The sequence below is a fragment of the Carettochelys insculpta genome, chromosome 3 (assembly GCF_033958435.1).
Source record: "Carettochelys insculpta isolate YL-2023 chromosome 3, ASM3395843v1, whole genome shotgun sequence".
Lineage (NCBI taxonomy): Eukaryota > Metazoa > Chordata > Testudines > Carettochelyidae > Carettochelys > Carettochelys insculpta.
Genome location: NC_134139.1, coordinates 8,688,627 through 8,829,966, shown reverse-complemented (window position 1 = coordinate 8,829,966; position 141,340 = coordinate 8,688,627). Strand labels below are relative to the sequence as shown.

The 141,340-nt window shown below is 45.2% G+C and overlaps 1 protein-coding gene across 3 annotated transcripts; it reads left to right on the top strand.

Annotated features, from left to right (window-relative positions):
* The first annotated feature begins 24,419 nt into the window (after positions 1-24,419).
* On the top strand, positions 24,420-115,857 carry GPCPD1 (glycerophosphocholine phosphodiesterase 1). 3 transcript variants are annotated; one of them, XM_074989327.1, is made up of 21 exons: positions 24,450-24,531; positions 25,053-25,173; positions 28,150-28,232; positions 41,785-41,890; positions 43,911-43,995; positions 55,081-55,156; positions 57,123-57,164; positions 64,462-64,585; positions 66,234-66,477; positions 71,298-71,460; positions 74,929-75,061; positions 75,535-75,589; positions 83,798-83,890; positions 98,956-99,033; positions 101,296-101,332; positions 102,015-102,076; positions 103,801-103,866; positions 104,362-104,498; positions 105,770-105,905; positions 106,291-106,451; positions 115,059-115,857. In XM_074989327.1, the coding sequence occupies exons 3-21, from the start codon at positions 28,184-28,186 to the stop codon at positions 115,249-115,251; spliced, it is 2,040 nt and encodes a 679-aa protein (XP_074845428.1). In that variant the 5' UTR covers positions 24,450-24,531; positions 25,053-25,173; positions 28,150-28,183; the 3' UTR covers positions 115,252-115,857. The 3 variants fall into 3 exon arrangements, with proteins under 3 accessions (XP_074845427.1, XP_074845428.1, XP_074845429.1); XM_074989326.1 differs by lacking the exon at positions 25,053-25,173 and having other exon boundaries at positions 24,420-24,531; XM_074989328.1 differs by lacking the exon at positions 25,053-25,173 and having other exon boundaries at positions 24,525-24,542.
* The last annotated feature ends 25,483 nt before the right edge of the window (positions 115,858-141,340 follow it).

The following is a 141,340-nucleotide window of genomic DNA, read 5'->3' as shown; positions in this document are numbered from 1 at the left end:
ATTGGATGAGGTGGCGAAGGGCCAGATTCCCTGCCAACACAACTTCAACAGATGTCCAGTCAATTCTCGCCATCTCTGATGGATCAGAGGTATCATTGGTACTTTTAGTCTGACTATTAACTTGCTGAAATTTAAAAAAAAAATCCTATTTCTTGGATAGAGCCAAGAGGGAACCAGATCTGTTTGAATCACAATTCTGTATTAGAGAGTGGAGGAAAGCAATGTAATGTTCATCTCTTTGTGTCTGGCCACACTGAGAGTCACTCAATAAATCAGCAATAGTCATAGATTTGTTCCAGAGCTCTCTAACCATTCCAGGAGCGTGTAATATTGAGCATTCCAGCTCTGTGCTTGCAGAACAAAGGAAATGCTTTTTGCCCCACCTGTGTGGAGACGAGGCTTATTTTTGGTGCTCTGATTAGCTGACTTTCCCCAAGAGGCAGGGGACTAGGGAAGGTTGTTCATAAGAGGAGACTAAGGGGGCTGTGATAGAGGTCTATAAAATCAGGACTGGGGTGAAAAAAGTGAATAAGGAAAAGTTATTTATTTGTTCCCATAACATAAGAGCTCGCGGTCACCAAATTAAATTAATGGGCAGCAAGTTTAAAACTAGCAAAAGGAAGATTTTCTTCATGCAGCTCACAGCAGGCCTGTGGAACTGCTGGCCAGAGGAAGTTATGAAGACCAGGACTTTAACAGGGTTCAGAAAAGAACTAGATAAATTCATGAAGTTTAGTAACAGAGAGGTCGCCGTGTTAGTCTGTACTGCAACAAAACAAAGCAGCAGAAATGCAGCACTTTAGAGACTAACAAAATGGTTTTTTCGGTGATGAGCTTTCATGGGACAGACCCACTTCATCAGATCTGAAGACGTGGGCCTGTCCCACGAAAGCTCATCACCGAATAAATCATTTTGTTAGTCTTTAGAGTGTTACATTAGTTGGAACAAATTCTGGACACCTTGTATGAAGCAAGCGGAAGGGTTTATTACACACAGTGCTGGTGGAGTACCACTTCACCCGTCAGGACTCAGCGAAGCATTGCCAGACAATAGATTACAATTGACTATATAGATTAGTGATGGGTGCGGGGAAACTACGACATGGGTGTCACCCACCCCTGGATAGGTTCTAGCAGCAAGATGAAATGAACACAGTATCTTTCCACTCATGCTAGCTGGGTTTCTACATTATAGGCCTACTCCAGACTTTAAGTATCGAAGAGGGGGTCTTTAGCACAAACCATGGCCTGCCTGAGGAATTTTCACCCTACACATTTCTGCTGCTTTGTTTTCATGGAGTTTAGGTCTGTCAATGGTGATTAGACAGGAAGGATAGGAATGGTGTCCCTCGCCTCTGTCTGTCAGAGGCTGGAAATGGATGACAGGGAAGGGATTACACTGATGATTACCTGTTCTGTCTGCTCCCTCTGAGACATCTGGCATTGCCCTCTGTCGGGAGACAGGACACTGGGCTAGATGGACCTTTGGTCTGACCCAGTGTGGCCATTCTTATGTTTTTCAGACCATGATTTTTTTTTTTTCATAAATACAACCTGAATCCCTCTTCTGTGCGGGGAAATCATAGTGTTGGCAGGTGAGAGTAGGGTAAGGCCTCTGATGTGAGACATGGGTGAGGCCTCTTTAAGGACTTATCTAGGAAGTGATAACTGCTACTTTCTAAGGAGTTTAGCACGTCATATATGTTGAAGTGACTCTGCATTACACGGCCTTGTCAGGGCAGTAAAGGCACATCACTGGCAGTAGTACGGTCCTGCTGGTGGTTGCAGCATTATCAGGGGATCCCTCTGGCTGCACAGCACCACTGCTGTGAACAGGGCTCCGTGGGAAAGACAGTTCATCCCCAGGTTATATCGTCTTTCCTGGGGATTCTCCTGGAGAAAGATGTGCTTTGCTCCATCTCACAGCCCACAGGCCTGCCCGCTCATCACTGCTGCACTGCTGGAAGCTGCTCAGATGTCTGGAACGTTAGAAGGTGCCTTGGGGAGTATGGGTTAGAGGGCGGAGCAAAGGTGCAAGGCAAAGGCAATTTCTCAGACAGCTCTGAAAGTTACTACATGCACCATTGCTATATACATGGGGCAAACGGACGTTCGACTGGCTGCTGAGTCACTAGTGGCAAATTGGCCAGGGCTGATTTTGCAGGGAATCCCAAAGAAGTGGAGATAAAATCATCTACCCAAAGTATATTTTGCATGTACACGTGTCATAGAAAATCTGTTTCAGGAATATTCCAAGTAGCGTTTAAATACATACAGGGATTAATTTTCATAGAACTGTAGGACTTGAGAGGTCATCTAGTCTGGTCCCCTGAACTCCTGACAGGACCAAACACCATCTTCTAGACCATCTCTGGCAGGAGGTTGTCTAATTTGCTCTTAAATATCTCCAATTATGCAGATTCCACAACCTCTCTGGGCATTTTATTCCAGTGTTTGACCACCCTGACAGTTAGGACATTTTTCGTAGTGTCCAACCTAAACTTTTCTTGTTGCAATTTAAGCCCATTGTTTCTGGTCCTATCCTCTGAGGTGAAGGAGAAGATTTTTTCTCCCTCCTCCTTATGACAACCTTTCAGATACTTGAAAAGAGTTATCATGGCCCCTCTCAGTCTTCTCTTTTCCAGACTAAGCAAACCCAATTATTTGAATTTTCTCTCACAGATCATATTTTCTAGACCTTTAATCACTGCTGTTGCTCTTCTGTGGACCTTCTCCAATTTGTCCACATCTTTCCTGAAATGTGGGGCCCAGAACTGGACATCACTCCAGCTGAGGCATAAACAGCTCGGAGCAGAATGGAGGAATTCCCTCTCATGTCTTGCTTACAATGCTGCTGTTAAATCATCTGAGAATGCGGTTCACTTTTTTTTTGTAATAGTGTTATAGCTTGTAATCCACTATGACTCCAGCCCCATTTCTGTAGGCAGTTTCCAGGCAGTCATTTTGTACGTGTGCAACTGATTGCTCCTTCCTAAATAGACTACTGTACACCCAGGTGCCTCCTTGAAGATATTGAGTAGAACCAAACCCAGAATTCATCCCTCCAAGATGCCACTCGTTTTGCCATTCCAGCATGAAACATCATTGATTCCTCAGCAGTATTGTGACTTAGATTCGCAGCCAGTCTATGACAGAAAATGGCAACCAGTTGTTCCCTAATCATAAAGATATACTGTACTGTAATGACCCAAATCCTGATGTACCCGTTCATATTTAGAAAGCCTAAAGTTTGAATAAAACCAGAACAAAGGACTCATGACCCGACCCACGTATAAATAAAATAAATCTGAAAACGTAAAGGCAATGAGCATACAGGTGTGATCTCAGTGTAAAAGGGCAAGTCAGTATTATCATACTGACTCTGCAACACCTGTGGGCTTCCCTCAGAGCACAAAATATTGCGAGCCCGCAGCACTAAATAGCTGAACAATAGGTTGGTTTCAAGTAATGCATGCACAAAGGTTTATGCGTGTGCTTGATTTAAGCTCACAGGTACGCCCATCCAACATTGAGGCCTAACCACACCACTCTGACAGTGTTTTGCAGCTTTAAGGAGAGTGCAATATGTACAATTTGTGCACTTCGAGGCCCTTTACATCGCCTGAGCACGCAGGATAAAGCCTAATGTGATTCATCATAAAGTTAAAGTTAAGCACATGCATAAATCTTTTTGCAGGATTTGGGTCTGATGGGCGGGTCTTTTCCTTAAACTCAGCTCTAATCTGCTATTCTTGTCACGTTTGAAGAAAGGGTTTTTTAAATTCACCTTTGAAATGGCTTCAACTTCCTTTCTTCTTTTCAGTATTTGTTCCTTTCAGCTGGGTGGCTGCTAATTTAAGTACAGCCGGTCACATGGAAGGTCTTTGCACTCAGGGCTATCCTCATTATATTACAGATGGTACTGATGGATCTATAATTGGCTGATGTTAGCATTCCCCTGTCTCACAGCATTTTTAAGGTAGGACAGAGCTTTAATTAACATTTGTATGAATTTTTCCTGTTATATCCTGTATCCTGTTGGTTATATAATTGAAATAGCTGCTAAGACAGCTGGTGAACATTGTGGCACTATTAGACTGTTTCTTCACAGTGAAGAACTGCTACCAGTTATCTGGGTTAGTGTGAATCGGTCAAGCAGGTTGCTGCTTCTCAATTTTCACCTGAGCCTCGTGACTTGATTGAAACCTTTGTACTCCGGGTGGAGCATAGGTCATCTACAAGTCTCCTACACCTCACTTTGTCTTGGGACAAAACTTCTAGCTGACCCCAGGTGTGCCCCAGTTGTTGTCCTTCTATCTCAGGAGATCTTCTCCATGTTGTGTGAGGTCTTCCTCTCTTACATTTTCCTTGCAGGTTCCATTTGAGAACTTGATGCACGTTGCCTTCAAGGAGACATGTGGGAACTCATTAACCTTCATCCCTGAGGTTCCTCCTGAGAAACAGGTTGCCTAAACAGGGTGCAAAAAATTCAAGAGTGGAAATTGATCACTCCATGTTCCTCACTACATAGCCTCTGGAATTCACCCCTTTGACAATCACCTTGTAGTTCTCCCTATCTGCTTTCTGATGAAGTGGGCAGATTTTGCCAGCTAAGCTCTTGCAGTGCATCTCAAGGATGGCACCATGGGTACCGGGTCAACCCACAGGGTTCAGGATAGGGGCTTAGCTCAAAGCTGAGAAGGTAGTAGGCGTCCTACTTGAACCATATTGGTTTATTATCCAGTATACTCATCAAGCTCAGAGAGGAAAACTTCTTTCTGAGACCAGTGAAATGAGCATTTACTGTCTGATATGACATACAACACACTGCCTCTGGGAATAGTCACTTACTGCCTCTGCCCCTTGTGTAGTGGCTTATGCCTCTGTAAAGTATGAAGAAAAATACTACCCTTCCAAGTTGCTTATGACATTCGACCATACTGAAGTCAGTGGCAAAGCATTACTCTTTTTGTTTGTCTCTTGCATACGATATGGCCATAGGAGACTGAGGCTGATATTCTTAGCCAGGGGAACAGAGTTTAGATCTTCTCTGGTAAATACAAAGTAAATGTAAGCGTTACAGTGTTTTTCCACATTCACTGTGCCCTGTCTGTTTTGACAGGTCCCACCTTGAACTTCACTGAAGTGTGACTGACAGTCCCCATTCCTTTCTTAAGGTCAGCAAACTGGACTGTCACAGGCCACCATGTGATTTGTGAAGTTATCAACTAACATATCTAACCCCCAGAGACTGTTTACCATGTGGTTTTTTCTGAGCGTTTCTAGGAGACAGTGCTTCTCAAAATCACCAGTCAGGACCGTCAAGTCAAGGTATAGAAATAGCTTTTTATTATAAGAAATTGTACAATGAGTTGCCAGCAATATTCTAAGCCAATGAGTAGCTGCGTCACCCCTACCCACTGACTTGGGGTGCTCTTTAAGCTGTCTTGTTTCTGTAGCCTCCAGCCAGGACAGCTTACAGCCTCCAGCATGCAAGTCACCTCCAACTATGTCTGTGCATCTGCTGCAGCTAGTCAGCTACAGATTGGCTTTTCCAAGCTGTGGTTATACTGCAGAGTGAACCTAGTGCCCACAGTCTGAGATTTCCTTCCACAAATAGAGGTTGTCGACTGCCCTGTCCTCTCCTGGACAATGCAAGGGATGTGTAAAGTCTGTTATTTCTTTAATGGAAAACTATGCATACAACCTACCACCCGAGTGGAGTGTCAAACACTTCAATTTAAACATACTGGATCAAATAAAACCGGTTAATAAACCACCAAGAGAGGTATTAAGTGAGGAGTCATAAGAATAAAAAATAGTTGAGTTTGTGTTTTAATTTTATTTTCTTAACACATTCTATCAGATTCAAGCAAAGTTTCTCACCACATGCTCTCAGCAGTCTGAGTGACCACACCCTGTTGGTCAGGACCCTTTCTCCCAGAATTCAGCAAATGCTTCCTTTGTGGCTTCATGTGCTCTGAATACAATAAACAGGGAGAGAGATGGGTAACCTGGGTGTTTGTTCCTCTTTAGATAGTTTCAATCCCTGCCTTGAAAAAAAATTCCAGCTGGGTACCAGGAGACAAAAAGCCAAGAGGGAAGGATGTTCCCAGCTGCTTTTCTTCTCAGATGAGGTTGATCTTCCTTTGTTTCCCTTCCTACTAGATGACTCTGTTTACCTCTAAAATGCAAATCAAGCAGAGCACACATTCCTTTGTGACAGACCTGTCATCTGTCTACCTCAGTTTGGAACCTATGTTGTTGACACCATACACTGGACGCATAATGTCCCATACAAGTTTGCCACACGCAGTTTACCAGAACAATAATGGCCAACCAATTATGAGTTTTCAAGAGATACCTCACAGAGCATAATCGATGTGAAGATTATTATAATAGCATGTAGGGCGTGGACACAGGTTCATTTGTCACAAAGGGAAATGTAGAGTCTGAGGCTGAGTTTCCAGAACTGCCTCAAGGGTTTTAGACAGAGTGTCCAAATCTCTAAATCTCAAGATTGAAAATCTCAGTCCAAAGATTTAAAAACAAACAAACATAAACATTACATTTTTGATTTTAACAAAACCATACATAGTGACAAGTATCAGAGAGGGAGCCATGTTAGTCTGTATCTGCAAAAACAACTTGAAGTCCTGTGGCATCTTAGAGACTAACAGATATTTTGGATCATAAGCTTTCATGGGCAAAGACCCGCTTTGTCAGATGCATCTAATGAAGTGGATCTTTGCCCCTGAAAGCTTATGCTCCACAATATCTGTTAGTCTGTAAGGTGCCACAGGATTTCTAGTTGTTTCAACAATACCATAGTAAGCCTTAAAATATGCACTCAGGCAACAAAGCTACCAAGTATTCTTGTTGAGTCAGGTAACTCATCTTTCTTCTTTTCCTTTCCCCCTTCTCTTACTTGAACATTCACAGATATGTCTGATGTTTAGGCCTTTAAACAATTAATAGCTGTGTCTACACGTGCATGCTACTTCGAAGTAGCGGCACTAACTTCGAAATAGCGCCCGTCACGGCTACACGCGCCGGGCGCTATTTCGAAGTTAACTTCGACGTTAGGCGGCGAGACGTCGAAGTCGCTAACCCCATGAGGGGATAGGAATAGCGCCCTACTTCGACGTTCAACGTCGAAGTAGGGACCGTGTAGTCGTTGCGCGTCCCGCAACTTCGAAATAGCGGGGTCCGCCATGGCGACCATCAGCTGAGGGGTTGAGAGACGCTCTCTCTCCAGCCCCTGCGGGGCTCTATGGTCACCGTGGGCAGCAGCCCTTAGCCCAGGGCTTCTGGCTGCTGCTGCGGCAGCTGGGGATCCATGCTGCAGGCACAGGGTCTGCAACCAGTTGTCAGCTCTGTGTATCTTGTGTTGTTTAGTGCAACTGTGTCTGGGAGGGGCCCTTTAAGGGAGCGGCTTGCTGTTGAGTTCGCCCTGTGACTCTGTCTGCAGCTGTGCCTGGCACCCTTATTTCGATGTGTGCTACTTTGGCATGTAGACGTTCCCTCGCAGCGCCTATTTCGATGTGGTGCCGCGCAACGTCGAAGTTGAACATCGACGTTGCCAGCCCTGGAGGATGTGTAGACGTTACTCATTGAAATAGCCTATTTTGATGTTGCTACATCGAAATAAGCTATTTCGATGTAGGCTTCACGTGTAGACGTAGCCAATTAGTGATACTACTCATGTGTAAAGTAAGGCATGCTTGTTTTTTTCAATGTTTTTTTTTTCTCTTTAAAGTGGCCATAACACTTCGGACACTACGTCAAGAAGTTAGTAAGCAAAGCAGCACAAATGTGTGGACAGATTTGACTGCGTAGCAGGAATTCAGAGGCTCTCTTGTTTCTGTTGACGTCAATGGGCATTTGATGAAAGACAGACACAGCCCTTTAATTCACAGTCCCTTTCATTCCCAGAAAGCCTGATTCTGGCTTCCAAAATGTGGTCTCTTTTCCAAGCCCAGGATTTTTACCCACTAGCTGCAGATGGGTGAATGAGGTGACATGCTACCAGTAGCTTTGGGCTGAGGTTAGGGTTTCCAAACCTGAGAGAGGTTAGGCTCTAAATCAGCGGTTCCCAACCTTTTCGAGACAGGGACCCATTTTGACAATTCAGCAAGTCTTGTGAGCCCAGACAATTCAAAACGGGGGTCGGGGGAGGTTCTCGCCTGTGAAAAATGCATGCTCCGCCCCCCCGCTCAAACCCCTCTCAGCCCCAAACCAACCCCCGACCTACCTCACGCAAGTACCGCACACGGCTGCTGCTGCTCCTTCGGCAGGCCGCTGCCACCTCCTCTGCGCGGCTCCCCTTCTTACCCACTTTCCCCACCTGCAGTGTGGGCAGTTCCCTGCCCTTATGCACTGAAATGGGACTCAATTTAATTGGTTTAACAATGGAATCCCTCCTGCCGGCCCTTAAACCCATTAAATTGAGTTCCCTTTCAGCACAGCAGGGCAGGGACTGGGAACTTGACAAGTGAGCAGTGGCGGGAGCCACAAATGGTTCCTTAAAGAGCCACCTGTGGCTTGGAGCTGCCCAGCTGGCAATCCTTAGAAAATCTAATGGCAACCTATGTTTGGGTCCTGACCCATAGGTTGGGAATCCCTGTTCTAGATTCTGTGTTATCCAAATTGTTGACGATCTAGCAGAACTGGATGATGTTTCCAAGCCCTGGACTGCAGTGCTACTTATGTCAGTATAAATTACCAGGATGTGAAAAAAACTACACCCCTCCCCCCATACGCGACATAGCTTAGATCAACTTACAGCAGCATCTGCCTCACACTATGTCAGGGTGAGAAGCTCTACCCCCAGCTTACTGTCCGTCTGTTGGGGAGGTAGAATACTGAAGTGGATGGGAGAGTGCTCCCGCCATCGAATTCTCGTGTCTTCACCAGACCTGCTAAACTGACACAGCAGAGCTGATCTAGCATGCCAGTGGAGGCCATACTTTAGTTTAAGCCCATCTCTTCTAAGGGCATTAGAGCCTTCCCAAAAGTAGGGGGTGGGGTCCCCTTCCTGAGGACTTGCTTTATGAGGCCCTGCTCTTCCCCTCTCCCTCAAAGCTTCACCCACACCAAGCTGGAAGCCAGAGCAGGGCCAGGGAGCCCATCCTCCCTGCTCAGAGTGGGGTGAGCTGAAAGCAGCTCCTTGCCCTTGTCCCCACACCCCAGACCTCCTTGCCAGGGCAGGTGGAAAGACCCAGGCTCACCACAGCTGCCTGTGTCTCTCCCTGACACAGCTCCAGCTGCAGCCCGAACATAGCAAGAGCCATATGCACAGCTGTGGAGATCCATGGACCCTCCACATGCCCTCTTGGTGGTGGGCATAAGGACCAGGGCTGCTTTCCATGGGCCCCACACACTGTGGGAGGGGGAGGCTCCACCAGGGCTCCCCACAGCTGCCCGTGCAACTCTTACTATAAATGGGCCGCAGCTCCGAGGGCTCCCCCAACCCTCCTCGCTCAGACCTGGGTTGGGAAGGGCTGTATGGGCAGCTGTGGTGAGCCAGTGTGGAGTTATGGAGCCTCCCACGCCTCCTGCACTGGGTGGGTCAGGGAGCCCTGGGGGTAGGGACACAAGCAGGGTGCAGGATCTGTGTGGCACCCGCAATTGCCTGGGCTCCCCAGTCAGTTTATACACTGGCCTGGCCTTAGGGAAGAGGGCCAGATATACCCCAGTGAAAAGTGGGGGCAGCCCTGGGTCCAGCACCACTGCTCTCTATTACGACCAACTCTTCTTCGCCATGCAGCTAGGAATACCTCTGATTTCCTGTGACCAGCTGTTTCAACACCTTTTTGATGAGTTTGAGGACATTCATGAAGGGATGTTCCATCCTGACAATTTCTTCCTCATGTCCGCTCACCCTACCTGCTTTGTTAATAGCCAAGATCCTCCTCCTGGATTGGATCAGTTCGGTGCCACTCTGCTGCTGTCTCCCACAAGTGCATCTAAATAATTGGCTTAGCTCTAAATGACAAATGGCAAAGTATGTGAGTCATTTATTTCCTCACCACTGAAACAAGGATGTGACTGCAAGTGTCATGTTTGGGGTGTTTGAGAAACAGCCAATTAAAATAATCACTCCAGCCAAGTGCAGGTAGCTTAGAGGCATTTTGAAAGCCAAGACACTGAAATGCTTTCATGAGATCAAGTCCACCTGTCTCCTTAGATGAAGGATGCCAGGATGTTTCTTTACAACCCTCAGTATATTAGGCCAGTCCTCTGTAAAGAGGGTACCCCTGTGATGGGGTTCTGGGGTCCCCCAAGCTCTGCACCCCGTCCGCAGGCAGGAGAGTCTCTCACTTAGCAGGAAAACAGCAGGTTTATTAGCCGACAGGACACAGCATTGTACAGAGGAGTTAGTACAGCCGGCAGAGACAGCCAGTCCCATCCATGTTGGGGAGAGGAGGCCCCGAGGGGCCCCCAGAGCTGGGGCCTTGCCCCCTCCTTTGTCTCTCTCTCCCTCAGCCCAGACTAACTGCTTCCAACTCCCAGTTCCAATTCAAACCCCTCAGGCTCCACCTCCTCCTTTGTCTGCAGCCCAGAGGTGTCACCTGGTTGTCAGGGTTACCCTCAGTAGGATCCCCACACCCTCTGTGAGCCACACACACACACACACAGGTATCCCCCACTTCATCACATCTTTCCCCCCTTCCAGACCGAACTGAGCAGGGTCACTCAGCCAGTGACCTGGGGAAGTTTGGGGCCCTCCCCTTGTGATTGGGCATCGGCTGCACCCTTAGTGCTCCCCTTGATGTGCACCACCTCCATGTCATAATCCTGCTGGGGGAGGCTCCAGCTCAGGAGCTTGGTATTGGCCCTTTTCATGTGATGCAGCCGGGCAAGTCCCTTTAGTTCCCTCAGGTTGGTCGGTCTTCCTGCTTTTGTCTCTGGTCCATCAGCCACGTTCTCAAGTCGGGCAGGCAGAGCCCATACAGATGCTGCAGCACCAACAGATTAAATAGTTCTTTTCTGGTCTGGGCCCTGCCCTGTCTGCCCACCAGTCCATACAGCTGCTCCAGCCAATGTTTGGAATTCAGTTACAGTCCAGTAAAGGAAGGTACAAATGCTTCCACCCTTGGCATTTAGCCAGACCACCCAAATGGTTGTGTGCCTCAGTTTCCCCTTCCATGCCACACAATAGGTTTGGAATGTTTCTCCTTATGTGAGAGGTTGCAAGACTAGTTATAGAGAACAATGGTGACATTTTAGAGTTACAGACTCCTTTAACATACAATTCATGCTTCTACATCAATGTCATTATGTTACATGGCTCTTTTTAAACATTTAGTGCATGGTACAATTTTACAGCTTTTGGTAGCAGCACCCCTTGGTTACAGCAGTCAGTGTGAGTAACAGAACAAACCCATTGCAACTGTACATTTACGTTGCTCTTTGGTAGACCACAACCTTTGTGCAACATCCTTGAGAATCCGGTATTTTGGGGATAAATGGCTGAGGCCTTTCTTAGCACCATTAAGTTTTAATCTTCTGTCTTGCCCCCTGGGGTGGAAATTTGATTTCTTTGGCTGTGCCCTCCCTTCTAACAAGAGCTGGGCCATTGATGATCTCAGGGAGATGGCCCCCTCCCTACCAGTCTGGAAATTTGCAAACCAAACTGCTTTCTGAGAGTTGTTTTGTGAGTCCCAGACGCAGAATTCACATGAAGGAATCCCTGCTTATCCCTTACTGGCCCACCAGGCCCAAAGCTCCTTTGTCCTTCCACCTCCAACTACTGCCTCCCCATGGAATCAGAAGTGGAGTCCAGTATAAGAATATAAGTGTTTCCACCATCTGGAGATGGGGAATTGCTGGCGCTCTCCTGCATCCTACAGAGACTGACTGTGCAGCTGTTTTATTTGGTTCTCACAGGGCTGCTCACATTCCCTGATAGTTTTTACTTTACTTGCACCAACTTCCAATTCCTGAGAAACTTTTACACTGCCTGCTTTGGACCCTTCCAGAGCACAGCCAGTGGTTTCATACTCAGGCAGGTCCTGGGCATCAGGAGCTGAAACAAACTTCTCCCCAGGCAAAGGGCTGCTCTGGCTCTTACAGACAAGCACCTTTCCTGTTCACTTTCCTTCACCTTACTCCCATTTTCTGCAGTCCCCACAGATGGGTCAGGAAAAGTTTCAGGGAAATTTTTTTCCTTAAGAGCTTCCCCAAACAATAACTTACCCCTGTCTGCCTCCACGGGGGCACTGCTCCCTTGAGCCACAACCAGCTCCTGGGTTTTACCTACACCCAGGATCACTTCTGGCCCATTAAGCAGATTCCCACGTAATCCCCCTCCAGGCAGACAGCCAGTACCACCGGACAGAAGGTTAGGGTCCCTTTCCTCCCTTCTGCTACCAGCTCCTTTATCTTCATCAGTCAGCGTAACTCCATTGCCTGTCTGTTCTTGTGTCCTGGCGAGAGGATGACTCTGGTAGGACAGAGTCCTCTCACCCCCTCCCAATAACACCTCAGCATCAGGCAAAGAACAAGTACCAGAATTGTCTGGTCTCTGGGATTCCCTGATGATACTAACTGGATTAGACCAAGTTAAAGCATCATCCCCCCTGAGAGACACAGAGGTAGGCCCACTTCCCATCTGGGCTTCAGCTGCCCTCAGATCCAGCTCTGGGATCTTGGCTCCATCTCGAGCCCCCACAGGCTCAGGCAAAGGATTCACTTCCCCAGAAGCAGAAGCACTTTTCTTGCACCAAGGACCAGTGTCCTTAGCAGGGATACCACTGCCCATCCCAGAGCCATTCCCTCTGCTCCAGCCCCCATGGCTGGATTCAGAGACACACCTGGAATGCTCTTTTCTGGTGGATCCTTCTCCAGCCACCCCAGGCTGGGGAAGTCTTCCTCAGACAATGGGCTAGTTTCCTCATTGGCACCTTTTCCAAACGCAGGCTCTGCTCTCTCCCCAGGCTGCTGCTGCTGTTCAACACAGACAGACAATGGGAGACACTTTCTCCTTTGTCCTAGCCCCCCGGCTGGTCTCCACACACACACAGAAGGTGAAGCAGCTTCTCTCACAGACAACTTGCCATTCCCAGTGGATCAGCTGCTTTCCTGCACAGACACACAGGCACCTTCCTCGGCCCAGGCCTGGAAAACTCTTTGCAGGTCTGTCTTGGCCACTAGTAGATGATGGGTTGGAATCGCTCCTTCCCTCCTTGAGCTGCGGCAGGCCACTCGGTTCAGAGCTCCAGGCAGTCCAGGGTTCCCTGCCCCGATCCGGGCTCACCTCTGCAGGATTTTCCTTAACCCTCACCTCTGCCACTGCACATCCACGCTGCCTTGTCCAGCTTCTTTAATCTCGATTCGGTTTCCAGGTGCTGCCACTTCACAGTGGAGTTGCTCAGCGTGGTTGCAGGCTCTCAGGCTGATGCCCTCTGCACCCCACGATTCCTGGAAGAATCCCTTCAGTGTGCCAGGCTTCTTGCGGGTCACAAGCTGCCCGGGGTTAGGCCGTAGGCCCCTCTGCCCTCTGGGACCGACTCCAACAGACTCCCAGCGGAACCCCTTCTTCAGTGTGACACCCTCTCTCAGGGACCATGAGCACCCTGTCTTGGGAACAACTCATACAGCGTCAGCCTCCTCAGGGGTCACTTGTTCCTGGGGGTTGGGCTCTCGGCCCCTCCACCTTCTGGGACCGACTCCAACAGATTCCCAGGAGTAACCCCTCCTCGGGTGTGACACCCCCTCTCGAGGACCACAACCGCAGTTGCCTGGGTTCGGCCGCAGGCCCCTCCGCCTTGGGGAACTGCACCTCACTGCCCTTCAGCACACCTGGGTCTCGCAGGCCCCACTTCTTCCGGGGCCCCGGTCACTTACTGCTGGATGCTCCATCCTCGGGGTGCAGAACATCCCACTTCTGACACCAGTGTGATGGGGTTCTGGGGTCCCCCAAGCTCTGCACCCCGTCCGCAGGCAGGAGAGTCTCTCACTTAGCAGGAAAACAGCAGGTTTATTAGCCGACAGGACACAGCATTGTACAGAGGAGTTAGTACAGCCGGCAGAGACAGCCAGTCCCATCCATGTTGGGGAGAGGAGGCCCCGAGGGGCCCCCAGAGCTGGGGCCTTGCCCCCTCCTTTGTCTCTCTCTCCCTCAGCCCAGACTAACTGCTTCCAACTCCCAGTTCCAATTCAAACCCCTCAGGCTCCACCTCCTCCTTTGTCTGCAGCCCAGAGGTGTCACCTGGTTGTCAGGGTTACCCTCAGTAGGAGCCCCACACCCTCTGTGAGCCACACACACACACACAGGTATCCCCCACTTCATCACAACCCCACACTACTCACCTCTTCCTGTTAATTTCTTCTCTTGATGTCTCCACAACCCCTCCATTAGCATTTGCATAAGAGTGCAAATTGACTTCCATTGTAAGACATAGCATATACTTTGGTCAACCATGGAGATGTCTCTCCTACCTCTGGGTGACCTACTGTCAATGCCAAGGCTTTCGGAATATATTTTCCAATATACACATATCTCCAGACATATTATCCACACATACATTTCCCAAGGATTATGATGACCAGCAGGACACAAGCTTACCATGCAGAGCTCTTACATGGGACTCTGGTGAACTAGTATGTAAATACCAGAACCCAGGGATCCTTACAACCCTTATGCATCACTGTTCCTTCCACCGGTTGCCATGAAGTCCTCGAAAGTCATCGAGTTGGGGGAAAAAAGACTGAGACTATGTTTACACTAGCCCAAAACTTCGAAATGGCCATGCAACAAATACAACAAATACATATTCAGCGCCTCATTAGCATGCTGACAGCTGTGGCACTTTGAAATTGCTGCTGGTTGCTTCGCTGCTCATCCAGAGGGGCTCCTTTTCGAAAGGACCCGGCAACTTCGAAATCCCCTTATTGCTATTGATCTGAGGAAGTGGGTCTGTCCCATGAAAGCTCATCACCTAATAAATCATTTTGTTAGTCTTTAAAGTGCTACATGTCTGCTGTTTTCTTTTGTTAGAATGCACACTAACAGGGCTGCCTCTCTGTTACTATCCTCATTTATGTTTAACACAGACATTTTTCACTTCTGTTTCCTTGGTGGAACAAAAATTAGACTATGGAAGTGGCTCTACTAAGATTTTTATACCTCGCCCTTTACCAAGCATTCACAAATTAATTCTTATGGTCCTGGACTGTACTTTAATTTGCAAGTGTAGGGCCCTGAATCATAGGGTCATAGGGTAGGTGGAGCCTTCAGGAGGTCATCAAGTCCAACCCCCTGCCCAAAGCAGGACCAATCCCAACTAAATCATCCCAGACAGGGCTTTGACAAGCCATGACTCAAAAATGTCTAGGGGTGGAGAGTCCACCACTAGCCCAGCCTGATACTAGTGAAGGACAAGTGTAGTGCAGCTCCATTCTGACATGCCCCCTTTTATTAGAGATGGGAGAATTTGCACAGCGCTGCCTCTGTCAGCTTTACACACCAGTTGAAAGTTCCTCTATGCAAGAAGAATTCTCTATTGGCCATTTCCAAGAAGGAATTCGGTCATGTTTTATCACCTGAGCTGGGAGCAGTGGCCATATTGGAGTGGAGAATCTGGTCCATTCTACCTCTCGTTGCTTTATCAATCTCTTTTTCTCTCTTCTTTACCTCCTTCTTCAAACACTTGTCCTCCGAGTCCATGTCAGCTTCAGGTGGCAGATTGTGATGGAGAAGAAAAAGCTTGAAGGACTAGAAGAAGGTAGCAGAAAAAGATATTGTCATGGTGTGTGTCATTTAGGAACGAAATGCAGGTAGCACTCTGCAGAACTGATCTCCATTTTAAAAAACCGAAAGATTCTTATATCACAGCTCCGGAGTGTTGAGCAAGCTGGTGTTGCCATGGTATCTTGCTGCGATTAAGCGGTTTACTGGATACCGCAGCATTGGTTAAAATGAATAAATGAAGGGATTCTTTGACAATTCTACAAAAATAAATATCAGATGAATAGGAATAATCTCAACATGTATGTGCCTTGTCTTCACACACCTGACTAGCTAATGCTCATAGCACACATCACCACCCGTGTGTGACACTCAATCCATACATTAAAATATGTCTGCTCCAGCTAGTTGTCCAAGACTTTCGCATAACAAAGAAGTGATTTTAAATTGAAGCCAGTTTGCTGACAGGAAACAGGGATGAATGCATCCTATGAATCATTTGTTGTAAATACTTTGTCCAGCACAAATAACAAATTGTTCCACTTCCTGTGTGTCCTGGTTATTAACTATGGTATATAACAGGATGACCTCTCTCTTCAGGAACCAGAGGCTAGGGCCAATCAGCTCTGGTCCCTAATGACAAGTGTAACCCTTCTGCCTGTAGCAGTCGGCTGCAGCCAGGGCCAGGTTCCACATCTAGGGGTTCCTTTTCATCCATCTCACACAGAACTGGCTCAAGCCCCCACCCCATAGTCTGGGAAATTCACAAACCCCTGAGCCACTGTGAGGCAACGCTTCCCCAGTCGCAAGCACAGAGTCTGAGTGTAGCAAAGAAACATGTAATGAATGAGGTGGAGAAATCACATGGCATGAGTTTGGGAAAATACCACAACCAGAGTTCGTAACCAACCCCCAAGTAACTGTCCCAGCTCAAAGGGATTGAGCAGTGTCCTTTTGCTTCTCAGGTTCATCAGTCCAACAATGTAAGGGTCCCACTCACATACCCAAACTTTCTCTGTATCCCACTTCAAAGGCCCCACTTACAGCTCTGTCCTGTCAGCACAGACCTTGACACGTCACACTGATAACTTCCCCCATTGAGCCTAAGGTAATGCCACCTCTGTGTTGGTCCTGTGGTCCGCTTGCTCCTGCCATCCGTCCACCGTGCTCTACCAGCCACCTACTTGCTGTCGCTGCACTCTGCCAGGTTGTCCACTGCTGCTTTCTGGGTTTGGCACTTGGCAAAATCCTATGATTTCAGCTCTCTGTGCCTTCAGCTGTCAGTGACTTCAGCTCTGGTCATAGTCACAGCATCTCAGTAGCCACCAGAGTGGAGTCTCAAAAAATAACTATAAACCCCACCATTAGCCTGGGTATTAGGTCTATCTTTGAACAGGGGGTGGAGAAAGCACAAGTCAAACCAGTCTTACAGCTGTATGGCTCAAGGGCTCCCAGCCAGCTGATTCAACCCATATCCCTCCCCACTTTTGCCTCCCAATGCTCAGATGAGGGGAGCCCTGTGTGATCCATATCTCACACAGTGATGATGACTGCCCTGTCTCCCCACAACAACTTCAAGCATTGGTGAGACTCCACAACTCTTACAACAGGCAATAGCATAAATTGTGACTTTACAACTACATGCTGTTTACATGTAGACGAAACCCTATTGCTTCATCTGCTACCATCAGGCTTTCTTTGCAAGGTGTATATATGCACACCTTTGCATTTTCATACAAATGACATATTCCTTCAACAGGACTGAGCTCCTGCTGACACATTCCGTACATCAGTGCAGCTCCAAGGAGGACCAGTTGTTTCCTGCAGAAAGGGACAGGCTGCTCCTGTAGAAGCTCCTACAGATGGAAGGCTGCAGATGGGATTCAAGCCCTGGATATCCTGGATGGGCAGAAATCCTCAGCTGGAAGTTTTTTGCAAAGTTGCTAGTGATTTGAACAATCAATGGAGCCCACAGGAAGGGGCTAAAAACTGATCTGGGTGTAGCTGATAATTCCCAGGGCTAATAAGGAAAGTTGCTAGTTCACAGTGCCCATCCCCTTGGCAGGTAGATGTCTGAGTCCCTTGTAAGGAAAGCTTGCTGGATTTTTGACAAGAACACAAGACAGAGTAGGAAAGGACTCAAAACACTGATGGTCCACTTGTCCTCCCTGTTCCTCTGTCACATACCTTTTGTTCCCTCAGCCTGAGATATTATGAAAAAAAAAAGATTGTAAATAAAGAAGTCATTTATATAAACAAATAAAGCCCATTGGCCAGATGAATGTGATTCCCTCTGGGATATACCAACAGTATTCCCCGCAAAGCTGGGAGACGTCACTTAAGAATCAAAGCCCTATACAGCAAAGCACTTAAGCATGTACTTAAAGTATATGAACAGTCTCATAGGTTAATGGCTACATGTGCTTTGCTGCACTGAGCTTCTGCCACCTCCCCAGTAATCGAGAGTGCTGTGTCCACAACACTGCTAGCCTTTGTCATCCCAGGAGTGGGAGCTACTCCACTTAGGAGTCATCTCCAGACCTGACGTGCAGCGTTGTACAGCTTGGGAGGACACACCTTACAGCTGTGTTAGGAAAACAGGGACAGGGCTAAAGAAAAATATTGTTGCATGAAAGGTTGGAAATTCAATCAAAGGGAACTTTCAAATTAAATGTTGTTCCTCAAAACAAATCATTGAATGCAAAGCAAGTGTGAACCAGACAGGGAGACTTCTCAGAGCCCTTCTCTCCACAGCTCCAAAGACAGACACTGCTGGCATGTGCCTTGTACAACCCAAATGTTCCCAAAAATTCCATGCACAGCAGGTTTGGGGAACAAAAGGATAAGGTCAGCCCTGGTCTCCCTGGGACATTTGTCCTTCACAAAACATCCTTGGCATGTAGCCTTGATAATATCGTTGGATAGCTGTGATCTCCCACTGTGGTTATCAAATGCAGAAACTCTTCATACTAGCCACTCACGTCCAGAAAATTCATCACCTCTCCAGAACTATGACTGACTGATGTGTAATCCATGTGCTTTGATGGCTGCATTCACTGTTATAAATAAAGGAAGAGAAAGTGTGGAGCATCCATGGTTCATTGCAGGGGGAAGCTGTGCTGGAGTTAGACAGGGGGACACCAATAGAAGAGCCATCTACATCCAGGCTGGGATGTAGGAGTCACTACACATGTTCAGTAGCTGTTTTGAATCTCTACAGGCAGCTTTTAACTGTCAGGGCAAACTACCTGGCAGAACATGCCTAGATTCCCCATCTGCAAGCTGAGTCACCTGGTACCTGGAGACCACCTGTGGGAATGCAAAAGCTGAACCCCACCAGGTGGTGATGGCAAGGACAGTGCTAATTCATATGGATCCCAATGGCTTGCTCGCCATCTCACTGGGAGCTACAAGAGATTATCTGTACATTCAATTAAATGCGGAGTTCTAGATCCTCCACTTTTGGGAGAGGAAAGAGATGTTATAAGAAGTAATTTAAAAAATTGCTGGATTTTCAGGTTGGGGATCATTCTTTAGCTCACTGTTCTCTCTGCTCCCACAATCCATCCATAGAATGGAAGAAGTGGGACTGGAGAACATTTTTCTGCCCTCATATGGGCAGAAAATCCACCCTCAAACCTGATTCCAACCCCAATTCCAGTTCTGAGAGTGGAGACCAAATTAAACCTGGTACTGGAGCATTAACTGAGAGTTTTACTGACTTCTTTGCATTTAGTGTCTCAGCATAGCCTTTGCCTTAATGCAGGGGTGGCCAAGATATGGCCTATGGCCCATAGTCAGCCCACCAAGCCACCAGATCCCATTGCGGACGACCTCAGGCACAGAGCAACCAAATGCTGCTTTAAGCTGCTTCCTGCTCCCTGTAGATCTCTGCTCTGGAGCCTGGGAGGGTGAGGGAGCCTTCGCACACTGCTACTGCTTCTTGCAAAATATCTCAGCTCCCAGACCCCATTGGCAGGTTTACAGTTTCCAGCTCAGAGATTTTGCTGGGGGGAGGGGGGGAGGGGGAGCTGCCTGCAGCACCTCCTCCATTCCTCCAGTGTCTGGAGCAGAGGTTTATGATTCTGTCATCTGAAGGGAGCAGGCCATAGTTTTGAGCAGTCTGGGGCTGCAGCAGGCATGGAGCCTGGCACAGGGCTGCTGGCTGGGAGCCACACAGGTGGGGCTGCTGGCCAGATCCTAACTTTAACACCCTCACACCCTGTCAATCCTCATAACCCTATCCCTCTGCTCCTCCTCCTGCACTCATTCCCCTCCCAGACCCTGCACCAGGTCACAACCCTCTCCTGCCATAGGTCACAGACCAAACTGCTGCACTCCCTCCTTTATCTCAGACCCCTGCGCCAGGTCACCACCACCTTCTTCAACCAAAATTCCCTCCCAGACCCCACGCACCCCTCATGCTCCACAGTCCCTTACTCCATGCTCCCTTCTGCATCCAAACTCCAGCCCAGACCACATACCTCCTGCACTAGTACCAGGGCAGAGTGTGGCCCTTGGCCACGTTCCAAATCCTTGGAGTTCTCCCACCCCCATCAAAAATTATTGCTGGCTCTTGCCTTAATGGAATTTATGGCTGTTGAGATGTCCTAGGGCCAAACTGTCCACTGATGTAAACTGGTTCAGCCTTAACAAAATCACCGACATGCAACAGCAGAGCACCTGGCCCCTTGTGTTAATCACAGGCTTTTTTTAGTTGTTTGTTTCAACCCTGCGAGTGAACATAAGAAAGGAACAACAATACTGTGCAATTGCTTTGCTTAGCAGCTAGGACTTCAGAGACGGTTGAGTTTGCAATTCCAAGACTTGGAAGAACACATTATAAAATAGATTCTTTAATTTTTAAGAAAGCAGTGTATAAAAAAAGTCTGTCAAAAAGCGTAAGGAAAATCTGCTTCATGAAAAGCTAGCAAAAACTCTTATTGACACTGTGTATTTATGAATTTAAAGTCCCAGTTTGGGATATGCTACAGACCACAAAGGAATAAACTTTGAAAACAGGAAATAGTTGGAAGTTTAGCCGTGATACCAAAGGGATGTAGTCAGAACTCACCCAGGCTTGGCTTTCAATCGTAATCTTTTCCATTTTCTATTTTTGATGGTGTTTTTGGCACTAAAGGTTAATATTTTCTTGGATTTTCCATTTGCGTTTTAATTGGAACAATCTCCTCTATTACAAAGATTTTTTAAAAACAGGGAACAATGTACTTGCTGCTCAGTGCCACAGGAGGAAAGTTCACGCCAAGATGCAGCACACTTACGATCCAGAGAAGCTGAACTGTGTGTGAAAAGAAAGTGCTTTGTTCTGAGTCACTTGGGCCTTTGTTACGTGGACAGTTTTACAGAGCTACATCCAGGGCCCTATTCAGAACCCCATGCATTGCTCTGTGGCACAAAGGGGCCTAAAACCCAGCATATCCAACAATCCAATCCTGGATAAGCAGCTTGCCCTGTATTCCCTCCATGCTTTCCTGCACAGGGAGCATGTTGGGGGCACATCTGAGAATGGACACACAAACAAGCACAGAGAGGTAGCTGTATTCAGTGCTATAATGCTCTCTGGTGATCCTCAGCCAGGGTAAGGGCCCCATTAGAGGTTACCACCAGCTTGACTGGAGTGGGTACCCTACGAAGAACGGTTAAAAAGACTGGAACTGTTCAGCTTACAAAAGTGGAGCCTAAAAGGGGATATGATAGAGGGCTATACAATCCGCCGTTCTCGAGCAAGCTGGAATCCCAACCATGCACACCCTCCTCAGGCAGTGTCGGCTCCGCTGGCTTGGCCACGTCCACAGGATGAATGATGGAAGGATTCCAAAAGACATCCTGTATGGTGAGCTAGCCTCTGGCAAAAGACCTTCCGGACGCCCCCAGTTGCACTACAAAGATGTCTGCAAGAGAGACCTCAGAGAGGTAAACATTGAGCTGGACAACTGGGAAGAACTAGCAGACGACCGCAGCAGATGGAGGCAGGGGTTACACAAGGGCCATCAGAAGGGCGAGATGAGGATCAGACAGCTAGCAGAGGAGAAGCGAGCGCACAGAAAGCACAATAAGGACTTGCCAGACACCCACCACATCTGCAAGAGATGCAGCAAGGACTATCACTCTCGTGTGGGTCTTCATAGTCACAGTAGACGCTGTAAATGAAGTCCTCAATTGAAACTACAAAGGGCGCGATCCATAGTCTATGCAGACTGAAGGATGCCTACTATACAATCATGACAGGTATGGAAAAAGTGAATAAGAAAAAGTTATTTATTTGTTCCCATTAGAACTCAGGATCACTAAATGAAACTAACGGGTAGCAAGTTTAAAACTAACAAAAGGAAATTTTTCTTCACGCAGTGCATGGTAGGCCTGTGGAACTCCTCTCCAGAAGATATTGTGAAGACCAAGACTTTGAAGGGTTCAAAAGAGAACTAGATAAATTCTTAGAGGTTAGGTCCATCAATGGCTATTAGCCAGGACTCGTTGGAATGGTGTCCCTGGCATACGTTTGTTATAGGCAGGAAATGGACGATAGGCGAGAGATCATTTGATGATGGCCTGTTCTGTTCAGTCCCTCTGGGGCACCCGTCCCTGGCCACTGTCAGAAGATGGGATACTGGGCTAGATGGGTCTTTCGTCTGACCTAATATGGCCATTCCTATGTTCAGTTTGCACAAGTTAGAGTAGCCAAGACTGCTCTTGTGTCAGGGGCCAAATTCTGCACAGAATTTAGGATTACCATATAAAAGGAAGTCATCTCTGAAAGGAAGTGTATCTATATCAGAATCTCCCAACTCACCTTGTATTACTGTATTATAGTATATTTAGCACATTAATACAACACAAGTTGGCAGATACTGATACAGATACACTCCCTCTCAGGCGTGGTCTCTTTCTGAAAGGTCAACTATGGTAACCTTACAGAATTAGCCATTTATGGGGCAGTCCTATCATTCAGAGAATACTAGAAGTGTAGTTTATAACCACAGGGCATTGCACCACAATACATAATCTGAAAGGTTTATAAAACAAATGGTTTTCCACTCCTATAACATATGGGTGTTTACAAAACAGCAGGTCCCCCTACAGAATGCCATATAAACTCAAGGTGCCCTTTAACAAAGTCATGGGCCAAGAGCATGGGCCTATTCTCTTTGAAATCTGTAGGATTTTTACTATCTCTGGAGGATCAGAATCAGCAAAACTGCTTTTAATAAGAGGTAAAGGTGTTCAAAGATATTTTCTATTTGCCTGAACGATCCTTTAGGATAACTCATGTGGGTGTTTATATAGTTAAATCAAGTAATGGTTACATCTCCCTATCGTGTGCAAACAAGGCTCAAAGACAGGTTGTGCTTTGGCCTCAGCCCGTTCCCGCATTCAGCACAGGATCAGAAGTCCAACTCAGCTCCACCAAGAGAAACTATCGCTTTTAGGCCCCTTTTAAAGGAAAACAGCCTGACTGCCCCTGTAACGAGCTCAGTTCCCGCCAGCCCATGACACAACACATGGGCCCACTCTTGACCTCCCACCTCACGGTCCCCCCGCCCAACTCCCTCATTGTCCTGGCCACTCCTGCCCCACACATCTCCATCCTGACCCCTGCTGCACCCCCATCCTTAACAGTGCTCAGCTCCCTTCAAGCTCTAGTACCACCATGGCAGTGCTCCTCCCCCAGCCCCACACTCAGTTTCCTGCTGGCCCAAGCCCCACCCTACCCTCTCAGCCCCTCCTGGCCCTGGTTGCATAGACTCACAGAATACTAGAATTACTCCTAACTGTGCTCAGCTCCCTCCAGGCCCTGGTAGCGCCCTCCCCTAGCCCCCACAGGCAATTCCCTACTGCCTCTACCCACATCCTGCCCTCCCAGCTTCCTCCTGACCCTAGGTGTATACAGGGTTACCAACTCTCCTGGCTGCTGGACTGGACACCACTGCCTGTCTGAGCAGGAGAGCTGCTAACCCTAGATGAATCCCTACCCCTCACTGCACTCAGCTCCCACCAAACCTGGATAGAACCACGCCTCCCCCAGCGGCACCAACAGCCACCACAGGCCTGGAGGCAAGGTGGGAAGGGGGTCTGGCTCTGACCCCTTGAAGGGGCAGGGCCAAGGACAGAAGGGTTGGGGTCTACGGCATTCGGCCCTCAGTGCTGCAGGGACTGGAGTACTGCCACCCCCAGCCATGTGCAGCAGCACTGCTGCAGCAATTCAAAGGAGCCGAGAGCTCTGGTCTCCTGGTCAGCCCCCACTCAGTTCCTTGCTTGCCTTGGCCTCTTCCCATCTCCCTCTTAGTCCTGCTGGTCACACCCCTAACCTCCCAGCCTCGCACCCGGACCCGAGAGCCACATCCCCATCTCCTCCCTCCAGACCTGGTGGCCACATCCCTGCCCCCATCTTCCTCCCCTAGACTTGGTGGCTACATCCCGAGCCCCTCCATCTCCCCGCCCAGACTTGGTGGCCACACCCCTGCTCCCCGTCTCTGATTGGCCCTTTCGCTCCGATTGGCCAGCCGCTGCCACTCTACTGACGGGCTGTTTTAGCTCAGCCCCTCCCTCGGTCCGCCACGCACGACCAGAGGCCCCGCCCCCAGGGCAACTGTCAGGTGGCCACGCCCCCAGAGCGGCGCTTTCTAGGAATCGTTCCCGCGCCCATTGGCTGTGCCTGTCACGTGGTCGCCGCCTGTCTGTCTCCGCCTCGCGCCCGGTTTGGCCGGGCGGTTGGAACCGGTTTAGCCGGGCTCTCGGCGACGGGGAGCCAGGGCGGCGGTTGGGACAGCCGCCGTCATTTGTCGCGCTCAACGCCCGGGTCAGAGCCGCGGGGACAGGTCCGTGACAGGTGGGGGCGCGGGGCTCCGGGGAGGTGTAGGAGGGGACTGGGGAGGGTCGTGAGGGGAGGGCAGGCGAGTGCGGGTCCGGGGGTGGGGGGCCCGAGGGGTGAGGCGTGGGGCGGGCGGGGGGCCCGAGGGGGCGGGCGGGGCTCCCTCTGTTATTTTTCCATCCGTGAGCAGGACAAACGTTGTGGGTGTGCACCGCTGGGAGAAACACTCGCTGCCGGCTGTGGGAGCGCTGCTCATCAGCGGGGTAGCGCCTGAATCTCTCCTGGGTGGGGTGGCTGGTGGGGAATGTGGGGCTAGAGGAGGAGCAGGGGAGGGAGCAGGTGGGGCTGGGGAAGGGGAATGTGGGGCTGGGGGGAGGAGCAGGGGAGGGAGCAGGTGGGGTGGGATGCGGTGTTTATCCTGCCGCTTTTGTGAGGTCCTGTCCCGGGAGCTAAGCAGAGGGACGGTCTCACGCCCTACCAGCTATTCCGCGTGGGGGTGGTTGTTTACGGCTCTGATTGGGCACGCAGCCGGTGACGAGCCCTACGGAGGGAGGCTCTTTAAATCACCTTTCACTTCGCCTCGTGTAACCCGTGTCTTTGGTTAGCCGCCGCCAAATGGTGTTGGAACAGCTATCTTGCTAGGAGCACGGTGAGTAATCAGCTTGAGTCCTCTGGGACCTTGGACGGAGAGATAGGGTCACCATCCTTGGGGCAGCTTCTGAGCTGGAAAACCAGAAATGATGCTGGTCTGCCTTAATTAGCTCTGTGTTCTATATGAGCCTGCCCTTTTCTTCGGAATAAAAGGGGAGTTCAGGAGCAAAATGAGATTGATGTGATGGGGTTAGGAGGACGTGAAATGCAGTTTCTTTGATGGGCTAATCTTTCTGTTCCTGGGGAAATTACTTGGCCATAATTAATTCAAATGCTTTTCACTCTAATGCATTGAACTAAACAGATTTGATGTAAAAGAACAAGTAAATCCTTTATTTAAGTTTTCATTCCATCCATAATTTGTTTCCTTCATGCCTTCTGGTGGTTTTGTACACTATTCCCAGTGTGCTTCAGTTGCTGGGTACAGAAGTTCAGGGCAGGTCTTGTAGAATTATCATTAAGTATTTGAAGCTTAAATTGTAAATTATTGCACTTGTCAGTTGATTGGACTCCTGCTCTTATGTTGATGTAACATAGGAACTAACTTCGTTTAACAGTCATAAAATATTGTCATAATAGAATGTCACACCTGTAAAACATAGCTAATCCATTGTGTCACTGTCACTGTCACTTGTGTAATAAATGTAGAGCGTGTTAAATTTTTTCCTGGGAAAGTATTTGGGTGTCTTGAATAGTGACTTCCTGTCTCTTTTTGTCATCTATGGGCAGAATAAATTGTGTTGTGCTCTCAGGAATGTGTGGATATGCACCACCAATAGAAACACACGCTGCCTATTGCAAATGGCTGTAGGCATTCTGCTAATCAGTTTGGTATCACCTGAAACTCACCTGGATGATCATCTAAGCAGTCAGCTTACAGGAAACACTGGTGACCAATTTCAAAACAATAGAACGCAATATTCCACATGACTTAAAAACTCTTTTTAAAAAAGTGCTGTTCTTTAGCCCTAGAACTATGTGGGGAGCCTTCCAAATTTCTAGTTGTCCATTCCATTTTATCACAAGTTGTTATGGAGGGCATAGTACAAGTTCCAGCAGTGAAATATTTCACCCCAAACTAGATCTTTTTAATTAAACACTAAACAAACAGTACGTACTCAACTTTGTGCCATTGCAAACATGCCCAGATTACCATATTGTTAAGAACAGAAACAATGTCAGCTGCAAATCTGTTTTATAATGATAGTAAGTAAAGGGAAATAGCTCACTTTGACCTTCTCAAAATCAGTTATGAGTGCTCACTTTCAGGCATATTGTTTTATGTTGTAAATATCAGGCAAACTAAAAGTTTCCATAAAATGTTAGTTTCTATTTTAAAGCCCAGGCATAGAATTTGTTAAAATAGTACTGGTTTTTCTAATTCTCAAATGATGATGGATTAAAATATACAGGAGGATATTGTCAGAATTCCTGCTTTTGGATCAGAAGCGTGTTCAGCTTTTGCATCTAACTTTGAGATCGTATCTGAGTGTTAGTACTGCAATGCACCATTAAGGAGAACTGCAGAACTTGTAGACATGCTTACTTGTATAGGCAAAATGAAACAAGAAGGCTCTTTTTGGCAGTCTGACTATTCAGCTGCAAGCAAAAGTTTCAGGACTCTTTGTAAAGAGTGATAGCTGTTATGTTCTGGTACGTTGTCCAACCTTGAGATAAGAACCAGTTCCTAATGCTGTATGATTATCACTGATTTATTTGCCTTCACTCACTGTACTGCGTATCTGTAACTTGTTATTTTGTGATAGTTTTTGTGTGAGCAGAAGAGAATTGTAACTCTTGTACCATTAGTCTAGTGACGTTTTTGTTTGATAACTGAGGGTCAGCTTCTGTAAGATGCGTAAAAATTACAACTGAATCCTGACCTTCCTTTAAGTTATGATAAGAGGAAGCTGCATACCAAATTTGGTGTACCTGGCCATTACCAAATGGACTCATGGACTGACATACAGACAAATGAAAAGCTCTCTGAAATATATACTAGATGGTGGCCTTTTTTCACTCTTAAAATTTTAATCAGTAATGTAAGAGGAAATTAATTCAACCTATATACATCAAATCCATAGTTACCTAGGACTGCCAATGTTGTCACTAGGCACTTTGTCTTTTTTCCTCCCATTCCTAAAATACCTTTCATGTTTGTGACAGGGCTATAAGGCATAAATAACGTTTTAACAGTTGTAGTACTGAGAACATGACTTTTTTTCCAGGTGAAAATAAGACTACTATAGTTATGTAAACTGGCACATTTTCATTGCTGCCATGTTATTTTTGAGGTAAACACTCTTTCCAAGGAAGGGTGCGTGTGTGAGTGAGAGAGAGAGAATATTTACTTCAGAGTTGCAAATTCATAATTGGTTTTCTGCTTGTCTGCATTTGAAAGTAAGGGTAGGGTTATGAACCCTCCGGGATTGGCTTGAAGTCTCCAAGAATTAAATATTAGTCTTCAGTTAAAGATTGTCATGTAAACAAATATTCAGGAACACATCCAGCCAAAATTGACAGTCCTAATTAAGAGTGAAGAATAAAGAGGCAGCTGTTTACCTATAGAAAAGCCACTGGCCATTGAAGGCTATAATTTCACTTGGCTAACAGTAAAACTCCTATTGACTTGATTACAAACAGTTAGACAAATGCTGAGTACTTCAGAAATCGTCCCCTAAAAAGCATCAAATGAATACTGTTTATAGTTGCACCTATCAATCTCACTATTTCTGTTTAACTCTTGTTAATCTTGCATATGAGTCCTGTGTCACACTGCTTGCCTCACAGGCTTGGCATTGGTTTTTTGATCTGGTCAGTCCTTTGCTTTGAGTTGCTGTGGAGTGGTACAGAGCTCACAAGTACTGCTGTCACCTTCCTAGATGACTGAAGTTCATATCGTAGCTTTTAGTGAGATGGCTGCAAAGATAGTATATTGTTACTGAAATACAGTATTTCTTTTCCCTGCTAATAGGAGACGTCAGCTTTCTTAGTCGTCATCTGAAAATATGACTCCATCTCAAGTTACTTTTGAAATAAGAGGAACAGCAATACCAGGTACAAAAGTCAAACTAGAATTAAAATAGTCATACAGTTAAATGTGTCTTATTTTAGTTCATGGGCAAAGAACTGTTTAAGATTGATACATTGAATGACAAAGCACAGAAGGCTGTATCAGTAGAGAGGAGCTTGGCAACATAACTCTTCTTTAGCAGAAAGTTGGAGAATGAATTTTACCTCATTTATTAACACCTTTTGTTTGAAAAATGTACTATACTAGAGATTTTTGTGTATTCCTTAAAATAGTATGAATGCTTTTAAAGTTGGATTTCTGATAACCTTACTCTAAGTGGAAATATTTTAACTTTAATCCTGACCCCAGATAGGCAGGCATACATTGCCCTGTTTATTGGAAAATCTTTAGTCTGTGCATAGCTATTTTGATGGTTCCTGTTTAACCAAACATAATAGAGGATGTGTTTTGAGTGAGTCTGGAATACGAGTTGTCCTGTTGGATCAGAACAGTAACAGAGAGAAAGCCGTACTAGTCTATATACTATCAAAACAAAAAAGCGGTAAAGTAGCACTTTAAAGACCAACAAAATAATTTATTAGGTGAGCTTTCGTGGGGCAGACCCACTTCTTCAGACCATAGCCAGACCAGAACAGACTCAATATTTAAGACTCAAGAACCAAAAATAGTAATCAAGGTGGACAAATCAGAAAAAAAAAATTATCAAGGTGAGCAAATCAGAGAATAGAGGGGTTGGGGGGGGGAGAGTCAAGAATTAGATTAAGCCAAGTATGCAAACGAGCCCTATAATGACGCAGAAAATTCCCTTCCTGGTTCAAACCACGTGTTAATATGTTGAATTTCAATATAAAAGAAAGTTCAGTTGGCTCAATCTAATTCTTGACTCTTCCGGGCCCGCCCCCACTCTCTGATTTGCTCACCTTGATAATTTTTTCTGATTTGTCCACCTTGATTACTATTTTTGGTTCTCTGTGCCTTAAATATTGAGTCTGCTCTGGTATAGCTATAGTCTGAAGAAGTGGGTCTGTCCCCCGAAAGCTCACCTAATAAATGATTTTGTTAGTCTTTAAAGTGCTACTTGACTGCTTTTTTTGTTTGGATCAGAACAGTGTACCATCTAATCCTGTGTCCTTAAACTTCAGATCTTGCTTCCCTTTCCTTTGTGTCTATTTGGGTTTGATGAGTGGGATGATGTTCAATTTTTGCTTTCAGCTTTTTTCTAAAATTATTATAAGCCAAAAGCAAATAGTAGGTAGCCATTCCTTTGAGTTTTTTCACCTCTTTTAATTCAGGGACAAACGCAAACAACCTCCCTTCAGTGCTTGACTGTGTGGAAAGCTACCATAATGCTGCTTCCATGAATCATTATATTGCCACAAGTGTATCTAAGGTATTCAACTTCTCTGCCATCCTTGCCAGCCTAATCATAGACACTCCTCTTTGTAACAGCATAGCAATAACTTAGTGTGTTATGTACACAACTATTATTTATACAGTGCTATAATGCTAGATAGCAGCAATGGACTAATCACTAGAAGGCATCAGAAACTACTCACTTATTATTAACTAAAATGACCAGAAGGCCCTCTTTCCCCCTTCTTGTTGAGCAGGCTCTGCTATGCCAAATTCAGTGGAGGTAAGAATAAGCACTGTTCCCTCCCTTCTGTGAAACCTAGAGGGAAAATTCCTTTTCTTGTACTTGTGGGAGTTTAACTTTCTCCATCTCCTGTGCTGGCAGAAGTTGAGGACTAGCCAGTACTTTACTGAAGAATTTCCAGGGCTTTCAAACTCCCCTCATGCAGTTGGAAGACCAGCTGCAGTCCCTGATAAGGGGCAGCTAAGCATTTCTCCTCCCTATCTCTCTCTATGGAAGGTTTCTTCCCGTGGAGAGGAGGTTGCTAGTGACTCAGCCTCCTCTCCAGAGAAAGGACAGTTCCATACATAAATGTTGCATAAAGTGAATTCCCTATTTTTCATCAATACCTACTGTCCATCTTAGTCAAGTGTGAGTGTGCATCATACCCATTTCTATAAGTACCAACCTCAGGCAATACATAAGTTCACATGTGTTTTGGCTAGAGTGTCTGGACCTGCTGTTTGGGGACATGAACTTTCAAGTGTGCTTCTCTTGTCACTGTTAGCGCACACATACCCCGGTGCATGGATATAGCTTAAAATGCTGTTAGAAGGAAACAGTCTTTTTTACTAAGAGCTTTTTGCCCTGTCACCAATGTATTAGAATAAATTTGTAGAGTTTGAGCCCTGTAAAGACATTGTGATAGCTCTTCCCGCCCCACCTTTTGAATTGCCCCCAGGAACTGGAGTACCAAGGAGCCTTCCTGACCTATCAGCCCTTTACACTGTACTACTGCACAGCCTCCCAAGCCTTCCCAGAGGTTTCAGACTGCATTTTACCAGCATGCATATAGGCAGGAATACACCCAGATGCTGAGATCAACCCTGAATCTGAAGCTCAGCTAAGGAGCTGTCCAGTCCTCAAGTGCACATCTCCCCTGTAGGAGGTAAACCCAAAATTATGTCGTCTTGTGCTATACTGAGAGCTGTGCAGAGTAAGCTCATAAAGCTTGCCCCTCTATCAGCATGGAAGAAAATATAGAAAAGCTTTTTGCCCCCCCTCCCCAGTTAGGAATCCCACACAATGGTTTTAGACAAAACATAAACCAGTTTATAAACTGCCAAAAGTAGACTTTTGAGTGATAAGGGGTGGCAAACAGATCAAAGCATATTTCTAAGCAAGTAAAACAAAACACAACTCGAGCTTAATACTGGAAGAAATTAGTAATAAGTAGCACATTTGCACCCTAAATACCGTATTAGGCAGATTGCAGAGATTTTTGTCATCAGGCTGCACTTGTTAGCAGCTTAAAACTTTTTATATAGTCTCTTCACAGGCTAGCAAGCCTTTCAGCCTAGATTTAGTCCTTTCTCCCAGTCCAGTCTTTTGTTTCTTAGATGTTTACACCACGCATCTTTGGCCAAGTGTCTGTGAAGGAGAGAGTGACAAAGATGTCTCTCCACTGCCTTAATTGGTATTTACATAGGTTGGGAACCGTTTGTCTCCTTGTTTGATTTCTTACTCAGTGTAGTATGAGAGGTTTTCGCCAGGCACTGTTGAGAGGGTCAAACCAGAGCAGATTGCTGAAAACGGTTACTTACAGTCCAAGACTGAGGGTCCTCCGCTATAAGGCACAGCAAAACAGTAACAAAGAGCACCTCTGCTGCCATGCTGACCAGCAACAAGTCACAGAAGCAATTCCCTCAGACACTCTAGTTTCCTTTGTGCCATAACCTGTACCCTTCTTATACTGATGAGGTTTTTGTAAACCAATCTCACCAAATCCACACGGGTTCTTCCAGTCCCAAAGGACCAGCCACATTCCCAGGTCAATGAGTGCCTTTAGATCTCACCCAAAAGAGCAAACTGTCAATCCTTTAGAATTTAAAATCTAAAGGTTTATTAATAAAAAGAATAGGGTGCATAAACTTGTTAAAGCAGTCAAATTATCTCCATCGGTCACAAAGTTCTTGATGCAGTCTTTTAGCAGATGGAAAAGGCTGCTATTTTAAGTCTCTGGAGTACATCTGTTGTTAGGATGGGTCAGCAGTCCTTTCTGGGCTCAGCTCATAGCAGAGTTGCTCCTGCAATGATGAGCTGGATTGAAGACTGAAGACAAAAAATGGAGGAACCTCAGTGGTTCTCCCCCCGCCCCCCCAAGTACCCTTGCCCATGTGGAGGGAAATGTGTCATTCCTCTCTGTGTAGGAGCATGTTTGAAATGGAGCCTACCACACGAGCGGGTTTTCTGTCCCTGTCCTCATTTGGGCATTTTGCTATTGGCAGTCTGGTGGGCTACGTGTCCATAGCCAAATTCATCAAATGTGGATTGGAATTAAGTACAGGGGTTCCCCTTTGTACATCACCCTGAGATACATTGTTTCGCACTCACATCATGGACATATTGAGGGCAAAGACATAAAAATGCCCTGCGCTTCTGTCATGACAATGTATGTGCAATCAAAACAATGCTTTGATTTGAAATTCACGGCAGTGCTGCCATCTTAGCATTACATACCAGCATCCTCCACGCTGCTTCTTCCACCCAGTGTGTTCTCGTGTTGGGACTAGCAGTTCAATGTGCATTCTCTGCTGTTGTTCCTTCCATATTATCATGTTACATGTTGTACTGTATTTGCCATCTGTTAATAATGAGCAAGTGTAGTGCAAGTGAAGGTGCCAAGATGAAGAAACAATGCAGTAGTATTGTGTTAAACAGCAAATTGGAAGTTAGTCATAGTAAAAAGGTTGAACGTGCAGTCAACATTGCCCGTGGTCTTAACTTGCCTCCTGAGTGTTCGTGCAGTAGCGAAGAATGCTTCTCAAATGGAAAGCAAGGCTAAGCATGCTTTGAAGCAATTGGAGGCAAAAATAACAAGGCAAAGTGAGATAATGAAGAGAATGGAACGTTTGCTGGCATTATGGGTTGAGGATCTCCAGAACCAGAACACAATGATCCGCTTAGCCCTCATTCAAGAGAAGGCTTTAAGCTTATATGAGGATCAAAAAAAGCAGTTGGGAGAGGAATCTACTTCAAAAAAGGCCTTCAAGGTTGCCTTTGGATGGTTTCACCGTTTCCAAAACTGGTGTAGTTTCAAAAACATAAAGATTCAGGGAGAGGCAGCCAGCACTGCTTCAAATGCTGCAGAAACATTCCCCGATGAACTTATAAAAACAATTGAAGAGGGTGGGTATGACTTTAAGCAGATGTTTAATGTTGATGAAACTGGGCTGTCTTGGAAGCACATGCCTTCTCAGACATAAGCCGCAAAAGATAGACTTACTCTCCTTTTAGGGGGCAACGCCGGTGGCGATCAGAAATTAAAACCATTTCTAGTTTAGCGTAGTGAAAATCCAAGAGCATTGAAGAATGTATTAAAATCTCGCCTTCCTGTTATCTGGAAATCCCACTCAAGGCTTGGATTACGAGGCAAAGATTCTCTGAGTGGTTCATCGGTTACTTCGTCCCTGAAATGAAAGAGTACTGCAAGAAAAATAATTTAACTTCTTCGAGTGGTCCCCGTGGGTGCTCCACAATAGGTGTCAGGCTCGCTCCGCGCCGCAGATCGGAAATCTTCCAGCAGTTTCTCCTGGATCGCGCATGCGCCAGCGCGCGCTGCCCCCCTGCGCGCCCCTGGCCACGTGCACGATCCAGTCCCCGCCAGTTCCTTCTCAACCGCCATCGGCTGCAGACGGAATCCACTCAGGCTAAGGCCAGAGTCAGATTACTTAGTGGTTTTTTTCCACGTGTAATTTGTTGTTTTTCGGTTATTTAAAAAAAAAAAAAGGGGGGTGGGGAAGAGAGGAGCGGAGAAGAACAGAGCGGATGTGAAAGGCCATTAGGTCTCCCGCTGCCGCAGGCCGGTGATCACTCTTTGAGGAGGAAAGGCACGGATTAAGTGCTAAGTGTACCCTCATAACAATAAAGGACTCGCCACAATGGCCTCTTCAGGTTTTACACAGCGTGAGTCATGCTGTGAAGCTATGCCGGCCTCCGTGGGGCATAGCAAAGGCATCCGACGCCTGCGGGAATTGCAGGCTACCTGGCCGCGTTCTCACTGTGCTCTGACGACCTCCCACACCGGTGCAGAAACGGAGGGAACTCTCCCTCGCTCGATCCTTGCCGTGCATCTGCAGCGAGCAGGACGAGCGGAGCACACGGCTACCGGCCGCATACTCAGGCAGTGGCACCGGCACAGACCCCTGCGGCACCAGCGGTGCAGGGGTGCCAGGCACGGAGCCTGCAGGCACCGGAGGGGGATACCTGCGCAGCACCACAGCTGATGGTGCCGAGCGCGGTGCTAACAGCGGGGCCCGAGATTCCCGGCAGGGGAGGGGGCGGTGCCAGCCCCGCAGTGGAGGGGCAAGGCAACATCAAAAACCCGGCACCGTAGTCCATCTCTGGACAGGGCTGTGCTGCTGTTAACACCAAGCCCTCCCCCTGTGATACACAAGCCGCACCGAAGGCCTGTGTCTCCACCGGCCCATCAAAAAAAAAACGCCTTCTCCGTTCCTCCAACCGATGTCACCACGGCTTGGGCCACCTTCACCATTTTCTGGGATTGGATCCCCCTGGAGTACTGTCACAAGCCAGTTTCACCTCTATCGGTGTTGCCGCGGAGGTCTCGCTCTCCCAGACATCGGGGGGTACACACCCCGTGAGTGGTCCAGGTCTCCATCTCTGGACCCTTGCCATGCTGCCATGGTCGTCCCTATCAGTCTGGACACAGACAAACCACAGTCCTGCACCCAGGGGCAGGTCCCCACCCCGGCCGCTCAATACCCCCATTGGCGCTCCCAATCGGGGATGGAAACACAGTTGTCTCAAGGGGAGTTAAATTTAGAACCCCAAGACTTTCCTTCACAATCCTCCAGCGAGCAAGTGTGTCATCGCCCGCGGGGACCTGAGGGTTCAAGGGAGGTTTACCTTAGGGGTTCCTCCTCATCCTCCCCAGACGAGGCCATGGCCCCCTGGGATGTTTCTCCCCGGGATGACTTTAAACAGTTTCAGGAGCTGTTTTAAAGGGTGGCTTTCACGCATGCCACTTAAACGGCAGAGGTGCAGGAGAAACATCACAAACTCCTGAAAAATCTGAGACCCCCAGCTTCATCCAAAATTGCTATTCCGCTGGACAAAGCCATTCTGGAGTCAGCCATTACTATATGGCAGACTCCGGCCTCTGTTCCGCCTGTGAATGGGAGAGCGGATAAGAAATACTTCGTCCCGGCAGAGGGCATGAAGTTCCTCTTCAGTCACCCACAACCAAATTCTTTGGTGGTTGGGTCGTCCCAACAGAGGTCAAAGGCTTCTCAGTACAAATCGGGGGATCAGACAAAGATGATAAGAAGCTAGAGCTGTTGGGCAGGAAGGTATATTCCTCTCCTATCCGGCTATTGAGAGTGGCAAATTATGGGCACACCTAGCAAACCATAATTTTGATAATTACTCCGGGCTTACTCCCCTCATGGATTCACTCCCGGAAGACAAAAAGCCGGTGTTAAAGGCGATTGTTCAAGAGGGCTACGCAGCATCGCAGACGGGAGTCCAGATTGCCCTGGACGCAGCGGACACGGCGGCACGCTCAACGGCTACAGCAGTGGTCATGCATAGAGAATCCTGGCCCTAGACGTTGAGTATCTCGAGGGACCTACAGGCGAAGATCGTGGACCTTCCCTTTGATACACAAAAGCTGTTTTGCAGACTCAACCGACTCGGTCCCTCACTCCAGTAAGGACTCAAGAGCTGCACTGAGAAGCTCGGACATTTATACTCCCCCATACAGGAGGGAAAAATTTTATCCTCAGCAAAGACGCTATACTTACAACCACAGCATGCTCAATATCAACAGGGCTACGGCCACGGGCGCTATCAATAGCGGCAACAGTACAGAACCCCTAGGCGACGTTCTCAACAAAGCCGTACGCCCTCGGGTCAGGCCTTAAAGGCAGCAAGTTTGATGGGTATGTCGGGGGCTGCACTATCAATACCCTCGCTCAATGCCACTCTCACCTCATGTTCCATCATCGCCTCAGACCGTTCCACTCCCAATGGCAAAAGATCACCACAGACATATGGGTGCTGGAGATCATAGCCAGGGTTAAGCGATCCCCTCCCAGTCGCTTCCACCGACGAAGCCTCCCACCAGGCCTCGCCTCAGGGGCGCTGCCACGAGGCGAGGCTCAAGCAGAAGGTGACCCATCTTATGTTCACAAGTGCGGTGGAAAGAGTGCCAGAATAATATCAGGGGAAGGTTTTTATTCACGCTACTTCCTATCAGAGAAGAAAACGGGACACCGGAGACCCATCTTAGATCTTCGGGGCCTCAATCGTTACTTGCGCAAGCAACGGTTTTTGGATGATCACAGTTGCCTTGATACTCGTGGCACTGGACGATGGAGACTGGGTTGCAGCACTCGACTTAGGTGATGTGTACTTTCATATAACAATCCAACCGGGACACAGACGCTTCCTCCACTTCACGGTTGGCCAGGAGCGCTTCCAGCACAGGGTTCTTCCGTTTGGCCTCTCCTCGGCCCCCAGAGTCTTACCAAAACCCTGGCAGTGGTGTCAGCCTACCTGCACAGACAGGGGGTATTTATTTTTCCATATCTGGGCGACTGCCTGCTAAAAGGGACCTCGAAGGCAGAGGTCTCACGCATGATACGCGTCACAGCGGACGTGTTTCTTCTCTGGGCCTAGTCATCAACCTCGCAAAGTCAAAGCCCAAACCCACACAATATATAGAGTTCATAGGGGCACGCATAAACTTTATCACAGCAAGGGTGTACCTACCCGACGCCCACTTCCGCGCAATCAGTTCGCTGGTGCAAGTCATTACATACAGCCCCACAGTGCCGATCTTACCGTGCCTACAGCTGCGGGGCCATATGGCGGCAGCGACGTTTGTGGTACAGAATGCCAGGTTGCACATGTCAAGCCTGTAGCATTGGCCGGCGAGCGTTTACAAACCGGCATCCCACGCTGTCCACGGGGTGGTGTCACCCGCAACAGAGGTGCGCAGATCCCTGGCGTGGTGGGAAAACCCCGACAATCTGCTCGTGGGGGTGCCTTTTCACCAACCGCAAACTTCTGTTTTTCTTACTACCGACACCTCCCACATGGGATGGGGAGCGCACATCGGCGACAAGGTAACGCAAGGGCTATGGTCCCCTGCAGAACAGACCCTGCACATATCCATACTGGAGCTCAGAGCAGTGTTCAACGCCTGCAAACATTTTCGAGATTACCTGTATGGCAAAGTAGTTGGGATTCAATACCGACAATACCTCCACTATGGTCTACATCAATCGATAAGGAGCATGATCCCATGCCCTATGTGCGGAAGCACTCCGATTGTGGAATCGGTGCATCGCCAACAACATAACATTGAAAGCCTCGTGCTTGCCGGGTGCGCGCAACGTGAATGCAGACCAGCTGAGCAGGCGCTTCGCAATCACGCACGAATGGCAGATCCGCTCCAATCTGCTACAGCGCATTTTTCGTACATGGGGGTTTCCCCAGATCGATCTGTTTGCCACCCACTACAACAAAAAAAAAGTGTCCCCAGCACTGCTCCAGAGCAGGAGTGGGGCGGGGGTCCCTGGGGGACGCATTCATGTTTTTCATGGAAGGGTTCCCTACTTTATGCGTCTTCCCCCGCAGTGCTTATCTGCAAGGTCTTGCACAAAGCCAGAAGGGAGAGAGCTTGCACGATACTCATAGTCCCGCTTGGGATCGGCAGCAATGGTTTCCCTTGCTTCTGTGCATGTCGGATCGCCCACCGCTCCCTCTACCGGTGGCGCTGGACTTTCTCCCGCGGGCTCAAGGGTCCATAGTGCACCCGCACCCTTAAGGTCTGCACCTACAAGCATGGCTAATCCATGGCTCAGCTCCTTAAAGAGCACATGTACGGAGGGAGCACAAGTAGTCCTGGAATGTAGCCGAAGGACCTCCACCAGGAGGACTTACAAGCACAAATGGACTCGTTTCACAGCCTGGTGTTCCGCCAAGCAGTTAGCTCCCCTTGACGTTCCTATACCTGTAATATTAGAATATTTATTGGACCTCAAGAGAGGCGGGCTTTCTCTATCCTTGCTAAAGGTCCACCTCACCGCTATATCAGCCTTTTTGGCATACAGAGGAAGGGCCCATGGTATTCGCCCATCCTATCGTTACCAGGTTCTTGAAGGGGCTGGTAAACCTGTACCCCCCTCGGAAACCGCTTCCACCATCGTGGAATTTGGGCTTGGTGCTCAGCACGCTATCGGGTCCACCTTTTGAACCATTAGCCACAGTTCCCATACGTCTCCTTACGATAAACAACCTTCCTCCTTGCAACTATGTCAGCCAGCAGGGTGAGTGAGCTCGCAGCAGTGATGGCAAGGCTGCACCCAGCCTTTGTTCCAAAAAGTCTCTCCGGAGTCCAATCTTAATGAGCCAATAGTTTTATCCTCGTTTTACCCGAAGCCTCACAGCTCCGGCAAGGAGGCACGGCTGCATCTCCTAAATGTGAGGAGGGCGTTGGCCTTCCACACAGACAGAACTAAGTCCTTCTGGAAAACGGACAGGCTTCTAGTCTCTCTCGCTCCTGGGTCAAAAGGAGAAGGTCTCTCTTCCCAGAGAATCTCAAAGCACATTGTGCCCTGTATAACAATGTGCTTCGAACTTCGAAAGACTCCTTTGCTGGCCCTACCCAGGGCTCACTCCACCAGGGCGGTGGCGGCGTCAACAGCCTTATTCAAGGGCATCGAGTTAACAGACATCTGTAGAGCGGCGACCTGGTCATCCTATGACACCTTCACCAAGCATTATGCCCTGCCTTGGGTATTCTGAGAGGATACCCATCTGTCGACAGCAATCCTCTCGGGGGCAAGCTGCACATAAACCGATTTACCCACCTCCTTACTTGGGTTACTGCTGGGTAGTCACCTATTGTGGAGCACCCACAGGGACCACTTGAAGAAGAAGGGGAAGTTACTCACCTGTAGTAACGATGGTTCTTCAAGATGTGTCCGCATGGGTGCTCCACCACCCGCCCATCCTCCCCGCTTTCGATCTCTGTCTAGTGTTTTTCAGGAGCATCTGAGGCAGTTGGTCAAGGAACTGGTGGGGACCGGATCGTGCACACGGCCGGGGGCGTGCAGGGGGGCGGCGCGCTCTGGCGCATGCGCAATCCAGGAAAAACTGCTGGAAGATTTCCGATCTGCGGCGCCGGGCGAGCCCGACACCTATTGTGGAGCACCCACAGGGACACATCTCGAAGAACCATCGTTACTACAGGTGAGTAACTTCCCCTTTCAAGATTCTGCTCATATTAGACAATGCCAGTGCCCATGACCTTGATTTTGAACAGCTGTCTCGAGTTTAACGCTGTTTTCATGCCACAGAGGACATCATCTCTGCTGCAGTCTATGGACCAGGGTGTGACTGCAGCATTGAAGGCCTACTGTTTGAGAGAGACATTCTGCAAACTCATAGGGGATGCTGATGGTAACAAAAAACCCACAGTCCTGGAATTCTGGAAGAATTACAGCATTTACGACTCTGTGTTAATTAGCTCCACTGGGGATGAATTTTCTAGCTGCCTAATGAATGGTTTTTTGCGGGGGGGAAAGAGTGCCCTGCTGCAGTCCATACCTTCCTTGGCTTCGACACATCGGGTGTTCATGATGAAATAGTGAAACTGGCAAAGGAAGCAGGCTTTCATGAAGTGGAAGCTGATGATGTTAATGAGTTGTTGGAGTCTCATGGTTTGCCTCTCAGTAATGGAGATCTGTTAGAGTTGGACATGCATGGTTTTGAAGAAAATACAGCTGATGATGATGAGGGCAAATTCTGAACAGAAAGCTGTTTTCACAGTTCAGTTTCTAAAGGAAATGTTTGTCCATGTTGAACGTGCAATAGAGATAATGCAAAGATGTGACAATCTTTTTGACCGCTCATCAATGGTGTCTAGGAGCATTAGAGGATCTTTGGCTTGCTACTGAGAAATATTAAAACCAAAATAAAAAGCAGGAAAGCAAACAACCCTGGATTCTTTCTTTTAAAAAGAAAATGAACCAACTGCTCACCGATGAAATTGAAGCAGGACCCTCTGGGTTTTAAGGTTAAACACTTTAAAATCGTATGTTTGAGTCTGGTTTTTTTTTTTTTTTTTTTTTTAAACACTCAGTGTTTCACTATATGTAGTTCATTGCTAACGTACAAGAATACAACTTAAAGGACTCGGTCCCTATCCCAACAGATTTACATGTGTTCTTATTGTAGAAAGTTCTCTTTGGTAAGTTGTTTGGGTACCATTACTGCACGTGAGGTCCCTGTCCCCCTGTATTTACATGTATTCTTATGGAGAAAAATTTCCCTTTTGTACATGTTTTCGCTTTACATCATGACTTCACGCTCCCTAACCATGATGTGTAAAGGGGACCCCCTGCACTGCTTTACCTAGTTAGGAATTATTTCATAGTAGATTGCGATGTCTCCCATTGTGGTCTCCTAAACACTAGAATTTCAACTACAAGCACAGAGGCACCAACTTACAACTCCACTTACAAAAAATAGTTTCCGTGAATCACCAGCTTTCATCAGATACCTCTGTTGGTCCACTGGATACAGGATTTGGTGCAAACCTAGGGCAGTGGTTGTAATAGTGGTTGCCCTACTATTGTCTGAGGTGATTGAGCAGCAATAGGTGAAATTATTTTTGAAACAAGAAGTTAAGATAATACAGTTTTTAGTGAGGGTGAAACAAGTTCTAATCCTGTTTTAACTGTTTAGAAACAGCTCCAGTAGAAATGACTGAAGTTCGGCATTTTTGCATACAAATTGTTAATGACAGGGTAGTCCTTTTCTTGATGTTCTTGGGCTGATGTGGTGAGTAGAGCAGGAAAGAGGACACGATTACTCAAAATGCTCAGTGAGCATCTGTGAAAACTTGTAGACTGAAAAGAAACCCCAGTTGTTTTAAAATCTGTGTTCTTGAATGTGACCTGAAGTGAGAGACATTGCCCCTTACGCCCTCATGCAAAGTCGAAGTTAAGATTGAAAAGTCAAGTGCTCAGGTTTGAAAATGCCAAAATACAAGTTACATGCACAAATTTTAATTTTTCTCCCTTGTGTCTGCCTTGTGATAGTACTTGTTTACATGATCATATGCTATATTTTCATTCAAAAGTATAAAAGAGAGAGTTAAATCTTTTTGATAGAAAAAGCATGTACCTTAATAATGGATCATAGTCTCAGAGGAGTAGTCGCGTTAGTCTGTAGGTTCACAAAAAGCAAGCAGTCCTATAGCACCTTAAAGATTAACACATTTATTTGTTAAATAATGGGCTTTTGTGGGTAAAACCCGCTTTTTCAGATTGGAGTAGATAATCATATAGTGGGAGTGGGGGAAGGAGAGAAGGGGGGAAAAAAGAGGTGCATGTGCGTGTGCCATCTTTCATTAATCGTACCAGTGGAAGAAATTAAATGAGAACTACTCATCTACAGAAAGTTAAGCATGTTCATAAGTATTTGCAACTCTGGGACTTTCTTTGCAGTGCTTTTCTGTTTGGCGACAGTTGAGAGAGAGCAGGGGCAACTAATTTGCCACTTGTGTTGGGTGTTAAATTCTGCTTGCCCTACTACTACTTACTTGAATTAGCTTTCCAGGAAACTGACTTAACATAGACTACCTGTGCTTAAGAATCTGCCTGTCCTATTGTCTGAGGTGACTGAGCAGTATTGCTGTAGATAAAATGTAGTATGGTCGTCCCTCTTAGATTGGCAGTTATTGCTAACTATAAACTGGTGGGTGAAGCCTTCAAGATGAGAAAAAATTTGAAGTAGAGTCACAATCCTGTAGTGGCAAAATGTCCTTGGAGGGTGTTTCGGGGTGACTTACTAATGAGGCCTAGGTTGGTGTCTTTCATGTAGCACAAAAGTAGACCTTCAATTACTGTGTAGAATGCCTTTTCTAATTGAAGACAGTTCCAGCTAATGATGATTTATCTTTCCAGGAGAGGTTTTTGCAATATGTGGGAGTTGCAACTCTTTAGGAAACTGGAATCCTCAAACTGCAGTGGTTCTTCAAGCAGATGATGCTGCTGATACTGATGCTGATGGGTAAGCCTTTAATAATAAAAATACTGATCTAATAATTAGGTTTTGATACTGAATTCAAAATTCTGAAAACTGTATACACAATTCATAATTCTTCCTAGAATATTTATCTAATATCTCTACGTTGGTTGATCATTTGGAATGCATTTTTAGAAATAACAGTATTTACTAATGTAATAGAATTTGTAACTCGCAATGTGTTTTTCTGGTAGAGTGATTCCTCCTCTAAGACTGCCTACACTAGAGCAATATGTTGGCAGAAGTTGCCATTGGAACATATCTTTTGACAGGGGGCGGCCGACCTACCCGTCCACGCTCTCGACAAAACAGCCAACCAGAAGCACAGCAGACAGGGCTGCCCAGTGTCCTGGAAGCCCTGTCTGTTGACAGGGCCCCCTGGAATGTCCATACTGTCTTTCTGTCGACAAGCTGTTGACATAGGCATTCTGCCCCATAGGGAAGTGACAGAATGCTGTCCACAGAAGTGCTGCATTCAGTCAATTTACTGTTGACAGAAAAACCCGGGAATATGGATGCTTACTGGGTTTGTCAGCAAACCACCAGTTCTGTTGACAGAATTCTCTAGTGTAGATATAGCCTTAGAGTGGGGTGATAGCATTGTTCAAAAACTTCTTTAAAATGCCATTAAGGGTGATCTGCTCTGAAGTCTGTTTTCTGTGGCTGTAAACTTGTAGTAAAAGAGTAAGTTTTCCTTGTAGAGCTGTGAAGGGGGAAATACCAAAAAACTGGGTATTGTGTTGCATAAATTTTAAAATGATTTAGTGTGTACTCCCATTGATTTAGTAAAAACCGCAGAAGGTGTCAACTACTGTCTAAGTAAGTTACCTATTTTTCTCGGATTTAAGAAATAGCCAGCAGAGAATCTGTTGCTAACTGTCGGACAGTGTGACACCTTTATGATGTAACCAATTTTCACATTTCCCCCATTTGTAAAATACCTTAGATCTATAGATGAAAGACTCAATAGAAATGTGTGAATGGGGGTCAGGGTAGCCTGGCCCCAAGCACTGTAGCCTGTCTGCAGGCACAAGTGGCTCTCACTCAGCAGGTAGAACAGGAAGTTTATTAGGGGACAGAGGAACAGTTTCTCACAGAAGAGTCAGTGCAGCAATTGAAGACAGTCATTCCAACCCCTCCTGGGGAGAGGGGCCCGAGGGGTGCCCCTCTGGTGTGTAGCTTCCCCACTCGCCAGGCTGGCTCCCTTCTAGCTCCCTCTCCCCCCAGGTTCTAACTGCTGCCCCAGATTCAAAACCTTCTCAGCTCCTCCCTGCTCTTTGTTCAGGGCAGAGGTGTTACCTGCCAGCTTAGGTTACAGCCCCAGGGCTCATCCTTAGCTGCTGGGAGCTGCTTTGTGTGTGTGTCTCTGTCTGTCTCTCTCTCACACTTGCACTCCCACCCCCCCCCCGCCCCCTCCATCACAAAGTGCAACACATTATTTACTTGATGCATGCTTTATTAGGTCAACTAGAAGAGGCTTTTTATGCTTTTATATGAAATTCATTTTACAAGATGTATGGTAACGTGCGGAGATCACAATTTTCAAAGCTTCTTATAGTAAATGGAAAAGCTAACGATATTGCATGCCTGCATATCTGTAATGCCCTATAGATATTCTCTTTCTGAATGGCTGAATCATTACTGCAGCTTTGATGATAGATGGCTGCTGCAAAATTTCAACTTCACTATAAATGTTGTAAAATGTTTTTAGCCTCAAGTCATTTTAGAGGTCCATTACATAAATTGTGTTGCTATTCAGGTTTTAAGAATGCCAGTGTGTTTGCCCATCTGTTTCTTTGACTAACTTTAAAATGGCTTTGGACGTCTTTTTTTTTTTTTTTTTTTTAAAAAAAGGGAGCAAAAGACTATTGTGATGGTGAAGTCATTTTCCCCAAGCCATGTTTATATACCTCCCTATTTCTTTATAACATTTAGTTTTGGGCTTTCAATAAAAATTTAGAAAACCTTGATGTAACCAAATACTTTTTAAAAACTTCTTCCACAGTATGTTGTGGAAAGCTACTGTTGAACTTACTCGAGGAGTTGCTGTTCAGTACCGGTATTTTAAAGGGTGCTTCCTACAACCTATGGTATGTATATCTTCTTAAGCTGTTTAACATTTTTACTGTAATACACTTTGTCTTTAAATTAAAGTATGTCTTATGACTCCAGCAAAATAATAAAATGTTAAAGTAGATACTACCTTGGTCTGTGACAACTGGGGTTATGTGTAGTTCATTACGTTAGACATTCCTCCCACCACCTGACAGTTGCTTCTCCAGTAAAAATGCATGTTGATAACACAGAGCTTAAATACATACAAGATCCCTCATAACTGTAGGTCATCTCTATCTGCTGTCACTAGAGCAATCATTAAAAGCAAACAATTTACTGAACAGGGTAAGAGTATTGCATCATAATAATATAAATGTGTAATAACAGAAGAAAATTATTGGTAATTCAAGTAAACATGCTGAAGTTCTGCTTACTGTGCTCTCTTAATATTTATTATAAAACACATTTTATGTTAATTGTCTCTTGTGCAGTTGCCACATTTTAATGGCTTTTTATTTTGTTAAAAGCCAAGAGCATTGCGATATTTTCGATAGTTCCTATCCAGGCCTTTGCATGAGCATTAGACCTACAATTTTCACTTGGATTCATACCGATGACGCCTGTGAGTAGTGTTCAGAAGGCAGCACACTCATCTGTGCAAATCACATTGGGACTATAAGTACGTCTTTTTGGGGTTAAGGATAGGAGAGTTCTAAGGAGATGATCCAATCATGTAATCATTCAGGGGAAAATAAATAGCTACTGTTTAGATGCATTTTCTCAAGATACACTAATACTCAAGAAAAATGGCCCAGTAAACCCACTCTGCTGTCTTTTGCACTTTCTATAAATGCATTTTCATTATTCGCCTGCTCCCAATTCGTTCACATTTATGTGTCTTCAGCAGTAAGTAAATACACAATTCTTCAGTCTTTCCACGTATTTTCTTTGTGTAGCTCAGGCATTTTAAATTATTCCATGTCTGTGATCTAAAATTGAGTACTCTTGATTTCTATTTTTTTGCAGCTAGGAGAAAATCCTTTTGAGCTGAAAATATATTTGAAAAGACATTTTATCAAATTTCTCATTAACATTAATTCATTCTACACATGCTATAACAGATGGCTTGTTTTATTTGAGTTCCAGTATGTGAAATCAACTAATATTAAACCGAGACTTAAAGTAGATATTTGAAATATTCTGAGGGCATAAGAGGGGAGGGCACAAGGATGGGAGTGTTTTTAATAAATAATAAATTTTTTATAAAACGGGACTCCTGTTTAAAGTAGGTCAGTTTGAAGGCCTAGCAGTTCAAGCAGTGTCCTTTTTAATTCAGATATTCCAACATTTAAAATGTAAGAAGTAAAGAATTGTGGTGGGGGGGGAAGGGCACCTAGCTTAAAAGAAATATTTTTGCTAGTAAAACACATTTTCTCCCATGTAACTTTGCAAAAGTTCACAGTATATATTGGTGAGTGTGTTTCTTTAAGTAGGTACTCTGTATCGTGCACGCTCTATGTACCGTGTGATGCAGAGGCTGTCAAGGTAAGTATGAATTTTATGAAATAGCAGAGTAAACAGACATTGTATATAAAACCCATGTAAATACCCATAGTGAGAGAACTATTCATTAGCAGAATTTAAATTGCACCTTGTTATAAACCACCTGACTTAGGTTTCTTCAGTAAAACACATTTGCTTCCTGTCTCTAGAAATGTTTTTCTAAGGGTTAATTCCTTGTTTAGTTCTTGAACTGTTTATGAATATAGTAAAACTAAGTTGTGTGGGTGTAGTAGATAAGTTGAAGAACAAAATAAGATGCAACACAGATAAACGGGGTATACAGAGAACCTAATTGGATAAAACCATTAATAATGTAATAAGAGGCATTTTAATTTATAATTTGAGGTTCAAAACACTCTTCGATCATTGGACTGTATTTAATATTTCCTGTTTTGTTTGTTACTCTTCTAAATTTAAAAAGTATGTAGTTGCACCAATATAATTTAGTAAGAATCTGAAAAATACTTCAGATATCTTGAACTTTTAATATATTGTAATTATTCAAACACTACATGCTAATCATGTAGTAAACAGATTAGGGGCTTAAGCATTTCTAAATGTGTTTTGGCAAAAATCCTTATACTTTAGCCCCATATTTCAGTGTATAAATTTGTACACATACTGTAGAATAAACTTATGCTAAGGACACATCCAGTTTAAAGGTGCAAAATGATTAGTAGTTCTGTTTCAAGTTTTTCATGAACCGCGGTCACCTTTGTTTGAATCAGAACATCGTATATAGTGACAGAGATAGCTGTGTTAGTCTGTATTCTACCAAAACAAAGAGTCAAGTAGCACTTTAAAGACCAATAAAATAACTTATTAGGTGGCAAGCTTTCATGGGACAGACCCTCTTCTTCAGATCATAGCCATACCAAAACAGACTCATATATGAAGAAAGAAATATTTATTTCTTCCTAAATTTCTTTCTTTCTTCATATATGAGTCTGTTTTTGGTATGGCTATGATCTGAAGAAGAGGGTGTGTCCTAATTAGGGTCTGTCACCTAATAAGTTATTTTATTGGTCTTTTAGGCTACGTCTACACGTGCACGCTACATTGAAATAGCTTATTTCGATGTAGTGACATCGAAATAATCTATTTCGGTGAATACCGTCTACACGTCCTCCAGGGCTGGCAACGTCGACATTCAACTTCGACGTTGGGCAGCACCACATCGAAATAGGCGCTGCGAGGGAATGTCTACACGCCAAAGTAGCACACATCGAAATAAGGGTGCCAGGCACAGCTGCAGACAGGGTCACAGGGCGGACTCAACAGCAAGCCGCTCCCTTAAAGGGCCCCTCCCAGACACAGTTGCACTAAACAACACAAGATCCACAGAGCCGACAACTGGTTGCAGACCCTGTGCATGCAGCATGGATCCCCAGCTGCAGCAGCAGCAGCCAGAAGCCTTGGGCTAAGGGCTGCTGAACACGGTGACCATAGAGCTCCGCAGGGGCTGGAGAGAGAGCGTCTCTCAACCCCTCAGCTGATGTCTGCCATGGCGGACCCCGCTATTTCGATGTTGCGGGATGCGGATCGGCTACGCGTTCCCTACTTCGATGTTCAACTTCGAAGTAGGGCGCTATTCCCATCCCCTCATGGGGTTAGCGGCTTTGACGTCTCGCCGCCTAACGTTGATGTTAACATCGAAATAGCGCCCAACATGTGTAGCCGTGACGGGCGCTATTTCGAAGTTAGTGCCGCTACTTCGAAGTAGCGTGCACGTGTAGACACGACTTTAAAGTGCTACTTGACTCTTTTTTTAACATCGTATATAGTGTGTGTTTGGTTAAGCTAAAGGTAATACACATGAGCCCTAATACAGGAATCAGATCATTTGAATTCTATCTAGAAACAAAATGAGTGTACAAATAAGAAGCTGAAAAGTTAGCACAGCAAAATATGCTAATGAGCAGTATTCAAATTTAGGAAGAAATAAATGAAAAATCCTCTTCCTCAGTTTTGTAAATTGTCATTTTTGGTAGTATCCCTTGTCAGTCTTATTTCACTTGAAAATATCTCAAATTAAAATGACAGTTGATGTTGAATTATTTATGTACAGTCAATATGAATGGTTAATATTAAATAAGAACTGTCTTGGGTTGTTTTTAGGTTATTTATGAATGTGTATTTGTGCAAATTTAATGCATGTCTTGGATGCTGTAATGAAGGGCAACACATGCATGCAGAAGGAAAGCTTTTAATGAAAGCTAGATACCATTTGCAGTGGCTTATGTGTTTTGTGCATTTTTCTGAAGAAATGGTTATGCGGTTATTGAAGCAAGACACTTAGCTATTTCTGCTGTTTTCTACAAGTTGAGCTTTTGCTTATTCAAACATGTGTTTTATGATTGCTTTACTGTAAAGTTCTTTCCGTTATGAATCTCTTTATCTGGGCAGAGTTGCTTCTTGATACCTTTTTTAAAAATCCTGTTTGGAACATAAGTCATGCATGTGTATTACATGTAGATATAAATGTGTTTTTTAAGTAATTCATGGTGAATACAGAATAAATAAAACACGTAAACCCTTGGCCTTTATGTAATATTTTCTCTTTCAGTAAATAAGCCTGTATATTGAGTATTTCCTTCAAGGAACTAAGCAGTCACTAAGTCACCAGTGGATGTAGCAGAGCTTTGAAAACTTGGCACCACTCTTCAGTTCACTTCTAAATATTGGGAGAAAATCATTTGATATATTTCTGTTCATGGGGAATTTTAACAAAGCTTTGTATGTTCTTGAAATTATCTAGTAATAAAAACACTCCAAACATGAATCTTGGGTTCATATTCTGTGTTTACAGGCAGAGCACCACAACAAAATCTTTGACTGCCAGTCAGTAGCAGGCTAGCAACTTCTAGTTTCTGCCTAACTGCTAGCATTGAAGTGGTTCTCCCCTATAACTGTGCTGTCGCAGCATATTGCATGTTAAAAAGATGACTGCAACATTTTCAAGCAGTAACTGAAAGCAATAGTTATCTTACTGTTTTCCATGTTAGGTAACTTAAATCTGTGTGCTAGTATGTCTATGCCTTGTGGAGTCAGCTATCCCTTTGAGCTTTCTTATATTTTTTGTCAGTGCTGGTTGATTATGCTCGAATAATATTCATCAGTGTGGTATAAAAACCTAAATAGATGAATCTCTGTCAAAAGTGCACCATTAAAAACATTCTTTAGTTTCTCAAGGAATTCAGCTGCTTTATGCTCTTACTGCCCAGCTTTTTACATGGCACATGAGATTCCATTTTGATATTCTTGGACTTAGTGTGCGTGTCTGCACTGACATCTCACTTGTACACTGTCCTTTTAAGCACCTGCCATGACACTTACACAGATTCCATTGATGAATTCTTCCAGACAGAATGACCTCCTTTATTTGTATGCTGCTCTCATGTTTTCGCTTTTGGAGAGGTCACTAACCTAATTAATAGGAGAAGTTATAGACACCCACTTTCTTGCTGGCAGCCAAAGATTTGACTGAGAATCCAGAGTGTGCCAGCCAAAAATATGTGGGTCTGCTACAAGAAAAGAGGGGGGAAAAAACTTGACTTCACATTCTTTTCAGCTTGCTCATATTTTAGGCAATTCTATTTCCCAATTTTTATCCTTGGAATTATATTTCTCTCTCTCTCTCTCTCATTATCATAACATTACTAAAAGAGACATTAATCATGTAATGTGGTGTAATTAGATACATTCCACTTCTAAAGCAGTGAGTGCTTCATAACTTAGATATGTATTTTGCATGAAGTGGCTTTGTGTGGTATATATGTAGCTTTGAGCTAAATGGGAGCTTTGCATTTGTTTTTTAGCGGTAATACGGAGATCAAACCTAAATTTACTTTTAAATCTTTGGCTTTTGCATCCACTAATGCAAAACCCCTAAGGATGTGTCATCTGTTGACTTTATCAGGAAGTCTCAGCTGCTGCTAAAAAAAACTGATTACTGAGCTACAGACTGTCAGGTTTCAGATACTTTGGTAATTTCTATTGGATTTTAAGCTTGTCTAGATTTTCTCTTTTTATGAGCAAATTAAGTTGTTACTGTTAATTTGAGAGAAATGTTTGTGTCTTTATTTAAAAAAAAAACAAAAACTGAGAAAGCTGATGCTGGACCTTTATGCTTTGTAAGGGAAGGGACAATGTAGGCTTGATGATTTGAGAGTGGCTTCTTAGGTAACAATACCTGGATGAATAGTAACAGAGGAAGCCGTGCTAGTCTATACACTATCAAAACAAAAAGCAGTCAAGTAGCACTTTAAAGACTAGCAAAATAGTTTATTAGGTGAGCTTTCGTGGGACAGACCCACTTCTTCAGACCATGGCCAGACCAAAACAGACTCAATATTTAAGGCACAGAGAACCAAAAACAGTAAGCAAGGAGGATAAATCAGAAAAAGATAATCAAGGTGAGCAAATCAGAGAGTGGAGGAGTGGGGGGGAAGGCCAAGAATTAGATTGAGCCAAGTATGCAGATGAGCCCTGATAGTGACTCAGAAAGTTCCCATCATGATTTAAACCATGTGTTAATGTGCTGAATTTGAATATAAAAGCCAGCTCGGCTGTTTCCCTTTGCAGAACGGTGCGATAATTCTTCAGTAACACACATACCTTTAGGTCATTGACAGAATGCCCCATTCCATTAAAATGCTGACTAACTGGTTTGTGGATCTGGAGTGTTTTGATGTCTGTTTTGTGCCCATTGACCCTTTGTCTAAGGGAGTTAGAAGTCTGTCCAATATACAAAGCATCTGGGCATTGTTGGCACATGATGGCATATATGATGTTAGTAGAGGAGCATGAGAAAGTGCCCATGATTCTGTGAGTAACCTGGTTAGGTCCAGTGATGGTATTTCCAGAGAAGATATGTAGACAAAGCTGGCAGCGGGCTATGTTACAGGGAAGGGTTCCAGGACTGGTATTCCTGGGGTATAGACTGTGGCTGTTAGCGAGGATCCTCATGAGGTTGGCAGGTCCTCTGTAGGAGAGAACAGGCATGTCACCCAGGGCCTTCTGGAGCGTGGCATCCTGATTAAGGATAGGTTGTAGCTCTTTAATAACTCGTTGCAGTGGTCTGAGTTGGGGGCTGTAGGCGATGACCAGTGGTGTTCTGTTCTTGGCTTTTTTGGGCCGATCTTGAAGTAGCTGGTCTCTGGGTATTCGTCTGGCCCTGTCGATTTGTGTTTTTACTTCTCCTGCTGGGTAGTTCAGGCTTATGAATATTTGGTAAAGTTCTTGTTGTTTTTGGTCTCTGTCAGTTGGATCAGAGCAAATGCGATTGTACCTAAGGGCTTGACTGTAAACAACAGATCTAGTCACGTGTGCCGGATGGAATCTAGAAGGGTGTAAATAAGTATAGCGATCAGTAGGTTTTCCGTACAGTGTGGTACTGATCAGGCCATCCTTGATTAGTACTATCGTGTCCAGGAAATGTCTCTCTTGCATGTTGTAATAGAGGCATAAGTTGATGGTGGGGTGTAGATTGTTAAAGTCTCTGTGGAATTCTTCTAGAGCCTCTGTACCATGGGTCCAAATCATAAAGATGTCATCAGTGTATCTTAAGTAGAGGAGTGGCAATAGAGGACGAGAGCTGAGGAATTGTTGTTCCAGGTCAGCCATAAATATATTAGCATATTGTGGAGCCATGCGGGTGCCTATAGCAGTTCCACTAATCTGGAGGTATAAATTGTCCCCAAAACGGAAATGATTGTGTGCGAGAACAAAGTTACAGAGGTCAGACACCAGATTGGCTGTGGTGGCATCAGGGATGGTATTCCTGATTGCTTGTAATCCGTCTTTATGTGGAATATTAGTGTACAGAGCCTCTACATCCATTGTGGCAAGGATGGCGTTATCAGGAACTTTTCCAATGTTTTGTAATTTCCTCAGGAAGTCAGTATCTCGGATATAGCTGGGAGCGTTGGTGGCATAGGGTTTGAGGAGGGAGTCCATGTAACTGGATAGTCCGGTGGTAAGGGTGCCAATACCTGAAGGAACTTCCTGCTGCTACTTGGGACCTCATTCACTCAGACACACATCTGAGCCCCAGCCTGGATTATTCTATTATTCTTTTTACTTCCCAAAATCCACAAACCTGGAAACCCTGGATGCCCTATCATTTCAGATATTGGCACCGTTACCACCAGACTATCCAGTTACGTGGACTCCCTCCTCAAACCCTATGCCACAAACACTCCCAGCTATATCCGAGATACCACCGACTTCCTGAGGAAATTACAAAACATCGGAAAAGTTGCTGATAACACCATCCTTGCCACAATGATGTAGAGGCTCTGTACACTAATATTCCACATAAAGACGGATTACAAGCAATCAGGAATACCATCCCTGATGCCACCACAGCCAATCTGGTGTCTGACCTCTGTAACTTTGTTCTCGCACACAATCATTTCCGTTTTGGGGACAATTTATACCTCCAGATTAGTGGAACTGCTACGGGCACCTGCATGGCTCCACAATATGCTAATATATTTATGGCTGACCTGGAACAACAATTCCTCAGCTCTCGTCCCCTATTGCCACTCCTCTACTTAAGATACTCTGATGACATCTTTATGATTTGGACCCATGGTACAGAGGCTCTAGAAGAATTCCACAGAGACTAACAATCTACACCCCACCATCAACTTATGCCTCTATTACAACATGCAAGAGAGACATTTCCTGGACACGATCGTACTAATCAAGGATGGCCTGATCAATACCACACTGTACGGAAAACCTACTGATCGCTATACTTACCTACGCCCTTCTGGTTTCCATCCTGCACACGTGACTAGATCCGTTGTTTACAGTCAAGTCCTTAGGTACAATCGCATTTGCTCTGATCCAACTGACAGAGACCAAAAACTACAAGAACTTTACCAAATATTCATAAGCCTGAACTACCCAGCAGGAGAAGTAAAAACACAAATCGACAGGGCCAGACGAATACCCAGAGACCAGCTACTCCAAGATCGGCCCAAAAAAGCCAAGAACAGAACACCACTGGTCATCGCCTACAGCTCCCAACTCAGACCACTGCAACGAGTTATTAAAGAGCTACAACCTATCCTTAATCTGGATGCCATGCTCCAGAAGGCCCTGGGTGACATGCCTGTTCTCTCCTACAGAGGATCTGCCAACCTCATGAAGCTCCTCGCTAACGGCCCCAGTCTATACCCCAGGAATACCAGTCCTGGAACCTTTCTCTGTAACATAGCCCGCTGCCAGCGTTGTCCACATATCTTCTCCGGAAATACCATCACTGGACCTAACCAGGTTACTCACAGAATCATGGGCACTTTCTCTACTAACATCATATATGCCATCATGTGCCAACAATGCCCAGATGCTTTGTATATTGGACAGACTTCCAGCTCCCTTAGATAAAGGGGCAATGGGCACAAAACAGACATCAAAACACTCCAGATCCATAAACCAGTTAGTCAACATTTTAATGGAATGGGGCATTCTGTCAACGACCTAAAGGTATGTGTGTTACTGAAGAATTATCGCACCGTTCTGCAAAGGGAAACAGCCGAGCTGGCTTTTATATTCAAATTTGGCACATTAACACATGGTTTAAATCGTGATGGGAACTTTGAGTCACCATAGGGGCTCATCTGCATACTTGGCTCAATTTAATTCTTGACCTTCTCCACCCCTCCACTCTCTGATTTGCTCACCTTGATTATCTTTTTCTGATTTGTCCTCCTTGCTTACTGCTTTTGGTTCTCTGTGCCTTAAATATTGAGTCTGTTCTGGTCTGGCCATGGTCTGAAGAAGTGGGTCTGTCCCATGAAAGCTCACTTAATAAACTATTTTGCTAGTCTTTAAAGTGCTACTTGACTGCTTTTTTTTTTTTTTTTTTTTTTTTGATAATACCTGGATGGTGAACCCTGAAGGCAGCAAACAGCACTTTGGCCTTGTCTACACATGCTCCTCCCTTTCAGAAGGGACATGTTAATGAGGCACTTTGGAACAGATTAATGAGGTGCTGACATACCTATCCAGTGCTGCTTTAGCATAATGGTGGACAGGAAAGTGCTGCTTTTGAAGTGCAGACTGGCTGTATAGATGCAGGCACATTGAAGTAAGTGCCTCACTTTGAAATTTCCTTTGTTCCCAATTCATTTTGGGAACAAGGGAATTTCAAAGTGGGGCGCTTATTTCAATATGCCTGCATCTGTACAGCCAGTCTGCATTTCAAAAGAAGCACTTTCCTGACCCTCATTGTGCTAAAGAGGCACTGGATATGCATATTAGCCCCTCATTAACCTGTTGTAAAGTGCCTCATTAACAGCCACTTCTGAAAGGGAGGGGCATGTGTAAGACACAGCCTTTATATACCAAATGGTAACCCTTTTTAATAAGGGAAACAGACAATTAAAATTTAGAGATCCAGTTCTTTACAGATTATCCAGAGACTTGGGCCCAACAAAGTTTAAGATCCTGCTTCTTTAGCCAGCCGAATGGTTCATTCCAACATCCAGCTTTAAAACTGCTTCCTAAGTTCTGTTGATCCTGGCAACAGAGAAACCATCATTTGTTCTCAATATCTATTTTGTTTTCTGCTAGATTCAATAAAACAAAATTTTGCCCCCTTACAGTGGACCCAGTCTCCCCAGGTTCTCCCCCACACATTTAATCTTGCTCTGACCTAAATTAACTGCAAAGGACTTCACTGTTTGTGTATTAAGTTCCTAAAAGGCATATTTTTTGTTGTGAGATTTTAGTCTTCTGCTCTTGCACCTTCACTTCCATTCCATAGATTCTCCTATTAATATATTTTCCTTTTTGTTCAGGAATAGTCTGTATATGTAAAATGTTTTTAATATGACTGTATGGTTCACCTGAAATGATGCACCTCTCTTGCCTTCCTTTAACATTGTGAATACTTGTTTCATGCTTGAGCTATGCCTTTAAAGCAGTGTTAATTTTTGTATTGTGGCAGAGAACCAAATTCAGCTCTTCTGTTCGAATTTTAATGAATACAGAAGAGCAAGACCTCAGACACTGTGAGCATACTTTTGTCTCAGTCTGAGTTTCTCCCTAAATAAAATAGTTAGTTTTGTCTCTTTTTTTTTTTTCTGTTGAAATTGGGCGGGGGGGGGGAGGGGGACAAAACAAAACAAAATTCTGATGTAGGAAGTTAGAAGCCTCTTTGAAGAAATAATTTGAAGGGAGGTTATTAGCATTAATTTATGTGTAACTGTTGCAGTGCCATAAATTTAAAGCAAAAATCTGAGTTCAGTGAGAACTGTGTTCGTGTTGGAAAGTGTAATTTTCCAGTAAATTAGCTATAACTGCTGAGGATTTAATAATGCCATCCAGCTTCTCCACTCCCAGTCCAACTTTGTCAGTTTGTGATAGTGTTCCGTGACTCATCAAATTGTATCATCAGCACTGTCAGTGGTAAGAAGCGAGTTTTATATCTTCTCATTCTTTAGAATATAAATTAAGATTACAAGTACCCAAAATGGCATCGTGGATAGAATATCAGGTATAACATAAGAGATTATTGCAGACATTTAACTTTTAAATTACAGACTATCGGTGGTCCTTGCCAAGTCATAGTTCACAAGTGGGAGACTCATCTACAACCACGATCAATAACCCCTTTAGGTATGGGCATCAATTGCATCTGTTTGAGGCATATGAATAAGATTACTAATATGCTGTACATTGGTTTAGTGGGATTGACAGCAATTTATAGCTTTTAAAATATTTTAATTTAGTAGTGATAACAGAGGAAAAAATTCTTTATGCATCATGGACCTCATTCTCGACCTTAAAATTGTCAAATCTTGAACTCTGAACATTTTGCTTTAAAAATGCAATGGATTTGAAATTTTTTCCTAAATGTTGTCCTTTTGGAGTCTTCCTGTTTCTATTTAAATTGGAGTTAGGAAAACTTTTTATATATATAGTTTTATTCTTTGAGACTGAGGATCCAAAGGCACACTTCTTTTAGAAGTGTGGTGAAGGGGAGGAAGTGAGCTTACCGTGTTCAGATAAGGTTCCCGTAGTAAACTTTTAAGAGGACTTTACACACAGGAACTGGGCATCATAAGTAGATACTAACTAACCAGCAACATAGAAAAAGCCCCATCAACTTGATTTAACTGGTTAATATCAGAACTCATTTCTTGTATGGATGTATGATGCAAACTTGCTTATGGTAAGCTCTTAAGAGTTTTCTGAAGTTCAGAATTTCTTTTAACCAGTGATTTGAAGTCATCCATGGAGTTCAGTTCAGATCTTTTTATCAGCTATAAAATGGTGCTTTGTGTACTTTCTTCTAGTATGTCAGAAGGACAGTGTTAGCTAAACTTGTAATTAGTTCAGTCTAGGTTATATTAAATACCTTCTGATTTCTGGAGAGAGTCTGTTTTAGTTAGAACCTTCTATTTAAGTATTTGTTAGAATTAATCATATGTACAGTAAGAGAGTACTGCTATTTACTAGTTAGTTTGTGAGTTAAGAGCAGTGAAGGATTTCTGTTCCTGCAGCAAATTGGGTTTTTTGCATATTGGTCAACAGTAAATATTCTGGTCTATATTCTATCCTCTATTAGACTTTGTCTCCTAATGCATTTGTTTACCTTCCTCTGAACAGTTTTCAATTTTTAAGTAATATTTTGTTTGTTCTTTTTAACCCCTTAACCATTGAAAAATATACTGCTCTCGTGAGTTCTGGGGTAATCCTAGGAAAGCTAAAGTACTAAGAAATGTCATTAAATGAGAACTTATTTCTTCTTAATATCTTAAATGATCTTCCAAGGGAGCTGTTTGTTTATAAACAAACAGCCAGTATGTTAAACAGTCTTTTTAAAGACTGGATATAGGAGATCTAGTGCTATGTGAAAGAAATCACTCATTGCAAGTCTGTAGAACAAATAAACTTGTCTCCTTTTGTTACAAAAATGCCAACCTGATAATGCTGACAGAAAACTTGTCATTATACCACAAAATGTTTTTTAATGACTCTCTTCAAGATTTGAGGGCAGAATTTTGATACCTTTTTCAAAAGGCCAATGGCATTTATTGGCAAAGTAGTACTAAGTCAAATTTGGTTTTTGGATTCTGAGACAGTGGTTGATTTTTGTTTCTTATAGCTCTGAAGGGTTGTGCTGGTGAGTTTACACAGCTTCTGAGTTTCCTGCTTTATGTAACCATTTCAGGAAGGGTGAAAGTGAAGAAACACTTTGAATATCTTTCTAGGGAAAAGGGTTTATCAGATGTACAGAGTAAGCATATTAATTGCAACTAACTTGATTTAGAAGCTTTTAGCTCTTGAAAGCATACAGCTTTTTGTAAACACTTCAGAGAATGGTCAATCTATATTACTAAAAATACCACCTTTTCTCCACTTTTTATTTGGAAGACACAGTGCCGTCCTATGAAACTTCTTGTGGAGATGACACTTCTTTAGTTTCTGTGTTTAATGTACTTTTGCAATTAATATGCTTATTCTTTGTCTGCTTTTTTCTTCAAAATTTTAAATACAGTAGTTTAATTTTGACATTTGACTCTGCCTAAGGGTAAGAATGCTAACTAGTTGTCTTCCATTTTTCCGCCTTCAAATCTAGAAAATGACTTCACTGTTGACGATGGACAGTTTGGAATACATAGTAAGTAAGATATTAATTACTTTTAAAATCCCTTTGTAGTATGTATGAATTTTAAGAAACCAGATGTTAACATTGTGAAATTATACGTTAGCTTAAAGAAAAGCTCTGCCAATGGCTGAGTTCCAGCCATGTGTCAGGGAGATTTTTACACAGGCTGCAAGGGTGTTTGGCATCATGTTTTGGGCATGTTCTTCATTCTCACCAGATTCTCCCCCCCCCACCCCCCCACTGGTGGTGTGTCAACTATTAGGTTTGGCAATATCTTTTAGGTCTTTTCTATACTTCAAACTTTTGTCAGTGATCAAAAAGCTCTATACCACTGCTGTTGTATGTTCACTTTAGACTCCTGTCAGCAGAGTCTGTCCACACTGGGCTCTAGCATCAACAGCAAGAGCAATGCACTGTGAGTAGCTATCCCACAGGCCTACTCACTACCTTCTGCTGTTAGCACTTGTGGGTTGTTGGAGGAGATTGCGGCACATCATGGATGTCGGCTCAACATCCAATGATGCATTGTTTTCTAGCCCAGCTTTCCATGAGCTTTTGGTGTTTTGTGGATTTTAATGGCCCATTTTGACTCTGTGTAATAGTCAGAAGTCACCAAGGTGGTGTCCTGACAGGTCTCCTGCTCAGTCGATAATCATTTGGCTATGTGGATACACTCCTGCTATATGGCATATTAGCCCGCACAGATTGTTAATGTGGTAGGCTCGGAGAGAGCCCCCAGAGATCACAAAATCAGATGAGGATTGAAGGCACTAGGCCAGGTTTATTGAAAACAAAGCACAATCTTAGCTTCCCCAGACCAGAGGTCTACGGTTAGGTTAACACATGTATGTTTATTACAGTGGACTGGACTCAGTCAGTGACATGGGATCTGCCACTGCCCCTTAGATCAGACAAAGGCAACTCTGTGGGGTACAGTTTTATGTACAGGTGCAAAAATGTGTGGCAGATGAAAGGCAGTGAGCTCTTGGATCCTGACAGAGAGCAGGTACACCAGGAGCTGGGTGAATGGGTTTCTTCTGTTCCCTATGTAAAAAGCAGTTGAGGCTCATTAAGAGTTGGCCTGCAGCAGCAGGCTAATTAGACACCTGTAGCCAGTTAAGGCTGGTGGGCTCCCCTCCATTTTTTATATATATAAATGTTGCATTGTATATTAAAAATGTACATTATATATGTTTTGTATTATATATTAAAAATGTACATACTTGGACTGAGGTGGAGATGGACATAGGAAATGGATGTGTTGAGTGTCTGGGTTAGGCTAAAAGGGGTGAAAAACAAGGGTGGTGTCCTGCTAGATGTCTGCTACAGGCCACAGGAAAAGATGCATGAGGCTTTTTTTAAACGACTAACAAAATCATTCAGGGCCCAGGATTTGGTGGTGATACAACTATCCAGATACGTGTTGGGAAACTAACACAGCAGGGCACAGACTATCCAATAAGTTCTTGGACTGCACAAAAAGCTACCGGGGAAGCTGTCCTAGATTTGATTTTTAACAAATAGGGAGGAACAGATTGAGAATCTGAAAGTGGAAGGCAGGTTGGGCGAAAGTGATCGTGAAATCATAGATCTCACAATTTTAAAGAAGGGTAGAAGGGAGAACAGCAAAATAGAGACAATGGATTTCAGGATGGCGGATTTTGGTAAACTCAGAGAGCTGGTAGGTAAGGCCCATGGGCAGCAAGACTGAGGGGGGAAAAACAGCTGAGGAGAGTTGGCAGTTTTTTCAAAAGGACATTGTTAAGGTTCCAAAAGTGAGTTACTCCACTGCGTAGGAAAGATAGAAATTATGGCAAAAGACCGCTTTGGCTTAACCAGGAGATCTTGCATGATCTCAAAATAAAAAAGGAATCATATAAAAAATGGAAGTTGGGACAAATTACAAAGGATGAATATAAGTAAACACAGGAATGTAGGGGCAAGATTAGAAAGGTAAAGGCACAAAATGTGCTCAGACTAGCTACAGGCATAAAGGGAAACAGGAGGACTTTTTATAAATACATTAGAAGCAAGAGGAAGACCAAGGATAGGGTATGCCCATTGCTGAGTGAGGAGGGAGTAACAGGAAACTTGGAAATGGCAGAAATGCTTAATGACTTCTTTGTTTTGGTCTTCAACAAGAAGTTCTGAAGAAGGAATGCTTAACGTAAGGAATGCTGGTGGGAAAGGGGTGGGTTTAAAAGATAAAATAAAAAAAAGAACAAGTTAAAAATTACTTAGGTTAGATGTCTGCACGTTACCAAGGCCTGATGAAATGTATCCTAGAATGCTCAAGGAGCTGATAGAGGAGGTATCTGAGCCTTTAGCTATCATCTTTGGATAATCATGGGAGACAGGCTTGATTCCAGAAGAGTGGAAAAAGGCAAATATAGTGACCATCTATAAAAAGGGGAATAAGAACGATGCAGGAGACTACAGACCAGTCAGTTTAAGTTCTGTGCTGGGAAAGATAATGGAATAAGTAATTAAGGCAATCCTCTGCAAACACTTAGAAGTTGGTAAGGTGATAGGGAACAGCCAGCATGGATTTGTAAAGAATCAATCATGTCAAACCAATCTAATAGCTTTCCTGGATAGGATAACAAGCCTTGTGGATAAGGGAGAAGCTGTGGATGTGGTGTACCTAGACTTTAGTAAGGCGATTTGGTATGGTCTTGCATGATATTCTTATCAATAAACTGGGCAAATACAACTTAGATGGGGCTACTAAAAGGTGGGTGCGAAACTGGTTGGATAACCGTCCTCAGAGTATTTATAAATGGCTCTCAATCCTGCTAGAAAGGTATACCAAGTGGGGTTCCGCACGGGTTTGTTTTGGGACCTGTTCTGTTCAATATCTGCATCAATGATTTAGGTATTGGCATAGAAAGTACACTTATTAAGTTTGCAAATGATACTGAGCTGTGAGGAGTTGCAACTGCTTTGGAGGATAGGGTTAACATTCAAAATGATTTGGACAAGTTGGAGAAATGGCCTGAGAAACAGGCTGGAGTTTAATAAAGACAAATGCAAAGTGCTCCACTTAGGAAGGAACAATCAGTTTCACACACATAGAATGGGAAGCTACTGTCTACGGGTTATAGCGGACCACAAGCTAAATATGAGTCAACAGTGTGATGCTGTTGCAAAAAAAGCAAACATGATTCTGGGATGCATTAACAGGTGTGTTGTGAACAAGACACGAGAAGTCATTCTTCTGCTCTCCTCTGTGCTGGTTAGGCCACCATTGGATTATTATGTCCAGTTCTGGGAACCACATTTCAAGAAAGATGTGGAGAAATTGGAAAGGATCCAGAAAAGAGCAACAAGAATGATCAAAGGTCTAAAGAACATGACCTATTAAGAAAGGCTGAAAGAATTGGGCTTAATTTAGTTTGGAAAAAAGAAGATTAAGGGGGGGATGTGATAGTGGTTTTCATGTATCTAAGAGTGTCATAAGGAGGAGGGAGAAAACTTGCCTCTGAGGATAGAACAAGAAGCAACGGGCTTAAACTGCAGCAAGGGAGGTTTAGGTTGGACATTAGGAGAAAGTTCCTAACTGTCAGGGCACTCAAGCATTGGAATAAATTGCCTCGGGAGGTTGTAGAATCTCCATCCCTGGGGATATTTAGGAACAGGTTAGATAAATGTCTGTCAGGGATGGTCTAGAGAGTACTTGGTCTTGCCATGAGGGGAGGGAGTTGGACTCAATGACCTCTCAAGGTTCCTTCCAGTCCTAGTATTCTATGATTCTATAAAAATGGCTCACTTGGGTAAAGGAGGGGGAAGGAGAGGAGAAACAGACCAGGGAAGAGGAAATGATGCTGGAGAACTGAGGTTTGGAGGAAAGGCGAGACTCAGCCTAGTACCAGGGAGAAGCTACTAGAGGGAAGCAGTGGGAGGGGTGGTTCAGGGAAAGGCTGCTGTAACTGGGGCAGAGGAAACCTGCTGCTATTTAGGGTCCCTTGGCCAGAGCCCAGAGTAGTGGGTGGACCTGAGCTCCTACTGCCCTTCCCCATGCCTCAAGAGCTATCCCAGCAGAAAGACAGGGAGCCAGGACCATTAGTACAGGGCATGATCACTCCAGAGACTTGCCTGTGATGGTAATCCACTTACCAAGCCAGATGCTTGCTTCTGGAAAGACAGGGGGAAGTGAGAGAGTGTTGTTGGGCACCTCTAAGGCATGCAAAGAAAACCTCCGTGGGACCCAGAGGGCACAACTGGAGCCTGGCCATGCAAGTTACACATCTCTCCTGACGTATGAGGTTGCGACCCTCTGACATACCTAGATCCACCCATTACCTTACACATGGTGGCTTGATCAAAACATCACTATCCATCATGCTGTCATTGGAGAGCCTGTCCTGAACCTGGGTTGGTATGTCTGTTGTTTGTGGGCAATGTGTTGATACTGAGACATTTCTTCACAAGGTGTTCTGTTAGTCACTGGAATGTACTTTCCAGCCTCAGTCCAGTACCAGTTAGGTGTGAGTGTTTCTGCAGTATCAGCCCTGAGAATGAGGCCTGTTCATGCCCTATTCTTTTATAGTTGGTACTTCTGCCAAGAAGATCGATTTCCGTTAAACTTAGAAAATCTACTTTGTGGTCATTTTTGAGTTTCTTTGGAAAAAAAATCAATGTTCTTCTAAAGCTGTCGCTATCCCTCTCTTGGTGTTCGGATTGGACAATCTGAACAGTGGTGTTGATCCCCCTACTTGATTGTTTAGTCTCCTTATGTGCATTCATGTTATGTATACACTTATGCCTTAGTAATGTTTATAGTAATTCTGAATTCAGATTGAGTCTCTCCAGTATTTTATAATCTCAGATATAAGCATCTGTCAGTACACTCGTAGCTGTCCATTACGTTGATCATTTTCTCTTTTCATTGTGCAGGCACTGCCCAAGTTACCAACATCTAATGTACAAACATACACACTAAACCTCACTGGTAGAATTTATGGGGTCCTACTCAGTACTATTAAATTGGTGCCCTTTTGCCAAAGAGCAGCTTGCGGTGGCAGGGGGAATGACAATGACAGCTTTTTAGAGAAATAGATTTTTATTTAAATAATCTTCAACACACTAGGAATATTCTAAAACAAACTTTAAACTAAAGTCCTGTAGACTAACACAGAAAATTCAAATACTGACAATATGTCTCTGGGGTTGGAAAATGGCTGTTAAATATCTGTGTTCCCACTTGCATGGCTCTTCAGCAGGTTCCAATATTCTGCTAATAGGTCTAACAGACTTTTTCCACTTTGAAGTTAACTAGATCCTCTCTGGAGGAAGCAGAGCTACAGAACAGGAATAGGAAGAGGTGGGTAGACACTGACCCAGTAGTGCTCCAAATTTTCAGGTGCTCTGTGTAGTTCTGCATATATGTAAGGGTGTCCATGGCCTCAGGGGAGCAGACAGGAGGCACAGGTATTGGCAAGCACTGCAAGTGCTGGCTGGAGGACTCTTTGGAGGAGCAGAGGGTGGACACGCAGCCAGCAGCTGGGGAGGAGTGGTGCTTTGGAGGGGAAAGCAGTGCTTGTGTATGGCCACCCCCTACTTCTCCAGAGTCCTCTGGCCTAAGCTTGCACTGCTTACCACCTTCTGGTGATGGGGGGAACTTAGGTGCAGCCTGGGGAGAGTGAGGCCTAGTGATTGGGCTGGTCACAGGAGCCAGTGCAGAGCTCCTGGGGGTGGGGTGGGGGGGGGATGGGTTGTGAAGTCCCTTCAGGATTGCCACCTACCTCCTCCTCTAATTAAACTTGCCTTTCCTCAAGCCCCAGCATTTAATATTAAATTAAAATCTGTACTACATTGCAAATATACAGTATTTCAGCTACATTATGGGTGAAATAAGTTCCTAGGCTAGCCCACAAAAGCCTAATTACCAGTTAGAACATTATTTCTGTGGGAAAATGTGTTCAGAGTTCCAGGTAACTGACTCTCAAATGAACATTTGGAACCCAAAATATCTGTAAGGTGGAGATTTTTTGTATTCTACTATATTCATTTTACATAAGAAATGGTGCTTACATTCTGAAGTTTCTGGATGAGGGGTGGGGGGCAGCCTCTTTCAGTCACTCTTTGCAACCTTGTAGTGTTAAACTTAACATACCCTCTAAACTTGTATTGGTAAAATTTAAAAGCTTTCCAACCCAGGCAAAATTCTTAGTCCACCCTTAGAATAAATATGGACAATCTGCCTACATAATCAGAGAGTGAGCCATCAATACCCTATTTTCCTTGTCATTCTCATGCTTGTGCCCATACTTGCAGGCTTTGTAGCAGGTCCTCCCTCGCTATACAACTGTGCTTCACATATCTCGGAGGCACACCACAATTCATTCATTGGGGTCAGCTCTCAAACACCTTACAAAGTTACCCTGGTTTGACTCTGTTCTGGCGCACACTGCACAACAGTTTGGATCCTTCTACTAAATTCGTGTAACTTCTGCTTTCTCCTGTTTTTGCTTTCTGCTGCCTCTCCAAGCTACCTTTCTTTCTCCCATCCCCAAAGTTGTCATTTCTCTTTACTGAAACATAATTGCTTCTCAGTAGCTTGAGAGCTACAGAGACCATTTCAGTACCTCATCTCATAGCTGGTATGTTACACCACCTCCTGGCAGACTTACTTGAAGCACTACTTTCATTGTTCTGAGACAGTGAAAATTTATTTCTAGCCAGCTAATCATCCACAAAGTTAATAATTCTCTCATTTGAAATCCCTCGTGAGGACTCTCATTGCCTTTGGAGGTATTACGTAAAGAATCAAGGTGAGCTGTATAGTTTTAGTGAAATGGTAGGAAAATCCTAGGTTTCTTATCAATCCCTGTAATCTCTATCTAATTGAATGCGCTTAGATTGTGAGTTCTCCAGGCCAGACACACAGTTGTCATCTGGAAGGTGATGGGTGTATGATTGTTTCTACCACAAATATTATAATTGGGTTTTTCTCCTCTCGAGAAGCTGGAGAGAAGCTGGTAGGGATTGTGTTCCTACTTACATAGAGCCACCTGCAAGAAGAAGAGCTAAGTTGCTGCCCAAGATGTCTTAGTTGGGTTGGGGCAAAGATATGGGTGTATCGGCAACATTTGCGAGGAACACCACTAAATAAGCCCTTTGGAGAGATGCTATGATGAGGCATGGTTACAGATATGGTAGAATGTGCCAAAGGAACTAGTTATATGAAATCACATTTCTAAATGATGCCTGGTGTACTGTTTTCAATCATATTGATGCATGTTTGTTTTGAAAATGTCTTAGGCAGTTTTAGAACCATTACTACTTTTTGTCCTCTTCACTTTGCCAGATGGTGTTCAGACTCTGGATTCTGGATGGCTGACGTGTCAGACTGAAATAAGATTACGTCTACATTATTCTGAAAAACAGCCTGTCTCAATATCCAAGAACAAATTTAAAAAATCTAGGTTTAGGTAAGGTCAGCATAAGTTACCATTTTTGTAAGGTTAATCTCCATCATTAATTAAATACTGTGGTATGCTGACATACCTTAACATAGTTGTACAACTGAAATTATAACTAATATTTACAAATATCTAGTATTCCGCCCTTCCTAGAGATTCACAAGCTTTGCTGAACATTTTGTTGATAACATTAAATCAGTGCTGGCTCTTTCCAGGCTTCTATCTTTGCTGATCTTATTTTTCAAAGAAGATAAATATTAGACACAATGTGTGTTAGGATCGTTACAGAAACTGGATGCTAAGTGGAGTGCCCCAAGGTTCAGTTCTGGGTGTTGCTGTGTTCAACATATTTATCGATGACCTGGATGAGGGGTTGGATTGCACCCTCAGCAAGTTTGCAGATGACACTAAGCTGGGGGAGAGGTAGATACGCTGGAGGATAGAGACAGGGTCCAGAGTGACTTAAACAAATTGGAAGACTGGGTTGCAAGAAATCTGTTGAGGTTCAATAAGGACAAGTGCAAAGTCCTTCACTTGGGCCGGAAGAATCCCAAGCATTGTTACAGGCTGGGGTCTGACTGGCTCGGTAGTAGTCTTGCAGAAAAAGATCTGGGAGTTGTAGTGGACGAGAACCTGGACATGAGTCAACAGTGTGCCGTTGTAGCCAAGAAAGCTGATGGCATATTAGGTTGCATCAAGAGGAGCGTTGCCAGTAGATCCAGAGAAGTGATTCTTCCTCTTTATTCGGCTTTGGTGAGGCCGCATCTGGAATACTGTGTCCAGTTCTGGGCCCCCAATTATAGAACGGATGTGGATACACTGGAGAGGGTACAGCAGAGGGCAACCAAAATTAGGGGGCTGGAGCATGTGACTTATGAAAAAAGGTTGAGGGAACTGGGACTGTTTAGTCTGCAGAAGAGAAGACTGAGTGGGGACTTGATAACAGCCTTCAACTTACTAAACGGAGGCTGCAGAAAGGCTGGAGAGAGGCTGTTCACAGGGGTCACGGATGGCAGAACATGGAACAATGGTCTCAAGTTGTGGTTGGGAAGGTCCAGGTTGAACATTAGGAAAAACTTTTTCACTAGGAGGGTGGTGAAGCAATGGAATGGTCTACCCAGGGAAGTAGTGGAGTCTCCATCCCTGAAGGTGTTTCAGTCTCAGCTTGACAAAGCCCTGGCAGGGCTGATCTGATGGGTTTGGTCCTGCTTAGAGCAGGGGGCTGGACTCGATGGCTTTTTTTTTTTAGGTCTCTTCCAGCTCTATTGTTCTATGATTCTAAGACTGTTTTACAGCTTGCATGGTCAGGGGAAGGAGTCATTACTGTCATACATGCGATATTTACACAATGGCTATCAAATTTCATAATACTCATTCTGAAGCTCTAGATAAGCCCAGTTCTCCAACTCACATAAGCATTTTTGAAAATCTTACCCAGTGTCTTGAGGTTTTTGTGATGTGCAACAGCACTAATATTGCCTTGATCTGGGTCGTCATGATGTTTAGAAAAATATAGGTAGTACATTGGCAGAGAGCTTTTGTTGGACAGAATCGTATTAGCTCTCCTGACCTTGTATTTTGTAGGCTTTTGAGTTATTGCTGCTACTGAAGATGCTTCACTTTTTGCATTTGATCTGTTTTTCCTTTTGGTGTAAAGGGTGAAGCTCACACTAGAAGGCTTAGAAGAGGAGGAAGAGGATGACAACCAAGATAAAACATGTCTTACTGTTGCTCATAAAACATCAAATACTCTGGAGTTCTCCTTAATAAGCGATACTGAATACAAATGTCGTCACTCTCAGCCAGAATGTGGTTATGGTTTGCAGCCTGATCGATGGACAGAATACAGTATACAGACTATGGAACCAGATAACTTGGAATTAATCTTTGACTTTTTTGAAGTGAGTACTCTTCTGGCATGTATGCTTGCAAGTGACGAATCTTTGATGCAGAAAGGGATCATTTCAATTGCTGAACAGCTAGTAATTTTATTTTAAAAACTACTAGATACATTTATTCCAGATAAGTTGTCCTCAACCAGGATTATGTGTATCCATGGGGATACAGAAGGGTCTTCGGTGTGTTTGGGGGGGCGGCATCAGCTCATGTAGACGCTTGCCTAGATTTACAACAGGCAACAGAAAAGGAACTAGCAAAGTCAGTACAAGCCAACATTTTATAATTTGTTTGTTGTGTTTTCTATATTATACACTGAAATGGAGTTACAAACTTTGTTTTATATAGTTACGTTAAAAATGAGAGGGCAAACAGTTTTTCAGTGATAGTTTTGTAAGACACTTTTTTTTATATTTTTACATCTGATTTTTGTAAGCAAATAATTCTAAAGTGAGTTGAAAAGTGGGGGTACTCAAGAAAAGTCAGGCTTCTGAAAGGAGTACAGTAATCTGGCAGGGTTGAGAGCCACTGGCCCAGAAAAGCAAGACATTGTAGGCCAATTCTTTTTAATTGCTTCTCTTACTGCCAACTCTAGGGTGCATCACTGATCAGTCAGATGGGTTCTTCATATCCCGTAGGGGTTTCAGCTTTAAGCCCAAACAAAATTAATGTTTTTTCTTTACATTCATAGATAGATAGATATGTATATCCCCTGTATTTTATTTATCTATATCTCAGAACTGGAAGGGACCTCAAGAGGTCATCAAGTGCCATCCGCTGCCTTCTTGGTTTGATCAAGTATCCTCCCTGACAGATTTTTAAAAATCTATTTGCCCCTGACCCCTAAATGTCCTCCTCAAGAATTGAACTTGCAACCCTGGGTTTACAAGGTCAATGCTTATTAACTAGGGCTGTTTTGCTTTCAAAAAGAAAACGTTAAACAAAATGAAAGCGACCAGAATAATAAGCTGGTTACTTCCATTAAAACTTCTTCTGTATCTCTCTGAAGAGCATTAATAAAGATTTCACCCGTGAAAATGAACTGCCTCTGGAGGATGCTTTTTTCTATTGGTATAAGTGAAGAATAAGGTAACTGAGGGAGCCCAATGTATTGTGACCCTCCAGGGTATTCCCAGTTTCCAAAGAATGTTTATAGATAGTTACAGGGCACATGTAATCAAAATTTTACCTATTGGTTATTAATAAATAGCCAGCTTATACTTAGCAAAGAAGGAACCTTAACTATGTACTGTGAAATCAAAGAAGTTATTTTAAATCTAGTACTTAGAAGCCATTTAAGGATATGACTGAGATGATGAATGGTTTTTGCTTCGAATTTTGCTACTATCATTCTTGCACTCACCGGTTTGTATCCTAATAATGCTCTTCTAGCTGTTTTTGCTAAGAAGGAATCTGACTCCTGCTTCATGCTTCCTTTTTGCTTCCTGACCAAATGACTTTGCAGCTGCATATCTCTCCTGATGCTGTCCAACGCACCTCTGCCAGTCCAAGTATATCACACCAGTATCTCTTCATCTCCTTCCGAAGCAGCTCTAATTTTCCAGTTGCCCACAGTGTTTGGACCTTCCATGTTCCAATGAATAGCATGTGTGTTAGTTGTAATTTTCTTTAGGTAGTCAACTTATCGACCCAACCCCAACTGCTCGGTTGGTGTCACGGACCTTGTTTATCTGGGCGACGTCTGAGCTGGCATCTTCTATCATTTAGTTATACTGGCATCAGATTTCACTTGTATTGTTTGATGGTCAGCGCATTGACACTCATCTGACCAACCCTACTCCTTCATCCAGGCTTGGGACTGGCATGGAGGTCGTAGAGGCTTTGTGGCAGAGTTGACAAAGACGGTGAAGGAGATAATGAAGAAAGATGTGTTGATAATCGGAGGAGATTGGAATGCAAAAGTTAGAACAGATAACGAAGGTTGGGAGAGACTCGTGGGAAGCTTTGGATGTGGAGAAAGAAAGGAACGAAGTGAGAAACTACTGGAGTTAGCTACAGAGCATGGGATGGTGATCTGCAGCATGAGATTCCAATAAAAGGACTGTAGGAAGTGGACATGGCAATTGAATGACAGGAAGTCCAAGAACATGATAGACGTGATTTTGATAAGAAGATGGATAACCTCAGTACAGCAGTGCTGAACTTTCCACGGAGTGGATATAGACTCAGACCACATGAAAATAAAACTCAAAAGAAAATGTAAGACACAGCTTAAGAAAAGGAGACGTGGTAAGCCAATGTGAGGAAGAAACAGGGAATGCATACAGAACAGTGTAAGAGATCCCTAGATAAGAGAGTCCCAGGGATAGCCATTGCTCTTGAGGTGATTGAGCAGACTGTTCCAGAAGACGGAAAGATCAGTAAGAAGTGGATTACCCAGGAGACACTGAAGTTGGCTCAAGAGAAGAGTGTTGAAGATCAGAAGAGATGTTTCTGAGAGGGTGGAACAGCAACATAGGGTGAAATGCAATGAGGTAAGGAAAGCAGCCAGAAAGGATAAGGAGGAATGGTTAGAGGAGCAATGTGATGATATAGAGAGGTATTACGGCGAATGCAAGACCAGGGAAGTGTATAAGACAATTAGGAATATTAATAGGAAATGGCAACCGAAGCAGATGGCAATCAAAGATCAGAACGAAGAAGTGCTCATGAACAGGGAGAAGATTGTGCAGTGATGGATGAGATATTGCACCGATCATACAAAGCACAGTTGGACCCGAGTGTCTGAGAGACTGAAGAAGTGAAAGAGAGATCTCCACCAAGCATCGAGAGCAAGACCAGTATTTTGAAGCAGGAAGTAGAAAAAGCAGTGAAATGACTAAAGAACAAGAGCAGCCCTGGAAATCAGATCATGGGAGGGATGATCATGCTATACTTGTTCATAAAACTCCCTACTTTTCATATAACTGTTTGATATTGTTACAGGAAGATTTGCAATTAAATACATACCAGCAAATATGCATTTTAAAAGATGATTGTGCCGTCTTAGTCTCCCTGAGGAAAAAGCAAAGGTTCTCATCTTTAAATGGAAATGTGACTTCGATGGGAGCAGTGTCTTCTGTAAAACATCTGATCATAAATGTTCTCAGAGATCGAAGAATAATTACTTGTGTATGTAAAAAAAAATCAATTTTAGTAATATTTCTAGAATTCTTTGGGTGAGTTAAGTTAATGTTTTTCTTTAAGATGAGGGCTGAATGATTCATCTTTATGACTTTGTTTACATCTCTGCACTTCCTAAGCATTGCTACTTTTTGGAGTGTTCAGTATGATACATCCTCACATTCTTTTACACAGCTAGGTCGCTTTCCAAACATAAATATTCACAAAGTCTGTTTTCTTGAGATAAAGAGCATATTTGCACTGATTCACACTGTGCACAAAGGAGGTGTTTCCTGTCCTTTGATAGGACTGACGATTTGGTTGGATTCATCAGTATTCCATTCATATTCGGATCTCTCCCTCACTGCCTGCTTCAGTAACAAGAGAAGGTTTTATTACAAGCACATAGTGCAGTAGTCTTAATTGATATTTGACCTGCAAGCATTCTCAAGAAGTCTTCATGAGAATTAGTTGTCTGTGGATGGACTTGATAGGTGGAGCAGCTGTACAAAGTATGCATATTAAAATGATTGAAATGCCTCTTTATATATAAAAATAAAATACATTGGCCATGTCTACACTAGCCCAAAAGTTCGAAATGGCCATGCAAATGGCCATTTCGAAGTTTGCTAATGAAACGCTGAAATACATTAGCATGCGGGCAGCCACGGCACTTTGAAATTGACGCAGCTCGCTGCCGCGCAGCTCGTCCAGACGGGGCTCCTTTTCGAAAGGACCCCGGCTACTTGTAAGTCCCCTTGTTCCTATGAGCAGATAGGAATAAGGGGACTTTGCAGTAGCCGGCGTCCTTTTGAAAAGGAGCCCCATCTGGACGAGACACGCAGTGGCGAGCCATGTCAATTTCAAAGTGCCATGGCTACCTGCATGCTAATGAGGCACTGAATATGTGTTTGTGCTTCATTAGTAAACTTCAAAATAGCCATTTGCATGGCCATTTCAAAGTTTTTGGCTAGTGTAGACGTAGCCATTGAGTCAGAGGTATTCCCTGACTCCTTGGACCGAAGATTCTTTTAAAAGAAACAGAAACAATTCCACAAATGAGAGAAACTGTAAGGAGTCCTGTGACACCTTTAAAGACTATCACATTTATTTGAGTATAAGCTTGAACCCACTTACACAGATATACTTACCTATATTCTCTGTTAGTTTATGCCAAGTGTGTAAATAGATTTAACAATTACAGACTTTTGGCAACAGTCAAATGCGTAATTCTGTCTGCATACCTTTTGGCCTTTTCCTTTCCTCCAGGAAAATACCATATATACTGTAAGCATATCTTTAATAGCCTAGTTCAAGTGTAAATCCTGAATGAGAAACTGGGCTTTGTATGTCATAAAGCAAAAATAGGCTATGCAAACCAAGAGAGTCCCTGAAATACTTTGTCTCTTAAATTACCTGGATAGCTGCTTTTTCTGTTCCAAGAATTGTATCCAATTCAAATTTCCTGTTTCTGATCATTTACAGTAATATTGAAAACAGTTTTTTGTATAATGCAGGTTCATTTGATGTTAAAATGACAATGAAGCACATTAGAGGTATATTTCATATTCTGTCAGTGCTTATCTATTTCTGCCTGACAAGCAAATTTGCCATTTCTACTGAACATTTATGTTGTCATTTATACATTATAGCTGCAATTTAAGGTCTTCTGTTATTTTAAACTAGTATTGGTGATTTGTAGGAAGATCTAAGCGAAACAGTGGTACAAGGAGATACACTTCCAGGCCATGTGGGTTCAGCATGCCTCTTATCCTCCACAATTGCAGAACTGGGAAAAAGTGCTGGAATTCTGACACTTCCTATTATGAGTAGAATTTCAAGAAAAACCATTGGAAAAGTAAGAGGTATGGTTGATACAAAACAAGAACTTCAATAGGAACCACCTTAAATTTGTCTTGGAAGGGTAGCCATGTTAATGTGTCTTCACAAAACAAAGCAAGAAGTCCTGTAGCACCTTAAAAACTAATTGAAAAAAAATGTTCGTCTTTAAGGTGCTACAGGACTGTTTGTTTGCTTTGTTTTACCTTAAGTTAGATGTACAGTTTTGTTTTTAAAGTGCTGTTCGACTGTTTTAATACAATGATTTCAGAGTCAGTAACCTGTATTTTGGAAATTAAGTTAATGAAAATCTACTTTGTTCACATCCATTCCGCGTTACGTGCATGTGGCTTGGCACATGCACCAGTTCTGCATATTTTCCTTTTAGCATCTGTATGGGAACAGCACTGGCGCCCACTGGAGTGATGCCTTTCTGGCACAGTATAAAGGGTGCTGCTTGCTTCCCTCATCCTCAGCTCCTTCTCAGCACCAGTGGTGGTGCTGGAACTTCTTGCTGCCCAGTACTAGTGTTTGCATTGTTGAGCTTGGTGCACTTTCTCTGTAAAATGTTGATAGCTATGCCTTGGTAAAATTTCTGTTAGTCAGAACTACTTAGTTCTGGATGGGACTTTGCCTAGGGATAGGGTATTCCTTGATCCCCAGGCTTCTAACCATATACACTGTAAGTGTCCACTACCCATCAGTGATTCTTATAGCAGCTGTCTGAGATGTTTCAGTGTACACATAGTGACAAATATTGCATTTGTAAGTCCTTCAAGCCTCAGACAAAGAGGGAAAGGGATGTCCTGTCTCCCAGGCATTTCTGATGGAGTCAGCACTAACTCCGGAACTGGAGCAGAGATCCAACTGTGCGCTGAGCACCATGGCATGAGTTCTCAGTGCTTCTCAGGAGCCATCTTCCATCCAGTGCTGATCTTCTTCTTCTAAGAAGCCTCAGACAAATGTGAGGGGAAGATCTCCCACCTCCCGTGAGGGAAAGGAAAAGCCAGAGGAGATCTGAAACTCGTACTGGTGCTACCCGCATCAACTCTGGTGGGTGTGTGGTTGCCTCTTGGCTAAAGATCTGTTATGGGCTGGCAGAGATCCCATTGCTGCTGATCATCAGGTGGAATTGACTAGGGTGCAGATGTCTTTAGCAGTCTTCCTGGTGCACAGCCCAATCCAGGACATGTGTAGTGCTATAACGTGGTCATCTGTTCACATGTTGACGTCTGAGTGACAGCATCATGAGCAGGCCAGAGAAGATACTGTGTTTTGGCAGAGCTGTGTTACAGTCTTCACAGCCATGAACTTCTACCCACTACTAAGGGTACTGCTTGGAGTTATCTAATATAGAATGGACATGAGCAATCACTTGATGGTTATCAGTTCCATTATGTGTTTTTCAAGATAAATTCTTCAAGTTCACTCCACAACGTGTTCTTCCCCCACGGTTGGAGTTTCCTCTTGCAAGAAGAAACTGAGGGTAGGAAGAGTAGGTTGCACTCCTTACAACAGGGACGGGGAACCTGTGTTCTGGATCTGGACAGCAGGTTGTATGCATCCAGACCAAGATTTTGGGGCTTCCCCTCCATAGCATCCATATTGTGGCAGGGTCATAGAATCATAGAACAGTAGAGCTGGAAGAGACCTAAAAAGGCCATCGAGTCCAGCCCCCTGCTCTAAGCAGGACCTAACCCATCAGATCAGCCCCGCCAGGGCTTTGTCGAGCCGAGACTTAAATATCTCCAGGGATGGAGACTCCACTACTTCCCTGGGTAGACCATTCCCATGCTTCAGCACCCTCCTAGTGAAAAAGTTTTTCCTAATGTTCAACCTGGACCTTCCCAACCGCACCTTGAGACCATTGTTCCATGTTCTGCCATCCGTGACCACTGTGAACTGCCTCTCTCCAGCCTCTTTGCAGCCTCCCTTCAGTAAGTTGAAGGCTGTTATCAAGTCCCCCCTCAGACTTCTCTTCTGCAGACTGAACAGTCCCAGTTCCCTCAACCTTTCTTCATAAGTCATATGCTCTAGCCCCCTAATTACTTTGGTCGCCCTCTCCAGTGTATGCACATCCGTCCTATAATTGGGGGCCCAGAACTGGACACAGTATTCCAGATGCGGCCTCAAAGCCAAATAAAGAAGAATCCCTTCTCTGGATCTACTGGCAACGCTCCTCTTGATGCAACCTAATATGCCATTAGCTTTCTTGGCTGTAACGGCACACTGACTCATGTCCAGCTTCTTGTCCACTACATCTCCCTGGTCCTTTTCTGCAAAACTACTACCGAGCCAGTCAGACCCCAGCCTGTAACAATGCTTGGGATTCTTCCGGCCCAAGTGCAGGACTTTGCACTTGTCCTTATTGAACCTCATCAGATTTCTTGCAACCCAGTCTTCCAATTTGTCTAAGTCACTCTGGACCCTGTCTCTATCCTCCAGCGTATCTACCTCTCCCCCAGCTTAGCGTCCAGCCCCTCATCCAGGTCATTGAAGGGTTTGGAGCTTTGAACCTTGTGGGCTGAATCCAAATCGTGGGCTCTGCTGGGGCTGGGGGACAGGAAGTGGCTCAGCTGCTGCTTACTGCCGTTCTCCTAGCTGGGGGAAGAGAGGAGAAGCAGCAGTGGCCTCAGTAGCCTGCCTGGAGACTTCATACTGCTTCTCTGGCCAGTCGGAGAAGTGGACAGGAGTGCCTAGGAGCAAAGGGAGCTGGAGCAGAGCCATGCACATCCAGGAGTGAGCGGGAAAACTGCATCCCTGTTGTCCAGACCCTGTGCCCCTCAACTGCTTCTGCACCCCCTCCCGTCCAGATTCTCCCTTCCTTCACCCTCCTTCCCTGAGTCCTTCCACCTGTACCCTACACCCTTCTCCAGTACTCCTCTCATCCTCATCTACACCCTGCTCCTGGTCCCTCCCACCTCCCCACCCAGACCCTACCTTCCCCAAAACCTCCTGTGCGCTACCTCCAGCATGCTCCTGCACCTGTCTTCCACCTTTTCCTGCAGCCCACTCCAACCCAGAACACTGACCCATGTACAGTCAGGAACTGCATAATCAGTGAGGTGTTTTGTCTATGGTTCAGTGATCCCTGACCTGTAAAATGTTCCTCACCTGTGCCTTATACCATGCAATGAGGACACCACTCCAGAGGGCACCAGAGCTGCTCTCCTCTGGTGATTTGCTAAGGGAAATCTGGCACCAGTGCATGTGATGAGCGCACATACCTGATATGGAATGGATATGAGCAACACATATTTAAAAATGTTATGAACATGTTGGTTTTTTTTTTTTCACTTCAAGATGGGTATATGGTGGTATTTAAAGGTGATTTGCTAGCATGTGTATATAGTTAGTGTACCTCAGGGTATTCTGTAGGCTTGCAGTGTGTTCTAAAATGTGGTGGCTGTGAAAAAGCTACAGAGATATAGCCAGACTGCCTTATTTAAAACTACCACCTTTTTATGATGATCAAAACAATGTTTTCTTTATAGTGGACTACATAATTATTAAGCCAATATCAGGATACACTTGTGATATGACAGCTTCATATGCTAAATACTGGAAACCAAGAATAACATTAGATGTTGGACATAGGGGTGCAGGAAACTCTACCACAACAACCAAGTAAGTTCATATGTACCTGAAGTGTGATATTTTGTCTAGTCCCACATACAGGGCAGGCTTTGTTATCCAGCATGCGTTGAGAATGGGGGCTGTGATGGTTAATTGAGCTTGCGCTGCCGGTCCCACTGACACCAATCCTGGCCAGGCTGCTGGCCCCACATGTACGAGCCCTGCTTGGGCTGCCAGCCCCGCTATCTCCAGCCCCAGCTGATGCTGATTAACTGAGCCTGCCAGTTATTAGGGTGCTGGATAACATGGCTTGTACTGTACTTCATTTTTGTAGGTATTCATCTGTATAAATAGGTAGCCTGGTCAATTTTCATAAAAACTCATAGAATAAAATCACTTCATCTTCTAAATATGAGTGTTTCTTTAAAATAAATATTGCTGATAGGTATTTTCTGTGTGCGCGCGGGGGGAGGGGGGCATTTATGTTGTCTTGCTTTTAACATGTTCCTCTGTTTCTATTTCAGACTTGCTAAAGTTCAGGAAAACACTATTGCTTCTCTTCGGAGTGCTGCCAGCCATGTACGTACGTGTGTGTGTGTGTATATATTGTGTATTTATTTTTTACAGTATGTTGCGTAGAGGATCTAGTGACTCAGCAACTCAATCTGGCAAATAAATCTTAAGTAGAAGAGTCAAGTACACAAAATATGGAGCTTTGGTAGCAATCTATAGGCATAGTAGTTCTTTCTTTTATAAACTCACTTTAGGCTTTCATCCTCAGACTCCCCTTTCCACCTTAAGTTGGAGATATTGCTTCTAACACATGGAGAACTTCGTAGGGTTTGGGGTTATCTTTCTCTCATATGGTGAGTAACTTTAGGCATGTGAGTCTGAAGACCATGAGCAAGATTCTGGCTCTGATGTCAGTGGATAAACTCACACTTAAGTCGAGATTTCATCCAGTGGGGACTGGCCAGGTATATGAAGTTGACTTGTGTAAGTCTTTTTCAGGAGTGTGGCCTCAGAGGTTAATTTGAAAAGACATTTTGGAGAGGAGTTTAAAAATTAGATCTTTGTTTTTTTTCATTAAGTGTTTGATACTGTAATCCAATTTTACTTGTCTTCAATGAAAACTAGTATCTCTGTTTTTAAAAGGTTGGATAGTTTTCAGTTTGGTGGATATTCACCTAGAATTCAGTGCAGATATTCTGCCTTTTTAGCGTGAGGTTGCATTCAGATTTCTTTCCTGCCCCAGGATTCTGATCAGAAGATAGGTGAGAGATACTAAGGTGAAGGAAGTGGCAATGGATTTAGGTACTGAAAGGAAGGTAACGAGAAGGTTATGTTGGTCCCTTATCCAGTTCCCTTCTTCACATGGAGAAATGAGTTAGTTGGCTGCATTTACCCAGTTTTGCCAAGGAGGTACATGCAACTGTGGATGAGCCTTCCGTTAGAAGTTTCAGCACTGTTTGCTGAAAACAGACACTTCCCTCCACACTTTTTTTCAAAGGCTGCATGGCTACTTTTCAAATGATTGGAATCTACATGTCTGGGCAGAAGTGGAAATTTAATTCTCAACCTTCATTCAGACCCCATTCATTGCAAAGCTCATCTCAATAATCATATGACCCTCAAAGAAAGAAGCCCAGGTTCCCCTGTTTGATATCCTGAAGGTTTCCATCTGCTTTTTTCCACCTTTTTATCTTAAAACAGCTGGGGTGGGTCAGTTGAGGTGCCATCAAACCACTCTCCTCAATATCATCTGATGCTGGAAAACCCCTCTCATTCCTGTGGATACTTACCCCATTCTGCAGCACCTGGAAACATATGTTCAGCATCCGTTTGTCAGAAGCTTATTTGAAATGGGTACTCCATACATTTCACCTCCCTTCCAGCCTGTAATGCCCTTCCATATCCGTTTGCAGGGACCCATCTCATGAGAGCTTGCTACAACAGGAGGTAGGAGTCCTAGAGGAAGTGCCCATCCATCTAAGAGGCAAAGATTTTTACTCACTACTTTCTGATTAGAAAGGGAGGTTAGAGACCCATACTACTACTACTAAGAGCACTCCACAAATTTGTCAAGGTTCATATATTCAATATGGTCACCATTGTGATGATTTGTTCCAGCATTAGAGAAGGGACACAAGTTCTCATCTCTCAATCTTCAAGATGCTTTTTTTCCATTTTTTGCTCATACTGAGTCACAGATGAGACCTTAGGTTCAGGCTAGGCCAAGACCACTATCAGTATAGAGTACTCTGTTTGGCCTCTCATCAGCCCCCAGAATATTCTCTGAGGTGCTCTCAGTACTGATAACTCACTTGTGTTCTCAGGATATCATCACTTACCCTTTCCTGGATGATTCTTTTCTGGGCATGTTCCAAGTTACCATGTTATAGTGGATCTGTTCAAGAATCTGGGCCTACAAATAATGCACAAAAATTGACATTACACTGGACAGAGGTTGACTTTCATAAAGTGAGTGTTCCTTCCCCCATCAGATTCATCGCTCTCTTCTGGGTTATAGACAGTGCAGTCCAGCTGCTCAGATATCATCCAGACAATGTTTTCAGCTTCTGTGGCACTTGGCTGCAAGCACATCAATTGTAGCTCATGCTAGACTTCGTATGAGATGCATCCAAGGCAACATTTGTCAGTTGAGACCAAACAGGCAGCCTGCACAAACAACTGTTGATGCCAAGATCAAACAGTCCTTGAGTTGATGGAACGACCTAGGAAATACCTGGCTGGGAATCCCGTTTGCCTAGCCTTCCCCAGTTCTACTCCTCACCTCTGAGCATCCCAGATAGGATAGGCTGCATATCTCAACAACCTCATGGTACAGGGTTGATGCTGTTATTCTGAGACATCTCTTCATAACAGCCTACTCAAACTCCATGGTCAGGAACACATACCCCATTTCACTGATCAGACATAGCCACACAAAGGTCATGAAGGACAATATTGAGTGTATGTATTATAGAAACCATTAAGGAGATGCCAGATTCCCCCTCACATCCCCCATATATGAAAGCACTAAAACTATGGAACTGGTACTTTTCCTACAATGCTACAATACCAGTAGCCCATTGGAGTGCACAGCATCAGAGTGAGCCATCTCAGCCACAGGTACCCACTCTTATGAATGGGTGCTAGGCTCAGTGGTCCTTTGGTATATTCCAGCAATGATGGATAATTGACTTCTTTGTCACTTTTCAAAACAGGAAATGGCCACAGAACAGGAAGCCCTCACCATCTGCCATTTCACATGTGCCCAAGCACATGACCCAGCATGATGATGCTTTCAGTAAGCTGTAGTAAGGAAGCCTGAAAGTTAAAACAGAAATTGAAGCTGCAATAATTCTCTATGGGAAAATTTTAGATGTTACAGGGATGATTTGCATGATTGCATGTAAATATTAACCTATTGCATCCTGACATTGTTCTATGTGGAAAATGTAGTTGATCTTGTGTTAGAAACACTGCTGCCCCCAGTATTCGTGGACTTTGTCATTCACAGTGATCTCAAGAACATGACACACATGAATGGCAAGGGCTTTCTGTATTGCAACAGAGTGGGCATTGGCCAACACTCCATGGGAGATGCTGTCCTCACGGGACAAAGGCATTCTTTATGCCTTCCCCCATTCTCTCTATTGTTGAAAGTCCTGTTTGAAAATAAAAAGGGGGAAAAAACCAAACATCATACTCATTGCTCCCACCTGGCCAGACAGACGTGGTATCCTCACTTGTTGCAATTGCTGGGTTTTCCACTAATGATTCTTCCAACCACTTCTGATCACCTTACAGAAAGAGATGCATTGTCCATCCCAGCCTGCAAATATGGTGGCTCAGAGCCTGGCTTTTTCATGGTTCTTGCAAATAAACACCCTGCTCTGAAGCAGCATGGGAGGTGGTATTGCATAGAAGGAGGGTGACTGCCTGACACACTTACCACAAAAATGGACCATATTACAGATCTAATACCAACCCAAAAGTCACCCCCTAGATATGGTCACTTTACCTGTTCTCCTACACTAGCTGAATCCCAAGAAATCGGAACTCTCCACTAGCTCACTAAAAGGGTGCTTATCAGCAATAGCAGCTTCCCACTAATGGGCGTACGGGTACTTGCTTTTCTCCCACATTACTATGAAGAGGACTGTCCTTTAAATGCCTGGATACTTGCCCTCTGACCTTTTCCATGATGATGGAGCTCCTTGGCAAAAACAACAGGGGAGAGAGCAGCTCAGGTGGCACATCGCGTCCCTCCACCACTTCCTAGTATTTTTCCTCAACTGTCACACTTAGATCACATCTGAAGTTCAGCCCCCAAAATGACATCTGCATTGCACATGAACCAACTCGTTCTCCTACAGCCCTCTATCCCAAGCCTCATTAGGATAATAGTGAAATGATTCTCCATGTATTCAATGTTAGGCGAGCCCTGGCATTCTGTTTCACCATGAGAAGAGTTTAAGAAAATTCCCAAGACTTTTGCCCTCCCTTGTGGTAGGTAGGTATAAAGGCACAGCAGGTTCAGCTCAAAAACTCTCCATATGGGTCTCAAACTGTATCAAACTTTGTTACCAGATTTGTAAGTTAGATCTCCATCTATACACCCTATTAGATTTATTTTCTCATCCTTCACCTTTTCCATGTATGACTCTGTCCCAGCAATCTGCAGAGCAGGTTTGGACATCTGTACATACCTTTAGAAGAATACTGTGCTATCCTGGGAGATTTTGCTGCAGATGCCAATTTTGGTGCCTTGGTAAGAACATAAGAATGGCCATACTGGGTCAGACCGAAGGTCCATCCAGCCCAGTATCCCGTCTGCCGACAGTGGCCAATGCCAGGTGCCCCAGAGAAGGAGAACAGAAGACAGTGATCAAGTGATTTATCTCCTGACATCCATCTCCTGCCCTTGTACTGAAGGCTAGGGCACCATACTTCACCCCTGGCTAATAGCCATTTATGGACCTAACCTGCAAAAATTTATCGAGCTCTTTTTTAAACCCTAATAGAGTCCTGGCCTTCACAGCCTCCTCCAGCAAGGAGTTCCACAGGTTGACTGTGCGCTGTGTGAAGAAAAATTTCCTTTTATTAGTTTTGAACCTACTACCCATCAATTTCATTTGGTGTCCCCTAGTTCTTGTATTATGGGAAAAGGTAAATAATTTTTCTATATTCACTTTCTCCACACCATTCATGATTTTATATACCTCTATCATATCGCCCCTCAATCGCCTCTTTTCCAAACTGAAAAGTCCCAGTCTCTCTAGCCTCTCCCCATATGGGACCCGTTCCAAACCCCAAATCATCTTAGTCGCCCTTTTCTAATGCCAATATATCTCTTTTGAGGTGAGGAGACCACATCTGCACACAGTACTCAAGATGTGGGCGTACCATAGTTTTATATAGGGGAAGTATGATATCTTTTGTCTTATTATCTATACCTTTTTTAATAATTCCTAACATCCTATTTGCTTTATTAACTGCCGCTGCACACTGCGTGGATGTCTTCAGAGAACTATCCACTATAACTCCAAGATCCCTTTCCTGATCTGTCGTAGCTAAATTTGACCCCCATCATGTTGTACGTGTAATTTGGGTTATTTTTTCCAATGTGCATTACTTTACACTTACCCACATTAAATTTCATTTGCCATTTTGCTGCCCAAACACTCAGTTTGCTGAGATCTTTTTGTAGTTCTTCACAATCTGTTTTGGTTTTGACTGTCCTGAACAACTTGGTGTCATCTGCAAACTTTGCCACCTCACTGCTTACCTCATTTTCTAGATCATTGATGAACAAGTTGAACAGGATTGGTCCCAGGACTGACCCCTGGGGAACACCACTAGTTACCCCCCTCCATTGTGAAAATTTACCATTTATTCCAACCCTTTTTCTGTCTTTTAACCAATTCCCGATCCATGAAAGGATCTTTCTTCCTATCCCATGACCACCTAATTTACATAAAAGCCTTTGGTGTGGGACCGTGTGAAAGGCTTTCTGGAAATCTAGGTATATTATGTCCACTGGGTGCCCCTTGTCCGCATGTTTATTAACCCCTTCAAAGAATTCTAATAGATTAGTTAGACACGACTTCCCTCTGCAGAAACCATGCTGACTTTTGCCCAACAATTCGTGCTCTTCTACATGCCTTGCAATTTTATTCTTTACTATTGTTTCTACTAATTTGCCTGGTACTGATGTTAGACTTATCGGTCTATAATTGCCAGGGTCTCGTCTGGAGCCTTTTTTTAAATATTGGTGTTATATTGGCCGTCTTCCAGTCATTGGGTACCGAAGCGGATTTAAAGGATAAGGTTACAAACCACTGTTAATAACTCCGCAATTTCACATTTGAGTTCTTTCAGAACCCTTGGGTGAATACCGTCTGGTCCTGGAGACTTGTTACTATTCAGCTTATCAATTAACTCCAAAACCTCCTCTAATGTCACTTCAATCTGGGAGATTTCCTGAGATTTGTCACCTAAAAAGGCTGGCTCAGATTTAGGAACCTCTGTAACATCCTCAGCCGTGAAGACTGAAGCAAAGAAATCATTTAATCGCTCCGCAATGGCACTGTCTTCCTTGATCGCTCCTTTTATATCTTTATCGTCCAAGGGGCCCCACTGCTTTTTTAGCGGGCTTCCTGCTTCTAATGTATTTAAAAAACATTTTACTATCATTTTTTGAATTTTTGGCTGGCTGTTCCTCGAAATCTTTTTTGGCTTTTCTTACTACATTATGACACTTAATTTGGGAGTGTTTATGTTCCTTTCTATTTTCCTCACTAGGATTTGACTTCCACCTTTTAAAGGCTGCCCTTTTCTCTCTCTCTGCCTTTTTAACATGGCTTATAATGGTACTGTCATCCATTATAAGTTTGACTTCGAAGCCTCAGCCTCCAGTGAACAATACTACTGAGCAGGCACCTGCAATAGAGCATGTATAGATACATTACTAAAAGAAGTTACTTTCCTTGTGCAGTAATAAGGTTTTTTTTAGATGTATCCCTGTGGATACTCCACAACCCATCCTTCTTCCCTTTACTGGTTGCATCTCTAAAACCCAGGATTCTTGGTCAGCAAAATCTGTGGTCCAGCAGGACCCTGGATATTCCAGGACTAGGGAGTCTTGGCACCAGCATCTGCAGGCTATAGTGTCAGCTGCTGGCATCCATGGGCTGGAGCATGGGGTCCTGGGCCTCCCTTGGTCCAGCAAATTCTCTTGTTTGGGACCAAGAGGTCCCAACCATGCTGGAAGAGGAAGGTGCAACCTGTACTTCAGAGTTCTCATTATAAACTTTGTGGTGGTGACAGAACTGTGCAAGGCTGGTTAGCCTTGTGGCAGACCATGTGGCATGGGGAAAGTTGTGCATGCGTGGACTGAACAGGCACTGCTACCAACGCCCTCTGATTAGCTGCACAAGGTTATAGACATGCCCACAGTGGAGCACAGCGATATGCATCTCAAACTGTCATTATTGCACAAGGTGAATAACTTCTTGTTTCAGAGTTAGAGATTTTTGTTAACCAGTGCTGATCTTGGTAATTCATTTAGACTGAAGTTCCTTTTTTAATCCAGTGGATATATGGTCTGTCTAAGAAACTAAGTCTTTCAGGTACTGTGAATCAGAGCTATTTTCCACTGATCCACCAGTACCAGTGCTCTCTTGGTGGTGAGAGTTAGAAGCAGGTAGGTGACCATGACAAGAATTCAGGAATTGCCTTGGGAGCGGAAACAGTAGTGGTCTGTTGATTAGCATCCTGTCTTTCAGTCCTCTGACGCATTGGATGTAGGCAAAATAAAAATTTAATTATCTCAAGGTACTTTGTATATAAGGTTGGTGGGAGAAGAAGTGAAAGTGTCCTGGACTTTCTCTTTAGCTTCTAAAGTAACATATGATGCTGGCATGGGAATGTGAGTGCTACATTCAGAGGACTTGATTTACTTCTGAATAATTCCTCTTTAAAAAAATCAAATTGCTCTTCAGTTGACTTTATTTTATAAAAGCAGCATATGTAGTTTGTTGTCTTTAACAGGATAATTTTTTGTCTTCCATTAAAAGGATCAGACTTTCTATTCAGTTTCCTGGATCCTGTGAGTGGTGGGCAGCTGGGATCCAGGTGCAGCAGCACTGGTTAGTTTTCCAGCTCCCTGCCACTGACTAGTGCTGCTGTGTCTGGCTCTGGGCTCCCCACCACTCACAGGAGCAGAGAGCCAGGTGCAGCCAGGACTCAGGGACCTGAAGGTGGCAGGGCCCCTCCCCTGACCCAGTCCCAATTTACACAAAATTTGACTTAAACAGGTTGCCTAGGAATGCAACCTATACGTTAGTTGGGGGTCCACTGTACATTTTTAACTGATCCTTGAGTGGCTCATTAGCAGTTTCAACAGGTCCTCTTCACACCTTCAAGTGGACCTTACCTAATATGTATGAGCAAGGAAAGGTGTGTAGATTTCAGTATATAATGTGTGTCTCTTATGCCTCTTCTGCAATGAGGTGTGAATAATACTCTTACACTGATACCCTAAAGAGTGTGAATGAATAATTAAGCTATCAGACTTGCGTAATGGGTATTTAAATATTTCTTCCTCTAAACTGTTTAATCAGTTGCTTTTAATTGAAGAATGTGGTCAACATATAATCAATAGTTCTGTACAATGCTGTATTAAACTCTGAACTTCTTTCAGCTACTATAGCTATTGTATTTTGCTTTCTCTAATATATACACAATGTATGGCGGTCTTACCTTCTTTATTCTTTGCAGGGAGCAGCATTTGTGGAATTTGATGTACATCTTTCCAAGGATCATGTGCCTGTTGTATATCACGATCTCACTTGTTGTTTGGCTATGAAGAAGGTATATATGAATGTGTTGGCCATGTACCTGTTATCAGTGTGACAATTACTGGAACTCAAATTATTTTGCTGAAATTCCAAGGAGTCTTGTAAAAATAGTTTGGTAACTCAAAGTATAGAATGAAACCAACCAATGAAAATTTAATGTAACAGAAATGACTGTTTTGCTTTTAAAATATGCCAAAACGATGAGATTTAATAGTAATTCTTTATCTTGAAATTAGGGACACCCCAGATGTGACCTGAAATAGGTTTCTCCTCTTCAAGTAGTGTACCTATGGGTACTCCCAGTCTAGGTGTCAGTGCATCCTTATGCCAGCACTTGGAGATTCTTCCATCGCTGTGGTTTCCTGTGCATACACAGAAGCGCCTCCCTGTGATTTCTGGCGCGTACACAGTGTGGACTCCTCAGTTCTTTTTTTCTACTGTCTTTGACTGCAGACGGAGCCTCGCTAGTCTCTGCAAAAGAGTGAGAAAAATTTAGTCTTTAACCATTCCCTAGTCCAAATTATCTACCTTTGTTCTACATTGTTTGAATGTTGAGGGAAAAAAAATTCCAATTAGTGGAATTGGTGTGCTATATCGCCACCATGCCAGGCTCCCTGGGATTCAAGCAGCAGGCCACGTGCAACGAAGTTGTGTTGGACAGCCATGCATCCCACATAAAATGCCTTGGAGAGGGCCACCAGATGCGGTCTTGTGTCCATTATTTCAGCCTGATAGTGAGAGCCTGTAAAGACTGGGCCAAAAGTCAAGACCTTTCCCTATGAAAAGTCCTTGCAGCCACTGATAAGACATCAGTGAAAGCTGTGGCCAAGGGTGAGATCTCCAGCTGTCCTTCAGACTCCAAAGGCTCTCCTGTTGCCATACTGGGTCCCCCTCCTGACCATTCCTGGCCTCCTGTGCCATCTCTGCAGGCCGTGCCAGAAGGGAAAAATATCCCAGGCTCTCCAGAAGCGTGCCTGTTGGCACAGACTAAATGGGTGCATTCTGTGCCAAAGTACAATCATGCAGCATTGACTTTGTTGGCACCAATGGTACCGGTACGCTCACAGTCATCTAAAACGCAGCAGACCACTCCACCGTCTGTCTCCTGCTGCTCCCATCAGGAAACGGCACTGCTTCTGTTCACCACAAGGTGTTCCATGTAAAGTCAGGGCGGATACCTCACCCCCCACTTGGGCACCAGGATTATGGTACAACATTGCCACAAGCACAGTGCATCATCCATGCTCTCCATGCTGCAGCAATTGGCACAGAGAGATCTGGTGCAGACATCAGTGCCCGTTGGACAGCAGACTGGGCTGGCACCATCTCATTGGCACCGATTTGTCACCAAGGTCACCAACTTCACCATGCATTTCCTGCCATTCAGCATCATCATCCATCTCCAACGTCAGACCTCCAACGCTGGGTGCCAGATTGGACAGCACCTGTGTATTTTCCTCTCAACATTGCAGCCCTGCACACTCTTGGCAGGATGTCCCACTAGTACCAGTCACCATGCAATACCATCCAGCTCCACTCCAATGGTTTGCCCACCACTACTCCCCAACCAGAACAACAGTGGTGCTTATGGCATGAGCCATCACTGCACTGCTGTATTGAGTTGTCCCTCTCATCGCTATCCGAACCACGGCCCCCATCGCTGTGGCCATCCATGGTGCACAAGGATATTCCATCCCCTTCATCTCTATGCCCTCTACCCTGTCCCACTTCAGGGACCCATCTCACAAGATTCTCCTTGACCGGGAAGTCCAGCATCTCCTCAGTCTGGAGGCAATCGAGCCAGTTCCTGAGGAATTCCGGGCAGAGGCTTCTACTCCACTTACTTCCTCACTCAGAAGAGCAAAGGATGGAGACCTATTTTGGATCTCAGACTGTTCAGCAAATATGTCCTCTACAGTCACTTCAGGATGGTGACCCTCTCTGTCATTATTCCAGTCCTGGGCAAGAATGACTGGCTCTCAGCTCTTGACCTACAGGATGCATATTTCCATATCGCCATCTAGTCCAGCTCACAAACTCTTCCTCCGTTTCATGGTAGAGCACTCCCACTAATAACGGGTCCTCCCGTTGAGCCTTTCCACAGTGCTATGAGTGTCTTCCAAAACCTTGGCAGTGGGGGCTGCTCATCATCGCTGGCAAGGAGTCATTATCTTCCCTTATATGAACAATTGCCTCATAAAGGGACCATTGCTCCCCAAAGTGCGATACATGGTGCACGTCATTACATGCCTCTTACTCAGTCTGGGCTTCCACATCAACCACATGAAGGCCACGATCCATCCTGCTCAGGCTCTGGAGTTTATAAGAGCACACATCAACACCATCACGGCCACAGCTACCCTGCCTGTTCAAAGATTTTGCACTCTGTGCAATATCTTTTAGACAGCACATCTGTCCCCACCACTATGGTACATGACTGCCTAGCAGTACTGGGCCATATGGCTGCCACCACTCAGGTGGTCAAGCTAGCCCAGCTTCACGTGTGCCATCTTCAGTCACGGCTGGCCTTTATGCTATGCTCTAGTCAGGGACCCACTTTCCGAGTCGGTATCTATCCCTCTAGGGGTTCTTGCTGCTTTTCAGAGGCGGACGTGTCCAGGCAACATTCTTATCAGTGTTCTGTTTCTTCAACTGCCATTGTCAGTCACACTTACCACAGACACCTCTCTTTTTGGCTGGGGAGCAGACCTTGGTTGTCACACGGTGCAAGGCAGGTGGCCATTCACCAAACACACACTCCACATCAACCTGTTGGATCTCCAAGCGGTCTGCTACTCCTGCAAACACTGCCAGTAGTTTCTGGTGGGCAAGTCAGTTAATATCCTTTCCAACAACACCACTTTCACGTGTTACATCAACCACCAAGAGGTTGTGGTGTCTCAGTGTGGAAGCCATAAGACTGTGAACATGGTGCATTCAACACCAGATCAATCCAGTGGCTACGTATCTCCCCAGAGTTCTCAACGTTACGGTCAATGCGCTCAGTCGTACATTCACTGACCATCACAAATGGGAAATGAAACATCTGGTTGAGGGCAACGGTGACAAACGGGGTGGGGTTATCCTAGTATAGGTCTGTTCACCACCAGAACCAATAGAAAATGCCATCAGTACTGTTCCAGAATGGGGCTCGGGAGGCACTGCCTCAGGGATGCCTTCACCATTGCGTGGGACGCACCTCTGTTTGTTTGTATGCGTTTTCCCCCCCCCCCCCAATTCCGCTTATCCACAGGGTGCTACTCAGGATCAGACAAAACCAGGCCCTTATCATCCTAGTAGCCCTAGCCTGGCCCAGGCAAACTTGGTACCCTTTCAGTAGCAGCTCGTTATCCATTTCCTTTTCCCTGTGGCCTTCTGTGTTGGGACTCTGTCTGCACTCTGAATCCCAGTCCCCTAAAACTACACCTCCATGTGTGCCTCCCTCATGGCCCCACAATGCCGAAACCACGTGCTCTGAGGGAGCAAGGAGAATCATCACCAACAATAGATGGGAATCAACATGCACATCTTACCTTTATAAGTGGTGTCAGTTTTCCCCCTGGATGAACTCCCACCACTCTGCCTCCTCATGCTGTACCCTTGCCCATTCTTCTGGACTGCCTCCTGCACCTGTGCGAGTTGGGCCTTATCCTCAGCATGGTTCAGGTGCATGCCATGGCCATAGCGACTTTCCACTAGTCCAAAGAAAGGCCTTCTTTCCTGGCCCATCCTGTTACCAAGTGCTTCCTAATAGACCTTCAGGGCACCTTCCCATCAATCCGCCCCCCAGTCCCCATATGGGACCTTTTAATCATGTGCTTCGCTGCCTTATGAAGCCGCCCTTTGAGTCCCTGGCAATGTGCTTCTTGCTTCACCTATCCATGAAGGTCTCTTTCCTTGTGGTGATCACATCAGCCAGGCACACTGGGTAGCTAGCTGTCCTAATGGTGGAGCTGCCCTACACTGTCTTCACCAAAGATAGTTAACTTGTGGCCTCGCCCTACATTCTTACCTAAGGTTCCCTCGCTATTTCACATTAACAAACTGATTCCCTTACCTGCGGTTTTCCCAAAGCCACATTCTGAACCAGCACATGCAGCATGGCATACCCTGGACGTCTGTCGGGTGTTGGCCTTCTATATTGACCGTGTGAAGCCATGGCACAAATTTCCCTGGCTTTTCCTATCCTTTGCAGAACAGTCCAAAGTCCTGGCATTCTCATCCCAAAGACTTTCAAAGTGGGTTTCCTCCTGTATCCACATTTGTTATGCACCTCATCGAAGAGAGTTGCCAGGTGCTGTCACGGCCCACTCAACCCAGGCCGTGTCTTCTGCTACCACCTTTCTGAAGAATGTACCTCTCACAAACATTTGTAAGGCGGCCACATGGTCTTTCAGTAATACATTTGCTCAGCACTATGCTCTCTTGTCTAACATCGCTGCTTCTATCCAGGTGGGCCAAGCGGTACTATCTACTGTGATAATGACGGCTCCAAATCTGCCTCCATCCTTTGACTACCGCTTTATAGTTATCCAGAGCGGAGCACCCACGGGAACATTACTCAAAGAAGAGGAAGTTACACACCTTGTGCAGTAACGATGGTTATTTGTGATGTGTTCCTGTGGATGCTCTACTTCCCTCCTTCCCCTGCTTTGGAGTATTCTCTACCTGACAAATAGAGCAGAAGGAACAGAGGAGCCTGCACGCTAGAGGCACTTCTGCGCACGTGTGGTGCAGGAAACCTGTTAGCCGGTGGCCAGGTAATGTGCGGTGAGGTACCAACTATGCCCTTGTTATCATCCAAGTTTAAAACTACAAGAGCAGAGAGCTCGTCGCTGCAAGCAGCCAGGACAGGCTGACGGATTCCCCTGGGTCCTAAGCAACCCAGTTTTTTTACTGTTAGAGCAGGCAGCTCCTAGCACTCTTACCTACGGCCAGGCTGTTGTAACCAAATGGTTAAAGTTCTTTTGTTGTGCCGGCTGTGTTGCAGTGACAAAAGGGTTAACAAAATAGTTAGGCTTGGATCTTAACTAGTTACAAGTGTATTAAGCTACAGTTATAAGCGTGTGGTTACAAAAGGCTATTGTTTACTTCTTATATGCTAGCAAAGTACAGGTGTTTGCAAGTTACGTTACAATCCAATACAAAGATATCTGTTACCATCTAACACAATGATATCTTGATACTAGTTACAGAGCTCTAATTCTTTAGCTGTGCACAAAAAAAGTCAGAGACCTAGCATGGGTGTATCTTACCCTCTCTGCGTCTCTCGATACCAGCGTAGCCAAGCCGGATCGGTCACTCAATTCCGGCGGAAAGACGAATACGAGGTTGGGCGTCCCCAGTAGTGGACCTCGGGAGGCAATCACCTGACCCGACCAGCAGGAAGTTGGTCGAATGCACTCAAAGTTAGAGTTCTGCTGGACCCATCTTTTATACCCCCTTTTGGGTTACGTATTCTCTTTCTTATCTATGGTGCCAGATCATACTGGTTTGTCTTTGTGACTCCAGTTTGTTACAAGGGCATTTCTACTTAGTTTGCACTTGTAAGACAAGAGATAAGCAATTTAGGAGTACAGGACATTCTTTTGTGCGGGCGGGGCACGTCCCCTTCTGGGTGATTGTGTGTGTGCATCATATTGATCAATGCCAGCTGGGGTGATTTCTTGAGGGTCCACCCCCCCTCTCATGTTGACAGTCTGGCCTGTTAGCCTTCTAGCTGTACTTTCTGCTTCTCAGGGTCACGATAAGCCAGCATATCTGGGCCTCAATGAGGGCATCAAAGACTGTGCTGTCAGCAGCCATTTCCGTGCCCTGTGTGCTCCTCAGTATGGGGGGGCAACGAGCAAGCTGGCTTGTAAGGGGGAGACTCTGTCTGGCTACATTCCACCCCCTGATGCACCACACTACATCCCAGAACGCAAGGTGGCGGTGATGCCAGCACCTTTTGCCCTCCTTGGGGGAAGTCTAAAAGTGCCCAATGATCCGATCAGTATGTGGGGAATCGCGGAATTGGCTAGGATCACTTGTCAGCTCCATGTATCGGATTTGCATAGAGGAGATAGCCATATTAATTAGTCTCCTGACGATGCACAGTGTTATACAAAACACAACTACTATGATAAGAACAACCAAAATAGTGGTTACAATAGAATGCAGGAATGGAGAGAGAGAAAATCCTAACTGTTGGACTAACCACTCCAGCCATGAGGTTTTTCCAGTCTCAGCTGTAGCATGCAGGACTTGAACTGCATCTTTGATAGCAGAGACATCTTGCTCGATTTGTCCTGAGTGATTAACATAAAAGCAGCAGGACTGATTTATTACAGCACAGACACCTCCTTGTTGGGCTAGAATGGCATCTAGAGCAATTCTATTTTGTAGAGCAAAGCGAGCTACGGATTGGAGTTGGTTATTTAAAAGATTTAAGGCATCTGCAGTATGATTAAGAGCTATTTCTAGTTGGCCTGAGATGTTAACTAAGGCTCGCTCAAGTTCAGCAACTCCCAACCGGGGAAAAAGTGCACGGGTAAATCTGTGGAAGCCTGTGGGTCGCTCAATGAGGGGGTTACGAGTGAACTTTCTTTTGGATCGATGCAAGAAGCTTCCCAGGTTGGTTATGCCGGGAGCGGTGATGTGAGGGTATACAGTTAATCCCCCGGGTACTATGTGCCCAAGTGAGCATCGTCCAGTCCAGTTTGTTGGTAAGTATTTATAAGCTTTTTCCCCACAGATGAAAAACAATCCAGGCTCTTTACTGAGGATGGGAGAAAAGGGTCCCTTATACCATCCTTCGTTTGGATCGAGCCTGGGGGCATGGTATGGGACACAATAGTGATCACTGGTAATAGAACAGTATAGAGTAACCAGTAGGTCTTGCAAAATTTGGTCTGGCTTGAAAAGGTTATCTTTAGCACACTGATTTGGTAACAGAGTGTTGGAATTTACAAGGGTGGGGTCATATATGTATCCTGTGTGAGGGAGGATAAAAAGGGATTTGTTATACCAAGCTTGGCTTTCAGGGTATTCATTAAACTTTAGAGGGACAATTGCAGCATCCTTAACACCAAACAAAACTTTGTGACCTAGGGAGGCATTAATGACATTTCCCCAACAGTTTAACTGCAGTCCCTTTTCTTGTTGTGAGTGAACATCCCAGATCCCTAATTTCCTGTTGAATGAGACCAGGTGGGTGCACTGGTGGTCACCCAGGCTTCCCATCTGAGCCTCAGCATTTCCCCTGCTCTCAAAACAAATGGGATACATTGCTTTAGACGACCCTATTACATATTCCAGTGGTTGCCCCCACATAGTACGCTGCCATTGTTTTGGCTCCCCCCCAGAGTTAGTGTGAGGACTGCCTCCGGACCATTCCGGTCCCCACCGGAAGATGTCGCTCTTATTCCACCAGTCATTTAGGCCAAGGGGCACAAACTCAATTCCAGGTCCAGTGGGGGAGTTGAGCAGTGTGCACATCCAGCAGTCGGTTGCTTTGGCGATGGAGGCGATAGCTTGAACGGCACCCCGGAGTGGGTGGTCGGGTATGGCGATGGCAGCTGGAGCTAGGAGGATGATGATGAGTTGAAGGAGCGCATCCCTTGTCAGTCGGGGCTTTCCTAGATAGCTCATTTTAAAACTGAATACAATAATCAAAGAAGCTATAACAGCAAGCAGTAAATATATACAGAGTTCATAGTGCAGCTTGGCGTCTGGGCCAATCTCGGGAGGCGTCCATTCCACTGAGGAGTTGTTTGGAGCCATGGGGCTGTTTCTGGAACAAATCACAAGGTCAGCCGGTCTTGGATACAATCCAAGCCTCAGTGATAGTTAGTGGTGCCTGGTCAGGGCCAGCAGTAATCCAAACTCCCTTCCCTTTGTATGAGTGCAGTACATGAGTCTGTGTTCCCAGGCTAGGGTGTCTAATTACAACAGTATCTCCAGGATTATATTTGGAGTCCTTGAGCGGTGCAGCTGAAGCTGAGAAATTTCTCCCAGTAGGGAAAAATCCTCTGCTGATTGGACTGCCCGTAGGGGTCTGTCGGTTGTTCAGTCTCTGTACAACCTCATCCAGCCTGTTTCCCCAAGTGCCATCCGTGGGCTTCAGGTGGTTTTTTAACAGCCCATTCCAGCGCTCGACTATGCCGTTGGACTGGGGTCGATAAGGGAGGTGGTAAGTCCACTGAATTCCATGCTTAACAGCCCACTCTTGTACTGCTTTGTTTTTAAAGTGTGAGCCATTGTCAGATTGGATCTCTTGGGGTGTAGGGACTATTGCTATTACACGATTTAGTCCCGTGATGGTGGAAAGTCCTGTTGCCCCCTGGGTGGGGTATGCAAACCCTATTCCTGAGACAACCTCCACTCCAGTTAAAATATATTTCCACCGTTGTCTGGTAGTAGGGAGTGGGCCAATGTAATCAACCTGCCAGGTTGCCCATAATGTTTTTCCATCTTTTAGTCTGGCAAATCGCTGCCCTTCTGCTACATGTTTTCGGGTTTCTGCACAGATAGTACAGGCTTGCACCAGGTCTCTAGCCTGTCGGTGGGTGATGGGCCACCCCCTGATATGTGCTTGCCGCGTTAACTCCTCACTTCCAGTGTGCCCTAAAGTATCATGCAGCCATAGGTACAAACGTTCCCAATCTACTTGGGCAGCAGAGATCTGGGCTGCTGCATCTGCCAGGTTATTTAGCTGTGCAGCTGGAGTATTATTCTTTTGATGGGCTGACACATGGCCTATGCTTAAGGCATTTTGGGTTGCATGATGGTATATCCATTTCCAGTATTTTAATCCCCATACAGGCTTTCCTCCAATTTCCCAGTTGTTATTTTTCCAGTTAGTTATCCACTGAGTAGCCCCTGCCCATATTGCGTAGGAATCGGTGTATACAACATTGGCTCCTGCCTTACGGGCTAGTACAATAGCAGCTAGTTCAGCTAGTTGGGCTGATCCCTCTATGTCTGCAGTTAGGGGTGCAGCTGATGCATCCGCTGGGACCGCTGCAGCTTTTCCCTTCCATTTCCCTTTTACCAGCTTTGCACTGCCATCTGTGAACCATACTCCCTCAGATTGAGATGGGTTAAACGGAGGAGCATCCCTAATAGGAGATGGTTGTGGGGGTAGATGGTATTCGGTAGGCATTCCCACTTTCCACAGGGACTCCTTAACCATAGTGGGATTCTGCGCAGTGTCTGCCCCACTGACCCTGTGATGTATGTAGAGTGCCCACCTTTGTACAGTCATCTTTTGGGCTACTCCAGGTGGTAACTCTTTTCCCTCCAATATAGGCTTAATGATCGGGAGAGGAGTGTGGAGTGTTACAGATTGGCCTTGGGTTAACTCCTCTCTCTCCCTCAGAGCTGTGTAAGCTGACAGGAGTACCTTTTCGTAGGGGGTATAATTGGTCTGTGACCCTTGCCATGACTTTGAGCCAAATTGAATAGGACGGCGAGGTACAGTTTCACTCTCCTGCCATAGGGCATAGGAGGACCCAGTATTCCCCACGGTGAGGTACAAGTGGAAGGGGGCATTGGGGTGGATTGGACCCAGAGCTTGATAGGTATGAATCTCACCTATTAGCTGTCTGAGGGCCTCCTCATGCACAGGGGTCCATTCCCATGTGGCACTCTTTTTAAGCAAGTTGTAAAGGGGTCGGGCTATGATAGCAAAACCCGGTACATGCTTTCTCCAGAATCCCAAAACCCCTAACATTTGTCTCAGTTGGGCTTTATCTTCTGGGGACGATGCCTGACTTAATTCATTTACAGTTTCATCAGGTATCGACCTTCGTCCTCCCATCCAGATGGTACCCAGGAATTTTACCTCATGAGAGGGACCTTGGCATTTATCAGGTGGTAGATCTAAGCCAAGACCTTCCAGGGCTGCCTTTACCTCAGTTAAGGCTTCCTGTACCTCCTCAGAGGTGTCCCCTCCTATTAAGATGTCATCTATGTACTGTAGGATCTGGGTGTTAGAAGGCAGGTTTAGGCCGTCTAAAACCTTTGCTAGTGCGGCATGGCAGATGGTGGGTGAGTGCGTATAGCCTTGGGGCATGCGAGTGAATGTATATTGGACCCCTTTCCAGGTAAAAGCGAACTTTTCCTGATCCTGAGGTTGCAAGGGAACCATGAAAAACATATCCTTTACATCCAATACAGCTAACCACTCCTTATTCCAAGTCTGTATGGTGTTTACAATGTCAATAATGTTGGGGACTGCTGCTGTAAGGGGCCCTGTGTTGCTATTAAGCTTTCGGTAATCTATGGTGAGCCTCCATTTTCCATTGGGCTTTTTCACAGGCCAGACAGGTGAGTTATATGGAGAATTGGTACGGATTAGAATACCCCGTTCTCCAGGTCCTTTACAAGTTCAGAAATCGGGCCTATAGCTTCTGCTGGGACATTATACTGTTTCATGTTGGTTAAGGTCGAGGGTGGGAGAGCAGGAGCACTACTGAGCAGGTTGATTGTATATCTGGAGGCATCGTCTTCTTCCAGAACAGTGGTATGGGGCTTAAAGCCTGCTCCAAAAGCCCATTTCTCCCCATTTATTATTCCCTCTTTTCCTTTCAGAATGTCCATGCCCAATATGTTAGCATTACCGAGGATTATCTCGTGCTTTCGGGGCTGTCTGTAAGGTTGTAAAGGGATGTCTAATTTAACTTTGACCAGAGGGTATGTAATAATTGTGCCATTAACTCCTGTGACCAGTACTTGTTTTCGGCCAGTAGGTGGTGGACCGGGAAAGCTTTCTCGCTTAATCATGGATACTTGGGGTCCAGTGTCCACTAGAAAGGATGTTACATGCCTGTCATTTACTATTACTTGAATCCGGGGGTCATTTGCTGACTCATTCTCCCCTTTTAACTGATTTACTTGGAGGGGAGACTGACCCCCGCCACCTAGTTTCCCTGATCGAGATCGACTGGGGACGGCAGCTCGCGTAGTTGCTGCCGTAGTGGTGTGTAAAGGGTGTCTGGGAGAGGAGGAGCATCAGGAGTTACTGCTGTTTCCTCCTCTCTGGCCTTTCCAAAGGCAGCTAGGAGTTTTAGCTTTTCAGTCGGCAGCCCATGAATTACATCTTTGGGATAGCCTAAGGCCAGGCACTGTTTCCATAGCTTTGCTCGGAGCTCTTTCTCCTCTGGAGTTGTTTCACGTTTGGGCTTGAAGCCCCCCCGTTTCTTGGATTGGGAGCTTTCTTGTCTACCCTTTTGCTCCTCTTTTAACTGTCGCACTTTAGCTTTGTTTAGTGGGGTTTTACTTTCCCCAAACTCTCTGAAATATTGTATTAGGCGACGAAGCAAATCTTGAAAGGTGAGGTCAGTATTACTTTGTACCTCCATTCGGAGGGACAATGCCATTGCCTTATGGGCACTGGCAGCTCCCTTTAACAAAGGTCTCAGATCATTTACTCGGGCCAACTGTTCCCACGGGCTTCTTTCGTCCCTATTTTCACTCTGGTGCAAGTGGCTGAGCAAACTAATGGTGGCTATAGTTTGCAGGGCTTCCTTAGCTTCCTCTGCATTAGCCCATGGTATAACTGTGGGTTCATCTCGGTCTGCTGGATGTATTTCTGCAGCCCACCTAGTGACTAGGGTCCATAGTGTTCTGGGGCTTTCCTGTTCAGGGCAGCTGAGGGATATCTCTGCCCCCAAATTAAGCTGGTCACATTCACGGGCGACAAGGCGTATATGCCCCGCCCCGGAATTCCATAGGCGTACTAGCCATTCTATTATCCCCTCTCCTGGCTTTTGGTAGGTGATAAGTGGCCGCATCCGGACTGGGGGTACCTCCTTGTCGGAGGAGAGGGAGGACTCATCAGGAGAGGAGTCCCAAATATCCCCGTCCCATTCCTCAGGGTCTAACCACAGAGCGGTCTCTACCTTAGCTTGATTAATGCTCCGTGGCTTGGCTTCTAGCTTCTTCCTTCGCTCCACACCTTCCTTTTCAATCAGGGGCAGCAGCCTTCGTTGAAGGTGCTCTATATCTGTATTTAGTGTACGCACTCGAGTGTCTAAATTCTGGCATTCTTTGTGCAACGTGTCCCTTTCTGCTTGTACTTTAAGGAGCTCAGCTTCTAAGTTCTGGTAGCTCTTACTGGCTGCCTGCCATATGTTAGTTAAAAGCCAGATGTAAGCACCTTTGCCTTTCCCTCTTTTCATTTTACAGGTAGTTCTCCAGTTACAATAGTGTTGCCAAATGTCCTTCGGGTTTCCCCAATCCTTCTCTATCACATCTTTACTCCATTGTGGGTTACCCCATCCTTCCTGAGCTAGATTCTTTTCTATGTCAAGGAAATCTGAGTTGTTTATCATGACTGGTTTCATTTTGTCACTGTGGTACAGCCTATGTCACAACCCTGCTCGCTGCGCCAATTCTGTTAGCCGGTGGCCAGGTAATGTGCGGTGAGGTACCAACTATGCCCTTGTTATCATCCAAATTTAAAACTACAAGAGCAGAGAGCTCGTTGCTGCAAGCAGCCAGGACAGGCTGACGGATTCCCCTGGGTCCTAAGCAACCCAGTTTTTTTACTGTTAGAGCAGGCAGCTCCTAGCACTCTTACCTACGGCCAGGCTGTTGTAACCAAATGGTTAAAGTTCTTTTGTTGTGCCGGCTGTGTTGCAGTGACAAAAGGGTTAACAAAATAGTTAGGCTTGGATCTTAACTAGTTACAAGTGTATTAAGCTACAGTTATAAGCGTGTGGTTACAAAAGGCTATTGTTTACTTCTTATATACTAGCAAAGTACAGGTGTTTACAAGTTACGTTACAATCCAATACAAAGATGTCTGTTACCATCTAACACAATGATATCTTGATACTAGTTACAGAGCTCTAATTCTTTAGCTGTGCACAAAAAAAGTCAGAGACCTAGCATGGGTGTATCTTACCCTCTCTGCGTCTCTCGATACCAGCGTAGCCAAGCCGGATCGGTCACTCAATTCCGACGGAAAGACGAATACGAGGTTGGGCGTCCCCAGTAGTGGACCTCGGGAGGCAATCACCTGACCCGACCAGCAGGAAGTTGGTCGAATGCACTCAAAGTTAGAGTTCTGCTGGACCCATCTTTTATACCCCCTTTTGGGTTACGTATTCTCTTTCTTATCTATGGTGCCAGATCATACTGGTTTGTCTTTGTGACTCCAGTTTGTTACAAGGGCATTTCTACTTAGTTTGCACTTGTAAGACAAGAGATAAGCAATTTAGGAGTACAGGACATTCCTTTGTGTGGGCGGGGCACGTCCCCTTCTGGGTGATTGTGTGTGTGCATCATATTGATCAATGCCAGCTGGGGTGATTTCTTGAGGGTCCACCCCCCCTCTCATGTTGACAGTCTGGCCTGTTAGCCTTCTAGCTGTACTTTCTGCTTCTCAGGGTCACGATAAGCCAGCATATCTGGGCCTCAATGAGGGCATCAAAGACTGTGCTGTCAGCAGCCATTTCCGTGCCCTGTGTGCTCCTCAGTAGGGGGGGGCAACGAGCAAGCTGGCTTGTAAGGGGGAGACTCTGTCTGGCTACAAAACCACAGCAATGGAAGACAATGTTAATGTCTGGCACAGGGATGCACTGATGCACAGAATGGAGCACCCACTGGAGGACACATTTCAAAGAAGCATCGTTACTGCACAAGCTGAGTAACTTCCTCTTTCCATGCTCTAGTGAGGTGTTTCTTATTCTCTTAGGTCATGACCCACAAAATGGCAGAAAATTCCTATTATCCTACCATATGTTGCAAGCCTTTGTGGCTATAACAAATTGTTACAGGTTGGATTTTTTTGGCCTTTATATTCTCAGCCCTTGGAGCACTACTTACTGGTTTATGGGGAGGTGTATTTGGGGCTGAAAGCCTGCTCTGGTATTGTTAGGCCAGAAAGGAGGGAACCAAGGCAAAAATGATAGCAGCAGAAAGGAAGGTCTGGAAGCAAACTCCTTCAGTGACTTGCCTGGACTCCCTAAGTCTTAGGACAAAACAGTTCTTTCTACTCCTGTCTCACGGGATGGTGAGATTCTCAGGGCCATTGTACATGTCTCTCACTGGATGAGCAACACTGTTATAGTGCACACTGGCTATGATAGAAATTTACTAAGGAGAGCACGGTAGAATTTCTATTTAAACCGCCTCATATCGTAGTATGTAGCCCATTTAAAAATTGTTCATATGACTAAGATGACTGTAGATTTCATAATAAAAAAGTTTTTTAGTGGGAGTATGCTTGCGTGCCACACTTTCTCATTTGGATCTGTCTACGCGGGTCAGCAGAATGGTTCAGAGAGGCTTGTTTTCCTCCTCTCTACAGTTTTTTACAATCATAGAGAAGAAGGAAGTGAAGGTGGAGCGCTTGCTAGATCTGCACCCCCTTTCTCTTGAAGAACCTGAGAAAGCGTTTTGCCCTGAGTAGAATGGGTAATCAACTCATCATACCCAGCTTGCAGTAGTTTCACCTGACACATGACAAGCTTTGGCTTTGAACTGTGGTTGGCATGAAATGCACACTCAGTATGTGACAAATGAAATAAGTGTAGAAAACATCTTAAATCAGAATAGCAATGATTGAACAAAAGTAGTATAGCTTGGGGAGGTGGGGGAGTAGTTGAAATGAAAAATTGGAGACATTGCAGATGTCTAGTTTTTCATACTGGGACATCCCATGAAAACAAGGACATCTGATTTTTGTTTTTGAGAAGTTTAAAATGAAAACTTAGAGTTGTCAAATTAGATGCTTGGGTTTTTAGAGGCTTTTATTGTAATCTTTCCAGCATGTGAACTTTAAGTTGAATGCAAAGTAACATTAAATTTATTAATTTTTTTAAAGAACAAATGTAGGCAGTTACGAGAATTTTTAAAAATGCACAGGACAGCCACTTGAAAACTAATTCCTAAATTGTACTTTCAGATCTTAATAACTGTCTTTGTTTACTTTGGGCAATTGTTTTGTACATCAGGGTATCCATGCTGCCACTTTTGCGAACTAGTTTAACGCACAAACTAAAAGTGTCTGTGTGCTTGGCTTAATATGTCTATCTTGCTTTTCACATATTCTAGTTTTTGAACATATGTCTAATATATGTTTTTTCCAAGAAATGCGATGCTGAGCCATTGGAATTGTTTGAGATTCCGGTAAAAGAACTTTCATATGACCAACTGCAGTTATTGAAGGTAATGCCATTGTAAGCTAGTTTGAAATGCTGCTGCACCGTAAGACTGTGTCGACATGTGTCACCTCCTTTCAGGGGGGTCATGTTAATAAGGCAGTTCGGAAGATGCTAATGAGGCGCTGACATGAGTATGCAGCAGCTCATTAGCATAATGGCAGCCATTCTCGATTCGAAAGTGTCACTTTCAGAACGCACGCCGCCCATGTAGTCAGAGGCTCTGGGGGAAAAAAAAAAAAACCCTGGCTTCAAAAGCCCCTTCTTCCCATTTGCTTTTAGGAAGAAGGGGCTTTTGAAATCGGGGGGTTCTTTAGAAAGGCCCCCATCTACACGGGCATTGTGCATTCTGAAAGCAGCACTTGCAAATAGAGTATGGCTGCTGTTATGCTAATGAGGTGCTGCATATTCATATCAGAGCCTCATTAGCATCTTTAGAACTGCCTCATGTAGAGACAGCCTAGATGTTCGTATTAAAACTGGATAACAGGCCTTCATTTTGAAATGGTTACGGTATGAAACAGCCCTTGCTGCTGCTATTAATGTACTGCACAAATACAATAAGCAATTTAACAGCATTTGACTGTGTGGTGGGTTGTTTTTTGTTGTTTTTTCATATTTAACCGATTGCCTCCTTTGTGGAAGGCTAGCTATATATCAAGATATGTGTTTAATATTTAAACTGTATAAATTACTGAGCACGCACACACAAAAAGATGCAGAAATGTAGCACTTTAAAGACTAACAAAATGATTTATTCGGTGATGAGCTTTCATGGGACAGACCTGAAAGCTCATCATCGAATAAATCATTTGTTAGTCTTTAAAGTGCTACATTTCTGCTGTTTCAGTCTGTACTCCAACAAAACAACATGGCTGCCTCTCTGTTGCTATTTATCATGAGCACAAAAAATTACCTCTTGGATATAGATGATTAAATCGATCTCCTTTACATCCCCAAAGACTTAATAGAGAGGGATATTCTTGTAGAAAGATAAAAAGGATTGGAAGGGGCGTGGTTACAAGGAATTGTCATATCTGTATTATCACTACCATGGTACTCTGAAAATAAGATTAAGGGCTTAATCTTCAGAAGTGCGAAGTATGCATACCTTGCATAGAAGTTAATGGAACCTGAAGGTACTTAGTAACTTTCAAAACCTGGCACTAGGATTTCTTTTTTTTTTTTTTCTCTCGTAACAGGATTTTAAAGGTATGTTTTTTTTTTTTTTTGTGTTTTTTTTTTTAGAAAAAAATATCCTATTTTTTGATTGAATGCTACTTTGTTGTGCTTGCAATTTGTTTGCATCTTACAACATCTATATACTGGGTGGAAAGATAGGACAGCATACTAAACAGATACAGAAGATGACCTGGTAACACTGAGAATCTTTGAGGAAGGGATATATACATTAGTTTTGTGTGGTGTGTTTTGGTTTTTTGGGGGGGAGGGGGGTTGTCTGCAATTGTGAAAAGCTGTTCAGGGTAAATTGGATAATCCTGGTTTAATTTAGACAGACCGTTGTCACTGAGGGTAAAAGTTTGGAATGATATATGCAGTATTGCCTCTCGTTATGGATATCAAGGGGCACTGACTTGCTGGAAAAATGTAGACCAGAAGATGAATCTGGGAAGCATGATAGTTGAAAACGGGTGAAACAACATTTTTCAGACTCAAGAAAAGATGTGTAAAAGAATTTTAGATATTTTTGTATTCTTAAACACCCAATTTTTTACTTCCACTTTTGAAGAAGAAAATTGAACAGATATAGAGTCTCAGCATAAGTCTAACCATGTTCTAGGTCAGCTACATGGCCCTATCTCAAACTGTTATCTTTCTACTGGTGCTGGACCTAAGGTATAGAAAGTGTAAAGACAGACTAGATAAGTTTTCAGGAATGCACACTACATCCATTTGCAGACTGAGTACATAGGGAGAAAGTAAAATGATCATAATGTGCATTACAAGCATTAACTTGTAAGTTACATCCTTCTCTCCCCATTCACTTTGTTTTGGTTTGATGGTTTTTTTTTTTGTTGTTTTTTTTTTTTGCTTCCTGAAACCTATAATAGGCAAATTGGAAAGGAATTAAATCAGTGTTTTGGAATCTTTTGTCTGTCTTCCTACCAGAACCACATATTTGATAGACTTATAAAAACAAATGTATGGGAATTTAGAAGGAAAAATTAAATTGTTCCTTACCAAAATCGTAAGTCCCCTACATGCAGAAGCATACTTGTTGATTTAATGTACTTTTTGTGACTTTTAGCTATCTCATGTGACAGCCTTGAAAAAAGATCACAATGGTATGTACTAATACAAAAGTTTTTAACTGCTGCCTTATAAGAATTTATATGATCATTGAAATGTATATTTTTTTCAATTGATTTGTGAGGAGTAAAGGCACTTTGAAGTGTCTGTGGCTACATGCTTGCCAACACTTTGAAGTTTGATGCTTCAGAATTGCAGCAGTGGAAAATTAGCCTAATAAAGTGCTGCATATTCACCACAGCATTTCATTAGTAATCTCCTATTGCCCTGATTACAATGCCCCCTTCAAAGCTGGGGGCAAGTGTGGACCCAGCCTGTGAGTTTTAGTTTGGCGCAGTTTGCCAGAAGGAACTTGGCAAATCAGGTGCTTCTGTAATCGTGCTAATACAGTGTGGCTCTTTCACCCTTAGCAACCAGACAACACACAGCAGCTTATGATTCTTGTTATGGTTTCTATCTTTAAAGATCTGGATCTCAAGCGCTATGGGGACCCATCTCTGGTGAATACTCTAGATCAAGCTCATGCAGCATGGGCCAAAATCATCTGTCTTACTATACATTTGAGATGGCAACACGAAATTTGTCACACACAAATAATAAGAAAACAAACTGTAATAAAAGTTAATTTCTTTTAAACCTTGCGATTTTTGAAGATGGTCTCCTATTTTGGGGGTTGGAGATCCTGTTAATCTCTTTAACATTTTTATTTTATTTCAGCATCTTTTAAAGGGGAGGAGAGTGCTGTTTCTGAGAACCAACCATTTCCATCTCTCCTGACGGTAAGCAACAGTCAATGTAGAACTAGACAGTGTAGAACACTGTAATGTTAGGTAAACTGAAATGTGAAAATATTGATGAGTAAGATTTTGGGTTCTTGCATACTTAATGGAGAAATGGGTTCTAGAAAGTGAACTTTCCTAGTCCTGTAACTGTATTTGATTATTTTCTTAAAATAATTTCAGCAATGCAGTGCTCTGAACATGTGTGAACGTAGAAAGTCAAAAATAAGGTCTATTTTGAATAGTTTCAATGTAGGTTATACAGCTAATTTAACTGTATAAATCACATTAAAATCTTCAGTTTCTAACAAGTTATAAATGGGACCTCTTTTGATCTACTGGTGCAACTTTGAGCAGAAGACAAAAATAATGATCCAGAAGAATTTTTCCATTTCTATTCCTTTCCTGAATCATCCTGATTTTTTTTCTGCAGTCAGAGCTCAGTGATGGCTAAAATTATTTCTATCCAGCAGTTGCCAAGAAACTGTTAACCAGCAGCAGTGCATCAGAACCAAGGAAATGAGTGTAGTGGAGCTAAAAGGCGGTGGGCCAGAATTTTCAAAAGTGTCCACTAATTCTGATGGGCTCAGTTTTTAGATGCCCAGCTTGGTACACAAGGCCTACTTTTCAGGATCCTGTTCATTCACTCACTCACTCACTCACTCACAAGGTTTTGGGACCTGCAGGTGCTTAACATTTTTTTGAACATTACTCTCTGCGCCTGTCAACTTGGGCATTAAAATTTAAGACCTCCACAGTTGGTGGCCGCTTTTTAAAAAGTTAGACTTGCATCCATTCACCACATAGCATCCGCTGCTTAGCATGGGCATATACAGACACACATCTCATACAGCTGGAAGGGGCCTCAGAAGGGCATCAAGCATCAAGTCCAGTCTCCTTCTGCTCTTGGCAGGACCAAGCACCATCTCTCCCCTCCCCACCCTTTTTTTTTTTTTTTAATTTATTTGCCCCAGATCCCTAAATGAGCCCCTCAAGGATTGAGCTCACATCCCTGGGTTCAGCAGGCCAACATACAAACCACTGAGCTATCCCTCCCTATGCATAGTGCTGAGCAAGTACATTTTCAATATATTACATTAATAACTTATCTGTAGCAAAGTTGTGTTATGAGTTAGCTTTTTCTTCTGGTAAACAATTTCTGGCTTAGTCTGTGATAATACTTGAAGTGATTTTTTTGGTTAAAGTATTATTTTGTTTGCCCTTTATTAGTTGGTGGGCTACTATTCTCCAAAACACAAATGGAAGCAATTAGGTCATTATTTTTTGTCTGAGATAAACATGAACAAATGGGAATAATTAACTTCCCTAGACAAAACATCTGAACCAGATAATTTCCCTGAGTAAAGGCCAAAAACTGCTATTCTCTCATATCAGAGTAATTTTTATAAAACAAAAAGTGATAAGTAGCCCAGCAAAAAATGTAAGCACTGTTTAAGTATTTATAAACTATATGTAACTGTATCTCTGAATGTGTTTTGTAAACAAGTTAATTGCAGATAAGACTAATTCCTGAAGGTTTTGCTCATTTTTCTATGGACCCAGGAGAAGAGGGATGTGTGCCTGTAAGTGTTAAAGAATCAGCTGTATGCTTGCTGTTTGGCCCTTGCTGGGTTTAGTATTATTTGTCCTCTGTTTATCCTTACCACTAGCACTTAATAGGCATCATGTGATTTGGTGCCATTTCATAATACTGTTTTATCCAGGTTCTAGAATCCCTTTCTGAAGACGTTGGATTTAACATAGAAATAAAATGGATTTGCCAACAACGAGTAAGCAAGTTATACTGTTTCTTGTTTTGATACCTTGTGTAGCTTTGCAGACAATGTGTATCTTGCTATGTCAGTAGTTTAGGTTTGTGTCACATGCAAACTATTTTACTGTTGTTTTTATTTAATAGACTTAGCCATCTGTTCTTTTGAACGGAAAAGGGCAGTTTTGTTTACCAACTGCGTATCATACTAGCATTAGAACTAGAAAATCAAAGGCACCGAACCTGCAAATGAACAGGCACCTACTTAGCTGAAGTTATAAAATTTATAACACTTATTTTAAAAAGCTACCTCATGTTTCCAACAATTTTGTTGAAAGCTGTCTCTTAGTGTTGCAAACAACAGGGTTTGGTAGACTGGAGAAGAGTACTTTATCTATATTGATGACCAGGATGCTGCTTTTTTTTTTTAAACTGAAATAATGAAGACTGCTGTCATTTGAAATATTTATAGTAGTCTTTGGTGTAGTTCAGCTACTTGCCCTTGTTTTCACAGGATGGAAAATGGGATGGCAACCTGTCGACTTATTTTGATATGAACCTCTTCTTAGACATCATTCTAAAAACTACTCTTATAAATGCTGGAAGAAGGAGAATTATATTTTCTTCATTTGATGCAGACATTTGTACCATGTAAGTTAAGCTCAGCTTTAAACCATTTTTGACTCAGTAGATTTCACTTTAGGTATTAATATGCAATGGAAAGCTCATTACAAAGTTATTTCGGTAACTTGAGTTTAAAGTATGATGTTCAGCATTCAGGGAATCCATCTGACCCATGTCCAAAATACAATCGGAAAACAAAGCCAGCAACATATTAAGAGAAAAAAATTAGTAAAATACTTTTTTCCTATTTATTGAAGTGGCCCAGTGCTTACATGAGTAAATATTTATTTATTTTCTTAGAACAGTAGGGAAGGGATCAGACTTTATACTGGGGTTTTGCTTTCCCTTGGCCTCAGCTTCCTGGCAGTTCCATCAGTATGTCCTATTTCTTCTCTCAGCTGGAGGACAGAATATTTTGGTATTTCTTGATTACAAAGCTCTTACCCATTAGTTAGATGTAAGGGTTGGTCAATACCACTGTGCAAACCTAAAATGACTGCCAGTGTCTTAATTGCTATAGACAGCAGGGAGATGGAGGTACTGGGAGTCATCAGTGAGCCCAGTTCAGGGTCACTGCAGAATATTATTTAAGAGATTGCTGCTTGGTGCTCAGAGGTATGTTAAAAACAAAAAAATACCTGTTTTGAAATGCTCTGCTTCACGATACTACATAAGGAAAGTTAGGACCAGATAACAGCTCCAATGCCTCTTCAGTTACAGGACAGCTTCAGTTACAAGGCAGTTTTGGTTAACATCATTGTCCATATGCTCCTATGCAAACAAATACAAAAACAGTACACTTATCTGGTAATAGCCAGTCCTTTTCACAATAGATGATCATCTTGGAACAGGGCATAACATCTGTATCTGGCAGTTACTTAGTACATGCAAATAAAATACTTACAATTATATAGAAGTCTATTGAAAATTTTCAACAAATCTATTTAAAGAAATGAAAATACTTAAATTACGTAAATACAGTTCCTGGACATTGGCTTTCTAGAAAAGCTAATTGGCTTTCTCTTGTGGTAGATCTTAATGTTGGTTTGCTGGGTCCTTCACTTTCCTGTAACATTCACCTTGTCTTTCTTTGGAAGATAGTAAAGGTTTATTGTATTAACTTTTTAGTCACATCACCTGACTAAGCAGACTGACGTCTGTGTGTAAAACTGCTTGATTAATACTTTACATAGTGCATGTCAGTACAGTTTGGAGTGGTGATTTTACTTTTTGCAATCTGATCTATGTGGGAGAAACCGTTCCCCTTTGCAGTTGTATATTTTCATACTTTCTTATAGGGTTCGGCACAAGCAAAATAAGTATCCTGTGTTGTTTCTAACACAAGGAAAATCTGATGTTTACCCAGAACTTATGGATCTCAGGTCTCGTACAACTCCTATCGCCATGAGCTTTGCACAGTTTGAAAATTTGCTGGTAAGTCGTCATGCTCTTATTACTCTGTGACATGAAACTAAAATTATTGTTATATTCCATAATTGCTGATAAACTCACTGTGAAAATACAAAATCAGGGTAAGATGACACAAACTGTTAAAAGAATACACGAACATTTAATAGTAAATATTTAAAGTAATGTAACTTTCACTGTTTCAAGGTACTAAGAATGCACTTCAGCCCCTTCAGTTGTTAAATAAGCAAGTATTTAAAAATGCATTTAATTCAGAGTTCATAAGATTATTTTTTTAGTTGTCTAAAAATTGTGAAACACTTCAGTGATCAAACATGAGAAAAAACTGCGTTTTAAGAGTATTTAAGTTAGATTATATTTGCATTTTCTTAAATGTTCTATAATTTTACAGGGAATTAATGTGCACACTGAAGACCTCCTAAGGAACCCATCATATATTCAAGAAGCCAAATCTAAAGATTTAGTTGTTTTCTGCTGGGGTGATGATACGAATGACCCAGAGAACAGGAAGAAGTTGAGAGAATATGGTGTTAATGGGCTAATATATGACAGGTCTGTATTTCTTTAGAATTACAATATCTGAAGTGAGCATATAAAACTCCCTTATACTGACTCAGTTGCATATGTGAAGCACAGGTGACCTTTCCTTCTGTCAAAGGGTGCTGCAAATACATGGATGGCCAGTTTGAATGGCCATGTGTTGGATTCCTGAAAAAGAGAACTAGTTTGCAAATCTTAACATGTAACTGTCATTTGTGAAGATTGTTTTGTTTAAACTTTGAATTTAAGATGTGGGCCAGCTTGCCTGAAAACTTGTAAGTGTGATAGGTATTTTACTATGTTCAGATTGTGCTGTTTAACAAAAATGATTTTCAGAACAGTGCATTCTTGTGTAATTGGTGTTGTGCTTGTTATCGAGGAGCTTTGGACATGGCTCTTTCAGCACAACCTCTGCTGTACTGAGCTTTAGGAGGTGGTGATATAAGGCACTCTTTTCAGAGGCTGCTTACGTTACCTTTACAGTGCACTCAGCCTGACAGTGAATTACTGAACTAGATCCTAGAACAGGGGGTGAGCAAACGTTTTGGCCTGAGGGCCACATTGGAAGTTCAGAAATTTATGTGGAGGGTCAAATAAGGCAGGTTAAGAGGGTCCGTGCCTCCGCAGATAGCCAGGTGTGGCCCAGCCCTTATGCCCTATATAACCTCCTTCCCTCAACCATCCACCACCTCCTCTTCCTTCAACTCCCTCTCCTCCCTTCCCTCTCCAGAACCTCCTGACACTCCCCTCGCCCCCTCCTCCTGCAGACCAGCCTCCTGACTGTGCTGCCTGGACCATGGGGCTGGCAGTTTTGGAGCTGCAGTCTCACCACCCAGAGCATTGGGGCTGGCAGTGTGGTGAGCATAGTGGCTGTGGCTGAGGGCGTTGAGGCTGCATGGGAGCAGGGGACAGAAGGGGAGGGCCCAGGGTTAGCACTTCTGTGTGGGAGGCCAGACGGAAGGGTCTGGCAAGCCGGATGTGGTATCTTAGAACAATGCTCCAATGTACATATTGTGATCTGAGCTGCTTAGGATAGCCCTCCTTGAATATGCCACAGGCAGGGTAGTCTGCAATAAAAGAGAAGAGTCTCCCAAAACAGGTGACTAATGCTGTAGTCAGTCTCCAACCAGTCAGCGTTCTTAATCCTCCACACTCGTTACTGAGAAGCTTGAGTGGGGAGGGCGTCAGTTTCAGACGGCCTGTGAAGCAGGGCAGCATTGAACTGTCTGGAGCCCAGGGGACCCCCACAGTTTGAGCCCTGGGGCTTTTAATACATGTTTGGGGGTGGGTGGGCTCAAAGAGAGAGGTTGAAAGTGCCTGCTTTAGAAGTATCAAAGATTGTGTCCTTTTGGAGAAAAGCAGTTAAGACTAGCTTTAGCTGCTGGTGTTGCTGCTATAAAACAATCCTTTTCATCTCTGGTGTGTAGGCCAGTGGTGGGGAATCTTCATACTGTGGCATGGGACTCGGGGTGGGGCAGGGGGACTGCAGCGGGGAGCCTGTGCAGCTGTAGCATGCCCACTGGCTCCCTGAAACTGGCTTGTAGTCACCATGGGATGGCAGACCCCAGATTGAGAACAGTTGCTCTAAGGCACTGTCAAACAGGTGATGGAGGTTCCTTAAACTCTCTGCAATTGAAGAGAGTGGAACAAAACAATCTTTAAAGTGAAATCCTTTCTTAGTACTTTACCTTTCAGATGTTTTAACTATGTTTCTTCTTCGAGTGTCCCCGTGGGTGCTCCACAATAGGTGACGGGCTTGCCCGGCGCCGCAGATCGGATCTTCCAAGCAGTTTCTGCCGGACCGCGCATGCGCCAGCGCGCGCCGCTCCCTTGCGTGCTCCTGGCCATGTGTGCGATCCGGTCCCCGCCAGTTCCTCTTAACCGCCGTCGGCTGCAGATGGAATCCAACTAGGCTAAGGCCAAATAGCGTATTCAACGACTTTATCTGTTTTTCTTTGAAGTTTTTTCAGGTACTTAGGCTACTACAAGTTAGCTGGTTGTTATTTTGCAAAAAAAAAAAAAAAAAAAAAACAACAACAACAAACAAACTACGAGCGGGACAGCTTCAGTCCAGTCCCAGTAACAAGAGCCGGAGGCCAGGAGCTAGGGCCATCAGCCCTCCTGCTGAGGCAGGCCATCGGACGGGGAAAACGGCACAAAGAAGGTGCTAAGTACCCACTTAAAAACTCAAAGACTCACCAACAATGTCCTCTTCAGGCTTTAAAAAAAAAAAAAAAAATGTGAGTCCTGCCGAGAGGCGATGCCAGCGTCCGATGGGCACAGTCTATGCATAAGGTGCCTGGGGGAGTCCCATGTGGCACAGAAATGCGCCTTCTGTGCTAAATTAACGACCAGAGCACGGAGAGACAGGGAGATGCGGATTAAAATGCTGCTTCTTGATAAGGCCCTCCAGCCAGACGTGTCGGAGCGGCCGCAGCAGGAGGGACCCTCCGGGGCCCTTAAAAGAAAAGCTGCCTCCCTCACTCCATCAGCGCAAAAACGGAGGAAAGTCTCTCCAGCCCGATCCCTGCCGGCAGCAACAGTGAGCGGGACGGGAGGAGCAAGCAGCCCCCAGCCGCAGCAACAGCTGATCGGCGGCGGCACGGAGAGCCACGTGGAAGCCGCTCAGCCTCCGATAATCAGCCAGCCGCCCCACACCGCAGGCAGGGCGGCGGCTAAACAAGCGCCGGTACCGGCGGCACCGACCCCCAGGGAACCGGCGGTGCAGAGCGCGCAGGCATGTAGCCTGCAGGCGCAGAAGGACACCGCACGTGCGGCACCGCCTTCGAGCGTGCCTAGCACGGTGCCGACGGGGCCGGGATCCCCCGCGCGTCAGGGGGCGGAGTTACCTCCTCCAGGGAGGGGGAAGGCTGCACACAAGAGGAGGCATTGCAGCCCCTCTCCGGACAGGGCTGTGGAGCTGCTTTCTCACAGCCCTCCGCTCATGTTGCAGACTCCAACCAGAAGGCAGGGGTCCCCCCTAGCCTACCCGGAGCCCCCTTCTCCATTTTTACAACCAGCCTCACCATGGCTGGCACCACCTTCACCCTTCCTGGGGTTTGAACCGCTGGACTATTATGCGAAATCGCTCTCTCCAGTGTCTCGACGATCTCCCTCCCCCAGACGCAGAGGGTACACACCAAGGGAGTGGTCTAGGTCACCTTCCCAAGAACAGTGCCTATACTGCCATGGTCGCCCCTACCACGCGGGGCATAGACACCATGGGCAATCTACTAGGGAAAGATCCCCACAGACTATCTCGTACCCCCGAGGGCAATTGCGACCGGGGACAGAGACTCAAGCATCTCAGGGGGGACTGGTCATGGAACCCCGAGATTTTCCCTCGCAAACCTCCAGCGAGAGGGTGTACTATCACCAGCAGGAACCGGAAGGGTCCAGAGAGACGTACCCCAGCGGTTCCTCGCTCTCCTCCCCGGACGAGGCTACGGCCCTGGGGGACGTCCATCCTACGGACGATCTCAAACAGTTTCAGGAGCTGTTTAAGAGGGTGGCCTTCACGCAAGGCATCCAGACAGCAGAGGTGCAAGAGAAACACCATAAGCTCCTCAAAAATTTGAGACCTCCGGCCTCCTCCAGAGTAGCAATACCACTTGATGAAGCGATCTTAGAGTCCGCCACTACGATATGGCAGACCCCTGCAACTATTCCGCCTGTCCAAAAGAGAGCGGATAAGAAATACTTCGTGCCGGCGAAGGGCATGGAGTTCCTGTTTAGCCACCCACAGCCAAACTCCTTGGTGGTGGAGTCCTCGCAACAAAGATCAAAAACATCTCAATTTAAAACAGGGGGAACAGACAAAGATGCCAAGAAGCTAGAGCTGTTCGGCAGAAAGGTCTACTCCTCCTCCACTTTAACGTTGCGAATGGCAAATTACGCAGCGCACTTAGCGAACCATAATTTTGACAACTATTCCAGGTTAACCTCCCTCATGGACTCGCTTCCAGAGGACAAAAAGCCGGTCCTCAAGGCCATAGTGCAAGAAGGCTACGCGGCTGCGAGGACGGGAGTTCAGATTGCTTTGGACATTGCGGACACAGCAGCACGTTCCACAGCAACCTCAGTGGTGATGCGAAGGGAGTCCTGGCTCCAGACCTCGGGTATACCAAGGGATCTGCAGGCGAAGATAGTTGACCTTCCCTTCGACTCGCAGAAGCTGTTTGCTGAATCAACTGACTCGGTCCTTCATTCCAGTAAAGATTCAAGAGCCACACTCAGGACCCTGGGGATTTACACCCCTCCATACGTAAAGAAAAGGTACTACCCTCAGCAAAGGCGGTACCAGTACCAGCAACAGCGCCCCCAGTATCACAGGGGTTACGAGCAAGGGCGACATCAACAGCACCAGCAGTACAGAACTCCCAGGCGACGCTCACAACAGAGCCTTGCGTCCTCGGGGCGGGGCCAAAGGCCACAAGTTTGACACACAGATCCAGGGCTGCGCCATCACTACCATCACACAAGGTCATCCGAAGCGGCTATTCCACCATCGCCTCCGACCATTCTACGACCAGTGGCAAAGGATCACCACAGACAAATGGGTGCTGGAGATCATAGCCACGGGGTACGCCATCCCCTTCCAGTTGCTCCCACCGTCGCGACCTCCACCCAAGCCCCACCTCCAGGAGGCCTCCCATGTAGCCAGGCTCAGGCAGGAGGTGGCCCATCTCGTGCTCTTAGGGGCGGTGGAAAGGGTGCCGGAGTAACTGCAAGGAAAAGGGTTCTACTCCCGTTATTTCCTCACAGAGAAAAAGACAGGAGGCTGGAGGCCCGTCTTAGACCTTCGCGGCCTCAACAGGTACCTGCGCAAGCAACGTTTTCGGATGACCACGATCGCCTCCATCCTTACAGCACTGGACGATGGAGACTGGTTCGCAGCCCTCGATTTACAAGACACGTACTTCCACATAACCATCCATCCGGCTCACCGGCGATTCCTCCGGTTCATGGTAGGCAACGAACACTTCCAATACAAGGTCCTACCGTTTGGCCTCTCCTCGGCCCCCAGAGTCTTCACCAAGACCTTGGCAGTGGTGTCAGCCTACCTGCACAGACAGGAGGTATTTATTTTCCCGTATCTGGATGACTGCCTGCTCAAAGGGGCCTCGAAAGGGGAGGTTCTGCACATGATACGCGTCACAGCAAACACGTTGTCCTCACTTGGCCTGGTTATCAATCTGGCAAAATCAAAAATAGACCCCACACAGGACATAGAGTTCATAGGGGCTCGCATAAACTCAGTCACAGCGAGAGTATATCTACCAGAGGCTCGCTTTCGGGCCATCGGTTCCCTCGTGCAAGTCATCACCTTCAGCCCTACGGTGCCGGTCTTGACATGCTTGCAGCTGCTGGGCCACATGGCAGCGGCGACGTTTGTAGTGCAGAACGCCAGGTTACACATGCGCAGCATGCAGCACTGGCTGGCGAGTGTATACAAACCGGCAGTACACACTGTTCACAGGGTGGTGTCGCCCACAGCCGGGGTGCGCAAATCGCTGCAATGGTGGGTAAACCCCAGGAACTTGCTAACAGGGGTACCCTTCCACCAGCCGCAAATATCGGTTTTTCTCACTACAGATGCCTCCCTCATAGGGTGGGGAGCGCACATGGGCGAAGAGGTGACTCAAGGACTGTGGTCACCCACGGAACAGTCACTACACATCAATGTACGGGAGCTCAGAGCAGTGTTCAACGCCTGCAAACACTTTCGAGACCACATACAAGGCAAAGTCGTCGGGATCAGTACAGACAATACCTCCACCATGTTTTATATAAACAGGCAAGGAGGAGCTCGATCCCGTGCCTTATGCGCGGAAGCAATCCGCTTATGGAACTGGTGCATCGCCCACGATATAATCTTGAAAGCCTCATACTTGCCGGGTGCGCACAACGTGAAGGCAGACCAGCTGAGCAGGCGTTTTGCGCTCACACACGAGTGGCAGATCCGTCCCGATCTGCTACGGCCGATTTTCCACGCATGGGGTTTTCCCCAAATAGATCTGTTTGCCACTCAGCACAACAAGCAGTGCCCACGATTCTGCTCCAGTGCAGGACTGGGATGGGGGTCCCTGGGGGACGCGTTCGCGATCCCGTGGGGGGGCCCCCTGCTTTATGCGTTTCCTCCCACAGTGCTGATCCACAAAGTTTTGCAAAAAGCGAGGAGGGAAAGGGCCCGGATGATCCTGATAGTCCCAACATGGGATCGCCAACAATGGTTCCCCCTACTCCTGCGCATGTCGGACCGTCCACCGATGCCTCTTCTGGTGGCGCCGGATCTGCTCACGCAAGCCCAGGGGTCCATAGTGCATCCGCACCCCCAAAGCCTGTGACTGCAAGCATGGTTAATCCATGGCTTGGCTCCCTAGAGAGCACATGCACAGTGGGAGTACAGCAAGTCCTAGAAAGTAGCAGGAGGACTTCCACTAGGAAGACCTACAAACAAAAATGGACTCGCTTCACGGCTTGGTGTTCTACCAAACAGCTGGCCCCCCTTTCGGTGCCTATACCTACAATTCTAGAGTATTTACTGGACCTCAAGAGAGGAGGACTCTCGCTATCCTCATTAAAGGTCCACCTTGCCGCCATCTCGGCGTTCAGACATGAGGAGGAAGGGCACACAGTGTTCGCCCACCCTAAGGTTACCAGGTTCCTCAAAGGGTTGGTAAACCTCTACCCCCCTCGGAAACCGATTCCACCTTCGTGGAACTTGGACCTGGTGCTTACCACACTGATGGGACCACCGTTCGAGCCCTTGGCCACGGTTCCCCTCCGCCTCCTTACAATAAAGACGACCTTTCTTCTTGCAATTACGTCAGCTCGTAGGGTGAGCGAGCTCGCGGCAGTCATGGCAACACCACCCTGCACTGTTTTTTCCAAGGAGGCGGTAACCATACGGCTGCATCCAGCCTTTGTTCCCAAAGTTTCTTCCGAGTTTCACATCAACGAACCTATTGTTCTACCCTCATTTTATCCAAAGCCTCATAACTCCAACGAAGAGGCGCGCCTACACCTCCTGGACGTGAGGAGGGCGCTAGCCTTCTACGTAGACAGGACCAAGTCCTTCCGGAAAACGGATAGACTCCTAGTCTCCCTCGCTCCCAAATCAAAAGGAGAGGGTCTCTCCTCGCAGAGAATCTCGAAGCACATTGTATCCTGCATAAAAATGTGCTACGAGCTCAAAAAGACTCCTTTATCGGCCACTCCCAGGGCTCATTCCACCAGGGCGGTGGTGGCATCAACAGCCTTTTTCAAGGGCGTTGCGTTAAAAGACATTTGCAGAGCGGCGACCTGGTCATCCTATGACACCTTCGCCAAACATTACGCCCTTCACAGGGTATTCCAAGAGGATACCCATCTCTCTGTAGCGGTCCTCTCGGGGACAAGCTGCACATAATCCGATTACCCACCTCCTATCTTGGGTTACTGCTGGGTAGTCACCTATTGTGGAGCACCCACGGGGACACTTGAAGAAGAAAGAGAAGTTACTCACCGTAGTAACGGTGGTTCTTCGAGGTGTGTCCCCGTGGGTGCTCCACTACCCGCCCATCCTCCCCGCTTCAGATCTCTGTTAGTGTTTTGCAGGGGCACCCGAGGCGGTTGGTCGAGGAACTGGCGGGGACCGGATCGTGCACATGGCCAGGAGCGCGCAAGGGAGCGGCGCGCGCCGGCGCATGCGTGGTCCGGCAGAAACTGCTTGGAAGATCCGATCTGCGGCACCGGGCAAGCCCGTCACCTATTGTGGAGCACCCACGGGGACACACCTCGAAGAACCACCGTTACTACGGTGAGTAACTTCTCTTTTTTTCTTTATCTTTGATAAAAGAAAGTTTAAAGAGATTGTCAGTAGTGTTGGCAATGTATTACAAAACCATCTGCAATCTCTGCATAGCCAGCTCTGGACTTTAATACTGTTTAACATTGTTGGACAATATCTGGATTGTGTTGATATATTTGGCTCATATGTTCAATCTAATTTAATACACCACCTGAAAAATATGTCTGCAGAAGAATAAGTGGATGCTGGTGTTCCCAGTTTGGTGTCTTTTTTTTTTTTTAAAAAATATCCGGTCAAAATGTTAACCATGCAAATGAAGGACTACCGCTTTATATTGCAGGATATGGTTTAGAGAAATAATTTTCAAGTACAGGTAGAGCCTCTATTCTGGCACCTCTGGACCTGACTTGTACCGAACCAGAAAATTTGCCCAACCACGGGAGGTCAATATTGTCTAGCAGCAATACCAATACTTCCACTGGTTACTGAGCTCTTTAGAAGACATTTAGGGGTAAATTAGAGCTAAATAACTGCACAGAACACTGAGAACCGGGACTGGTGACTGTAAACAATCTTTATAGGACCATGAGAAACATGCCCACACCCAGGATAAGTGGCTATCTCACTAACTAAAATCATGTCTGATTACAGATGATGCTGAACTAGAGGGGTTCAATTTGTATTAAGTACATACATGCTAATTTATAGAACTTCTAGCTGCCTAATTTAATTCTAAGCAGAGAAAATGGAAATTAATCAGTACGTTTCTGAAGCATGATTTCTGTAGAATGTCACTTCTTACACACTTTTTTTTCTCATTTATTCAGGATATATGATTCGATGCCTGAACAACCAAATATATTCCAGGTAGAGCAGCTGGAGCGCCTAAAGAACGAGTTACCAGAGTTGAAATCCTGCGTATGCCCCACTGTTAGCCACTTTAGTACCTTGTCTCTATGTAAATGTCGTAATAGCCTTATGGAAACAAATGGCATAGATAACAACATACCAAATGCTTAAGTATGCACAGGCTGACTCCAGACAGGCCGTTACTTTGTATGCTTAATTTTCCACCATTGGAGCAGTGCCATTTATGCCTTCATTTTTTGAGCAATAACTATGTTCCTATTCCATTATAGTACTTGCTAGAATTTGAAATCCTGTTAGGCCAGTTATAATTGTTCCAGTTTATATGTACAGTTTTTAAATCTTCACAATCAACAAGTTCAGAATCTTAAAATAGAAGCCAAGTGGTGTAACTGTGCAAATATGTCTTATGAAATGAGCAGTTCTGAGGTGTGGAAGTTTCATAGATGAAATTTTAGTGCTTACTCTGATCCCGAAATTGCTGTTAAACAATCTTGTCACTTATTTCAGTTCTAATCTGACATGAGATCAGAAGAATGTTTGTAATGTGTGTATGTATAATTACATCTGGCCTGAATAAATTAGTACCTCATATGCGTGTATTTGCACAGATGCAGCCAATTGTACAAAACTTTTGTGCCATCTTAAAATGTGTGTGTATATAGTATATATTTTTAACTAAACTCCAGCGCACATGAACTGATTTTTCTCTGTTAGAATGTTTCAGTTGCTACTATATTTTTTTCTTTACCAGCCAAATCAATGGCATAAAGTCTGTGTATGGCAGTTAAGAGCAAACCACAAATACAGCTTTTAATTCTGCACAAACCTGCCAAACCTCAATGTTGCGAGTAACTTTGGATGTAAAAATATTGCAGGTTTTTCAATAGTTAAGAACTTTATTGTGCAATAATAATCTTAAAAAACCATATGCACACAATGCACAAATTCTATAAAATGCATGCTTCAGGTATTAAGCATGAAATAAGTGTTTGCAGTGGTCATTGCATCCTTGAGGTGTTAGTTGAGTGTGAACTTGCAAGGATGAACAAAAACACTTAAATCTTTGTTGCCTATGACTGTGAGCCTATGTGGGGATATAGTCAAATAAGGTTTTTGTCATCTACAATTCATTTTACTACATGTTACAGACCACTAACTTTTTTGTATTCAAAAACAGTTAATACATTTTGATACTTTTGCTTTCAAAATTGACTTCAGATAATCCTTATCCTCTGGTTGATGGCTGTCTCCTGTAATTTATTCCAAAGTTAGAGTTCAGAAACTCCTGTTGACTATGTATGCATGTTCTTAAATTTGTACCTCATAAGATACACTGTCATGACAATGCAACAGGTGTCACTTTTTACTGAAGTGCTAATGTATAATAACCCTCCCCCTCAAAATATTTATTTTTCCTCTTGTTGTAAATTGACAATGAAAATTGTATTATACTCTTTACGTACATTCATTGCTGCATAGAATTGATTACATGAGCAATTGCAAATATATGCTTGGCCTGCACCAGTGAATAGTATGAGGCAAAGGGTTTCTTTCAGCTTGCCTTGCATATCCAGTATTTAAATTTTTTGTCCTCCACAAACTGCACAGTACTTGGAAATTGTCTTAATTTAAAAAACAAAATAAATCTGAATTTAAGAAAAGCTGTGAGGTTTTTCCTTTTCATGAGCCACTTACAGTGGTTTGGAGCAGCTGTTTGATAGTTAATCGTAGCGGTGTTACTTGATAGAACCAATATGGAGGCCCAGATTTATAAATGTCAGACTGCAGATTGTGATGAAATTTTCATTCTTAATTTGAATTACTTATCTTGACAGATGCCAAATGATCGTATGTTCCTGGCACACGCAGTAAAAAAGGAAACACAAATACTCCTCCTGAAAGATTGCAACATAACACAACTTCATTTCTTAGAATCCAGAAATCTAACACAGTGATCAAATACACAGAGAGATGCAGCATTTTTAACCCACTTTGTTACAGATTGGCTCTTTCACACACTGAGGGAGACTAAGATTTCATGATTATCATCCTGCAAGCGGAACAGGGGAACCCCTGATAAGTTAAAGTAGTAGTCTGGAATGTTAACACTAGTTTCAGTACAACACAATTTACAAACTGATGGGTACTGACTATGCTAGAGGCTTGGGTATTTCATTGCTTGTGCAGGCTAGTTGTACACCCAGTCAGAGAGCAGCATATTAAGCTAATGATGATGATTAGGCAGCAGCAAGGCACATAACTTCTGTAATGTGTAACTGAGTGATAGGGCAACAAAATGACAAATGAAATTTCATGTGGATAAGTGTAAGGTAATGCACATTGGAAAAAATACCCCAACTATACTTTCAATATGATGGGGGCTAATTTAGCTATAACTAATCAGGAAAGAGATCTTGGAGTTATCGTGGATAGTTCCTTGAAAACATCCACGCAGTGTGCAGAGGCTGTCAAAAAGGCAAATAGGATGTTAGGTATTATTAAAAAAGGAATAGAAAATAAGACAAGGCCCCTATATAAATCTATGGTATGCCCACATCTTGAATACTGTGTACAGATACAGTCTCCTCACCTAAAAAAGATATCCTGGCACTGGAAAAGGTTCAGAAAAGGGCAACTACAATGATTAGGGGCTTGGAACAGGTCCTGTATGAGGAAAGGCTAAAAAGATTGGGACTTTTCAGTTTAGAAAAAGAGGTGACTGAGGGGGGACATGATGGAGGTATATAAAATTATGCCAGGTGTGGAGAGGGCGAATAAGGAGAAGTTATTTACTTGTGCCCATAATACAAGAACAAGAGGACACCAAATGAAATTAATGGGTTGCAGGTTTAAAACTAATAAAAGAAAGTTCTTCTTCACTCACTGCATAGTTAACCTGTGGAACTCCTTGCCACAGGAGACTGTGAAGGCTAGAACTATAACAAAATTTAAGAAAAAGCTAGATAAATTCATTGAGGACAGGTCCAGAAAAGTCTATTAGCCAACAGTAGGAACGGTGTCCCTGACCTCAGATTGTCAGAGGCTGGAGATGGATGTCAGGAGACAAATCACTTGATCATTGTCTTTGGTCCACCCCCCTCTGGGGCAGCTGGCCCTGGCTGGTGTTGGCAGACAGGCTACTGGGCTGGATGGACCTTTGGTCTGACTCAGTATGGCCGTTCTTAAGTTGTGCTGTGCCATAAAGTTGAATGTAGAATCTTGCATTACTCTGCAGCTAGAATTGGAATGGCTTAACAATGCTCAGCAGCACTTAGGACAAAATACTACTATGCTGCAGTGCCAATGCTATCATGTTCCTGGCACTTCCATCTACACTTACATCCAGACCGGTGGGAAAAAAAACAAACCCTGACCCCAGATGCCTCTGTCTAGGTCCTACTGTGGATTTGCAGCTGGTTGCCAGCATTTCTCTATTGCAGGAAGTCAGCCAGGGCATGCACTCTCCAGTGAGAAGCACCTATAGGTACAATGTTTCAGGAAGCAGATGGGAGAGGTACAGGAGAGGGTGACAGAGCTGAAGTGAAGCCATGCTCCCAGGGAATTCACTGAAAAATGCGTATGGAGACCTCCAGGTCTGAGGGATGCAATCCAGCTGGAGAGAATGGCATTAGCACCACCAGAGGAGTCAACCGCTCCTTTGCAGAGAGGAAGCTGCCTCCCCCCCAACTCCCAAACTACCATCCACAGAGATTGTAAGAATGGTATGCAGCCGTGGTAAGGAGGAATCTCCCCTAAACGTGGTGGAGGAGAAGCCACATACACTCAGGTGGGGAAGATGGCAGCCATCACTCCCAAGAGGAAGCCAATGGTAGTGGGTTCTGACAGCCTCTAAAGGAGGTGGAAGCATCCCTCTGCTGGACTGACCTGGCATTCTAGGAGAAGCACTTGCCTGAGAGGGAAAATATTGGAGACAAGGACATAGGCAATCAGCAGAGACAAAGCATAGGCAAGGGTATGTAGAGGGGTAATCTTAGAGGTCTAGATTATTGTCAGCAGTATGGGGATTAAATAGGAGGAACTAGTAATACTAGTGAATAATTAAAATTGGCACTTGGCAACAGAGGTTTGAGATAATTTGCATGACTTGTATATTGATATAGAAGGGTACTGCTTGTTCAGGAAGGACAGGGAGAGAGGTCTTGTGTATCAAAGATGTATACACTCACCCAGGTCAAAAGAGCAGTGCAAGGCAGACGTTAAAAATCCCTGGGTAAAGAAAAAGGGTTAAAAAAAGGGTGATGGCCAGGAAGGGGATCTACTATAGACCACCTCATGAGGAAGAAGAGATGAGTGAACCTTCTTTTAAACAATTAACAGAATTTCCTGAAGCCCAGGACTTCCAATTAGCAAGTAATCCGCTGGGAAAATAACTCAGTGGGGTACAGATTATCCAAGTTCTTCTATTGGAGACAACTTTAATTACAAAGGGTAGAGAAATTTGATTGTGAAAAAATAGAAACTGGTTGAAAATTCGAATATGGACGGCAGCATAGGTGCAAGTGATCATGAAATGAGTTCACGATTCTTAAGATACCAGAATAAAGACTTGTCCTTCTTTGTATGTTTTCCAATTCTAATATCTTTTTTTGAGGGGAAGCAACCATACCCATATACAGGGTGGGGACATAGCATGAATATATATGGTATTGTGATGCTTACTGTCCTATAACTTACTCCTTGCTTGATGGTTCCTAGCACCTGTTAGATTTTTTGATCGCTGCTGCACACTGAGCAGAGAAAATGTCCATAATGGTGCCAAGAGGTCTTCCTTGAGTGGTAACATCTATTTTAGACCCAATTATTTTTGTGTGTGTAGGTGGAATTGTTTTCCAATAGGCATTGCTTTGCACTTATCAATGTCAAAGTTCATGTGCTCTTTTGTTGCTCAGTCACCCAGTTTTGTGAGATGTCCCCACATCGTGTATGTCTGATTTGTCAGATTTTATTGCAATTCTTTTTTCTGGTCCTCGGTACTTAAATGTCAGTCTGTATTGGGAATGAGATTGATCTGATGGAGTGGGTCTGTCCCACGAAAGCTTATCAGTAAGTAAATAATTTTGTTTAAAGTGCTACATTTCTGCTGTTTTTGTTTTGTTGGTGTACGGACTAACACGACTCTCTCTCTGTTACTATTCGACATTGGTTAAAGTACAGAGACCCCTGGGGGACACTATTTACCTTTATTTATTTTGAGAACTGATGGTTTATTTCTACCCTTTGTTTCCTATCTTTTAACCAGCTACTAATCCATGAAAGAACATTCCATCTTATTCCATGAGTGATTACTTTGCTTAATAGCCTTTGGTAAGGGATCTTGTCAAAGGCTTTCTGGAAGTCCAAGTATTTTATATTAACTGGATCACTCTTATCCACATGTTTACTGATCCCTCCTTAAAGAATTCTTGTTGGGGAGGCCAGATTTCTCTTCACAGAAACTATGGTGACTTTTTCACAACAAATAACATTCATCTATGTACCAGATATTTCAGTTCTTTACTATAGCTTCAAGTAATTTGCTTGGTACTAAAGTTAGACTTACTGGCTTATAATTCCCAGGATCACGATTAGAACTGTTTTTTAAAATTAGCATCCCATTAGTTCTCTTCCTGTCATCTGGTAAAGAAGTGGATTGTAACAATGGGTTACATATCACACTTAGTATATCTGCAATTTCATATTTGAGTTTCTTTAGAATTCATGTGAATTCCAGCTGGTCCTGGGGACTTAATAGTAGGCATCCTTCAGTCTGCATAGACTATGGATTGTGCCCTTTAAAGTTTCAGTTGAGGACTTCATTTACAGTGTCTATTGTGACTATAAAGACCCACAAGAGAGTGACAGTCCTTGCTGCATCTCTTGCAGATGTAGTGGGTGTCTGGCAAGTCCTTATTGTGCTTTCTGTGCGCTCGCTTCTCCTCTGCTAGCTGTCTGATCTTCAACTCACCCTTCTGAAGGCCCTTGTGTAACCCCCGCCTCCATCTGCTGCGGTCGTCTGCTAGATCTTCCCAGTTGTCCAGCTTGATGTCTACCTCTCTGAGGTCTCTCTTGCAGACATCTTTGTAACGCAACTGGGGGCATCCGGGAGGTCTTTTGCCAGAGGCTAGCTCCCCATACAGGATGTCTTTTGGAATCCTTCCATCGTTCATCCTGTGGACATGGCCAAGCCAGCGGAGCCGACGCTGCCTGAGAAGGGTTGCATGGTTGGGATTCCAGCTTGCTCGAGGACAGCGGTGTTGGTCACTCTGTCCTTCCATGATATTCCAAGGATGTGCCTCAGGCAGCGCGAGTGGAAGACATTCAGCCTCTTTTCCTGGCGGGCATACAGGGTCCAAGTCTCGCTGCCATAAAGGAGGGTGCTGAGGATGCAGGCTCTGTAGACTTGCATTTTGGTGTGAGTGTACAGCTTGTTGTTATTCCACACTCTCTTGCTGAGTCTGGACAGAGTTGTGGCCGCTTTTCCGATCCTCCTATTTAGCTCAGTGTCCAACGTTGAGGAGTAAATGCAGGAGATTTTGGAACAATCTAGGATGACTCCTCAGATTTGTCATCTGTAAAGAATGGCCCAGGTGTGAAGATCTCCCCTCTTCTGCAGTGAAGACTGATGAATTCATTTAGCTTCTCTGCAACACCCTTGTCTTCCTCCAGTGCTCCTTTATCGCTTTGATTATCCAGTGGTCTCACTGATTATTTAGCAGGTTTCCTGCTTCTGATGTACTTAAAACATTGTTTCGCTGTTAATTTTTGAGTCTTTGGCTAGTTCTCATCACATTCTTTTTAGCCAGCTACCTGTCTAATCACAATCTTACACCAGGCTTGCCAGCGTTTATGTATCTTTCTATTTTCTTCAGTGGGATTTAACCTTCATTTTTTAAAGATTGCCGTTTTGCCCCTGTTCATTTTACTTTGTTTAGCTGTGGTGGCACCTTTTTTTTTAATCCTCTTATTATGCTTTTGAATTTTGGGTGTGTGTTTAATATGAGCCTCCGTTATGGTGTTCTTAAAAGTTTCCTTGCAGCTTGTAGGCAAATTTCCATTTAATTAGCTTCCTCTGTTTTGTTTTGTTCCCCTTTCTGAAGCAACTGTGGTGGTCTTATTGGTGCCCTCTTAGAATAGTAGATTTAAAATTACATTATTATGGTTATTATTACTGACCAGTGCTGCCATATTGACCTGTTTGATCAATTCCTGTGCTCCAGTTCTGGACTCTCCACAGCTCATCACAAGGTTGCATGACAATATGATTCCACCAGTGTGAGCCGGTGGCGTAGGCTCAGTGGGATACTTGAGGGTGGGTGGGCAAGGACAGGAGAATGAAGGTTGGAGCTATTGGGGTCATCTCTCCCACACCCCTCCACCTGCTCCAGCCATCTGGGGTGTGATAAACACTCTCCCTGGGGGGAGAGAGCTAGTGAAATGTGCTCACCACATTGGGGCTGCCCAGTGCTCTGCCCAGGGAGCAATGATCCCTCTGGTCTTTTTCCCCTCCAGGCCCAGATTTTCTCCCTCCATGTGCAGAATAAAGTTTTAGGTGCACCGAGGCAGTTGCAAATGTGCACCAACACTTGAAACAAAAACCCTGACTGTGAGTGCTCTGCTAATTAGCTCTCCTGAGTGTCCCCACAAGCCCACAGCTTGCAGGGAACACTGCTGGGGAGGGGCGGTTGGGGCTTGCCCTGTTCTGCTCAACAGTCCCTCTGGGGAGCAGAGCTGGGGCTTGCCCCACTCCAGGGCTGCAGCTAAGGAGAGGGGGCCAGGGTGCAGGAATTGCCCTGCTCTGCTCGCCCAGTGCTCCTGCTGGACAGTGGGGGTGGGGCCAGTGCCCCCTCCAAGTTTTTTCCATCCAGGGGCAGAATAAATCTGTGCTTCCCACGGCATGTGCAGATGTGCATAACCAATAGATAGACACGCTGCCAGCCTCCCCAGCTGTGGGTGCTCTGCAATCAGCCGCGTGGCACCTGAATCTCTCCTGGGCGGCCTCCCAAGCTCTCAGCTTGCAGGGAACTCTGGTCAGGGCACAGAGGCTTGCCCCACCCTGCTGCTCCAGCTGAGGAGTGTGGGTAAGGGCCTCACAAGCCCCCATGTCCCAATCTGCCCCTCAGGAAGAGTGCCGGGGGCAGGAGCAGGGTTAGTCCCTCATTTGAACCCTGGCAGGTGGGCCAGAGTGGAGCAAGCCCCCAGACCCTGCCAAGAACAAGCAAAGCCAGGCCAGCCCTGAACCCTGGGCTGAGCGGCACGAGCACTGGGGTGGGAGTGGGCCTGAATGATGCGTGGGTTGGCCACAGTCCACGCAAACCAACCTTTGCCCGTGCTTGCGGTTTGACCTTGTAACCCTTGCTAGTGACTGTGCAATGCCAGGGCACTCCGCCTTCTTTGCTGCCTCCTACTCCCGCTGCTGTATCAGGAACTCTGTCTGGCCACTTTGCTGGGAAGAAAACATTGCCAGAATGCTCCCAAGCCCCTTGCAGGCACTCTGCCGGTTTCCTGGTGTTGGAGTAAAAGTCCCTGCAGGCAAAGGTCATCAAAGAGACGCCTCCTCCATCCTGTAGGCTCCAGGAGCTGGGGATGCACTGACCACAATGACTGCTCTGTTGGCAGCCTGTTCTCACTTCAGGTAACCTGCCAGATGGGCAGTGATACAGTGCACCAGCAGCAGGGGGACAGGGCAACTGCTTGTTGGGTGGATCTGGTTCCTTTGCCTCAGGTCTGTGTGCCGCAGAGTGAGCGCCAGAGTCCTAGGTTCAGACACAGGTTAGAAAAGTCTCAACGTCAGGTTGAGAAATAAAAAAGCAGTAAAAGTAGCACTTTAAAGACTAACAAAATAGTTTATTAGGTGAGCTTTCGTGGGACAGACCCACTTCTTCAGACCATAGCCAGACCAGAACAGACTCAGTATTTAAGGCAGAGCGAACCAAAAATAGTAATCAAGGTTGACAAATCAGAAAAAAAATGATCAGGGTGAGCAAATCAGAGAGCAGAGGGGAGGGCAGGGGGGAAGTCAAGAATTAGATTAAGCCAAGTATGCAAACGAGCCCCTATAATGACCCAGAAAATTCGCATCCCAGTTCAAACCACGTGTTAACGTGTTGAATTTGAATGTAAAAGCGAGTTCTGCAGTCTCTCTTTCAAGACTGTTGTGAAAATTCCTCTTCAGTAAAACGCAGACTTTTAAGTCATTAACAGAATGGCCCACTCCATTAAAATGTTGGGTGACCGGTTTGTGGATCAGGATATATTTTGTTTAAGTATCGAGTCTGTTCTGGTATGGCTATGGTCTGAAGAAGTGGGTCTGTCCCATGAAAGCTCCCCACCTAATAAATTATTTTGTTAGTCTTTAAAGTGCTATTGGACTGCTTTTTTGTTTTGATAGTATATAGACTAACACGCCTTTCTCTCTGTTACTAGGTTAAGCAATAGTGTTGCTCAGGGTTCTCTAACATGGATCCGCTAACTGGAGTCCTACCCACTGATCCTGGGTGTTGGTTTCAGTGAAGGTGTGCCTCGAAGCACAGGAGGGCATTGGTGCATTTCTTATAGAGCACGTGGCAAAGAAAAGGGTGACAAAAGAAACAGTCCTTGCACTGTGCCCTCTCTTCTTTCTCTTCCTCTCTCTCTCCGCGGGGACCTCAAGCAGATGCTGCAGCACCATCTGGTGCTGGCCCTGCTCTGCAGCTCCCGCCTTCCAGGCAGCTATGCATGGGGCAGCTACTGTTTGTAATTCTGTAGCGCCTCACGTCCCAAGCCTGGACCATGGTGGTAGGTGCTGGACAGCCCCAGGACAAAAGGACGGACCCTGCCCCAAAGAGTTGAAAATACAAGTTCAGAACAAGGAAACATGGCCACAGGCAGAAGAATCCAAGGAACCAAGTGTCTAAGCAGATCAGGTCGACCTTAGGGTTGAGGGCAGGGGTAGGAATAAGGCTGAGCGAACGGTGTGGCAAATGTCGCGCTGGTGCTGCTGTTTGGGCTGGGATGCTGGGGGGTTGGGGATGAGGTCTGTTAGGAGCGGCTGAGCGAAATGGCAAAGGCCAGAGGTGGAGCAGGGGGCGGATGTAGAGGGAGGCTGAGGTAAAGAGATGGGGTGGAGGGATGTGGAGCAAGTGGTCAGCCAGCGCTGGGCAGGGACAGCACGGCCTGAAATTTGGACTGCACTGGCCACTGTAAGTTCCCCTGAAGGCTGCACAGGCTGGGGGAGGGCTGGCACCAGCTGGCTGTGTGAGGGGGTGGCCGGGGGGGTAGCTCCCTTGCCCTGACCTGGGGCTAAGAGGATGGAGGGGTGGCTCCAGCTGGGCCCCAATTTAGCCTTCCCCTACCCCCATCCCCATCCGTCCAGCTGCTCCTCACTGGGAGCCTTTGGCTGTCTGCTGCCTGCTGGCAAGGTACGACCCCATCCTGGGCCAAGGTGGGTCTCCTCAGCTCCTGGCAGAGCTCGCACCAACGTCTGCTTCCCGGGGCTGGGGGCTGCAGTGAGCTCCCTGGGGGGCAGTTATAACAGCGCCGGCTAATGGACGACCCAGGCCGGGTCCCAGGGGCCTCTACGTTACCTGCTAGCATTAGTCTATTGCTATGAATGCCCCTCCCCGAGCACATGGGGCTACGGCTCAGGCCTGGGAGGGCTCCTGGTGTACCATGCACCAGGGAGTCGTTGCCGGGAGGAGGTGTTTTCTGGCCCCAGCTCCAGGGGACCCAGAGCTGTGCCATACCCATCAGAAGGCCTAACCCCACACCTGGCCACTGACCAGCCTAACCCCTAGCGCTTGGCTCATGCCTGGCGGCTTGTTGGGGTCAGAGGAAAAATGCATCTGGGCGAGGGATTTGGAGGGGACAGGAGTGGCCCAAATTCAGTTCCAGGAGAGCCCTTAATTTTGGGTGGCCTCTGTTTTGGGGCACCGAGCCTGAGCCAGCGAGGGCCTGTCTTTGAGGTGCTGAGTGTCCCCCATTTCAAACTGGTGGCACCACATGTTAGCAGCAGCTTCTAGAAAACATTGGAAACACTGCTTCTCTTCCTCTTCCACTCCCACCGCCTCAGCACGTGGCCCCTTTCAGCCAGGGCATGTCACTACACCACTCGGGCCCAGCATTGCCTGTTCCTCTGGGAACACAGGACAGGCAGCACCCAACATTATAGTGGAGACGTGTTCTGCGGCCTTTGGCAAGGGACACCAAACAGCAGGAAGTATTCCCTCCCGTCAGAAGGCAAAGGGGAAAGCGACTACCTTTCTAAGCCCTAATTCTTCCTTAACGTCTGTGGCGTCTGACTGTGTATGATCCTGCCACCTGTAGCTTTGTTCATTTGCTTTAATCAAGCTTAAAGGTTGGAGCGGCCGTTGCTAAAGCCAAGAGACCTCAAAGGAAATGATTTAGAAAGTCCCTGAACTGGGGTGGCTAAGCCCAATGGAATTTCTCTCCTACTTTCTGAGCATTTCCCAAGTTCGGGACTCGTTGAGACAGGCTCAATCCTATCTCTGTACAGCAGTGAATGAACTAAGCATTATTTCAATGCCTTAGAGTGGTGGACGTGTTAGGCCGTAATTTTAAAAACGGTGACCGGTCCTGGTGCCACAGGATTGCTCATTATTCTTCCAGAGCTCCCGTTCATTGTGGAAGAAGGTTGTGATATATGTTCTGTCACAGATAGCAGGCCAGTATCCTACTGTTAGAACATCATCTTTACAGCAGTGGGCCCAAACCACGTTATATTTCTGTAGTGTGCCCAATAACTAACAAAGCTGCCTTAGAACACACTTAGACTTAAGGGGTTTGTCGTCCAGATCCTGATCCATAATATAAGAACTAGGGGACACCAAATGAAAATAATAGGCTTCAGGTTTAAAAAAAAAAATAAACGGAAGTTCTTCTTCACACAGCAGTCAACCTGTGGAACTCCTTGCTGGAGGAAGCTGTGAAGGCCAGGGCTATAACAGGGTTTGAAAAAGAGCTAGATAACTCATCAAAGTTAGCTCCATTTATGGCTTTTAGCCAGGATGGCTAAGGAACAGTGTCCCTAGACTCTGTTTGTCAGAAGCTGGAGAAGAATATCAGCAGAGATATGGTTTGATCATTACTTGTTCGGTTCACTTCCTCTGGGGTATCTGGCATTGCCCACTGTCAGCAGACAGGATACAGGGTTGGATGGACCTTTAGTCTGACCCAGTATGGCCGTTCTTATGTTCTTATATATGCAAATACAGCAGTGTTATGTTACTATATGAAGGACCAGTATTAACAAGGCCAATTCAATCAGTGTGGATGTGACCCATTCCCAACAGTTGTTAAGAAGGGGAGCAGACCAAAAGGGAGAAAATTACTTTGAATTGACCTCATTGACACTGTTTCCCACCATCTGTCTTTTGTGTTGATTTATGCTTTAAACTCTCTGGGACAGGGACTTTTGTACAGCACCAAGCACAGCAGGGCTCTCATTTTGGTTGAAGCAAGAGGTGCTGCAGTAATATAAATATTAATACACAGGCTGAACCTCTCTAGTGAATCAGAGAATTTGCCAGACCACAGGAGGTCAATATTGTCTAGCATATTACCAACACTTCTACTGCTTATTACGCATTTAGAAGACATTTAGGATAAATTAGCGCTAAATAACAGCACAGAACACTGAGAGCCAGGACTGGCTGTAAACAGACCGTGGGACTGCAGGAAAATTGGCCACACCTATGGTAAGTGTTGGTCCCGGTAACTAAAATCATGCCAGACCACTGATGTTGCTGGACAAGAGAGTTCCAGATTAGCGAGGTTCAACCTGTAGTCACAGTGTAATAATGCATTTTTGCTTTTATGGTTGAGGAGTGCCATAGCTATGGCAGTAATATCTATTATCTAATCTATCTAGCTATTGAAAAACCACAGCCATTTATCCTGCCATTGTTCAAATCACTTGAATTACTATGTATCTTTTCCTCCACTGAGTTTATATTAAAAGTCTTTAAAGTTAGTGGAGAACGGTGGTGGAGCATGGCAGAGTTATGACACATTGAAGCACCTCTCAGAGAGTTAGCTAAGATTACCTCCCTGAGAATGCATCGATCTTTCCAGCCGGGTTGTATAACGTTGCTTTGTTCTGCTGTTCTCTGAGGGAGCCAGCTCAGATTTTCTTTCTTTTCTGTACAAAAGCATTGAATACTCCCTGTGATTTGAATAAAGACCATTAACAGCTGGTTAATACAAACCACTGGTCTCCAGACATGCCTCAGGTTTCAAAAAGTCATAAATAAGGAAGGCTCTGTGTTGGGAATTTTTTCAGGTTGTTAGCAACTAGAGTGTAAAGGAACCTGTTCTGAAAACCCAGGCTGGCAGCTCTGGGAGTTTCTGCAGCTCTGAGTCACATCTGCCTGTGTTTTTCATACCACCTCAGCTGGTGGGATGTAGCAAAACCTGCCCATTGGAGGGAATAGGAGACTTCTTTGCATTCTTATGTTCAGTGGATCTCATCCTTGCTGCATATTCTGTTTTGTTTTTTCAGTGCATCTGCAGCAGGACTATATCAATGTAACTTGACTGAGTTCATTGGTGCAACAACCATTTATGGTCCAGGAGGTTCTAGCCCTCTCTGACTGGAGAGCACATAAAAAGGTGAAGCCACAAACACTGTTAATCAGGGTTTTCCTCTCTTAGCCAAGTTTTAGGGCTCTGTTAATGAGTTGGTCTTGTTGCCTGGTGAGAGCCCATCTCTGGCTCTGCACCAGCTCTGCTGCTGGGGGTGGTACAGCCACAGCAACCTTGGGCCACAAGCTAGCTACTCATCTGCCAGCTCACAGCATGGCACCGATATTCTCTGGCGGGGGTGGTGCCTATGGCTCTTTGCTCAGCAGGAGGTTTGCTTATAAATCATAAAAGTTGGGGATAGAAAGGGCCTGTAACATCATCAAATCCACCCCTGTGTGAATGGAGCCTCTAGAGCCCCGTGGGAGATGGATCAGATCATTAGAGCTGAGTCAATTATATGGACCAGATCATCAGAGCTGAGTCAATCGTATACAACCAATAAATGATGTGAATGAACCTAGGCTGTTTCCCCACCTCTCCTCAGGTTCGTTTGTGGTTCTACTGACCCCTATTTGTCAGATATTTTTCTCCAAGGGCTGATTGCAAACAACCCCTTGTGAGTACTTGAGACTCAGAATTTGAAATCTGAGTTACGTTGCTTAGTTGAGATTGCTTAGCTAATTCCCAGGGCATTCTTTCTGGTCCTTGACTGGAAGTACCTCAGTCTTGGACACTTGCATACATAACCTTGAGAATTAATGTCCAGGAACGCAAAAATAATGAGAAGTCTGGTGACACCTTAAAGACTAAGATTTATTTAGGCCTAAGCTTTCATGGGTCAGATGCATTTTGTCAGGTGCATGGGGTGGAAATCACAGAGGCATGGCTATATATACATGGGCTAGCATATCAACAGAAGGGAGTTACTTATCAACTGTAGAACCAGTGTAAATGAGGCAAACTGAGTCAGGGTGGATGTGGCTTACTCCTAGCAGCTGATGGGGAGGTGTGAATACCGAGAGAGGAAATACCGTCTTTATGGCGAGAGATCCATTCTGAATCCTTATTCTGTCCTTATTTGATGGCGTTAAGTTTGCGAACAACTCGCAGCTCAGCTGTTTCTCTTTGTAGTCTGGTTCTGAAGGTTTTTTGTGAAAAATGGCTACTTTTAAATCTGTTCCTGAGGATCCAGGGAGGTGAACATGTTCTCCTAATGGTTTTTGTACTTTACCTTCCCTGATGGCTGTGAAAGGTGCACTATTAAGCATGCTTGATTGAGCAGTCACAAAAAGCAGTCACTCACAGTGACCTGACAGCGGTAAGTTAGCACAAGATAGATTCACACTCCTCCTTGTCATGCACTGACTGTCTGGAGAAGTGCCGAGTTGTGCTTGCTGGAGTAGTTCCTGAGAGTCTGTATTGCCACTCAGAGGGCTGTGCACTCTCTCCCACCTCTCCTATCCCTGTCAGCTCCCTCCCAGCCTGCCCCCTCCATCAGCATGAGTAGTGGGGCAGACAGCCACTGAAGGGCCTGGGGCAAGGTGAGAGGATGGCCCAACTCTGTGCCCCTGGAAAGGGCGGGACCTAGGGCAGAAGGGGCAGGGCCTAGAGAAAAAGGGGTGGGGCCTAGGGCAGTCAGTCCTCAGTATCATCTGGACCACAGCACTGGCCCCCCTCACAGCTGTGTGGAGCAGCACTGCCGCAGCCTTAAAGTCCTGGAGCTCTGGCCACTGCCGTTGCCACCAAAGTAGCAGAAGTGGTGGCTGGAGCTCCGGGCCCCTTTGAAATGCCAGGCTCCGGAGCAACGGTCCCCATTTCCCCCCTTTGCCAGAGGGCCAGAGCATGAGGCAGATGCAGGGTTCCCTCTAATTTTTCCATTTATGGACAGAATAAATTGTGTTATGTGCACCAGGGCATGTGCGGATGTGCACCACCAAGAGACGCACACAGTGGTGGGGGCTGGGGGTGCACTGCTAATCAGCTGGGCAGCACCTGAATCCCTCCTGGGTGGTTGCCCAAGAACTCAGCTTACAGGGAGCACTGGGCAGGAAGTAGCCTAATCCTGACCACGTAGCAGGCTGGGTTAAGGTCCCTTTCCTGCCTTCCAACAGAGCAGACCCCATAGGAAGAGCTGAAGATCTGGCTCCACTCCCGGCCTCCAGCCAGCTACCCAGATGTCTGAGGTCTCTGTCCCCAGGCCTCCAGCCCTAACCAGCTCTGCAGCTGTTTTCAGCCCTGGCCGTAAGGCTCTGAGCCCCTGGCTGGACTCCTTTGATGCCCCAGCACCCCGATCGTAACTCCAGTCAGGCTCTGTTACCAGTCAAGCCCCAGCTGCTAGGAATCTGCCCTACCTGGGTTCTGATGCTGAGTCTGGCCCTGGCTGCCAGGTTCCCCAGCTGCCTGGATCCCATCCCCATCTGGGCTCTGCTGCCGTTCCTGCACCCACAGCTGCCAGCTCCTCTTCCAGCTGCCAGTGACCCAGCCCTGATCCCAGCCTTATACACCCTGGACTCTCTGAGCCAGAGGTTCCCTGATCCAGCAACATCTCTGGTACAACCCAACCAGAGAGCCCTGAACCAGAAAAGTTCAACCTATAAATGTTATTTGTTTCTCAAAGCAAATCCCTGCAGACCATTCAGAGGGGAAAACATGATGAATGCAAAGGAATATAAATACATTTAAACTCCCCATAATTCAGCGTGGCATTTTTTTACAACTGCAGTATCTGGGTTGAAATCAATGCATTAATTTCCCAGCTTCATTTTGATTCATACTTTGTCAGTTTTCAAAGAGCTGATGAGTGAACATTATCAAAGACCTCGGTGAGAAGTTAGCCCCAGGAGAAAAGCCTACAGAGCCTCGGTTGTGCATGATGCATTATTAAAATATTCTTCTCATCGCAGAGAGGAGGATAAACCTCCAGGCAGCTGTGAGTGCTCATAGAGATGGCAGTGACACTCTGAGTTAATGTAGGATCAAGGCTGGCTGAAAATGAATTACTAGATCTCAGTGGGAGTTACTTCAGCCAATGCAACGGCAACGTATGGGGCATAGAAAGGTCACTCTTTTTAGGGTGTTTTCCTCTGGAACAAAGTTAGAATCATAGAATCAGAGAACAATAGAGCTGGAAGAGACCTAAAAAAGCCATCGAGTCCAGCCCCCTGCTCTAAGCAGGACCAAACCCATCAGATCAGCCCCACCAGGGCTTTGTCGAGCTGAGACTGAAACACCTCCAGGGATGGAGACTCAACTACTTCCCTGGGTAGACCATTCCATTGCTTCACTGCCCTCCTAGTGAAAAAGCTTTTCCTAATGTTCAACCTGGACCTTCCCAACCACAACTTGAGACCATTGTTCCGTGTTCTGCCATCCGTGACCACTGTGAACAGCCCCTCTCCAGCCTCTTTGCAGCCTCCCTTCAGTAAGTTGAAGGATGTTATCAAGTCCCGCCTTAGTCTTCTCTTCTGTAGACTAAACAGTCCCAGTTCCCTCAACCTTTCTTCGTAAGTCATATGCTCCCTCCCCCTAATTATTTTGGTCACCCTCTGCTGGACCCTCTCCAGTATATCCACATCCTTCCTATAACTGGGGGCCCAGAACTGGACACAGTACTCCAGATGCGGCCTCACCAAAGCCGAATAAAGAGGAAGAATCACTTCTCTGGATCTACTGGCAACGCTCCTCTTGATGCAACTTAATATGCCATTAGCCTTCTTGGCTAAAATGGCACACTGTTGACTCATGTCTATCTTCTCATCCACTACAGCTCCCAGGTCCTTTTTTGCAAAACTACTTCCGAGACAGTTGGACCCCAGCCTGTAACAATGCTTGGGATTCTTCCGTCCCAAGTGCAGGACTCTGCACTTGTCCTTATTGAACCTCATCAGATTTCGTGCAGCCCAGTCTTCCAATTTGGCTAAGTCAGTCTGGACCTTGTCTTTACCCTCCAGCATATCTACCTCTCCCCCTAGCTTAGTGTCATCCACAAACTTGCTGAGAGTGCAATCCAACCCCTCATCCAGGTCATTGATAAATATGTTGAACAGAACAGGACCCAGAACTGAACCTTGGGGCACTCCACTAGAAACCGACCGCCATCCCAACACTGAGCCGTTGATCACTATCCTCTGGGCCCAACCTTCTAGCCAGCTTTCTATCCATCTTACCGTCCATTTATCCAATCCCCATTCCTTTAACTTGCCGACAAGAATATTGTGGGAGACAGTATCAAAAGCTTTGCTAAAGTCAAGATAAATCACATCCATTGATTTTCCTCTATCCACAGAGCCAGTTATCTCATTGTAGAAACTAATCAGATTGGTCAGGCATGACGTGCCCTTCATGAATTCATGCTGACTATTCCTGATCACTCTCCCCTCCTCCAAGTTCCTCAGAATGACTTCCTTGAGGAGTCCCTCCATGATTTTTCTAGGGACTGAGGTAAGACTGACCGGCCTATAGTTTCCTGGATCATTCTTCTTCCCTTTTTTAAAGATGGACACTACATTTGCCTTTTTCCCATCATCCGGGAGTTCTCCCGATCTCCACGACTTTTGAAAGATAACGGCCAAAGGCTCGTCAACAACACACACCAACTCTCTCAGAACCTTCAGATGAATTAGGTCTGGGCCCATGGATTTATATACATTTAGCTTTTTTAGATAGCTCCTAACTTATTTTTTCCCCACCAAAGGCTGTCTACCTTCATCCCACAGTGCATCACTTATCACATTAGTCCAGGACCTGTCTTTGTCTGTGAAGACAGAGGCAAAGAAAGCATTAAGTACTTCAGCTTTCCCTACATCGTCTGTCACTGGGTTATCTCCCTCATCGAGTAGGGGCCCCACGCCCTCTCTGATCACCTTCTTCTTGGTAACATGCCTGTACTAACTTTTCTTGTTATCCTTCACATTCCTTGCGAGTCGCAATTCCAGTTGCGCTTTCGCCTTCCTGATAACTGCCCTACATTCTCAAGCTATACGTTTATACCCCTCACTAGACAATTGTCCCAGTTTCCACTTTTTGTAAGCTCCCTTTTTGTGCCTAAGTTTTCCAAAGATTTCCCCATTAAGCCAGTCTGGTCTCCTACCATATTTACATCTCTTACTGCGCATTGGGACAGTTTCTTTCTATGCCTTCAATAGGGCTTCCTTAAAATACTGCCAGTTTTCCTGGACTCCTTTTCCCTTCATGGTAGCATCCCAGGAGATTCTGCCCATCAGGTTCCTGAAGGAGTCAAAGTCTGCTTTTCTGAAGTCCAAGGTGTGTAATTTGCTGCTCTCTTTCCTTCCTTTGGTCAGGATCCTGAAGTCTACCATCTCATGATCACTGCTTCCCAGGTTGTCCCCCACCTCTACCTTCCCTAATCGTTCCTCCCTGTTTGTAAGCAGCAGGTTGAGCCGTGCACAACCTCTGGTCGGGTCCTTCAGCACTTGTACCAAGAAGTGATCCCCAACATCCTCCAGAAATTTCTTGGACTGCTTGTGTACCGCTGTATTGGTCTCCCAACAGATGTCAGGGTAATTGAAGTCCCCCACGATAACGACAGCCCGCAATCCAGAAGCTTCTCTCAGTTGTCCAAAAAACGCCTCATCTACCTCGTCAATTCATCTCGCCTTATCCCGGTGCTTCTGCCACTTTTTTTTGAAATTCACCCTTATACCAAAGACGGTGTACACACCCTGGTCTTTGAGCCAGGGAAGCAAAAGGTGGGCTGGGACCCCAGAACCACTGCTGATATCTCAATCCCTTGCATAGCAATGTCCCAGACCACCAAGAATGGCCTTTGTTGCATCGTTGGAATAGGCCAGCATCCCTGGAGCTGTGCACATCCTACCAACAGTCGTGCCAGTAAAATATTCCCAATGACTCATCAGCACCTGCTGAACCATGCAGAGCTTCCTTTTCAGCTTGTGTATTCAAAGGCTGGGGGAACCCCCTAGAACTATGAGATGCACCCCATCTATTACCCCATGCACACATGCCTCACACCTCTCTCAGCATACTCATTGCTTCAAAGCCCTCTGTCTTCTCCTCTGCATTAGCCAGAGTTGTGATGCTGTGCAGCAAGAGACACTTAATGGCTCTGCACACCTGGAAAACAATCACCCCCACTGTGGACTTTCCAGTCCTGAACTATTTGCCTGCAGGTGACCCAGTGTTTCCTGTAAGCGACCCAGTGTTTTCCAGTAAGCTGAGCATTTGGGCAGCCACCCAGGACAGCTTCAGCTGACGCTCAGCTGATTAGCAGCACACTCGCAGCCACCCCTACCCAGCAATGTCTGTTTCTATTGGTGGTGTATATCTACAAAATAGCAAAATTTATTCCAACCATGGATGGAAAAAAATGTGAGGGAACATTGATCATGTTGACTCCTCGCCATTCTGGACACACAGGTGACTCCCCAAGGAGCCCCTCTCCATGGAAAACCCAACACAAACGCGTCAGCTTTTTGGTTTTACCTAAGCCATGGGCTACTGCCATTTATTCAGCTTTCAGTGGAACCTGAATGCAGGGCCTTATGCTGCAACTGACTTCCTTCCCCTGGCCAAGGTGAGCTGATTAAGATACCAGTAATGTCATAGGAGTTATGGATTCTCCGCAACCATGTGAAGGGTTAATTGTGTTCATCTTCCAGAGGAGGGGGAAATCTTTTTGCAGTTCTCCCACACCTCTGCTAACTAAAAGGATACTTGTAAATGTGTCCTCATAGACTCATGCGTATTTTGGAGCAGACGCTTTCGTGGGCAAAGACCCGCTTCGTCAGAAGCCACTCATGCATCTGACAAAGCAGGTCTTTGCCCACGAAAGTTTATGCTCCAAAATATCTATTAGTCTATAAGGTGCCACAGGACTTCTTGTTGTTTTTGAAGACACAGACTAACACCACTACCCCTTTGATACTTGCAAATGTGTGGAAAAGATGCCCAATGGCTGTGTTAATCAGAACAGAATGGTTCCAATGAGCAGGAGGCTGGAGATGGCTTTAGCCGCAGAGGGAGGCAATCCAGCAGCATTTTTCCAAGATAAGGCACTTTTTCTCCATCATTAGTAAATCAGCTTAAAGGATTACTCCTCCGCTGTGTGGAAAGAAGGTGGTTTTAAGCCAGCCTGTTGGAAGACGGCCTCTCCAAAAGAGGGATTAGGGAGACAGTGAGCAGGTCTGAAAAAGGCTGGAAGGAATCAGACTAAAACCTTTGAAGTGCTGCCTGCTCTGAGTCAGAAAAGCAAGTGGGGGCAGCAGAGATTCCCTGCTTATGGCTGTTTGGGCAGCCCAGCTCAGGCAGGCCTGGTTTTCGAAAAGACAAATGGATGAAGGTTCTCTGCGTCACCTGCAAGCCTGCCGCTGAGTTAGCACAGTCTGTGGGAGGGAGGACAGAGCTGTCCTCAAGCTTCACCCTCAGCCTTCTGGGCAGTTAGGCATCCAAGATGTCATCACACGAGCAAGCCAGGGCAGCAGCTCCCAAACCTGGGCCAGGCAGTGTGAGGTGTAAGACCTGGTATAGCCACAGTTAAGAACATGGTTCTGGTCTGGCTATGGTCTGAAGAAGTGGGTCTGGCCCACGAAAGCTCACCTAATAAACTATTTTGCTAGTCTTTAAAGTGCTACTTGACTGCTTTTTGTTCTGTTAACCCAGGTACTGTTCCTCTGAGAGGTGGCGTTCCTACACTGGTGGGAAACCCCCTTATATCGGCCCAGGCTGTGTCTACACTAAGGGGTTATGCCACATAGCTATGGCACTGAAACGAGGCTCCTCTACAGCCTCACCATGGCAAGCCCTCCACCACAGGCAAGAGAGCACCTGATGCAGCTCACCGCCCTGCCACGCAGATGAGTCATTGTTCCCTTTCCATGTGTTGTTTCATACAACAGAACAGGGGCCGGGAATCCACAAGGTAGCGCATATGCCAGGTGTCCTTATCCTCAGGGATCTTCTGTGCTGTCAGACCAGTCAGGACAGCTAAGTAAGATTATTTTAAAACAGGGATTAGGGATGCATGACCATCGGTAGTTACCTTAATTAGGCGGCAAATGAGAAGAGCTGTGCTTCTGGACTTAAATGGATCAAGAGCTGGAGTTCTCCCTTCCTTACAATGCCTCAGTATAACAGTGCACTAGAAGGGAACTGCCCTCCTCCACTGAACCACCAGGTTCTTGGTCGGGCTCGAGATAATATAAGGACTCCAGACTGGAGAGATCTTAGGGATATTCCATGATGGCAATTGTTGTGGGACCAGATCTTCAGAAGGGCTGAGCACCAGCAACCCAAATCCAATTCAATCCATTCAAAAGAGTTCAGCATGTTGGCTGCTGGGCTCGTTTGAAAATCTGGCCCTATGAGTCACAGGGAGAGCTCTTCAGTGCCCAGCACATTTGAAAATCTGAGTGGGAGTTTCAAAGGAGCCTAAGGGAGTTAGACACTGTGGGATTTTCAAAGGAGCCTGGGGAGTTAGACACTGTGGGATATTCAAAGGAGCCTAGGGGAGATAGACACTCGGTGGAATTTTCAAGGAAGCCTGGGGAGTTAGACACTTGGTGGGAGTTTCAAGGAAGCCGAGGGGAATTAGACACTCTGTGGGATTTTCAAAAAGCACATCAGTGATTTAGCTGCACGAGGCCCGTTGACTTTCAGAGGCATGGGTACCTCTGTAGCTGCTCGTCGCTTTTGACAATTCCAGCCCAGAGTCCCACTGATCTTCACTGGGAGTTGGGCACCCAGCTCCTTAGGCTTCTTTAGAAATCCCAGCCCTGGCATCTAACCATGCGCTGAGCTCATCTGAAAATCTTACGCTGGCAGTGGGTGCTGAGCACTTGATAACGTGGCCCAAGTGGTCCTGCCCGCCCCTGGATTTACACTAATATACGTGCCCAGCCAGGGTTAACGTACTAACCCAGTCTGACACTGATATGGTCACAACAATTGCCAGCCAGCAGGTCCCATGAGCGCAGGGTGGAAGAGTCAAATCAATGATTTCATGTGTCTCTTGGAGTCAAACCCTTTTGTTACACATGAGCTTTCCTTTGCTTCCTTCTTAATCCACAGCCAAAGCCTCAATGTGTCCATTGGCCAGGGATTTACTAGTAAATATTTTGCAGTTAACCTCTCTGATCTGAGCTGGCGATGATGCAACCAGACAGTCAGTCTCATACCTAGCAGCAAGGGGAACACACTTGTTGGGGGAAAACCTCCGATAACCTTATTGAAAAGGGGATCCTCCGAGTGTCGTGGCTTAACAGAAAGCCAGCTGCACTGTGGAGTACGTCCCTCCTCGGAAACTTCGCTGCGCTCTGCTCATCCATTCAGCAAAGGGTCAGGGTTAAAAGTGAATGAAAGATACAACAAAACAACCAATTGCATAAACGAATCTACAGTTTATTAACAAGAACTACATAACCAACAACAGAAAATACAACAAATAAGAGTAGGGAACATCATAATAAATCTATTATTTAAATATGAATGCTTACAATTAATTTAAATACTTACATACAAAATATTAAACTTACAATTTGTTGGGCGTAGGCCATTTCACTTTTCTTATTCTGCTCTGGTGGATATCTGTATTGCTCAACCTTAAATTATTTTTAAATTATTTTTCCCTGTTTCTAAATAAAAAATGGAGGGAATTTTATGTAGGCTTTTGCCTTTAAATTTGGCCAAAGGACCTCTAGATAATGCAAAAAGGCCTTGGATCTGGTACTACCCAAAGGGTATTCAGGATGCTAACCCTGTATACTGTTTTCTTTTCTTCTTCTGATCACAGGGTTGCTGACCCTGTGTCAGGTTGATAGCCGTTTAGCTAGTTAGGTTCAGCAATTACAATAAAAATTATATATTACATTGGCCTTTTCATTAATTATTATTCCTATCTTAATCTATCTTAACACTAATAGCTTATTGAAGTAGCTAGTCCCTATCTAAATTCTAACTATACCATAACAAAGAAAAACAATAATGCCGTAAAGGCCTAATAATACAAACAATTTGCCATAAGGGCCTAAACAATTTTAAAGGATATATTCTGTGGCCTAAAGGGGCCACAAGAACAGGGCTTTTGCCTTTATTTGTCAGGTAAGTAGTAGTCGCACAGGTGCAAAAACGCCGTGTCAGGTGCAGCAGGTAATTGAACGGTGCAGCAGCCAGCTGCAGGTTTCTGTCAGTGAAGGATGACGATCGCTGCCAAGCTCCTTTTCAGTAATTTCAACTGATTTCAAATGCGATCTTTTAAAGAAAAATCTTATTTGGTAAGGTTGTCTCTTGAGCTGGGCACAAAGAAGCAGTAACAACAAGTAAGTCGAAATGGACCCAGCATCGGTCTTTTATACTGTCCTCTCGTACATAATTCATGAGTCCTCATGAATATGTGGAAAATTCCAGAAATATACCATATAAGGTAAAAGGTCTATACCATTCCTCCTGCCCAGCAGGGGAGAATTCCATAAACATGGTAGGTTCCAGCCTTCCTGCCGCCGGACCTGAGTGAAAACTATGTTCACTGATTGAATTTTGAATTTGATGTGGTAGTTGATTACTATTGAAAATCAGTTACAATACAAGCCAATGGGGAAATGAATGTACATGATGAAACAATTAATAAAGCAATTTATAAACAAATTTAAACAATTTCCATGATCAGTCTGATGAGTATTAACCAGTAATCCAGCACATAAATAATTAAATAAGGAATTAATAAGGTAAAAGAGAGGGAATGAGTGGGCATACAATATGCATAAATGACAATGAGCGGGGCCAAATAGATTTAAAAATAGGGTAGCAGCCTCGATTATTTAACAATACTAAGGGCCTCACCCAGCTTCTGCTCAGAACAAGGGAAAGGTTCCTATTGGGTTTGCATGGACCCAGCCCTTAAGATCTCAGGGCTGCCCCAGATGGGTCATTCCTGCCTACAGGGGAGGGATTTCTGTCAGCTCACAGCCTCCATGTTTTCCCTCATATTTAAAAAAAAAAAATTGGGGGAGGGGGGCAAATGTGAGGCTCCCCTCCTCCCATGGAAGCATTGATGTTCACCACCTCATGCCTGGATTCCCAATGGGACCTGCTGGAGGCAAAGGGCCTTTCTGTAGACAGAGGCCTCCTGCCCCGGTCTCTCCCCCGGCTCCCTGTGGCCCTTAGCAGAGTGGTTCCTTCAGAGCTGTGCTGCCGAGGTCTCCCCGGTCAGGCGCTCTGGGGTGAGAAGGGGGTGTATTTGCACAGAACAGAGCAGGGGACTCCATAAGGTGCTGCTGTCACTCTTCAGTGACTCTCCCCCCATTGCCCTTCCGGCTGCCAGGATTGGAAAAGCCAACCCCCAGCCCTGCCCCTTCCCATCCCCACAGCTCTGGGCCATAACAGATCAACTTCCAGAGGAGCTAGAGAAGCTGTCACCTCCCCTTTGGCACCCCACAACCTCGGTGTTGGGCTTCCCTCTGATAATGGAATTGGAAGGGGCAGTACCAAATCCAGGGCCTGGGGAGGGAGGTAGGGAAGTCCCTTGCTTTGTCTGAGAATTGTTCTGTCCCTTTCCTCTGTCCCCAGGGACTCTGAGGCTACGTCTACGCTAGCCTGGAAGATCGACTTGCTCAGGGTCAGTCTTCCATTGTTCGATTTAGTGCATCTGGTAGGGCCACGTGAAATCGACCTCTCAGGGGTTGCAGCTGACCCTTGTACTCCTCTCGAGACATGAGGAGTAAGGGAGCATGATGGGAGAACCTCTCCCATCGACCTTCAGTGTGGATGGCTGAGGAGGTCGATTGCAGATATGTCAATTCTAGCTACGCAATTGCCATAGCTAGAATTGTGTATCTGCAATTGACTTTCTTTCCCTAGTGTAGACACAACCTGAGGACCATGGAGTTCATCGTGGCTTTACCAGGGAACGTGGTTAAACCCCTACGGGCTTTCCTCCCCATGGCTGTGTCTACACTAGCCCCAAACTTTGAAATGGCCGTGTAAACGGCCATTTCGAAGTTTACTAATGAAGCGCTGAAATACATATTCAGCACGTCATTAGCATGCGGGCAGCCGCAGCACTTCGAAATTGACGCGGCTCGATGCCGCACGGCTCATCCCGACAGGGCTCCTTTTTGAAAGGACCCCCACCTACTTCGAAGTCCCCTTATTCCCATCTGCTCACAAGAATAAGGGGACTTTGAAGTAGGCGGGGTCCTTTCGAAAAGGAGCCCCGTCAAGGCAAGCCGCGTCAATTTTGAAGTGCCGCGGCCGACCGCATGCTAATGAGGCGCTGAATATGTATTTCAGCGCTTCATTAGTAAACTTCGAAATGGCCATGTACCATTTCGAAGTTTGGGGCTAGTGTAGACATAGCCCATGTGTTCAAACAGTTAGGGGCTTGCTTGAAAGTGACCAGTCTGATGCTGCCCTCCAGTGGTGACAGAGGGTATTTAACAATTTACAGCAATAAGCCAAGAGCAGAACACGACTGGTCATCACTCACAGCCCCCAACTCAAACCACTGCAACGAATTATTAAAGACCTACAACCTATCCTTAATCAGGATGCCACACTCCAGAAGGCCCTAAGTGACAGGCCTGTTCTCTCCTACAGACAACCTGCCAACCTTATGGGGATTCTCACCAACAGCCACAGTCTATACCGCAGAAACACCAGTCCTGGGACTTTTCCTTGCAACAAAGCCTGCTGCCAGCTATGTCCACATATCCATTCTGGATCTACCATCACTGGACCTAACCAGGTTACT

Bases quoted from the DNA above. Each gene is read 5' to 3' on its own strand.
- GPCPD1 (XM_074989326.1), top strand. From the start codon at position 28,184: ATGACTCCATCTCAAGTTACTTTTGAAATAAGAGGAACAGCAATACCA. The intron at 71,461-74,928 runs GTATGGTTGATA...TTTTCTTTATAG, and splicing joins AACCATTGGAAAAGTAAGAG to TGGACTACATAATTATTAAG. The intron at 83,891-98,955 runs GTATATATGAAT...GTTTTTTCCAAG, and splicing joins GTTGTTTGGCTATGAAGAAG to AAATGCGATGCTGAGCCATT.